This window comes from Zeugodacus cucurbitae, chromosome 4 (assembly GCF_028554725.1).
Source record: "Zeugodacus cucurbitae isolate PBARC_wt_2022May chromosome 4, idZeuCucr1.2, whole genome shotgun sequence".
Classification (NCBI taxonomy): Eukaryota; Metazoa; Arthropoda; class Insecta; order Diptera; family Tephritidae; genus Zeugodacus; species Zeugodacus cucurbitae.
The window spans coordinates 45,856,420-45,966,738 of NC_071669.1; the positions used below are offsets into that span (position 1 = coordinate 45,856,420).

Genomic DNA, 110,319 nt, shown 5'->3' on the forward strand with positions numbered 1-110,319 from the left:
CATTTATCATGGAAGAATATACGATCCAGCAACGAGTCGAAATTATTATATGTAATTTACTACGGAAATTCGGAGTCAGTGAACTCAACTTTAAGAGCGCTACGTCGAATTTATGATCGTCATAATCGTCCTGTCAGATCAATAATTGAGCGTCTAGTGGAAAATTTTGAAAATGTTCCCGTACCAGTGAGTCAAAGAAGTGCCCGTAGTGTCGAATATTGCTGCCTCTAGCGCATTAATTGAGGAAGACCCAAATCAGTCTTTCACAAGCGTTGAGCAGCTCTGTGACGTCGTTGGGTTCAGCGTCTACACTTCTGCAAGTGTGCCTGTGGTGGCCATGCAATAGAAATCGAGTTCCATACATAACGACATCGAATGTACTTTCACAGGAATAAAGAACTTCTTGTGTACCGCTCTTGAAAACCCCTAAAAACCCCTACATATATTCGCAGAATAGGTTATCCGAGAAAAAAAATTATTCTTTAAAAACGAAAAAATTAGAGACCTTGTTGTAAAGGAGTAAATACTATAAATATTATTTTTAATTAACTAGTTTAAAAATTTTGTTTGGAATTTGAGCAATTCATGAAACTTCAAAACCCAAAGTCTTCGTCAAAAATTCGTAGAAACTACCTACTTTATTATACATATCATGGGACTATCCATACATAATTTAAAATAATTGTATTTCCATAAGTAAAATATTCTTGAAAACTAGTGATTTCGATAGCAATCATTTGTGAACTTTGCACTTTCAATAATAATGTAAACATGGAAAGTTTCATTTGACAGATGAAAATTGATTTCTCTCGTTACACTGACAGCTTGCACGATAGGCAAGGATTTGAATACGAATAACTTTTGCTGGACAAGTGCACTTTCGTTATGTGTGCTCATTGGCTTTACGACATAATGGAGGGTTGAGTGCTCTTAACTGAAAATTTACTTAAAAGATTAATGTGTGTACTATAAATATATTTTGAGAATTCGAACAACTGTTATGCAGTTTTGATATTCCGATTTGCATATGTATACACATACACACTACATATATATATGTATGATGAATAAAGGACTATGCATACCATTGGCTTTTGGAAAATTTGAAAAATATGTAGATACTTATATATTTTGGGGGAAAAAAAGATTTATTGAAGTACATATATATATTATGTGGGAAAGTTTATGTATTTTGGTTTGAAAGCTGTTTTTGGTATTTTTTGTAAAATTAATTATTCGAATCTGTTCATTCAAAGTCAACGATATGACCAAGATTTTTATAAAATTTTCAATCATCTTAAGCTTTGTATCTCAAAAAGCTCCGTTAAATTGCATCAAAATTTAGCAAATATGTTTGCGCTCCCATATTTCATAACAGTTAATAATAATAATAAAGTGTCGAATACACCAACAACTTATACCTAGAAAAGCGATGACAAAGGCCAATTAAACATATGATAATTAATTTTTGTGCTAAAAGCAACTATTTGTTGCAACAATAAAAGCAAATTTCAAACCATATAAAATGTCATTGTGATAAAAACAAAAGCAATAACAATACAAAGCAATATGCCGCCATATGATTCCATACACCTATCAATAGACGGGTGGGCGATGGGTCAGCCACTTGAAAATACAAAGTGAGCCGATTTGTTGATTCTCGTACATAAACAAAAAACAATAACAATGCCAACAAAAGATACCAAATACTCATTCAAATATATACTTAAATATTTACGCATGTATGTATGTGTGTATTTTCGTATGCGTGGATCTCAGTGTGCGTTTGTAAAAGTGTCAGCAAATAAGTTTCCATTTAGTGATGTTTGGAAAATGTCGCACTTTTGTTTGTACAAAAATACCAATTTTCAAGTGGCGACAGATAAGATGCCTTTGATGATGACTAACTGCTATTTATTAGAAATAGTATTTCTATTTATCAACAAATATGTTGCTGATAAAGTAGAAGAGAGACCCCAAAGTGTCTAACTGTAATGAATTTGAGTTCTGTTTTTATATTTTTTTAATGAAATTATACAAACAAATATGTTTCTTTAGAATTTTAAATTTTCAAAAAGCTCTCATGTGATACGTTCAATCCGCTCTAATCTTAGTAAGCATCTTAATTGGAATCTCAAAATTGTTAGTATATACTATGAAGGTCTAACTATGGCACTACAGGTAAGCACCACTTGCGCTGCACACCGGGGATTAATAGTGTCTTTACAAATTTATTTAAAACAATTTGCATTAAATTCTTCCTTCCGTCTACCTTTTAGTGGCTGCCATATGCATTTCTACTTTCGCTCTTCCTGCACACGCACATGCACACAAACGCTCATGTAGACGCTTGCAAGTGCCAATTTTGCCTTTTGTTCGGTTCAAGGATTTTATTACATTGAAGTGAATCGATGCACGAAATTCACAAGACTCGAATTTGAAGTTGGCAGCCGCCAACCGTTAGTCGCTCCATTTTCTGCTATCACATACATGTACACTTCATTATATACTTACAGACACCTGTGTATTTGCATGTGTTGCATGCAGGCTTATGAGTATATGTGTGTATGTGTTGGTGAACGTTTAAAAATAGACAATTTCATGTCCAAATGCTTTCCAGGTGACATGAAACAACACTTAGGCAGTGTGGCGTAAGTGCTGCCACTAGATACAGTTGCCAATGTGGCACAAACGTTCTTGATCACATACTATATGTGCTTGTATATGTATGGCAAGCTGTCTCATTCTTAAATGTGTGCATATGTCGCACTTATACCCTGCTGAGAGTATTGGAAAAAATATAGTTCACAACAAGTGCTTAGTTGACAGACTCATGAATACATACATACATATGTGCATATAGAATATGAAAGTAACTAGACATTTAGCAGCCAAAAAATAAAATAATTGTAATGACAATTTTAAAGCGGTCGAAAAAAGCTAATTTTTTTCGGAAAAATCGAAACTTTATTTAAACAATTTTTTGTTGGTCTTTTTTGGAAGGTGTTTTAGTGAATTTAGGTCAATGAGGCACTGAACTGGCAGCTGGTTGAGCTCCGTTTCGCATTTGTGATGTTCCATATTGTTGTTATCAGACAAATTAAGGAATCTAAATGTTTTTAAACGACTACGTTTAGTTAATGGATTCAATGAGAACATTTTTCATGGCTTAAATTGATCGGTGATTTGTTATTGCTTACATTATCTATGATAAATAATAATTATTAAATAATTTATTTCACTTTGTTTGGAATATAGATCGAGCACATGCTATCAATAGTGCACTCCTCTAAGCACTTAACCAGAATTGCGTCGAGGTCTTAGAAATTTTTTCGAGTCTTTCTTCCCAATAGTATTTAATATTCGAATACCTCTCAGATTATTGTTTATGGTGGGTCTAACGAAGAAAGAACTTCTGACGAACGTACGAGGGTAGCTGATATATACTACAGTACCCACAAAATATAAACGCAAAAGTTTGGAAAAATATAATATTAATTATCCAGGTATTCTGCTTTGAACTTAGTATATTTAACTCCAAAATCTTTAATTCGTATGAAAACTATGTTTGTTCAAGGTCCGTACAGTATGCATCGTTTGAGGTGATAAACTTTATTCGGTTCAAATGTGTGAAGAACGCGGTGAATTGAGCACCAGTTTCAGTTCGACCAATTTACTATTGGTAACATCGGAGGTGTGAGGCAGTAGATCTTCCTGTTGAAACCCGTTAAATCAATTTTAGACGATCATAACCTATTTCACTGCGTAATTTCTGTTCCAAAAATAATAATCGAGTAATCAATATTATTATATTAGATATAAAGTTAAAGATGAAATAGAAAGGGCTACACTATTATTGGTACAAAAATGGAAAACGGATCTGGCGCCCTTATGGGTCAAAAACCATATTTCAGGAATTACTTAACTAATTTCTAATTTGGTTCATAACATTTTCCCCTCCATCCCAATGGTATAGTTTGAAAAGAGCGCCAAATCGGTTCACAACCACGCTTTCTTTCCATATACCATCTGAATCGTTTACTTTGCAGTCTATAAATTAAGCACTAGTGAAGATAACACAGCAGAACAAATACTCCATTTTGCAGTGTGACATCACCCGTTTACATACAACTGTGTAAATAAATTGCGGGAGTATAAAATGTTCGGTTACACCTCAATTTAACGCTTCCTTACTTGTTATCTCATTATGGCAAAAATGACTTCAGTCTAATATTTCTTGAGAAAACATTTTCAAATTTTCTTTAATCTATACATATAATGTGCTTTGATTCACATTCATATCATCATTAGCAAACAACTTGTGCCAAGTAGTTCGAATTAAAAATTAATTCCAAACATGAGTATTCACTGATTTCAATAGTGCCTGCTACAACTACAAATAAATATTTAAATATCCTGGCATGTCCTGTGCCTAAGCGATAAATGCTACTCAACTTCACTACGCTGGCGCCATCAAGTGTCGTCCGCTATTAGCACCCTCAAACACTCAAGTGAGAAGACACTATTGGAAGTGCTTGTGTGCTCTCAGAATTATGCACCAACTTAGACGAAACATAATAAATTACTACAAGTTAACACCCACTTTTTAAATACTCATCACAGCCAACAACAACACAACGAATGAAGTCGTTAAATATTTGGTGTTTTATAAAATCTCACTTTACACTAAATTCCTACTAAAAAATAAGTGCTCCTTTAGTTGAGCTCAAATTCCAATAAATCACCGCGCGTAAACCAGATGCTACATAACGGTGTATGCTGTGAAGCAAGGAAAATTCAACAATTGGAAATTGGAGCTACTTGTATACAAAAATCTGCATAGTGTTTCTCCGGTTTTGTGTGTGATCCGCGTTTAAGAGTTGCGCTTGGCACACAGATTCCTCAAACTTAGTATAGCTGTATGCACAATTAGCACTCGAATTTGATATGGCTTTGTATGTGTATACATATGTATACACTTATATATTTGTATGTATGTGTGTAGTCACTCCCACATGTTAAGGACTTCTGGGTTTGAGTATGAAATTGGAAATTAGTTGTATCTACAAACGGTATTTATAATTCCAGTTGTTGGAATCATATTGAATACATGAACAGGAGTACATATGTACATATACAGTACATATACCAATGCATTAAATTATAAATTAGTTAATTCTTTTTTTAAATATAATATATTTATATTCAAATAGCAAAACAGACTTCATATACATCATTAGTAGACAAATTATTTTAAAAGAAAATCAGTTAAATTTTGAGTAAATTATAGTGTCTTATTTGTATGTAATGGTACTCACTTTATTTTTGTTTTAATCAGATAGTGATTTGTTTATCTTTTTCGGATAAAAAAAAACTATTTGAAAACTACTATTTCGTACTGTAAATTCATTTTAAGTCTTTACTTTAATTTGTTACTATTATTTTGTTCCATTACATTTAATCACGTTAAACAAAATGTTTGTTTATTTAGTGTCGCGCCATGAAAATATATGTATAAACGATCAGTATTACATGATTTGAGAACTTTCCTTTCAATACGATGTATGTACATATGTTGGCTTTGCAAAGAGGCCTTTCTTCCCATTAAATAATTTTGGTTAAACTTACGAAAGGTATTCTTATTATTGTAATTCTTATTATGTAACTAATTAAAGGATTATATATGTTGAGGTACGGGAAAATGGGTAACATTTTGATATTCTGTAAAAGTATGTCGACATACTTTTATTGAATACTTGGTATACGTCTTACTTAGTACAATAACTAATATGTAAAATCAGCTCAAGAACATAAAAACATACAAATAATTGTCAAAGTTATGACATTTTACGCAAAACGCGTTTTTTTTTCAAAGAGACTTGCCGTGACTACGATTCCAGTCCATCACCTGAAATTCCAGTCGTTAGTTTGATTAAATGATATGAATTCTCAACATTGATATGAAAATTTAAATTAAAAAATGGAATCGTTAAAGCAAATAATTTACGAACAATTTGAAAAAAAAAAAATTGAAATCGATTGAAAACTTTTTTTGCAATCCAAGTCACCCCAACGACATTTTCGAAAAAACATGATTTCGATATAATCGCGGTTTAAGTTTCAAGTACATTTTTGTCTAATGTAGCGGAGCAAGATGCAAAATGCTATAGCTTCGCTTCTACTGCTTCTATAAAAATTTGAGAAAACATTCTTAAGAACGTATACTTTAAGATAAATAATTAAAAAAAAATCGATTTGTGTAAACTCTTAAATAAATTAACTAGATAACTTCTTCATAACTTTATTTAAGTATTTAAGTAACATTTAAGTATTTATCCTCTTCTCAATATATTTTATTTAACTTCAAACAAATTTGACCTCAGTTCCAGGATGGTGAAACGAAATTGTATCTGGTTTTTCGATATTCTAGATATTCGAGACACTATACTATAAACAAATCTTGCACTTCCGAAAAGATGTGTTAATACGAAATATCCCATATAGATAAAGTTTTTAATAATGAAAATACTACAAGGGCCCTAAATCAAAAATATGTAAGGTTTATATAATCATCACAACAAGCTTAAGATATTTTTTGCAAGCAAATTATAGTACCAAAAACTCGAGGGGGGCAGTCTTGGCAATATAGGTCAAAATAAGAACAAAACAAACGTAAAGGGCAAATATAAGTGTAATATCACACATCGTTTCACAACTTTCGCGTAAAATACTTGCCTCATTAAGAGCATAAACAAAGCCGGTTCATTCTGAATTAACCACGTTATTCTGAATTTATTAAATTAATTAACTATTAAATGACCAATGAAACATCATTCTATTTTAATTTTTAAATGTAATAAAATTATTTGGAAATAAACTTTGAAATCATAGCTAAACACTTTCCAGTATTAATAAATGCATAAAATAGATAACATATACATTAATGTTATCACCTTCAATATAGTCCCCATTCGATCTATTTTATTTTTACCAAGAATTCACGAATAAGCTAAATACAACACCTTAAAACACGTCGAACCTTAGCGGCTGCTACAGACGAAGTAAGATGAATACAGGTAATCTTCGGGGGCATTAACATAATACAAAATGTAATTAAATTGACAATTTAATTTTTGGACAATTGGAAAAATTGAAAAATTTCGGTTATTTTAATAAACAAACGAGCATACAAATATTTCCTTAACTACCCTACTGACTGCGTCTTTTGGGAAAATAATAATTAGGAAATTATTTCTCAAAATATAGTCTAGTATCTGCTTTCTATAATATATAGTCAAATCTCTTCAGAAAATAAATACATATATATCAGTTAGGATCTGATTGTCTATTACATTTTTCGGAGTTGTACAAAATATACATACACTTTAAAGATAAATATGCATGTATATTAGATAAATCTATAGCGGCTATGGAAACGTCTGTGAAATGAAATTAGTTTTAAACACCTACAGAACAGGTGAACATGGAGATAATTTCAAATTTTTTATCAAATTATTTAACTATTAACGCCTTCACTTCACTCACGAAGGCCATAAATACGCAGAACCACATACCTGCCAATGTACAAGGTTGAAAGTTCAAAAGGTTAATTGAAAAAAAATAAACAAAACCGTACATATATAGCAATTAAAAACGTAAATTAAATTACAAGAACAATAAAAGTGCCATCAATCATATATGTGCAATTTATTTATTGATTTTATGTACATATGTGCATACCATGTTTGCTATTTTTCTAATTTCTCAATACAAGACCGCATTTTTATATGATTTTCTTTTGATTGTTTTTCCCGTTTATTTATTGCCTATCTGCTTATGTGAAGATGTTCCCCACTAAACTATCAACAAAATGAAACCACTCCTAGCGCGCAGCAACAACAACAAGCAAATATAGACAAACAAACACATATTTATACATATGTATGTAAGTATGTATGTATATATAGCACAACTAAAAGTCGACGTGCACACAAAACATGCAACAATTAAAAATATTTTTAAAATACACAAAAGTAGTGAAAATTAAATTGCGAAAATCGAATAAGAGAAACTTTGCCTACAATAGATAAATAATAAAAAATAGGAATACTAATAAAACACAGGTAAAACAAAATGGCAAAATAAACGAAAAAATACCGTATTTAAACATGCGAAGGTGGACAAATCCATACATATAGGACGCGTGGACCCCCGCATTTCACCCTCTGTGACCAACATTTACTATTATGCTATGTACTCGCCGCTGCATATACCGTAAGCTGCAGATTTTTATGGCTTCGTGCCCCTTAATTTCAGTTGAGTTGCACGCTGGTGGAGCGCGAGGGGTGCAACGCGGCAGTCGCCATAAAATTCACAAACAATTGCTGGTGGCAACACTGCATTTTGCAGCATAAATCAGCAATAGCCACATACGAAATGGTTGCTTGCCTGGGTGTAGTGTGCGGGGGTGTGAGTGGGGCTGTTCAAAATGCGCTAGTCGGCCATAATCGTTCTACGTGCAATTGACCAGTGCAGACCTGAGTTGCAGCAAATGCATTTCCACGCACAAACACACGCGCACATTCGAGCACTTGCAGCGACAACACAGCACTCGTTGTGGTACTCGCTGCTTGTCAGTTACTCGCTGATATTGTCGCTCACTGCAGTGGGCGTTTCCTTTCAGTGTGAGAGAGCGCTGTAACTGTTCTGCTTTTGCTGCCACTGATGATGGGTAGCCATATCAGCAAACGCACACTTGTGTGCTGTTGTTGCGCGCAAGCGAACTGCTAGCGGCGAGTGAGTTAGAGTGGCAGAGTAAGCTTTCTTGATAGAGCTGTCTCTTTCACTTTAATGTTTAAGCGCATAGCTGAAGTGATTTCAGTTAGTTTGCAGTCAATAAGAAAACAAAAACATAGCAGACTGTTGTTGTTGTGCCTGTGATGCCTTGCGACAGTTAGATTGGAAAAATGTCGTATGAACCGTTGGATGCGTGCGACTAGTTTGTGTTCGAACGCGAATTGGTGTGCATCGAGTGATTGCGCTACTTTGTGTGAGAAATTCGTGTATGGAAAATTTCGAAAAATTTAAAAACTGGTTGAACCGAAATTCGTGCTTAAAACTTATTGACAAAGAAACACTGAGTAAATAAATCGGATTTTACAAATCGAAAATAAACAGTAATTTGGAAGTGTATAAGAAAGAATAAATAAATAAAAATACTTGAACTGCAGTAGATAGTCTAAAGAACAGGTTGTGAGACGAGTTTTTATGAAGTAAAGCAAAAAGTGTAAATCCAAATTGTCCAAAATTCTGTAATAAAGCAAAAATGAGAAACATTAAAAAATTAAGTATCAAATATAACATAAATAACTAAGCAAAAACAAATTTTGTTATAATTGTGGCATACTAAAAATGTAAATAAAATATAAAAAAAATTAATAAGAAATAGAAAATTTCGAGAACTGATATTCTTACAGACAGCTCTATAAAATATCTAAATTATTTCCCAATAAAATACTCAATTTATTGACTGTGAAAAACATGCTATATGAAGTGTCGAGAGCATAAATTAAATAATAATTTAAATTTAGAAATAATTTTTTTTGGCTGTGCTAAAATATTCTATGCGGTTGGAGATCATTAAGGAGCCAATAAAAAAGTTATAATACTTAGAAAAGTCATTGTGCAACAGATATCAAAACATGTGGGAATAATGCCAGAAACACTTTGTTTTGTAGCAAAAGGAAACAAAATCTGAAGGATAGGAAGGAGGCATAGATTAAAATCATACTAATTGGTGCTAAATTATCTAAATTATTACACTTTGAAAAATATTTCAATACCAAAAATTAAGCTACAACAACAATCCAATGCGATAACGGAATCACTACCGCACATATGTATATACGCTAAGCATTTGTCAAGCGAATAAAACGTTTATTACCGCATGTTTTACATTTATGCGACAGCTTAAACAAGCAACAACTTCAATAAAAGCAACAACACACCAGACGCGCCGCATACACGAGAGAAACTAACGAACCAACGCCAAGCAAATAACGAAGAAAGCAAAACAAATCAGTAAACAAATAATCATAAAACCGTCAAAAAGGATATGCAACAACAACAGCAAGCAGCAATGAAAAGCCAACAGCAACAACAATAAAGCTATAACAATAAAGGCGAAGGCACAGCAAACAAATCCCTTAAAGTCACCACTACACCCACAGCAAACACGCATACATACATACGTAGGTTACACGCTACACCCACAAAGCGTGTGAACCAAATATTTCAAAGAGAAAAAAATAAGAAAATATTTGCGAAGCACCAAACTTGAAAAAAGCGACCACAGCGGAAAAGGAAACAAGTTAAGGCGTAAACAAATTAACAAAAATATATACAAGTATACGTATGCCTGTGTGTGGATGTAATAATAGGAAAATATGTAAATAAAACATCGCTACGAAAAAGTCGCCAAAGAGTGAAGCACAAAACATTTCCCGCTGACATTAACACAAATGCTTGACAATTTGTTTTACCAATTTCCAGCTACACCAAACCGACCGACTGCTCAACTATATTGACTAGCCATATAAGGCACAAGCAACAATAACAACAGTGTGTGAGAGCACGAGTTGAAAGCAGCATCCTGTGCCGCACAAAAAAGCGGCGCTTTTAAACACAAAGGCAGCGCAACGACGTCAACGCAACATCCGGTGGGCGCATTCAAGCCACAGCCGAGTAGTGCGCGGGAGTGTGTGTGTGGGTGGCCACAAGGCAGCATCGAACGTACGAGTATCCTTGCCGCAGCGCCGCCGGTCGCTTGGGACACATTTAAAAGTGTGTGTTTGCCCATGAATGTCCTGTGGCTACTTGATTTTTTGTACATTTCTGTGGTAACAGACAATTGCCATTGCTGTTAATAACAGTGGAACGATCGAAAGAGTACCAAATATATTGCTTACAGTGTGTTAAAAATAAAAGCTGCTTTAAGTGGCTGAAACAGTGGTAAACCAATACAAAGACATTAATATAGTGTGTGTGAAAGGAGTTAAGAAATGGCAGCCTACACGCAGTTTGGTTACAATTATCCGTCGGCAAATCAGGTGAGTGTGAATTTAAATATTAGTTGAAAGTAAATGAGAATTAAAATATATAAGTATATAAAAGAATGGAATAATTTAACTCAACATATTTAAATATTGAACATAAATTTTAGTTCATATTTCCTTAATATAAATCAATAATCGTAAATTTCTAGGCAATCTCAATTATTTTTTTATACAATAAATATGTGTATGCCAATTTATTAAAGACTGTTTAATTTATACATTTATTTCACTCTAATTGAGCTTCTTTAACATATTGCTACAGATATATTAATTTTAATTATCATTACTTATAGGTAATTTGTTCACATATACTAATTGGCGTTAAGCTTTTATAAAGTCAGTTATATTTCTTATAAATTATGAATACGTAACTAAAGTACCTAAATACAGTTGAACTTCCATAGCTCGAATCAACATAATCCATTAAAAACTTCAAATTAGAGAGTCTTCGAATTATGGAAGGTAATTTGTATTAAATTCCATTTCCTCCGCCAAATCAAGAGTTGGAGTTGTGGAGAACTTCGAGTAATAGAATTTCGAGTTATGGAAGTTCTACTGTATAGTAGTTAGCTCTAGAAAACGACTAAGTAGGAGTAAAAGAGAAGAAACTAGCAATTAAAAAAAATTTACCTTAAGTTAATTTTAACTTTTTTTTTGGGTTCACAAAAGACTGTCTCATATAGCCCAAGCCTGATCACCTCTTTTATTGAAAATCGGTTAGGTTCTATAACCTCTCTGATAACCATATATCTTGTATGTCGAAATGAGTATGTCGAAATGAGTACTATTCAGCACTAGCCTTTAGACATGATCGAAAGACAAGATTGAAAAATAAAGTCAAAAGTTTTCGTTGAAATATGGATTATACTATTCAATTGTAATACACTGGCTGAAAATCCTTTGGCCACATCCTATTGATACAATAAGGTACAGTAATATTGATTATTATTTATCGAGTTAGTCGAGGGAAATGTGATTTCCTAAAAATACTGGGTTGAACCTAGCTTTGAAAGCAGAACAGGATACTATTTTGTTCGAAAGCTTTTTCATTTCTCACTAATTTTCATTTACTAATTGTCAAAAAATTATAATTTATATATTAAATAATTTATAAAAAGTTTAAAACAACATTAATTCTTAAATGTGTATTATTTATCTATTAAAAATCCACTACCTTTCACCATTCCACCGCTGACTCATTCGCAAATTCCTTACAAAATTATTTCGCACTAAAAACGTGTTGAAACCCGTAATTAGCTTAATGTTCTAAGCAGACAAGAGCACAACCTAAAATCCGCTGCATACTTGGCACACTCTGCCCCAACTTGACTCTTTGGGACGCAGCATGAATACAACCCGAGCAACGCTCATGAAACGTGATTAAATTTTAAATCAACGCTAATTTCAGTTGCCGCCACTACTGTGCATCTGTATGTATGTACGTGTGTGTATGTAGCTAAATACACAGGCATAACGCGCCACACAACATTAAAAATAATTTTATTATAATTTTAAAATCGTTCGATAATTAGAGCAAAAGCTTATAAAGCGGATAGAACAAGAAAATGGCGATTATTTTATGCAAAGGTTGAATGTGTGGGCTCTATATATGAATGTATGTGTGTGTTTGTTGCTGGTAGTAAAAGTAGAAGTTTAAATCGCAAAAGCGCCACAGGCATGAATATTCAGATGATGAAAATTTTCCGTGAAAGGTAGTGTCTGAACGGGAACCGGGAGGTAGGCGATGGCTTTGAAATGGCTTTGGCCGCAAGGCAGGTTGTTTGTGCACTGCGCTGTGCTGTGCGGCCGTTTGGCGAGCGTTGGTCGCGCGTTAATTTAGCAAATTATGCAAGGAAATGTTTGCAACAATTTAGGACATCGCCACAACAACAAGAACGAGCTATAGATGTGCGAATAAATATATGAATGTGTGTGTCTGTGTAGGGTAGAGAACTCAGTTTTACTTGCAACCTGCATATCGGTAATTACTCGACGGTGGCAGCAATATATACATACATACACATTGCTTATGTACATAGCTTATATGTCTGTAAATTATAAATATTTAGATAATGCATGCCTTCTGTACTCCACTACCTCCCTGGCCTTTAGTTGCTCTCGAATGGCGACTTCCGTAGCTACTTATTTGGAGATAATTTACACTGCACTCAAATTGCTGTGGCAGGCTTGTGTGTGCGCCAAAGTTTACTTACATGTTTGTTGTTTTGTTTGCAAATTTGCTCCTTACGCAGGACCTTAACGCTACCGCACTGCGTTTAAACACTCAACACGCACATATATACACACATTCATAATAAATTGTGCGAAATGGCTTCCCATTTATTATAATAAGCAAACTTGTCTTAAATTATTATAATTAAAGTAATATGTAATGTATGTATGTTGAAGATTATCGGCAATTATAATTACACCGCATTGAAGAAGCTCGAACTTTTTAGGTATATAATGATATATGTATTTACATATATATATATAATATTTATGTATGTTCCTCTATATGCAGTTATATTCACATTTTGTGGTAAAAGAAGCATATTTACTTGTAGTAATGATGATTGCATTCGAAATTAGTTGAAATTAGGTTGAATTAAATAAGTTATTGAATTAATTTCTCATATCATCAAAATGTACGTTCATTATGTAATGTCATCTTAATGGGTTTTAATGAAAACGTTATTAAATTAACATTTTATTATATATTTATGTAACATATAGTTACATATTGTTTATGGAAGTTGAGATATTTGCAAACGTTAGCAGTTTCTTGCGCTACTACATGGGAACTCTGTAGGCTGATTAACTGATTATAAGTATAAGGAGTAACAAGCGTTGTTAGAAAAAAATTTCACTTCGTGAATCTCTTCAATTTCATTTAGTCAGTCTTCAGTGAGTATTGTGGGATTTCTCATTGTAAGCATGATTTGGGTAGGCGAAAAGCGATATTTGGGTATTCCTCTTGAAGATTGACTCTCGGTTTTTTTGCTGAACCTTTTCCAAATTGAGTTTAGGATTCAAATTTTAAATATCATCTATATAATTGTCTAAGAAATATATTCTATTGTCTGAGAAATATAAACCAATTGATCTGGCAACTTACATATGCATATGCCTATGGCGGTACTACCAAATTATTGTTCTTTTCCTGAGGTTCTGAATCCTTTTTAACGAACGGATCAACGGTAAGACTCCAAGTCTTACAGAGTATTATGAGTTGTATGAAGTTTCGCAACATTCCTGTTAATATATAATATATGGCTACTATAGTATATATTTCAATCTAACTTTAAGTCCCGATAATGAAAATTAGCATCAAAATGTTTCTACATTAAACATCCGCCGTCTACTTTTGAGAGACATGAAAAGAATTTCGTTTCTTTAAAAAATTCGGTATGACCTTCTACAATGTTGTTTAAGACGTTTTTTGTAATTGCTTTAGGAATAGTAGTTGTCATACGAAATATTTACACATTTCGCAATAAATAAAAATTAAAAAAAATGTGCTTTTTGTATGTGCTTGCATGGATTAATATACTCTTTTAATAAAAAATATACTTACATATTTTTCTAGTACTATCATGCTAATACAACACTATATGATATTTTTTTGTAATACCATGGGCTTTTTGAAAACTGAAAACTCTCAAAATGCCAACTTCTAGTTAAGCAAATATCTTAAAATACAAAATTAATCATGTACAAGCACTTTTTAAATATATGTTTTATGATCACGAAGTTACAATTATCTTCAAATTGTCTACCGAGAAGAAAGGCCTTAAATTTTAAGGATCATAAAACAAATATCCATACTTTTTGACATAAAAAGAATTATTGCCGGATAACTTATTCACAAATATTTTCGAAGGAAAAATAATATATAGAATTTTTTCAGACATCAGCCCCATTGGGACTAGTCTCTTTATAACTCCAAACCATTGTATTTACCACTGGGTATTTAACAATATTTATTCATAAATGTATGTCTACACATACTTGAACGCATACGTGTCTATGTATCAGTGCATATGAATTTTTATGAGGTGTCCTTATTATCCACCAACGATGCCGAAGACAATGCGTTGCAAAAATGCACATTGATTGCATGAATGAATGAGCGAATGAGTGTGGCAAGAGTGCAAAAAACAAAGCAGACGACATGTACAAAAACAAAAACAATAAAATATAGTACAAAATGAGCACAGAAGCTGCTGAAAGGACAAATGCACATACACACATGCATACATACCTTGGCACATAGGGCCAGACGGCAAAAGGCATAGCAGAAATTTTTCAGTTCCACATTCCATAATTGATTTATGAATTTTTAATGTGCGTATGCGCGCTGAAAACACAATAGCAACTAAGAAAACACCAGCACACAGTGGCTGCACAGCATTTGGAACAATGCAAAAACTTCTGTTAAGAAGACAGAGGTAGCAACAGCAACACCAACAACAATAACAAACAATTATTGTCATTCTGCAGCAGTCGCTGGCGAGCGCAATCATTATTGCTGCTACTTTGCAAACATTTTTTCGGCCAACTTTTCAGCTCATTGTGTGAATATTTAAGTGACTGCCTTGTGGAGGCGAACTTCATTACGAGTTGCAGGAGTAGATGTAGCGGTAGCCAAAGCAGCGCCACTCAGCGCTCTTTCCTCATACAAAAACATATTGTGAATATATATGTATGTTGTTGTTGTTCTGTCTGTTGGCCAAATGTGGTTTTTTAAAGTAGTTCAACGGTTTACCTTCGCATTTTGACCACAGCTACTGTTATGCGTTTTATTCTTTGACTTTGTTATTGTTTTTTTTTTTGCACGTTAGTTTGCGCAAACTCAAAAACGTGAAGAAATCAACAACAACAATGCTACACATATGCTTTGTACCTTGCCGTTTTTATTTTATTATTTAATTTTTTTGGCAATAATAACGGCATTGGCGCTTGACCGCACTTTTTGTTGTTGTTGCGTTGGCGTTGACCAGCAAATTTATTTGCAATAAAAATGCGCTCGTAGATTTCGCAAGTTTAACTGTATATAAAATACATAAATCATAAAACTAATAACCGTAAATTGACAGCAGTGACGCGAGAAGGCCGCAGCGCTCTTTAAGATTTGGCAAGAAGGGGGTGTATACATACATACAAATAGGTTTTTTGTTTCTTTTCTTCTTCTGCACATTCCACAATTTTTACTTTTCGTTGATTAAAATAAAAAAAAAAGCCTAAAGAAAGCTTCAATTTGACAAGTGTCTTGGATAGCGGCGTCTACGAATAAAATGGTACTAAAAATGTTATTTGTTAGTTTTTTTATTTCGATTCTAAATCTAGTCGCTGAAATCAAAAAAAAAAAAAGTAATTGAGGTTGAGGTTGGAAGAACTCCAAAGTATGACATATCCTAATACAGCTTTTCGGAAGCCATTTGGTCCAATTTACTTTCATCTTCGGTAGTTCTTCCAGTTTTTATAGTATAGGTAAGAACCTAACCTCAATCTTTTATCAAACAATTTAAAATAAATGTTTTAAGTGAAGAGATCGTCATATCCGAGTGACGTCATTATGATGTTTTGACGGATCGGTAAAGTTTTCTAATAGTAACATTTTATTATATCCAAAAATTTATTCCCAACCAATAACCTACAAAAATAAAATTCCAAAATTAATAAGAAAAATATAAAAATAAACTGTGTGCAAGCATCGCTTCAGGCTTCAATGCTACCATGGAATGTCTTACAAAGTTTTTTGTTTTTGTTCTCAAGATTGTGCTTTTTGGCAAATTAACGAAACGTAACGCCAATACGTTTTCTTTTGTACAGTTAAAATTTTCTTTGTTCCGTTACTAATTTTTCGCATTTATTCTCATTCACATTCGTACGCTCATCACTTCTTCCGTTTTGCTGCGGCCTTCGCAATTATTGCAGTTGTTGTCATAAGCTTAAGCAGAGCATTTGCAATTTGCGTGCTCACCCGCCCAATTTTGTTTTGGCTTGTTTTGTTGTTTTCAGCTTTGATTTTTCTACCTTTTATTTTCCTCACTGCAGTTGTTGCTTGGTTACACGCCCCACCTTCTTTACACGATAATCTGTGCAATAATTTGCTGTTTTAATATTTGCACATTATTACCTTTTATGGGCGCTACTTTGATCTTCTTTTCGCTTCGCATCTTCTGCCAGCTGCTTGCATGATTTTTCGGCGAAAAGTTCGTACTCACACAATCATTCGGCGCTCGCACGCGCATATCCGCTTGATTGGCAAATAAATGCACAATGGAGGGGCCAGTGGCGTGGCTAGCGGGTGATGTGTACTTGTGATTGGACTTTTGTACACGTGTGTGTATGTATGCATGTATATTTATAAGTGAGTGCAAACACTTCAATGGACAAGCTTTTGATGTTTGTTGTTGTTTTTCGTTTCTTGCATTTTTTGTTTGCATGGCATGAAGTTACATTTTCCGTTTTACTTCCGCTGGGGTATGAGCGAGTTTTATGTTTACTAAGATGCGGAAATACATCCTTTTTAGCGTATTTCTCATGCAATTGATCACGCTTAGAAAAAAATGTATCCGAAAAAATATTGCCGCCACATGTTGGTGTTAGACCAAGGTGATGTAACTAGTGAAAATCATCGGAAAGACCTTTTTTAATTTATTAATGCAGGATACAGTTTTAGAGATCGTAAAGAACCATGGCTTCTGGTATTACCCACCGTCAGTTAGCATAGTCGTATAAGCTTTGCAGGGATACAAAATTCAGCCAGCTCCATTTAGTGATATTGAAGTCAGCTTTAAAATCGATGAAAAGGCGGTGTGTATCGATTCTATTCCAAGATTTGGCGGGTGGTAAATATCTGGTCCATGGTGGATTTGAAGGGTCTAATACCACATTGATTGTTATCTCACGGTATCCCACCCACTGTTATTACCCGTAATTAATTTTCTACTACAACTAATAATAAGAACATTATACTTCCAGTATTTGTCGATTTGTTAGAGCTAAGCCTAAGAAAAAGCAATTTGTTCTATAAAATATAATAAAAAGATGACATTCACCCATAAATTGAGGGGAACTATCTTGTTGTAGTTATTCAATATAGATAATAGTAAAAACCAGTCTGAAGTCTAAATCTTTTATAAGTGAGCTTTTATAATTATGTTAGTCATCCAGTCCTTTCATTAGCATTTATTATATTTTTTGTCAAGAATAGTACTTTTTTAATAAAACAGTTCACCAGGTTTTGATTCTATTAACACACGTGGAGCTTTAATAGAGCTTAACTGGAGCTTTTCCTTAGTCAATTTTTATTCCACAACCGTGGTTTAATCAAGGACTAGTATTATCTAATATAATAGTATTCTTAAATTTTAGTTACAAGAAGCTCTGGAATCCAATTAAAGCATTATTACATAGACTTAATTTTTTTTTTTTTTGAGATTAATAAAAAACTAAAAAATTATTTTTTGAAAAGAAATTTGTTTTAACCACTCACATTTATTAATATTTTTTTAAAGTTAAATTATTATTCGCCCGTCTGAAAACCCCATGCCCTAAATGTCTTCTGAAAATAATTCAAATTTTTATTGTCTGAAATGTATTCAATATTTGCAACTTATCAGCCTTATCCTTCCTGCCTGCGGTGTGAATACCTGTAAACAATGCAATCAACGGCAATTGCGCAATTTCTCACTCACATAATGCCCATACTTTTTCATTTAATTGATATTGTATGGTACTTGAGTTCGCAATCAAAATCAAAGCAATAAAAATTAAACGCTCCTAAATTGTGCAAAACTCTGCCAACACCTCGAGACGAGCATACCGACAATACTTTATAAATCTATGCAACGATTGTGCGGTGTTGCCACGCTGCCATAAGGAGCAAGCGAACGACTGCAGACACAAAGGAACAGACAACACGTTCGTAAGACTGTCGTTGTGTAAATATGTACGTGTGTGTATGAAAGAGCGCTCAACTATCTCTAAGTGTCTGCTCATATCCTATCTACAGTAATTTCTCGATAAATTCCGGAAAATTTCGAAACCGGAATAACACACCTTGCAACACGGCTGTGCAACGCACAGCGCTAGGGCAGCGTGTGTAGCAATGCGATATGTGGAGCATTTGGTAGCATTTTTATTTTTCAGTTTCGGTTTATGTTGAGCGAGGGCGCATTGTGTGTGGGGCGACGTGAAAAAAGGGTTTTTGTGTGTGCTGGACTTGTGGTTGCCTCGTTAAAATGCGAGCGTTCATTGCGAACAAAGTGTGGAGGATCATTAAAAATAAACTGTCTTGCGTGCTGATAATAAGCGTGCAACAACAGCCAAGAAGGAGGAAAGTCAGGCGCACACACACACAAATACATATAAGGTAAGCTGGACGTTACGAAATGAAGACAAGCTGCAGCCTTGTAGCATTGTGCAGGCGTTGTGGCAGCTTCGTGGACATGCGGCGGTCGAAACTACGACGCATACACTTGTAAATTGGCTGTGCAACCTTTCTTCGTGCAGCTTTTATGCCTTTTTTATCTGTCACAGCAAGTGCAAAAGAAGCACAACACTTGATAGCAGCAAACGCAATTTGCTTGTGTATGTATGTATGTATGTGTGCGAGGCACTTGTGCCCGACAGCGTTGAACATTCATTCAGAATTCATTAGATTTCATTCATGAAAATGTTTTTATTATGCGAGAACGTTTTCGTCTGTAATTTGCGCCGTTTGTGCCTTAATCTGGCCAGCGTGTGTGTGCGCCTGCGCTTAATGGCCTCCAATAACTGCGAATTATGAATGTGATTAGATAGTGGTCGTCCAATTGAGTGTCCATTTCGTTCGATTGGATGGAGTCATCTGAAGGTGTTGAGGTGCAGTTTCGACATAGCGCCAAATTACCATTATTATAGATCTTGCATGTTATGCTATGCTAGCCTGGCGTCCTTATTGGCATTAAGCCACCCGCTCACCATGCCACAGGCTTTTTTGATTTTTTTTAATTTTCAACTTCTCAATTGTGTTTGGTCATAAACGTAAATAACGCATTGTGTTCGTCGAGCCTTTACATGCCACATTAATGTTTGTATGTGTGCGTGTGTTGCACGTTGTGTTGCGCAGTAGCTGCGCCTTCAGGCAATTTCGTCGCGCAATTTCTTTTGCTGCCAATGTTGTCTATATTGCACGTTCGCATATGCAGATTACGAGCGCTTATGTGTGTTGTGCTTTTTTGTTGGGCGTTCGTTCATTGCCTGCAATTGCATGCAGATTTGCTGCTACCAGATGATTATGGTTATTGCGCTTAATGTTTGTTTAGCGTACCGTTTGCTTATCATGTTGCTAATTTGCAATTTCTGCACTAATAATATGTTGGTGTGCGTTAGTTGAAAATTATGAAAAGATATGAGAGAGAGTTTGAGATGATATAGTAAAAAGGACATTAAGGATATAGTGTGGCTGGTGTATATTAAAGTATTTATTACTATATAATAAATAGGAGGATCGAGTTTTCATATTTCAAAACATTCGCTAAATAGTTATAAAACAAATATTTTAGGTTAGTGATTCTTAAAGGAGCAGTCAGGGTCTACAATAATTTTAGATAATTTCAATTCTTGTTATACTTTTGAAGAAAGTATGTATGTTGTCTAAGGATCTAGCGGTATTTAGGCTGATAACTGAAAGAGTTTCGAAGGGAAGAAAATGCTTTTAAGATGCAAATTTATGATAATGATGGCAATATATATAGACCACTAAAGACTTAAAGTATATTTGATGGCAATAATTGCATCAGATTACTCCGCACTACTATTTGATTATTAACACTAAGCAGAAAAGGGAATAAAAGTCTCGGATCGAGGAGTTAATGTATGGTCTCTCTGGACCAAGTATAAGTTTTGGAATGAATTTCTAAGTACTACTATTGGATGTGGTTCTATGAAGGGGAGGATAAATCCAAATCTCCAGATCACCTCAATCATCTATTATATTCTATACTAAATGCCTTTTTTAGAGCATCTAAGGGAGTTTTTAAAAATTGATATCGAAAATAATGGAGGAATTCTATTAGAATTATAAGACATGACAAGTCTGGCAAAGTACAATTAATATAACCAACTATATCGCACTGAATAAACATTATACTGTTGTTCGATTACATTTCAGCTTTCGTCCAAAAATATGACTCTTAAGTTTTAGGCATTTTGGGGGTCAATTTATGTATATTGAAATCTTACATAAAGTACCAATACAACTGTATATAGGTACAGTGAAACCTCTCTTGGAGGAACACTCATCGTGTCCTATGAGAGGGTCATTTGTTCTAAAAATTTAACTTGGTGTATGAAAAAATATCCGCTTAAGGGCGGTGCCCGTTAGGAGAAGTTTCTCTATAAATGGATTTTTGTGTAAACTGGCTCCGGATAAGACCTTTAGTAACTTTATGCTATTTTCAGATCCCAAGAATGATCGTTGAGAACATAACAGAGACTAAGGCCTATTCCGAAACAAAAGACCATTCAAACATAACAATTATGTCGAAAAGTTCGAAGACTTGAACTTATCAGTGTTAGCGTAATTTCACAACGGACGAAAAAAAGTTCCGTATATTAATTCTTAATTAAGTTTTAAGTTAGAAATAAGTTAGACGTAAGTAAATTAAGCCATTATTATTCAAGGGTTTTTCTGTAAATTTTTCCCTACTAAAAATTAAAAATTAAGTTATTAATAATCACATTTCATATCCCAAAGTAAATTATTTTCTAAGCAGAAAAGGTAATATCGCCTTTACTCTTAACATTTATTATTATAAGTCACTGTAAATATATATATTATAAGTTGAAGTGAAATAAATTGAATTGAATTGAATTGAAATTAATTCTTAACAAATTTACGAAGTTTACCCCCTCTGGGCTTTAGAGTCTATAAAACACAAAAAATAAAAGAAAAATAAAAGGGCTTTAGCTTATGCTCTTGTCTCTGTTTACACACAATATATACATAATATAAGTTTTTTTTTAATGTATTCACAATCTGTGCCACCAATCATAAGGAAATTTGATATGCCCACTTAATGCGTGAAAATTATACAGTTAAATAACAATAACAACACAAAACTGACAATCAGATGAATGAAACAAAGAGACGCAGGACAGACAGACGGACGGACTTACGCAGTGCTTAAATAAATAGCAACACTTGTCATGGGGCAATTTGCATATTTTGCCACATTTCACATATAAAACAATAATTCGCAATCAGTTGGCAGTGATCGCGCGTTGCGAACACATTAACCGAGCGTGAGTGGAACAACAACGGAAGACAGTTGGGCTTTTGTATACAAATAAAATAAAATTTCATTTCTGCAAAGCTTTAAGTTGATTTTATTGCAGACTCCAGTTTGTTGTGGGTATAATGACTAAGCTAGTGACTGAGTCTATATACATATATACAAACACACAAACATATGTATATCTGCCTTCCGTTGCGTTCATTTGCATGGCTGACCCGTTGTTGCCAGAGCGCCTCTTGACATTCGTCGTTGTCTGCGCCACCGCTTAATGGTTGCGACCACTCAATGCTGCCACATTCCAAATGGCGTACGAAATTTGTCATCAACTATCAGCTGCCATTTAGCCAATCCTAGTCGTACCTTATTTTCACTTTGAATGTCTCTACTTGGTAGCGAGTCTTTAGCATCTGATAAAATGTGGCCAGCGCTTCTGCTGTGGGATCGTTGCTGTCTCGTCTGCAAGATGCATGGCAAGCAGTTCACAAAAAAAGGAAGACACTGACACATGCTCTCAAGGTAGTTTCTTTCGAAAAAAGATTAAATAAAGAGAGGTTAAAGTAATTTTTTGGTATAAAAACGGCGAGTTCACTGTTTGTTGCCGCCAGTGACGCGTCCACGGTTTTCGTGTCAGTCGCTAGCCGCAAGACTTGCTCGACATTTTTGTTGTCTTTTTGTTGTATTCTTTCTACTAAACAATTATTTTTTACTTAATACATGTGGCACCACCACTCCGTAGCTTTTGTCCAGTTGAGTTTTGATCTTGGCCTCGTTTTTTCGTTCTCCAATTTTGTTTATGAAACCTTTATTTGCTGGCAGCCAAATTTGTAGGCCGCTTAGTTTGTAGCTTAATCCCGTCTGCTGTTGCTACAATTTCTATGTACTTTATGTCTTCTTTCGTTCTTTTTCTACACGTTCCTTGAGGTTGGTTGCTCTTTTACGCTTTGTGGAGGACATCAAAATGCTGGCTAATAAAATGTGACAGCCACAGCTAATGAATCGGTGAAGTGACAGTGCGGTGGACAGCGGGGGCAAACGAAATGTAGGGGAGCAGCCGATCGCACCGCAACGAGCGTTATTTGAATTTCGTTGATTTTTATTTTCAATTTATTTTCTCAACTCTTTGTCTTTATTGTGCTTGGTGTAATTTAGTGTTGTTGTTGTCTTTTATTTCAATGCTTTTTAGCTGCGTTGAGTTCTTCGCGGCCACATTGCGATTCGTTGCGGTTATCGAGTGCGGGCAGCCGCGGCATACCTGCGCGCATGCGCCACCAGTCACTACGACATTGTTTATTTGTTTCTTATTTTTTTGTTTTTGCTATTTGCATGTGTGTTTGTGTGCGCGATCGTGCCCCAAACGTTTTGCGGTGCTGTTTTGCTTTCTTATCCACTTTTGTGGGGTTTTCTCACTGTCAATTTCATATTAGCGTTCTTTTATTTCATAGATTGTTGCACCGTTACCGTTGCACGCCGCGCTTCAACAAGCGAGTCAAATTTTATTTTCTTCTGTAGCCAAGCCCCATTATTTGTTTTCAACTGGCAACTGTAGTTATTGTTGTTGTATCGACTGCTGCTCCTCCGACTTCGCTCGTCCACGACCCTACATCGCTAGCCGATGAGGTACTTTGTTGTTTTGTTTTTTGTTTGTTTGTTGTAGTTCAATGTGTCTGCTGCTAGCTTCCTTGATCGCACTGTCCGTCCGTCTGTCCGTTGCTTGCTGGCGTATCTGAAATCTGACTGTGATAAATTGAAAATTAATGAAGTGAAAATAGATGGAACGGATCGCAAATTGCGCCGAGCCAATAAAATATTTTGACATTTGGAGTTATCGTCTTAATCTGCTTGGCTGCCTTGAGTTGACCGCAACGCGGCAGCAATGATGTGGCACGTATTTGTTGTTGTTTATTTTTACCGAAGTGCGTGCTTCTTTTAGGCATACCTGGGGTATGTGTTATTTTTGATCGCCGCTACTAACGGTTATTTTTACTGCGCTCTATTGCTTCGCATAGGCATTATACAAATCACCTGCTTGCAACACATTTTCTCCAATACTCTTACTGCTTTATGCTCCATTTAGTTTTTAATTTCGAAAAAATTGCAAACAACTTACTCACTTTACTTCCTATTTGCAGTTACTCAACGGTGTTGCACAGTCAGCAGCCGCAGCCGCTGCCATTTCCAATGGCATGACAACGAACAGCATCGGCCTCGTCGGTGGCGGCAGCGCACCGTCACCACTCTCTGGCGGCAATGATGCATCGCTCAGCCCATCTGGCGGATCGTCGGCGACCACAACTGGCGGTGTCACAACCACTGGACCGCTTAGTCCAGGTGCAATTTCGCAAACATCAAATAATACAAATACAAATAACAACAACAGCAGCGCCAACTCAGTCGGCCTCAGCATACTGCATAGCAGCACCGCCAATGCAATCGGCTTGAGTTTGAGCCTAAATGCAGATGTCAGCGGTGGTGGCGAGGGTGATGTCGGCATGGGTATTGATGGTGTAGGCGCCGCCGCCGCCGCCAATGCGTCCGCTATCAATGACGGCACTACGCCCTGCTGTGAGAATGGCCGCCCCATCATAACAGATCCCGTCTCCGGCCAGACGGTCTGCTCGTGCCAATACGATTCGGCACGCTTGGCGCTCTCCAGCTACACACGCATGCCTGGCGCTGGTGCGTCAGCCGGTGTCGGTGTTGGTGTTTATGGCACGCCCTATCCATCAAGCGACCAAAATCCCTATCCCAGCATTGGCGTGGATAGTTCGGCGTTCTATTCGCCTCTGGTAAGTAGTTGTTGGCTTTTTTATTACGGTATTATACGTTGTAAATGCGTGCGTGCGTGTGTGTGTGTGTTATATAAATCGTTAACGTTTAATTGGATTATCATTTGTTCGCTTTTGTGGCTTGTGGCATGCCAAGTGAAACGTTGAAAGCACGATCCCTTCGTTATGCAAATAGGCAGCGGTCAGCGGGCAGTATTTGGTATGCGCGTGCCCCGTCACTGCTTGCAGCCGCGTCAGTACTGACAAGATAATTGAATTGAGCTCTTTGACATTGAAGTGCGGATTATATGGTTCTGGAAATTATCGTACCTTTTGAAAGCGATTACATTATTGTGCGCTACACTAAATTTATAGTGTCAGAGTTAGGCGGAATAACTGATATGCATATTGGCGGTTTTGATACGTACATATAGTTTGCTGTTGTTGTATCGTATACATACATATTCTAGTAGAATTTGTGATATGGACTGATTTAATACTTCTTAATCTGTATCACAAGTAGTTGCCCATCCAAGTTCCAATCAATTGTTATCTATATTGATTCATCTTAGTGGAGAGTGAAGGTAATGATTTGTCATAGCGCTAGAGAAAAGTGAAATGTAAAACAGAATTTCTAGAACGAAAATTGTTGACACAAAAATTCGATAGTAAAATTGGTTCGGTCTTCGCCTCTTAGAGTTTCTTACACTCATAAAATCAGCAAATAGCACTTTTAGAGAGGTAAATATACATATATATACCCTGGGTATTATATGAAGTTTTACTTCTTGATCACGATATAGGAAAGATCATAGAATAAATCTACATTGAGATCACAATGTCATTTAACCGCTCACTTTACGAATTTGTTATGACGTAAAAAACGAGTTTTTACAGGAGATAAGTCCACTAAGAAAACTTAAAGTAGTCCATTGACTCTAACTTAAAAAATAAATCTTACCTACCTACCCGATTTTTTGAATATTTTTGGTGAAAATATTTGACTTCAGCTCATGAATGCTCTGAGATTTACTTGAGTTCAATTATTTCAACCGTACAATAAGAATTCTTCTGAGAGAGATAGTTTTATGGTAGTACATATAATTTATTAATAATAAATTGGCTCCAGAAGTAAGCTACAGATAAATATCGTCAAAAATTGAAAAATATATTACTTGTATATTTTCCGTTTTTTGTCAGCTGATCATACTTATTAAATTTTATGATAAAAAATTTCAAAACTTTTTAAATTATTTAAAGTTTCCAAGATTTTGCTATTTACTATATATAAAGGAGACAACTAGATACAAACTACATACACTCTGTTATACAAAGACAGGTGCATACATTTGTTTATAAATGAATATATATGTATGTAGGCTCTTCCGTTTTAACATCACGCTATTTTGTTGATTTTTAAATAAATATAGAAGTATATAAATGTCTCCGCATATAGTAAATATATACCTCTACATTTGTGGTTGTTTTACTTGTGTGCCATTGCATTTGTTATTATTACCATTATAAATGTGTCTGTTCGCATTTATGTGGTTGTAATTGTTGTTGTTTTAACAATGGTTGTTGCTCGTGTTTTACACTTGCATTTATGTTAACTAAACTAAAACATGACAACAACAGGAATTGCAGCAATGTATTGCCTTGCCGGTGAGACACCTTTATTTTGAGCAGGCACACAAACACATATTCAAACATATATACAAATATCATATCTACGTATTAACGCTGCAGCAGTCGTCCATTTCCCTTTTTGCCGATTTGAACTTTGTTGAATTTCGGTTTTGTTTTTTGCAATTATTGTTGTTGTTTTTTTTCGTTTAGCAATATTGCTTGTATAAATAAATTCATTCATTTACTCGTTCATTGAGTTTTGCCGCCGCCATCATCGTGTGGGATCGCTTTGACGTCCATATTTGCTTTTTTGTTGTTGGCTCACTTGTCACAGCACTGTCATTGTGAATTTACTTTTATTCGGTTTTATTTAGTATTTAATTATAAGCCTTTGTCACTTTTAGTCAGTATAGAAAATATTATTATTTTGCTGCTCTCAAATTGTTATTATACAATTCTATTCGACTATATTTTTGCATTTTATTATTTGATTTGTTCGTTTTAAGTTTTTTTTTTACAATCGTAGTAGTGCGCTTTTGTGTGTATTGATTGGTTTTGAAAAACTAATCGAATTCATTAAATGTGGGATTCTAAAAATAAAATACAAGTAGGATATGAAGCGTATTAACTGAAACTCAATTGAAATACCGTTCATCTGAACTTTTTTAATAGAACAATTCTATAATGTGTGTTTTTCGAAGTGTTTTTACATATATATACAATTATTTAGTAAATCAGTTATTTAACTCTTATGGCGTTGTAAGAATATTTTACATGTATTCTTGTTCCTTAGGTAATCCTAATTCCTAGTCCTATTTCCACAATATCTTCGGTCTGTACACTTCTTCTCGGCAAACACTTCTAACAATATGTTAAATTGTGTCAATTAACTGAGTCAATTAATATATAAAAAAGTGTTTTGGTTTCTCATTTGGCTTGTGATGACAGTGTGTATTACTTCTTGTAACATTGATTTTATATTATTTATTTTGATAATATTTCTTTAAACTACTAAAAACACAAATTTTCCGGTCCTTCGTCACGCTTAACTTGGTTGCACTCTTACATCAATTTGTTGTTCATTAAACACTAACTGGATCCCAATTAGTTTATTTTTCCCACTCACTTAAGATATTCCACAGAGTTGAATCAATTTTATATCAATTCTATATTTGAGTACTAATTGAGCAATTAGTTAATTGCTACATCTATGATAAATTGAGAGCAATGAGGTGCTAAATTACTTAATTACTCAGCTAGGAATTTTTGGATTGTCAAATTAAGAAAATTTTATTAGCAGCCAACAGAAAAAAGTATCCTGACAACTATTAATTGTTTATTAATTGTTCTATTTAAATAATGGTTCTACATATGACTGTCAATAGCACTTCGTACTGACAAGAACATTAGTTCACCGAGCATACAAATTTAAGAGAATCCCAACCTATATAAAGAAACATTCTAAGTAGTTAATTATCAAAAAATCCTTTAAGTTAAAGTTTTGAATAGTAACATAGAAAAGAAAAAAAGAGGATTTTTGTGAGAACAGAAATTTCGAAAAATATTTCATTTAACTTTCTAAAGCAATTAAAGAGTTGTCAGTTTTCTAATACTAAACATTGAAAATATTCCTTTGCACTTCATGTTTTTCGAAAATAATAATAATAATAACAATATTTAAAGTGATATTTTATATATAATAAATTTCTATATTGTACAATAATCTAATTCTTTTTCTTACAGAGCAACCCATACGCACTTAAAGAGGGCAACGCTGGCTCTGACATGTCTGCTTGGACGTCAGCTAGTCTACAGCCTACAACTGGCTATTATTCATACGATCCGATTGCCGCTTATGGGTAAGTAATCAGCAGCATTTATCTCTAATTATAAGTTACAAAAAACTGAAATATTATCAGCGTATTACTTATTTATAAATATACAATATATAAGTACAACAACCGAAATAAGACATAAATCTTAGGCACTTGAACGTAAACGCGATGACTTATGAGGTGTTGACAATATGTTGCATAGTATTTATGCTCATAAGTGGCTTATCAGTGAGCAAGCGACTTTCTTCTCATGACCTCGCTGCGGTTGTGGCGTGTGTCAGCTAACGGTTGTGGCAAGTGGGACACGCCATGAACTTGATTTATTACTTACTTACTGCCAAAACAGTATTCTCGGTTTTTGTTTGGGTATACGCGGTCAGGCGTTAAATGAAAGAGAGATTACCGACTTTTGTTGTTCAATTTAATACTCGAATTAAATATTAAATTGTTGTAGAGATTTGTTTCTTTATATTCAATTTAAAATAAACTCGCCAGCAGTGTGTGGGAAACACTTAAATATTGATATCATGTGGAAGTGAATGAATTTCTATTTTAACAAAAAGAAGGGAGACAACTCAACCGAATTCGCCGCTAGAGATTTTCTATTTGCCCGCAAGCCTCAGTCGACTGCTGCGTCCACTGTGAGCGAGTGCAACGAGCTTGTCTGCGGTTGTGTGCCACAAAAAATGGAGAAGAACACGCGCACAATAACATAGCAACAACAATAAGAGCAACTTTATCTATGAACCCAACTAAATCCCTCGCGTACACTCGTTGTCTGCGGCATTCAACAAGTGTCTGTCTATTTCGCTGCTTCAATATCCTGTCGCCCACATCCGACCATTTCAGCTCCTTTCGTTGGTATCAGCAATATGTTTTCATTTTCCGTACTGGCTATTACAGTTCTTCTTTTTTTATTTCACGCGTTTAGTTATTGGTTATTTGTGTTTGTCGTGATTGTTTTTGTTTTTCGAATGGGCCACTTAAAATTATCGAAAGATTTAAATTCGTTGTGCGTTCAGCCGTGGTTGAAAAGCTTTTATATGGCCAGCTGTCACTTTCAAGGATTTTCACTGTTAATTTTCACGCTAAAGCCGCTAAAGTTCGTGCGATTTGGAAAGTTTTTCCGCATTTTGCGTTTAGTGGTTTTAAAATTAAATAATTGGTTTAAAGATTTAAAAGATTTGTATTGGAAAACTTCTATTTAACTGTGGAAAACAAATCCAATAGAATTAACTTTTGCAATGCTTAAGTCTACAGATTTTATTTATTTATTTAAATTCAAATTATTTATTTCGTAGAAATGTTCTCTATGTTCTAAGTATTGAAACTCACAAAAGAATTTTCTAAAATTTTTATGAAATTATCATTAAAAAAGCATTATTAAAGCTATTATTTGATTGTTGAAAACTTTTAAAGCATTGTATCACCAACCTTTCGTATTTTAACAAAAATTTAATATATAATACAAAGTGAGTATCGCATACTTCGATACAATAAAAGCACTATTTATATTTGGGAACCAAAAAGTGAATTTAAAAAGCGATCAAACTGTTTAAAATCAATATAACGTGATTATTGGTTATTGTTGTTATTGTAGCCACAATAAACATTCCGCACAAGCTGTGAGGAATATAGAGGAGTTGACAGCGGAATAAAAATCAGGGTGCAATTACTTAGACACAACTGTCGTGGTAAAACGGTCAAAGAAAAATTGTAACCATTAATATTTTAAATAATGAAGAGTTCACATTTGAAAAGTTTATTGATCTCTGAATTTCTGGTAAATTCTCCTTAATATTGTTCATATGAATAACAAAGATATTTAATTTCTTCAACAAAACTGTTGGACTTTTGAGGACTTCATGAAAAAAATAAAGGATCACAAAATCATATGCCGAAAACAGTTGGCGCTTTCTACTGAGTGGATGAATCTGAGTGCGGTATTGAGTTTGAGAGACGTATTTATTATTCAGTTCATAAAAGGATTAAATATATAATTCAGTAGTATCGCAATATGTCCAGTATGCGATGTCTGACTCATAAAAAGTTATAGAGAGAAAGAAAGTCATAACTCAAGATTGCATATCGAAAGTTCCTAGGTGGTATAATTTGAGACAAACAAAAGTCATTCGAGATAAAAGTATAAGCCGTAATATATAGGAATCCTATTAATTTTTGCCTAAAAATCACCCAAAGTTATCCATTACGTAGTTTGAGCTTAGAACATGGCGACAAATATTTGTTAGAGAACGCAGATATTTCTTTATTTTTGATTAAAAAACGAATTTAAATTTTATAATTATTAATGAAATAAAAATAAAATATGGATTGCAATCTTCCCCCTTGTAAAGCAAACAAAGTGTGTCTCTTTGATAGCTATAAACGTGGTACCCTGTTAGTATAAAGTCCTTAAGTGTCATAAAGTCCTTAAGTGATCACACAATCTATTGATCTCATCAAACTACTACTATCTATATATTCAACTATCGTTCAATAAACACGACAAATGTTTGCTAACATCAATGATCCGCGTACTATTCGTAAAGATAATAAGAGAATAGACACAAAAGAACCGATAAACTATATTTCTTATAAGCCCAATAATGGCAATAACTTCATTTTGCTCATTCTTAGTGTATCAGTGATTGCGTTAATGAATGCTTATGGATTAAAAGCACTTACAGACTTACAGATATGGCATCAAAGCGCTTAGATAAATACCGCCAATAACACTTATACATATCAACGTTGATTAGCTAAGCTAAACTGCAATTCCATTCCGAAACCATATTCAAGTCAAATCAATTACTGTACCAAAGTGTCTCCTCCGGTGCAGATAACAAAGTTACTCAACCAAAAGCTGAGGCGAGCGGACGAAGCTCGTACGAAGTCCGGAATGGTGGTGAAGGTGGTGCTGGTGATTGAGACGGTGCTGAAGGCTATGACTGCAATGACAGTATTACCGGCTCAATCAACATTCCAACTGACAATTAGTTGCTCATATTGTTGTTGTTGTTTTTTGTTTTTGTTTTTCTTCTAAATTTCTAAGTTTGCTAAGTGTGTTTGTGAGCTTGTTTAGTAGAGCGTTGATTACACTGTTGACGTTATCGTGGCGATTGTTAGCTGGTTGTTGTTGTTGTTGCTCGGTTGTGCGGTTGACGCTTTGGCAATATTTACAAATTGCATACTCGATAGCGCTTTGAGGTGCAGCCGACACTTAATTGCCGCCACTCGACACGAGTAAATCATTCGAGCCTTTATTTACATATAAACTTGTATGATTTATATATATATTTCAACTTGCAATAATTGACCGTTACAAATTAGCGAATTAATACTAGAGTTTGGAAAACCACTTTGAAGGCGTTGAAGCTTAGTGCAGGAAAACATTAAACTGATTGTAATCTTGTTAAGCTTAATTTTTCGTTTCTAATGTAATAAATCAAATAAATTTGCCAATTACACATACTAACTGTTTATTAATTTACTTTTTTCAGTTACGGCTCCAGTTATGACTTGGCGGCACGTCGCAAGAATGCCACACGTGAGTCCACAGCTACGCTGAAAGCTTGGCTTAGTGAGCACAAGAAGAATCCCTACCCTACCAAAGGTGAGAAGATTATGTTAGCCATCATTACGAAGATGACGCTGACACAGGTCTCCACTTGGTTCGCGAACGCGCGCCGTCGTCTTAAGAAGGAGAATAAAATGACTTGGGAACCAAAGAATAAAACCGATGATGATGATGAAGCAATGCTGTCGGACGATGAGAAGGAAAAAGATGCTGATGAGGTTGATAAGCTGAGCAGCGGTGCTGCTGGTGCTGCAGACGTCGTTGGGGGCGTTTACGGCGGTGCCGCAATGAGTGGCAGTGACTTGCGAAAAGGTGAGTTGGAGAACTACATACATTTTTAAATATTTACTATTCGAAAGCAGTTACTTATAAAAAAGCGAGTTTTTGTTGATTAGTAGTATCCTGTAATCTTGAACAGTTAACTTAACTTAATTCAAGCCTTTAACAATTGTAAATTAGAGTTTCCTTTTAATTGGCTCACTGCCCTATGTCAACTTCAGACACGCTATTTTGTTATTGTTATTGCTTGTTTGAGAAAACACTCATCCGTTGATTTCCACTTTGGCATCGCTTATGCTTACACTCTGTTTCTTAAGGTCGTTTCCTTACACTAAGTACTTAAGCAGCATAAAGTGATGACCGCACTCCTTTTGGTCCGTCGAGTGAGGGTTGCTGGCCTTTATTTCACTTAAATTGAGGGTGGTGCAAAAAGTATTGGAGATTAAAGAACTCTCAAACAGTCCAAAGAGTGTTTCCAGAAGCCCCTAAAGTTTCAAGGCAGTAGTTTCAGATTTAAAAGCACACGGGTTCCTTGTCTCTTCACCAGTGACCAGTCAGAATCGTCAAAAAAGTGTTGGTGTTAGTAGTGGAGGAACTGACGGTAGTTCCTTTTATTAATGTCTGAAACTCGTTCCCAAGAAACAAAATCTAAGGCTTGTGTTAAACGCGGTTTGTGGAAGCCAACTATAAAGCTCAAAGATCGTTGGGGAGATACTTGAGTAAAGCTTTTAAATGTTAAAACTACTTAATTTATTACAATCCTTTTTGAATCCTTTTTTTCTAAATAATTAACTAAGCTATCTTCATATCGACAATAGTTAGGTTATGAGAAAAAGCCTCGACATAAGTATTCCTATTTTAATATTAATTTTCAAACATTTTCGTGCCACCCTTATAAGGGAAACAATGCAACGAAACCCTCACAAGTTTCACTTGCCAAAATCACTGCTTGCTCCAGCAAAGCGCAACAAAGCGTTTACGAGCTCAAGCATTGGCAGCATTGTCAGCAATGGGGTTGGGCCATTTGGCAGGCGGCTCCTTCACTTTAAGTGATATTTATGTGGCGCGACATTTCACATCCCCACTATTGCCCTTTTCTACTTGTTCTTACTCGCACTAACTGCCACTGGAGTGTTGTTATTGTTTTCCATGCTTACACACATACCTATGTTGTTGTTGTTGTTAACTTTATCTATGACATTGACTATTATACAACTGAGCCGTCGGCTGGTCGACGGCGGCCGGAAATGGCTGGCATATGGCTGCCATTGACTTAAGGGCTGCACAGTGGGCTGTGTGCAACAACGCCTTTAAGTGGCCTCGGTGAATTCTGCGACTTTTACCAAATTAAGTTAACTTCAAGACAAGACAGACAACAACAAGCAAAGTAAATATAAGTGAATTGTTAAATTGCCGCATGGATGGGGTGAAGGGGTGGACACAAAGCAGCGGAAGATGAAATATTTTGTAGTTGAAAGCTGTGGCAATGCGTGGGCTGAGCGCTTCAACGCCCACGGAAATGGTTGCACAAAGCAGGGTTAGCTACTTTTTTCGCTCTATACGGAGGGTTGCTGTCGCTTTTGTTATTGTTGTAGTTGTACCTTAACTGTTGCGAACTATTGTGGTGTGATTGTGTGCGAGTTAGTAGCGATTTCCACACTCAATTCGCAAACAAATTGAAATTAAATTAATTTGAATATTTCTCTCCTAACCTCTTTTGCAGATGACCCCGTTGTGAAATCGGAATTACTGGGGAAGGAAGACAAAATGGATGGTTGCACAATGGATGAACCGAAATTCGGCGATATACCCACTCTACGCAATATGAGTGGCGTCTACAACTCTCCATATGGACAGCATCCGAGCTATCATCCATACCAACAACAACAAACATCAGCTTACTACCAACAACAGCAGCAGCAGCAACAGCATGCAGTTAGCATGACTTATGGCACATCAAGCCATATTAGCGCAGCGGATGAGTATAACGCGTCAAAAAACCTGCTGCGTGCGGCGGACTGTGGTATACCGCTCCCAGCGAGCAAGCCCAAGATCTGGAGTTTGGCCGACACGGTCGCTTGCAAGACACCGCCACCTCCGCCGCCGCCGACGCTGGCCACATTGCAACCACCTATACAAATGGCAACCTATCAGCAGCAGCAGCAACAGCACTTACAGCAACAACAACAACATCAACAATCACTGTTGCAGAATCGCTCACAGTACTACCAACAAATGCCGACGCATTTGCAGCAGCTCAGTCAACTCAATCCACACAGCAGCAGCAGCAACACACAGCCAGCGCACAACAACAACAGCAGCAACAGCAACAATTCGACATCGCTGAGTATGATGAACGGTTACGTCGGCGCATTGCCTTATTCGCGCATACCTACGGCGTACGCGGCAACTGGCGCCAGCAGCAACAACAACAACAGCAGCGCACAATTTCTCAATCTCAGCTCCAGCAGTATCAGCAGCAGCAGCAGCCACAATGGCAGCAGCGGCAACAACAACAACCTCAACGGCAGTATTGGCAGTGGCAGCAGCAACAGTAGTGCCTCCACGCCACCTTCAATGACACAGGGGCCACCACTGCTAACAGCACAACAGTACCACCAGCTGCAGCAGCAACAACAGCAGCAACAACGTTTGGGTTTCAACGAAATACAGCCGGATACGCCGCCGCAAACGCCACCCAATATGAAGCTGGCGAGCAACGGTAGTGGTATTGTGTTGAATCAGTTGGCGCGCAGCGGCCTCATGGCGACGCCCACGAGCAGCGCGGCGGGCATGTGTTTCAACGGTGTTGCGGGGCAGCAAGCGGCGTACGGTGCGGTGCTGGGCTCCAGTGTTGGTATCAACTATGCGTTGGCAGCGGCACGTGCTGAGGGCTGAGTGGGGACGGGTTGAGCTGAATTAAATGATAACAGTAATTAGTTCACGCAACTCCTGTCATCCGTGGGACCATGTGCAACAACAAAAACAGGCAATAAATAAAAAATATATATGAACGAATTGAAATTCTCGTAGCAAAAAGCGCCGTACATTCGGACAGCGGAAGTAAGTGACGCTAGTTTTTTAAATTAGTTTTTCTTGTACAACAACAAAAATATCGCTGATCGCCGTAGTGTCAGCCGTCACAATTTAAACGCGCTAATTATTTTGCAATAAAAACGTAATTTGAGTAAGCGGCAATAAAAAGTGTTTATTGCATTTTGCGAGCGAGCGTGTTAAAAAGGTCGCATGCCGGCTGCGTAATAACACACGCGCGTGCGCGCAGTGAAACAAAAAAAAAAACGAAAAATAACACTATAAGTAAAAGAAAACAGTTAAAATAATAACTAAAGACTCAAGGCACGAACTCGCTGCTGCAGATACATGATAAATATGAAGAGGGTGGTCGCTTGTTGTTGCTCTTGTTATTGTACAATTAATAGTGCTTTATTAAACAGCAACAATAATCGCGAGTTTAGGTATACGCACAGCGCATTCGTCATACCCGCAGCGGGTTAACGACTCCTGGCACAGTAGCAGCCAGCAGTTGTGGTAGCAAAACGCAGCTGTAAGCATAACACTATCAGTGTAACAAGCGCGAAGGTGTTGTAAAAATAACAATTAAACCTTGATAAAAGTGCTTGTAAAGCTTATAAATTAAGATTAAAAGCACATTAAAAAATGGCAATTAAAAAGTGCTAAAAATAAACGCGCAAACAGCATATGAAGCATGAATTTGCAGATTGACGAAAGTATAGGGTGGTGCGCAAACAGGTTTAAAAAACTAAGTAATATTAAAAACAAAAATTTAAAAAATATATTATCCTAATAAAAATTTAAGATTTTTATATAAATAATTGCATAAAAAGAATTACATAAAAATAGTGAAAAGAACATGATTGGGTACTTATGTTCAATTCTAGTATTTGAACAATATCGAAGTTGAAAAGTTAACCTAATAGGCCACTAACCAGAGCTAAAACTCAAACTTGTAGGATCACCCTATATTTGTCGAAAGTTAATGAGCTGAACTCGCATTATATAGGAACAAAAGTGACCTTTTTCAAAATTTAAATGCTGTTCTTTATATTTAGATATATATTTTAAAATTTTTACTTTTAAAGTAAGATCTTAACTGTGACATTTTCAAAAAATGGACTTTTTTTTTAATTTTTGCATATTCGATTGTTAATAATCTCAAAAATATTCCGTGAAAGCGGTAAGGTCGTATCTTGGCAGCGTTCTAAAGAGCGACCGCTCGCAGGCATAAGCCGCCATAGTCGAAACTTTAAACGCTTTTTTCTCGAAACGACATTTCAACGAGAAATGTGCCGATAGACTTCAAATTTAAACTGAATGTTCTTGAATATAGTTACTATGCAATGACCTACGATCTTTTTGATTTGTGGAAAATTGTCAGTTTGTCATTAAAAAAAACTACAATTTTTTTTTACATAAAAAAACGACATTTTTTCAGAATTTTTTTTTTCATTTTTAATATTTTTCAAAAATCGTAGGTCATTTTATAGTTAATATCTTCAACTTTAATACCCTTTTTGAATTTTTTGTTTCAGCCATTCATTCGACCGCAATCATGTTAGCAATTGGGGAACTTTATTTTTGTACCTCCCAAAACAGCGTTATTTTTCAATATTTTTGTTAAAAAAAATCTTAAAATATAGCTGAAACTTATTATGTCCAAAAATTTCGAAAATTTCAATTGAGTACTTTCTTAAAAAAACGAATTCGCGAAAATCGCCTAATTTTTCATGGGTTACTCTGGTATAGCCCCTTAAAGCAAAAACACATTTTTTTCTTTTTTTTTGGAAAATATTGATAATATTTTATTTTGAAAAAAATTAAAAAAACTTTGCGATCTTAGCTTTCACGTTTTGAATATTTTTTAAAAATTTGCCTATTGCTGTGTTTTTTTAATTTTTTTTTTTTTAACTTTTTTAAGTGAACGTGTCCTTAGTGGCTATAAATTCCTAAATATTTTCAAAACAATTAAAAACTAAAATAAATTTCTACTTAGCAGAAAAAATATAAAAAAATGTGTTTGCGTACCACCCACTATGTAGACTCTATGTAAATAAAACCGTTCATAAGTACCAATTATGTATGCATCATAGAAAAAACATGAAAACTAAAAACAAATTATAGCAAATTATTAACACGTTTACATTCAATTTTCATCATTATTCGCACTGAAAAAATAATACAAAAGAAATAATTATTGCTCATAACCTATTTAATAACAGCAATAAACATTTTACAGAAATGAAAACTTTTGAACTAAATGCACATGAATATTACATACATATGTACATAATGTACATATAGACACATAATTTTGTTTTGCGGCAACCATAATTATAACAACACACGGGCTGCATATACACACACAAATCTATAACAATAAATATACTTGTATATGTATATATGTGCACATAACTGTACTACATTTGCAGCATACAACAAAAGCAAATTTATTAATTAAGACACTTGCCAATTAATTTGTTGTTTAACTTGTGTGTAATAATAACAAATAGCAATAACAACTACAACAAGTAAAATAATAATTATAGACATTATCACTTCGAATACATAAATAAACATATACATTGTAAATTAATTAATTTGGTAAATTATTTAAAGCGCAATACACACAAACACACAAAAATATAAAAGCAAGTCAAAATTCAGAATTATATAAATATAGAATTAAGTACATGTATATTATAATTATATGTTTCTTGTATATAACACATATATACATACTTACATACATAACTGCAATATTATTAAGTAAAAATTAAAATCTGTGATAAATATTACTATTGAAATGTAAAGAAAACCGCAAAATTCCTAAAAACTTAGGTTGCAATTGAATGTAAATAAGTTTAGCATAAGATAAGAAAAACAACAAAAACAACTAATATATGTATCTCGTAAAATTATACCGTAAATGTAATTATTGTTGATTCGCATAATTGATTAAAACTAATTAATTTCTAAGTACACCTATAATTCAAATTTAAATAAAGAAATCATATAAAACAATTAAAATTTGTTTTTTTTTTTATTTTTGCTGAATAATGACTTCAGCGTTGGAAGCAAATCTTTTTAGGAAATGAAAAAAAAAGGTTTGGGTGAGGCGATATTCTCACTGTTTTTATTTTGTAATAAATAAACAGACTCATCTGAAGGGCTGAGAAGTTCATATCGTTAAAAAACACAATTTTTTCTTTGTAATCAAATTTTTGACTTAATGTACGTGTTCTTGATTAAACGATACGCTGATTATAACTTCCAACTATCCAATAACATTTTTGAAATACGATTGGTCCTTTGCTTCAAAATAACAACCAGTCTCGACAATTTCTTTTTAACAACCATTCTCTTTAGACCTGAAGATGGGAAAATAGGAAAACTTCTTCTTCTTGACTGGGGTAGACAACGCTTACGCTTTCTTCTTGCTTTCTGGCCAACTGGAAACACCAAGTGAAAGCAGGTCACTTTCCACATTCCATCAGAGTAGAGGTCGTCCTCTTCCGCGGCTTCCTCCAGCGGGTACTGCATGGAACACTTTCAGAGCTGGAGTGTTTTTGTCCATTCGGACAACATGACCTTTTTATTCGCTGAACTATGTCAATGTCGTTGTACAACTCGTACAGCTCATCGTTCCTTCGTCTGCGGTATTAGCCGTTGCCAATGTTCTGAGGACCATAAATCTTCTGCAAAACCTTTCTCTCGAAAACTCCTAGTGTCGTCTCATCTGATGTTGACATCGTCCACGCTTCTGCACCATAAAGCAGGACGGGAATGATAAGCGACTTGTAGAGTTTGATTTTAGTTCGTCGAGAACTTTACTTTTCAATTGCCTATGCAGTCCAAAGTAGCACCTGTTGGGAAGAGTGGTTCTGCGTTGGATTTCGAGGCTGACGTTGTTCGTGTTGTTGACGCTTGTTCCCAGATATACGAAACTATCTACTACTTTAAAGTTATGGCTGTCAACAGTGACGTGGGAGCCAAGACGTTTGTTTGTTTGATGAAAGGAGATATTTTGCCTTGTTCTCATTCACCACTAGAACCATACGCTTCGCTTCCTTATCCAGTCTGGAAAAAGCAGAACAAACGGCGCGGTTGATGCTTCGCAAGATATCAATATCATCATTATACGCCTGTAACTATACACTCTTATAGAATATTGTTCCTTTTCTATTAGTTTTGCAGGGATACCAAATTCAGACATCACGGCATATAGGCAGCTTTAAAATCTATGAAAAAGAGGTGAGTATCGACTCTTCTCTCTTGGGTCTTTTCCAAGATTTGGCGCATGGTGAATATCTGGTCCATGTTGGATTTTCCAGCTATAAAGTCACCCTGATATTCTCCAATCAGTTCGTTCGTATGGTGGGGTTTAGTCTCTCACACAATACGCTCGACAGGACCTTGTAAGCGATATTGAGGAGACTTATGCGACGGTAATTGGCGCAGATTGTGGGGTCTCCCTTTTTATGGATTGGGCGGAGCACACTGAGCTTCCAATCGTCGGGCATGCTTTCTTCCGGCCACATTCTACAAAGAAGCTGATGCATGCACCTCATCAGTACTTCGCCGCTGTATTTGAATAGCTCGGTAATCCATCGATCCCCACCGCTTTGTTGTTATTCAAGCGGGTAATTGCTTTTCGAATTCCTTCATGGTTTTCAGTTCCAAAGTAAGATGGCTTTCAGTTAAAAATATTTTGGAAGGGTTTTCATCTCTTTATAGATTTGATTTAAATACAGAGATTTAATTTAAAATCAAATAAAATTTGTTTTAAAAGGGTTGTGGTTGAAATATCGGTTTACGGTTGAAAAGATTTTTGGGAAGTGTTGCAATATATGTATAATTTACTATTTAGTTAAATTGAATTAATTAAATAATATTGCCATCAAATTACCCTGGTTCAATAAATATGTCTATCAGCGATATGTCTGCTTTTAAAGATATAGTTGTTTGTGAACAGTGTTCATTACAATAGAGTCGGAATGTAGAACCTTGAATATAAACTCTCTCAGTAATCAAATTATGGAAAAGTATGTTCTTGATGTTTAAAAAAAGTTGGTATTCCAACAATTACATGAAACAGATTTCATCGCATTTGTTTATAACTTAAAATATTTTCTCTTCCATATAAAACATACTACACAAACAAACCACAAATCTCCACATATTAAGTGACTACATATCTGAATTATTATAATTAGTATGGAGTCAACAAGACTCACAGCTATTAATTAGGAAAAGCAAAAAATACGAATTCAAAGAAGAGCAACATAAGAAATCCCTCGAAAATCAAAAATCACACCAAAATACCAGGAAGGTTAAAAAGATCGTTTAGTCAGGCGCATAGCAATAATTTAACTGCGATCTAAATGCGGTTTCGTAGCACAGCAGTAGTCAGATTAGAGTGTTTCATATCAAATTATTATGCTATTATATAAATGTAAGGAGAGAAACAAAAAACACAAAAGAGAAAAATTAATCGCTTCGATTTTCTACTATTTTCTTGGGATCGGCGAGCGAAAGTCAATCGGCTAAACGGTGTGCGCAAGCGCAGCGGGCGCGTGAGAGATTCATGGGAGTTCCAAGCGGATCAAAATTTAACAATGCTGAGAAGTGGAGATAAATAGCCGAAGATATGTAGTTGTAATATGAATGGACATATTGCTGCTGCTGTGAAAATGCTCGGCTAAGAATGAAGGAATCGACGAACTAAATATCATTAATAGATGTGACCAAACTCATTGACGACGGCATAATAGGTTATTATGAAGTGGAACGCTGTTTCGTGCGATATTAATAGTAGCCATGGCAGTTAATCATTGCCGATTGCTACCTGCTGGACGGACACATGGGACGCGATATGAATTTTAGAGCGTCAAGCAGCGCAAATAACCCATTAAATGCCACAAAGGCCAACAATAAAAATTAAAAACGCATTCATTTAAGTGGCAAGTGGCCACTGAAAGCCACTGAAGAAGACTACACAGACACTGACTGAGGTTACAGAATCCATCAAGTGGCCCATACATATGTATGTATGCCTATAACGAACTGTGGAGGGGAGGTACTCGGAAAACCAGTAGCCGTTGCTTATGACAGTTGAAAAATGACAACTAATCAGTTTTAGCCTTTTTTGTTAGTACGTCTTTAGTAGAGAGCCACAAAAAATATTTCATTCTTCAATAAATTTTATGAAGCAGGCTTCCTCAGTATTGTTGTTGTTGTTTTGGAGTGTATGTGAACTACTGGCAGTTAAACCGAATTTTTATTCCTGAGAAAACTGCTCCATTGCTTATGGTCAAAGCGAAGAGATAACAAGCGGACGCTTGCAACTGGCTGTGGATGGACGTTGGACGATCGCTTGGCAAGGTTAATGTGTGCGGATAAGCTGGTGGAAAAAAATGATGACACAACTTATCACATTGTCGGGATCTTAACTCAATGGGCTCAATGCAATCATAATCATCATCGCGAGAAAATCAAGCAAATGCAGACAGGTAGAAAGGCAATGAGATGCCAGTGTAGAGTGGAGCGCAGAAGAGCCGGTAGTCGTTGCATCAATGGACAGTTGGAGTAGGCTGGACCGACAGGAGTCACACAGTGGTCATAAGTATTCACCTCATATCACACATTTCGGTGACTGCCGATTGTGTAGTGTCGGCGGTGGTGGCAAGCCGTTCGTTGCCTGTCGCGCTCTGTGCTGCCAAAGGAGCAAGTGTTTTTTTGTGCATACGATCGTCACACGCTCCTACCCGACCGCTATGCGCTATCGCACGTATGGTGAATATGTATGTATGTATGCATGTATGCCTGTAGTATCGCTATCATTCATCAACTGAAGCGGTGGCTCTTTCGCAGCGGTATGACTTCACCTGATGATCATTGAAAAAATTACCGTCATTAATAACAGAAAAAGTGGAAAAAAGTAAAAGAAGAAAGCGATACCTTCACACTGACATACAACAGTTACATACACACATACATACATACTAAAATTTTATTAACATTTCGATGTTTGTTTTGCCTTCGCCGTCGACTACTTTTTTAGCTGTATCGCTCATTTCGTCTGAAGTGTTTTTCATGTTCAACTCAGCGTTTCGCTGTTTGACTTTTTCGCCTTTTTCCATCATTCCTTTTTCATATTAATGTGTTTCAATTAATTATATGGGAGTGCGCGCACGGCTCAAGAAATGTCGAGTGTATTACAAGCACACTCTCCATGTATGTATATATATACCTATATGTATATGGCCGGCCTACTCAGCGTGCTATTTAACAAATTTTGTGACATTAGAAGAAAAGGATTAGTGGTAGCCATTCATCTGATATTTGTCACAATTGATTAAGGAGCCACAACAAGCACTTAAGTATTTGGTAATGGATTGAGAATTCTGTTTTTTGCTTTTCCCTTGAATTTTAATATCTACAAAATTTGCCTTTTGTAGAAATTCAATTAGCGTGAAGTGCTTTGACATATTTTTTGTCCAGTAACAATATTTTTTTGGAAGACATGATAAATTGCTTGTCATAAATAATTAGACAATTGGCGATATTTTTTAAATCGTGTAGAAAGTTTTTTATAGATAATGTTCAAAGACAAGTGAAGAGAGAAAGAAAAATCCTTTATTAATTAAATATAATATATTTTTTAACATATTAGTTAATAAATAATAAATATATAATAAATAAATTGTTGAAATATTTATTGTATTATATGTATACAGTATGGAAACAGGTTTCAAGTTTAATAAAATATGTATATCTTCCCTGCTAATCGTATTTTTAGCAGACTTTCAAAATCATAGTCAGGATACTTACAAATTCCAGTTCTTATTATTCAGCTCATAGCGTTGGCAAGATAGCTCTCGGAGAATTCTTCTTTATTCTTATATTTGAAAGATATATGTGGTAGGATGGTTCAACGGCATAAGGAATGTTGACGAGTAAGTCTACTTTTCTGAACTCTCTATTTTTAGTTTCAAGCTTCCATATCAACGAAAACCGTAGTTTTCAGGCATCGACTCCTGGTATTAAACAAGTCTTAGAATATTGTTTCTAAATTGTCTTTCAGGAAAGTAAGTATTTTGATTGACGGGCTTTACATAATTATTTTTTAAGAACGGTTTTAAATTAGGGCGAAAAGATACTCTTTAGGTGGTCCCAAGGTCTTTCTGTACGGAATTGTATTGTTGGAGACATTAGCAATTTCATGAGAGCAACAATTACTTTCCCTTGTAGTAGAGGTTAAAGCGGGGCACTTTTCGAATGCTACTCCAATATATCAGGCTGATGGTGTTACCTTCAAAACTTCTGCAAAATATACATGTGAATTATAAGAATGTGAACAGTCAATATCTGGATGTATCGATGTAAAGAGGTTACCGTCGTAATATAAAACTTTAGGAAAAGAGGTAGAGGTATTATTTCATAATTTATCAATCTTTATTAAGCCTCATTATGATCTGGAACAGTGCCAAATGAGATCATCTCGAAATTAACTTTTCGTTTTTCCGAGACTAAGGTCCAACCTATAATCTATATTAATTAAAGTGATGTGGAAAGTCGAGCTCGGGACGTTTGGTTGGAACTTAGTGGTTACTTCCGTAATGCAAAATATTAAATAAAGACATAATAAAATTAGTTAGCTAGAAGAAGAATCCTCACTAAACCTAATTGTGATCAATGTCAAAACCTAAAATTGAACAGTGATCAGTACACCTAAGAGGCATTCCAACGGGACCCGGGGACAAATTTCGTTTCACTTATAAATCTTTTAATATTTTATTTTTGTCCATATAATCATGACGTATTCGACGTATGGTTCGGTTAATGGTATTTACTTTCAGATCCCTCCAGTATGATTAGTCTAATTTTGTTTCTCTTCGCCTCAAGTTATGTGGATTTTATCGAAAGGCTTGTTGTGGTTTTGTGCAAGCTGGATCCTACTTTTGCTCGTTTCCGAATCGAGATGAAGAAGGTTTTTAGGTTTACTTTTCTGAAATATTTTATATGTATGTGGTATTATGTGACGCAAAAATTGTTGACATAATTCTAAAATGATATCGAGAATCTAGACGCTTCGCAAATAGTAATACTACATAAATTGATTGAAAGGTTGGCTATAAGTGCCATTTTATACGCCCTAATATAATGAAGTTCATCATAAATCCTGCTGAGTTGGATATCTTATAGAGCGAGTTTTCGTGTCATATCGATTAGGGAGATCGTTCCAAAATATAGGTTCAGTGCGTGTTGCAGTTAGGACAAAGCGTGATCTAAGGAATTAAGAATTCTTATGTGGTTTTACAGCAGTATTCAGTACATCTCAGTTCTTCAAAAAAATTGTGAGGGTTTGCCGTCGTACCAGACATTTAAAAACCAGCAAATGACATTTATTTTTAAAATAGATATACTAATTGTCAGAAAATAATTTTAAATTCGTCATATTGATAAATGCTGTTAGTTGTGTGGGTCTGTAGGCAGGCATTTTAAAAATACTTTGGTGATACTTTTTTGATTTTTAGTCGATACTAAATTTTCTAATTTTTAATTTCTTTTCACATTTACTATTACCATAAAAATGTTTATCTACATCTAAAAAATATATATTTATATCTAAACAGTGCCATGTCCGTCCATCAACCAACTCCATCAAATTCATCGCTCTCAATTGTTTATCGACCTAAAAGCCTAATTTATTTCCCACTATTTGACATTTGATGGGACACACTGAAGACATTATACACTAATGACAACAATGGCGATTACCAATCGATGGAATTCAGCAGTTGAAAAAACACCCACACACACACCCTCAATACAATTCTTCCTTGTATCACGAACAGCTCGAAGGCAACAACCCTTAGCAACATGTTGCACACTTGTCTGGCGTTGAGAGCGATTATCAATGAAGATCGCTGACTTTGATTGTCTGCGAGTGAATTGGTGGTGTCAATGATTTTTATTGCGCGTCTTCAATTCCAAAAACGTGTATTCCCATTGTAATTTGGTGAGCGAGGCGCCACAGTGAGACTGCATGAGTATATTATACATGAATGTGTGTGTGGCTGTGGCAGCGTAGCGTTGACATACAACTATCAAACACAAGAAAAAGGAAACAGCAAAGGATGAGTCAAATGACTACAATGCATCAGAAGAGTGATCTCCATCGATCGAGCGTGATTGTTGCAACAATTGGAGTGCATATTACATACTTGACTTCTGCTTGTGCGTCTTGTGTGTCAATTTGATGTGGAAACACCAAAACAGCTGTAATATTAGCTGTAATAGCTTAGCTGTTGTTCACGAAGAAAAATTTCTTTATAATCGCAGCGAACACAAACCTTCATTTTCACATTTTTCAAATTCATTTGTGGCTATTTTTGTATTCCCCACGCCCCAGCCTAATGTAAATTAAATTATGACATAAAATTCAGTGAAATATTTGGGCAAGATAATTGCGGTTGACAGCTTGTTGTGCTGCGCGTTTTGAAATTAGTTATAAGCGTGAAATATTAGCGCTAGTTTTCATTTTTTTTGAAGATTTATAAATGTATTAATTTTTTAGGGCCTACCAACTGTAGTTTCATCAGAAGGGGGACGGACAAACGAATTTTTGTTGCAACAGCCATAATTTGATTGATGCTTGCTGCAAGCACTTTTAGTCACTACATTTCATGTAAGTGCGGGCCTAAATATACCCAAAACAACATATATATGAAGACATTTTTGTCTAAACAAATTTAGAAAGCGCCCTAGCGCTTCTTCAGCTCTCCCCCCGGCCATCAATGTGTATTTATGAGTATCATTCACAGATGACTCGTACACACCATATGCCAAACATGATTCCACCGATACATAAATCATGTACGCTGTCTTCATTTCCCCGAGACTTTTGTTCAGGTGGGCGGTTGCTCAGCCAAACAACAACAGCAAAAAAGAAATTAAAAAATCTGTGTCTATTAAATAAAATAAAGTGAAATAAATATGAATTCAAAGCACAAACACTAATAAAAACCACTTGAGTTTTCAGAGTTACGTTCTTGCCTCCAACTCAACGGTCGCAAGTGGCGCACAGTTGGCGCTTTGGTCCAACTAGGCTGGCTCTCCACCATAATTAAAATTTTTAATCAATTGGCATTGTCGTTTTGTAGGCAGCATTTGGTGTTGTTGTTTTTTTTCATACCGCGCTGAAGATCACATTGTTTTGTTCGGTTTTCGACTGTTCGCCGGGCACTCGTTTATGCAAATCGCTGTGCGCCGCTGTGACAGCCCGGCTAACTAACTGCCTGTTGGCTGTGGTGATCACAGCTTGCGATTTGCCATTTGCATGCATTTGATGAGCTTTTGCTGTGCGTTGGTTGCACCAGCTAGCCAGCCATGTTGTTGTTCTTGTTACTTAGTTTACTTAGCATAAGGCCATCAGACAGCCTACTGTCCGCCAACAAAACATACGCCTGTCCGTCTGTGTACTGATCTGTTTGTGGATTTTGTTTCGTCAGTGTGCAACCTCCAATCGTAGCTCGTCCCAACAACAACAGCAACAGCAAGTTGCTGATTACAGTTCGCTGAGGTGGCGGTAGTTGACGGTGAAGTTGCTGTTGTTGTTGTGTGTGTGTATAGCGCGTTCGGTTGGCAATTCGATATCCCGCTAAGAATATGACTGCGCATAAGTCAAGTTAATTTTGCGTTGATTTATTTTGATGTTCGATCTGATCTTGTGTTGTACGTTTGCAGTTGCTGCAGCCGTTCAGACTCGGACTCACTACGCTTGTTTCAGTTTTCTGCGTTGTTTTTGTTGTTTTTTTTGCAACTCAATGTTCGATGAAAATCACAGCCAAGCACCAGGGTGTGCAACAGACGCTGCCCCCGCTGTTGCTGCTGCGGCTCCAGTGTTGTTGCAACATGCCACATGCGAGCTATACTCATGGTCTGCACATCGTTTGGAACATGCGTTCTCAATGAGGTGTTGAAGGCTGCTTAACACCATTATTTCTGCATACATTTGTCCTACCTAAAAAATATTATGAAAGCGCTAGAAATTATTTATGAATATTTCGCCATTTCTTCAGCCTGCTGCTGCTGCCTCAAACGCTGCTTTTAGTATTCTCGAGACAAACTCTTCTACTACTTTTTAGCACTTGGCCTCTAGTCGTTGTCTGTCATCGCTGTCAACGTGTTGTTTGTTTGGAAATTGTTGCAAATGCTGGTGTTGCTGTTGATGGTGGTGGTAGCGTTAATGTTGTTGTTGATTACGTCGTTGTTAGGGTTCGGGTTCACAACACCTCTCTATGCGCTTATACGCACACCTAAGTTGACCCTAATTTCTTGTCTTCATGCTGTTAGACAGGATCATAGATAGGCGCAGAAGAATTATGGCTTTGGGAGATCTAATAGACAGCAGTGGTAAATTGAGCGAAGACGCACAAAGGTTATGTCAGCATATGCAGAATAGTAAAATAGGAAGGCCAGCGATTAATTGCTAGAGAAGCTTTGTCGACTATTTACGCTCAATAAATCTTATTTAAGTGATTTAATAAATGATTTAAGAAACTTGCAAATGTACAGGGTGTGCCATTACTATATGTTGGACTATATGAAACTGTAATACAGTTCCGAGATAATCGCGTTCAAAGTTTCGGTGATACACGGTGAGCTCTGACCTTTTCGATTTTTCCTTTCAGCAGTATGTTTTAAAATATTGCGTTGTCAAATATCTCCGCTTTTTGCTCTTAATTCAATGCTTTATAAAAAGTGTTGCAGTGATCGCATTTAGTCCGAGCTCCCGTAGCTTCTGACGAGACATCACCATACACCCTACAAAACCTTCCTGGCCGTCAATCCTGGATTCGCCACTGTTTGGGGCGATTCACCGGCCTTCGACCACGACCGTTTTCGCTTGATATTGTCGCATTGTCGTCGCCAGCCACTATCCGCTTCAAGAATGGGTCGAGTTCGTTTCGTTTCGCACCCAAACATCAAGCTTTTTTCTGTATCCAGCCTTCTGCAGATGGTTTAAAATGGCATGATGACTAACTCCCATCTCCTGATGTCACGAGATGCCACATGCCGGTCTAACTCGATGGTTTCCATGATTTGATAGGTATTCGTCGTCACGGGTCTTCCGCCGACTGGCTTATCCATGTCACCGCAGTTAGAAGTGATAGAGTACCATCCCTCAAAACACCACTAATCTCACGGAACGTTTCTCTAGCGGATTTGCCTTTAACGAAAACAAACTTTAAAATAGGGCGAATTTCGGCGTCATAATAGTACAAAATAATTTGGTTAAAATTTATGAAATTAAGAAAAAAATAAGCATAGAATCCTGATTATCCGAACATTGATTATCCGAATAGCCGATTATCCGAACGAACGGCTTCGAACATGTATAAAATTAACTCTATCTTCAATTCTTCAGTTGAATCGCGCGACAAGTTTTGGAGCGGCTGAACTGGGATAATGAAGACCCTGGGTTTCAAATATTAGCTGATGAAGAAATCATTGACAATTTGAACAGCAAGAAGAGAGAAGATGATGAAGAGACTGAAACTGGGGATGTATGTCAAGATTACATAATAGAAAAGTAATAAAATTACAATTAAAATTAGCTTTGAAATCGAGTATTCGGATTTTCGATTATCCAGACAACCCCTGGTTTATTCGATCCGGATAATCGGGACTCTAATGAATGTATATAATATATTCTTTATGCTATTATTCTGTTTAATTTATCTTTTTTCCAAAGAATTATGATATTGATAATAAAAAAGTGTGGATGCATAATGTCAAAAATATATCTGATCTAGAGAAAAAAACCCAAACAAGTTAGTTCTGGGACGCTCCAAAACCTACTTGTATTTGCTGTATCCCAAAAATGTAGATCACTATCACAAAAGCTTATAAATGCTAAAAAGTCTAGTTTTTAGTGTTTTGGCGTAGTTTTATGTGTAAATAATAAAGCTACTGAAAAAAAGGGTTTATAATAAAAATATGCCCGGACTATTTTGGAGATCAAACAACACATAATTGTCGTGTTGTGTTTCTTAATTGTGGCAGTAGCTGTGTTTACTTGTACGAATTTGTATGGACATAAGCTTCAAAAGTTACACTGATTAGATCGCACCGGGATCTTACACACACCTTAGCATGTTTCTCCAATATTCGACGTGATATATGCACTGATCTCCATCATATTTTATACAAAATTAAGCAAATAAAAATGTCACTTATTATTTGGAAAACAACAAGCTCATTTTTTACCTTTTTCTGCTGTTTATTTGGAAAATAAATTAACACATATTTCAATTTTTTTGCGCATTATTCTAGCCGCATTGAGTTGTTTTGTGGCGCTTGCGGCTGCCTGACTTCAAATACATACATATGCATGTGCTTGTTTGTGTGCCTTTATTTCTGTTTCGAAAATTAGTCATAAATTTATTTGAATTCTTCAGTTCGCCGACGTTTAACGCGCCCAATTAATTTTGGTACATGTTTTTTGGGGCAATGGCTGGTTATTTTGCTATTTCACCGCAGCGAAACCACTGCACACATTCACGCTGTCTTCAACAATGCGAACGTGTTTTGACGTTTCTTTTTGTTAGATCTCGTCGAGTTCGTTCCACGAAAGCGAAGGTGATAAAAATCTTTCATGTACTTTAGCATGTAAATGCGTTAAATTTGCCACAGATGTAGGAAATAATGATATTTTTTCCACTGGTTGGTTTTGTGGAGTTTTTTGTTTGATATTATTTTTATACCCTTCTTGTTTTGGGGAATAGTTTTATAGAAAGAAATGTTAACGAAAAAGTATGTGATGTTTTTGAAGCACTTTAATCAACATTATTTATTTTTAATAATAAATGCTTAGTCTTCTTTGATGGAATCCTAGGGATATGCTTCTCAATTTTCGAGATCTACAATGAACAGATAAGTCGCTCTTTAATTATGACTATAAATATCATTTATAAATTCTGTGATATTCTGGAATCAATTTGATCGTAGCATCGTAACATATAATTACCCAATTTAAGCCACAGTCAATTATTTGATAACGGCAATATAATACAGAATGACAGAAAACATATCTTGGAGTCAAACCACCACCCTTAGCAGACGAAGAGCTCGATTTGTTACGTGAAACCAGAGTGGCCCTTGCGCAACTTCGTTCAGGTTATTGTAGCAGTTTAAACTTCTACATATCCAGACAAAACCCTGACAAACAAAATATATGTCCCGCATGCAATTAATCCCCGCATGACAGTAATCACCTCTTGATATGCCCAACGAACCCAACTCATCTAACACTTTCCCTTTGGTCCGATCCCATCGATACAGCATGTCATATATCTTTATAGACCATACAATCTTTATAGACCACTCAATCTATAAGTTTCCATTTGTCATTCCGTTCGTCTGTTGCGACTGAAAATTGGGATATTTTTTGGATCTTGACACGTATGACATATGATATATTTGACAACCGAATCATATAAAATTTACCTGCTTTTAAGTGAAGTTTCAAATCATATACTAGTTCTCCAGTTCAAATTACTTAGGTTCAGAACGAGACCGTGGTAACTTTAAAATTTATTCCGAAATCTGAACTTCTAAAATCAGGGCACAACCATCCATGCACAACCATCAGGGCACAGCTAACCTTATATAGATATACACCCATCCGTTCTTTCACTTTATAATATATTCCTCAAATTATGAAAGGTCCTAATGGCCCGGTCTTCTAAATATTTATGAAATCGATATATATTTCCTCCTCATTGTTATATACATATGTCCGTTTATCCGATAGACTATAACGTGAAAATATTGATTGAAATGCATAATGACCTTTGGCGCCATATTTTACATATAACGTAGGTTACTTTACTTGAGGGTGCTAATACGTATATTCTTACCGAGTATTTAATTATCCGTTTCAAATCGTTTGAGTTGCCCTTACCTGTATTAATTTATATTACATTTTCTTAGGTTATTATTGATTCGTGCGTGCAGGGTATATAATTTTTAAATATATTCTTCCAAGAAATTTCTCCCCTTTTTTAATAAATCTTATCAAAATATCTTGCGCCAACAGGAGCTATTTTCGGCTAATTGATGTACTAATTCAACGGAAAGGTGGCCCTCGGTTGTATATTACGTTGAATGAGTTGTGTCGCTCGGCTTATCCATGTTTTGGCGTTTAAGTATTCCACAAAGGCATTGCGCATTTTACATAATTTGAATTAATTAAATTAAAGAGATTTATTTGTGAATATTTGACATTGAAATTTCGGCGGAATAATTTATTTTTGTTATTTTTTTCACCTATGTATGTTTTTCGATATCAAACACAAAGCTTTTCTAAATTCAATTTAAATCTATCTGCGCTCCAACTTAGTTCGTCATCATTATAAGCTGCTCTTGTGTTCATTTTGGATTACTAAAATCGTTGAAGAAACATATGTAGACGCATGTATATATGTCCGCATGTGATCATCCATTTGTATCAGAGATCTTAAGTCGCTCCGTGTGGCCGTAATTTTTCTTCAAGCTAAGCAGCAGCTAGATTAGGTGATCGCCTGCATAACGGACTGACAACTCGCGTGAATTTGTTTACCCTTCTGAGAGCCAGCGCCGCCGCACTGAAAGCTTTCAAAAGGCATTTGGGTTCAGGAAATACCGAACATTTTCGAAAGTCTTCAATCAAAGTGATAGCCCCGTGCGAGCCATGTGTAATCGTGTGAAGATGTGCGCGATCGTATTTGCGCCCCTCCACAGCCGCAGGTTGTCATATGTCACATTCTTAAAAGAGCTCATAAATCTCTAGGCGTGATACATCAGCAGTCTGCGCGGTGCGGCAGTGAAGTGACTTAGGCGCAGTGTTACGCTAAGCTGCATGCCCGAAGTCACGATGTGCGTGCCACTGCCAGCTACTCGAGTGCTAGAGGCGTCAATTTTTAACTTTTTGATTTGCTTGGCATTCGCTGTGGCATATGCGTTCGCGCATGCGCACGTTTTTGTCGCACGATGTCAGCGGCGCGCAATCATAAACCGTGTCTTTAACAGATACTCAGAGCTCACAGATATGTAAATTCGGCGAGCAGACTTGTCAAGTAATATGGGAATGTGCGAACTATCGAAGGCGCTGACGACGGACGACAAGCTGTCACAGTTGTCGGTTTTGATTTCGATTTCGTGTGCGACTTTCCTAAATTTGGTGCGCAAACACGCTAAGTGGCGGAAGGTGTCTACACACATACTTACAAACATATTAACTAAGCAACCCCTCCGAGAGCATTTGAAATTAAGTCATTCGCACTCGAAACGGCGCACATTAATTCGCCTCAACACTTTTAATTGTTATGCGCCGCAATTGCGAGTGATGACTCTATGACTCGTCGGTGTGTTTCGTGTGCGTTTCAAGATTTTACGAGCGTATTAAATGATGCATTTAACTACTTCGCCGGCAGCTTTAATGCTCCGCGTACTGGCCGACGCGAAGATGTCGTGCAAATCAGCTGTTGCGGAGGGGGGGAGGGGCGCAAACTATTTTACGCACTTCTCGCATGTTTTTGCTACTCTCGGGAAATGTGTGTAAGTGTGGAAAATATTTCCTTTGAAAAAGTAGCAATCACTGAGTTTTATGTGCAACATAAAGATACCGACTCCGACTATGTGCTCCGTACACGTATCTCGAATGTTCGTTCGCACCTTGGTGTGGCATTTAAAAGTGTTTTGATAGCTTCATAAAGCACATATAAAATGTACATTTGTGACAGCGTTTACTTATGAATGGCGATGATATTAGGTTAGTTCATAAGTGGTTTCACTGCTTGTCTAATAAGTAAATGTGGGTGTTTCAGTCCTGAGCACGCTAGATATTACCAGTGATGTTGGAAAGTATCCCAGCCAGTTAATGGGAGAGTTGCGTAACATGATGAAAAGTGGGGAAATTGTATTATCCATTAATAGAACTCGTAAATTGTTATGTAACTGACTTTTGCGTTTACAGTTAATTCATTGTGAATAAAATATATTATGCGTGGGAAGGACTTCTGGAATTCTAGTACATTTTGTCGAACCGATTCGTTGGATTAAATTGTGGTCGTTTATAAGAAGGACGTTGTTATTCTATAGGTCGGTCAAGTTATTCAAATACGGAGGCGAAGAACTGATAAGGTGCATGCATCAGCTTTTTTGCAGAATATGGTCGGAAGAAAGTATGACTGACAATTGGAATCTCAATGCGCTCTGCCCAATCCATAAAAAGGGAGACCCCACAATCTGTGCCAATTACTGTGGTATAAGTCTCCTCAATATTGCTTATAAAGTCTGGATTGGCCCTTATCACTGTGGCTTTAGACCTGGAAAATCCACCATGGACCAGATATTCTCCATACGCCAAACCTTGGAGAAGATTCGTGGAAAGAGGATCGAAACACACCACCTTTTTGTCGATTGTCGTGCATTCGATATCGATTCGTGATATCGATATCATTGTAAACAACACCCGCGCCATTAGTTCTGCTTTTTCCAGACTGGATAAATAAGCGAAGCGAATGGGTCTGGAGGTGAACGAGGGCAAGACGAAATATCTCCTGTCATCGAACAAACACTCAGCGCATTCGCGTCTTGGCTTCAATGTCACTGTTGACAGTCATAACTTCGAAGTCGTAGATAATTTCGTATACCTGTGAACCAGCATCAACAACACCAACAATGTCAGCCTCGAAATCCAGCCCAGAATCACTCTTGCCAACTGGTGCTACATTGGACTGAGTAGGCAATTGAAAAGTAAAGTCCTCTCTCGACGAACCAAAATCAAACTCTTCAACTCGCTTATCATTCCCGTCCTGCTTTATGGTGCAGAAGCGTTGACGATGTCAACATCAGATGAGACGACACTAAGAGTTTTCGAGAGGAAAATTTTGCGCAAGATTTGTGGTCCTCAGAACATTGGTAACGGCGAATACCGCAAACGATGGAACGATGAGCTGTACGAGTTATATAACGACATTGACATAGTTCAGCGAATAAAAAGACAGCGGCTACGCTGGCTAGGTCATGTTGTCCGAATGGACGAAAACGCTACAGGTCTGAGAGTGTTGGATGCAGTACCCGCAGGAGGAAGCCGAGGAATCGGAAGGCCTCCACTCCGTTGGAGGGACCAGGTGGAGAGCGACCGGATTACACTTGGGATCTCCAACTGGCGCCGAACTGCGGGGGAAAGAGAGGAGTGGCACGCTATCGTCGATTCGGCTATAACCGGCTAAACGGTTTCCACGCCAATCACATACATAGATCGATTTAACACTGTACATTCAGATAGTTGAAATAAATATTCCACTAAATTTGATTGATAAAAGGGTGTATTTTTTAGGCAATGTTATGGCCAAAAATCAGTCGTGAGGCCCAAGTAAGGTAGAGTTATGAATTTCATTGCGTACTTTAAAGTGGCTTCCGTCTTTCAGAGTGTTGTTATGAGAGGGCAGTAGGGAGTCTAGTGAGAGAAATTAGGTACAGAATTGGAGTCTAAGAGCAGATATAAACTGGTTGAGTCATTTTCGGAAGATAGCAGCAACATCGACAAATCGTTTGCTTGACCAGTGAAATAATGCAAAACCAAATGAATGGACGGGTTTCGAAAAAACATTTTATTAGATATAGTAAGATTACGTGGTAATATAATACATATATGCAATAGCCTGATATTGAAACGATAAAATAAAATTGTTATGCTATTTTTCGAAAAATTCAAGTCGCATGAGACTCTTTCCGCAGTAACCCCAAGATAAACATCGCGAATTCAATTCGTCTATGGATTTCTTTAATAATTCAGCCCTCTTACATTCAAGGAAATTATAGGACAACAAACCTCAATTTAACTTTACAGCCCACACATAACTCATTGACAGTAGTTGTAAGCAATTTAATTGTGATTAAAAGTGAGTAATTCTCACCGGAGACAAAGCGTCAGCAAAATTACTTAATTCACACTGAGATAGCAATCAACCGGTTAAATATACTCACAAAGTTCAACATGAATACGTAATATATACAATTCGGACAATTAACAAGCGAAATTGCACTTTGTCAGCAACAACAATGAAAAATTATAAACTTTTGAGAATTATGCAATAAAGTGACGCAGCTACTTGACAATATTTAACAACTGAAACGACTTTATTTGGCAGCGCATTGAGATTGTATTCTGAGAATATGTCAAATAAGTTCACACTTATGTATCTGTATGTGTGTGTGCGTGCATTACCTGCTGCCAGTTGTCAGCTGTCAAGTGTCAGTGACAGCAACAGTAGCGGTTTAACAGGTGAACGAATGCAGCAATTGCGAATGAGTAACTCAGTAATTGCAGGGGACATAAATACTAAATATCGTATGAATGAATGAATGGGAGTGTTCAGAATGCACTTCCACGTTGACATTTGCAACCTATTAAGTGACTCTGCTTTTGTATTTAAAATTTTTAATTACAGCAACAACAATTGCTGTTAATTTTTATTCGCAAATTAAGTGCAACTATTTGCATTGTGTCGAAAAACTGCTTAAAAAGTGTGAAGTGGAGCAAGGTGAGGTGTGCGCAAGCACTAAATGATAAGTGCTGGTGATTCCTGCTCAACTCATGTGATGTTACAGTAAAAGTTACGCTGACGATATGAAGAGTGACTGACCGACATGTTTTTGAATGAGGTCAGCCATTGCACTGCCCGAAGTGGACCAGCGTGGTAAATTGCATGTTGTGATTTTTTTTTTTGCGATATACATATAAACATATATATGTACTTTCCATACAATATGGAATTTCTGAACTGCTAAATGCGGAAGTAAAATTGGTACAACTAGTGAAATTAGAATGAAATTAAAATGAGATGAAATAAATCTAGTTCCTGCTTGATAAAGCTAGGCGTCATTGCTAGGCGTCATTGTTGAAAATATGGTCAATAAGTCAATATGTATTGGCCGAATGAGCTAGTTAAACTGTCACAAAGAAAAAATCTATAGTTTGAGAACTTTAATTCGAAACCCCTGAGTTTGATCTTGAACGGCGAGTCCTTAATATGCTGTATATAATTAAATCGTTTATTAAATTCATAACCTGAAAGTACAATTGTAAAGAAATACTTTTTTTGATTTCTAACTTCACCATAGATGAATCAGGGCCACCACTTAAAAATATGGTGTGTAAAGTTTAATTTCGACGGGTTGTTCACGATCATTCGTGATTTCGTTTCCGTCACTTTATCAGAAAAATAAGTAGTAGATGGGTCTTCGCTCAAAAAACACAACAAAACAACTAAAGAAGACATTGACATTTCGTAAACGAGCACCTATAGCAAATGGCAAAACTTAATTTACACGCTGGGAACTAGCATTTTATTCTTCTAGTAGCAAGATATCATCTCCTATTATAGTTCAAAGTTCGAAGAAGAAAGTAAATTTAAATTGAAAATGTTGTGGTCATTAGATAATGACCACTTGATTTGAGGTCCTAATGGTCTCTAATCGTCGGGTAAAATCGGTAAATTTTAATGAATTTGTTTTCAAAGTGATAATATATTTTGATGCTTCATTAATTTTAACATCCCTTTGATATATTATTAAAACAATATTTTTTTTTGCACAAAAAAAATGGCGGCTCAGCAAACTATTTCTTTAAATGTCTGCTACGAAGCATAGGCAACAGCTGCAACTGTCAAAAAAGGTTCAGATTTTTGCCTATTTTTTTGCATAGCTTCGATCCCAAAAACTACTTATTATCTTTAATACTCTCCCCTCACCTGTAGAATACTTTTCTTCAACCATTACTGAACTTAAGTGGTAATGATTTTATGATTATATATCAACCTCGTCATCTACTGTTGGAAGTTCTATATACTAATAACTTGCTTTATCGGAATGAATTATAGTTTAATTGGAATCGGATTTCTAAACAAGGTATTTCTAATCTTAAGAGGTTCGGTGGGTTTCAGATGCTAAAAACCAGCGAATGTTTGCAATTTTTTTTTAACATATACAATCATATATTTTCTTTAAACAATTCAGTGTTTAAACAGTATTTTGTGAAATTTTTATTTACAAATTCGGAAAACCCAGCCGTAGGCATCATCTGAGTTTTGAGATAAATACGTTTAAAGTTTTACGTTCATACTGACGTGGCCTGATAGACGGAACTTCCAAAGGGTATATCTCTTAGAATATTACTCGAGTTGATTTGATATTTTTGGCAACAAATATATTTTTTTTTAAATTTGAAATTTTGAAACTCACCTACCTTAAGTAGCAGATTAATGACCAGGAGAGCTCATAATATTAAAATAAATAAGTCCTCGGCAACTGTGTTTAACTTACTCAAAAATTTCAAAATTATATGCAAATATCTCCAGTGCAATGCGCAACGAGTTTTCTACTATGGAGCTACTCGCAACTCACATTGTGGCAGCCAACTTGCACTATTAATGCAAATACAACAAATGCATATGCATATGTATGTACATATGTGTTATGGAGCAATTTCATCTTGTTGGCTTCTATGGCTGTCACCGGCTGCTGGTTCCACGTTCTTGTTTCGCTTTTTAATTGTCAGTTTCATGCGAGTACGAGTATGTTAAACTCGAAGTGGAACTTGTGCAACTGCATAATTTACAACTCATAAACATAAATGCCAACGCAATTTAGCAAGTTAAGTAAACATAAAGCGACACAACAACAATTAAAAGTGTGCAATTTGGGACGGTGCAAACGGGATGAAGGATACGTGTACATATTGTTGCTGATGACACAGGCGTTGACAATTTTAATGCGAGCAGCAGTGGCAGCAGTCGAAACAGAAACAGAAGAGTGCCTGTAATTACAATTTGTTGCAATTTTGCCAAGCTGCAGCGAAGTGTACACTATGTATATGGAAGTATGCTATTCAAGTGTACGCCTATTAAGCTAGCGTTACTATCTCTTAGTTTCATTCCGTTATATAATATATAGATATTGTTGTAGCAGTAGAAAACTATTCCAAAATAATGTCGAAGAATGCTGCCGAGTTGACAGTCCTCGGCTGAATAAAAATCAGGATCCGATCCGGTTATGTTGAGTCGATTGTTGTGAGAGATTGCCGTTGTTGTTTTTGTAGCAGTTTAAAGTATTCTCCAAATAATTTTGAGGAATGTAGCTCATTTGGCGATCCTTGGCCGGATATAAGTTGATGTCCCTTTCAGTTACGTACAACAGACCGTCGTGGGAACGGTCGGTGAGGGGTCAAACTGTTGGGTTTCATAAAATTTTAATTCAACCCAACGTTGGTAGGAACCCTGGAAGTGCTGATCCAACATTTTTATACTCTCGCAACAAATGTTGCTAAAGAGAGTATTATAGTTTTGTTCACATAACGGTTGTGTGTAACAACCAAAACTAAACGAGTTAGATATAGGGTTATATATACCAAAGTGATCAGGGTGAAGAGTGGAGTTCAAATCCGAATGTCTGTCTGTCCGTCCGTCCGTCCGTCCGTCTGTGCAAGCTGTAACTTGAGTAAAAATTAAGATATCTTGATGAAACTCGGCACACTTATTTCTTGGCTCCATAGGAAGGTTGCTTTCGAAAATGAGCAAAAAAAACAAACTTTGCACAAATACTATGTTAATAGTGTGGTAGCCCCATTCTAAAAATCGCCGAAATCGGACCATAGGTTTTTAAGGCCCCATATATCGAACACGGGAACCTCGGTGCTTCTAACCTAATATTATGGTTTCCAACTTTCAATGGACTTTATACAATATATATGACGATAATATATGATGATATAATATACTTGTTATTACTACAATTGTACCTAGTATATAATGATTAACTACTAACAACAATTCAATTCTAATAAGTTAAAAATAATAATTGAAAGCTAAATGTTAGAGGGATTCATTTGTTGCTACAGTTGCCATGCTAAGTCTGAACGCCTTTTACGTTTCAGTCGGTTTTCTCGTTCAGCAGTTCCGATGAGTCTGGATGCCTTTTCATTTACATGCTGTCTAAGCCTCATTTCGTGAGTCTTTGCAAGTTTGGTTATTTCGTTTACTACTGCATTCACACCACGATCACGGTGAAGGTCAACAGATCTACCCTACCAAGGAGCATTAATTATACTTCCTTATTTTGGAAGCGCTGAATACAGGCAGGCAATGCAGTTTTGACTTGAGCAACCCCATAATTGAGGTCCATAGGCCCAAATTGGCTTTAGTACCTGATTATATATAAACAGCTTGTTTTCGATTGAAAGCGTGTATCTCCTACCGTCTAGCAAACTTTAAATCAAGCTCACCCCTTTTTTTGAAAAGCTATTTCCAGCGAAGGTTAGCATCTAGGGTGATTCCTTGGTACTTAGCATTAATTTGATGTAGTAAAGGAGTACCATTTAAATAAATGTGATGGTATGATGTTTTTTTTAAGTAAAGTCTACGTGCATTGATATAGAATCGTTTAATTTAATACGCCATTTAGAAGCCACGAAGGGTAGATATTGAGGTTCACTCTCCTGCTAACAGGGCTGTGTCATCCGCAAATGTCGCTGTCACATAACTTGAGTCAGTGTGGATATCACTTGCAAAAAGCAAGTAAAGCATTGGCCCCAACACGCTTCCCTGGGGAACACCCGCTTCTATCGGTTGCAAGTTTGAGTATGCTTTCAGCAACATGCATGATGATAAAACATAAAGAACTATAAGAAAAAGTCAGAGATATTATATGTAACCTCACTAATCGTTGAGGAAATAAGTTAAGGTAATGTTGACCAAACCTGGTCTTTAGTTGACAATGTACATAAATCAATTTTTTTTTTGTATTTCAAAGCTTCATCAGATCTTTTTCGATTTTTCGACAACTATGCGATAGTTCGGTTAGCTTTGGTTAATTTAAGTTAATTTTGTGATTTGCCGTTAATTTTCTCACATATTTGAGAAACGCATGGTTCTGTAATAACCGATAACTGTTTACTCCCCTGCATGGCAACTTTGAGATCTCCTCTCTTTTCAAATTTAGCCAGTTATATTAGTACAACATCATTTTAGTGGTATGATTGCTTGCTATTCTACCTTTATTTGATTTACATATACCAATTTATTGTACGTTTCACCACTATCCAATGTTGGGCTATAATCCACTTTTATACAATAATCTCCATCACAAACCCCTACAGTTGATCTTCATTTTTATACAACAGTTATTTATTGCTTGTGGATTTGCAACATTTAACAGAAATCGCAAAAATCTCAGGAATTAGTAGTAAGCTGACAAGCGACAATTTGTCGAATCCTGTCGTGTACTTAAGGAAGAAATTTTGTCTACACTCAAATGCTGTCAATTAAACATATTTCAACTGCAAAGATGCTGCGGCACAACCACAATCACTTACTTCATTATTGCGATCCGCAACAATGATTTAATGAGTATTAGTAACTCACAGAATCCCCGTCTTACAGAGTAGAGAGTAATATACAAGCACACTCAAATATTTCTAATAACATGTAAAACAATAACAAAATAATCACCAAAGACGCAATGTAAACTGAATGAAAATCTAATTGCAAGGATTGCAACTCCATTGAGGCCCATAAATTACGACAACCGCTGCCGACGCCGCTGCAGCCACCACAAAACTGACAACTGCAAGCAATGCAGTGGAGTAAAGCAGTTGTAATAAAATAATAGTGGCAACATTTCGGCTTTGTTGTCATTATGTATGCTGCCATTTTGTAATTGCAAAGACACAGCCACCGCCGCCGCAGCAGAGTAGCAACTGCAGCGAGCCACTGCGACAGACAGAAGATATGTCGTAGCGACATACCGACACGAGCGCAGCACGGATGCCACCAATTTGTGGCGATATCACTTGCTAACTAGCTAACTTCCTTGAGAGTGTCCTCAGAGGCTTATAATGCCACTTCAGGCCACGTAGCGCCACACCCCACAGACCGCTTGCCAACGCCAACTGTTTGTCAGACACTCGGTAGTCCGTAGCAGCCAGCGCAATTGAATTTCCCATTGCGTTTGTCATCTCGACGTTGTTGCTCCGCCTCAAGTTTATTTGGCTTAGTTATTGTCTATTACGGCTGCACTTGAAAGTGATTACAGTTACTATGACATTTGCGCTAATGTTGCAACTGTGGCGAAAATGACTGTCGGACCGCCTTCTAGCCGGTTCGTCTGCATCGCATCCCCTCCTGCAGCGCGTTGGAGTATGGCCCAAAGCGACTTGACACATGGATTTTTCGTACATGACAAGCGAGTACAATAATTTATTTGCGCTAGCGAGCTTACGAGCAGCACACTTAATGAATGAGCTCCGCCCGCTTCGACTCCTGCGGCTCATGCGGCTGTAGCCTCAAACATCACCCTGTCACGTAGCGCTGTGTGGCGCGTCCACCGTCTGCCACTGCAACGGCGTTCGAAAATATCGAACAAATGACATTGGCAGCATAGAGCTTGGGGAAAGCTGCTGCAGCAATTGGTTTTGCGCAAATAAGTGTTGTTGTAGCTGCAGTGGCTGCTGTGGTGGCGGGCAGGACCACCGGCATTGCCACCGCTCAATTCATTACATTTTAGGCAAATAAATATTCAATTTAATTTATTAGCTAGCAGCCACATTCGCGCGAACTCCCTCAAATTAAACAACTCCGAGTTGTAGTTGTGACATGCGAGTGCTGTGTAAAAGATTGTCGTGCAAATCTTAAGTAAGTTTATTGAGACGATGCTTCTTGTGACGGCAGAAAGCTTAGATTTTTAGAATTAATTGCATTTGCTCGATGACTTATGAGGACAGTGGTGTGAATGACAAGCGCCGCTGGAAGTTTATTTAATCTCAGGCAATGGAGCGAAGCAATTACATATTACGATACGTGTATTCATGAAAACCAGGAAGCTTTAAATTGACACTGGGCTTCACAACATGAATGAAAAGATGTTGCTTTTAATAGCTATGAATCTCATATAATATAAAAAGTATTATCTAAACATTCCTCAATTTATGTTTCAAAAATGAGCTAGATCCCATAAACAGATCCACAAACAGTGAAATCTAACAGAGCTTGAATGTTGTATACAATGAGTCTTTTTGTTTCGATGGTGACCGTAAAAAACTCATACATTGAACTACAATTTATTCGCACGTTGGTTTTTAATGTGCCACGCCCTGATGTCCCCCACTCGTCGTCCACAGATATATGAAAAGTTCACGATCTCATTTGGGCAGACGCCGATTGAAGGTTTGCGAGATAGCTGAGGTAGTAGGCATTTCAAAAGATTGGGTGGTCATGCGATTGCTGTCAGCGCGATGAATATCACGTGAGAAGAACAATGATTGTGGCAATTTTCTGGGATCCACAATTTGTGATCTACAATGATTACCTGGAACAGTCCAAAACGGCTACAGGACTCTACAAAGACAATTATTGCGTTGATTGGTAGAAAATTGCTTCATTTTTTCAAGGAAAGAGTGTTTTATAACGTCTCATCTCACACCTCCACTGTTACCAAACTGGTCGAATGCTGCGTAATTTATCGTTTTCTTCAGATTTAACCTTTTGAGACTTTTGAAAAGATTCTTTGCAGGACAGAAATTTGATTCAAATGCGGTGGTTATATTTATAGTCTCACAATTGTCAAAGGATAACATCGGTGATGTTAGGTTTACGGGATTTATATCATTCACTTTTAGTTAAGTTAGGTTCAAATGTTGACCTCCGTGACAGGTTTCTAGATGGATCCCAAAGAGTCCTTAGTATAGCACGCAAAGAAGACCCGAGCGTTTACTAATAGCGTTTACTAATAGCATTTTCTTTTCTCGATGAAAATGATGCCTCTTTATATTTCAACACGGTACACATGCTGCATTACCTCTTTGAATGTGTTCCATTTTTTACATGTTAAAAGAAAAAAATGTTACCCTATTATGCTGATCAACTTTCACTCACAATTTGAAAACCTGAGTACAGGGCAGAATAAATGCATCAACATTTTTTTGATAAAAGAAAACGCTATAAGCACTAGTTGTGACCTGGCACCCAGACAGTGAAATAATAGTGAAATAGTTTGACGCTATGAATAATGATTTAAGATACTTCTTAACTTGCACACATTCGGCGAGCTTAAGGCCTTAATTGTTCCCCTATCGGAGTATATACCCACCTCACTGAAGGTGTCTACACTTCGCAGCATTGTATCTACTGCTACCTTAATTGCAGACACCTCTGCTTGAAAGACCCTGTTGTGGTCTAAGAGTACATAGTCAGAATGTCTGTCAACATGATAATGCATTTGTACTATTGAGCCTATACATGATTATGTTTATATAACAATATATCAAAGTATTGTATAAGATTCATTCATAAGTTCAGTTTAAGCTTAGGAAGATTATGTCGGCTTAGAAAAAATCGCATTTAGAAAGCTCATTCCGTTACGTATGTACACCTTTCTCTGCACCAAGAATATAGTTTACACTTAAACTCAAGAGTAAATAGTTTCTGGTCATTTGTCAAACAGCCTATTCAAATCTGTTCTAATAACATGTCCACTCGAACATCTTCTTAGTGCTTACGTTTATGGGCTTACGCATGTTGTACCAGCAAATAGCGGCTTTACAACTCAAAAAGAAGAAATGAATATAATAAAAAAGTCTAAAAACCTTCTGCTTTGCTGCTATGAAAGCCGTTTAGAAATTTTTACCATGAAAATAGTAGACAAGAAATCTGGAGCATCTGCATTTTGGACCAAAAAACAAGTCCCGTGGAATGAGCGTAGCGCGCCCAGTTTTGGGGCAGAAGCAGCAATAGCTCTATGGCTAATATTTGCACTTGCGCTTGCTGCTCGCATGAAACAAATTTCATGTCCGCACGTGTTAGATAAATGTCGAAAGCATGTTCACCCCGATTTTAATGGCCATGTTTCGCAGTTTGTGATAATTTAACATATGTTCGTTCGCTGTTCGGCGCTGTTAGTTCGCCTAGATATAGGCGTCTCGTGCAACAAACATTATATTAACACGCCGGACATTCGGACGTCGATGCTTTAAGTACCCAAGTATCCAAGCATAAGGTTGGCTATGTGTGTGTGTGTGTGTGTGTGATTTCTATGTAGGTGCCATGTTACTGTGGCTACTCAATGTAATGGACACGCTAACAAGTGCACCCAAAGCGCATGGAAGATGCCAGTCCAGTTGTGATGTGCGCAGGATGCAATAGCCGTCTCCATTATGCCGCTACATATCATATACCATGTATATGTATATACATATAAATATATAGTGTGGTATTGCAGTCCGACTACTTCTGCAACTGTTTCAACTATGTAAATTGTGCTCAACTCATCGCCACTCAAGGTAAGTGTTTCCACTTGTTTGACCAGAAAACTTTTCCGAAAACTACGAATTCCCAAAATTGCACGACAACTCGCTTACAACTTGGCCGTCGTGCCCTTTTGCTTAAAGGACATTCCTTATGCCGGCGAAGAAAACTTGAAATTTCCTTCGACTGCTCTCTTCAGCGACTGCTTACTATTTCTGTGTGAGTGTGTGTTTGTGTGTAGCTCCCCTAGTCCCTCAAGTGCTTGCTTGTGTACGACTATTTACAAACCAAATCGAGTTCTTACAATTTATTCTGCATATGAGCAATAAAAGCGCTGCTACATGTGTTTGTGCAGCTCTGTGCATATTGCTCACACATTGTTTGGACAGCTTGTAAGCCAAAGATGTTAAAACATGTTCACTCTAACACTAAGTTGGCATTAATAGCTTGTTTGTTTACGATTTTCTTTAAGATGCGAACAAAAATAATAAAAATGGAGTTGGGAAGGCACGGCACAGTATTTGCTGTTCCTCCTACATGGATGTGTGTGTACGTGTATTTTTGAATAATCTGAATCGATTGGTGAATAAAAAAAACTTTAATTAAAGCAATGAATTTCTTAGTGACATATACTTATAAGATTGAACATTCAAATAAAATAAAATTTCATTTGTACCATAATAATTTCCTAGCTGGCTTTTGGTATATTTATAATTTTTTCAAATTTTTTTTAATCCATTTTTTTTTCACTACACTGACAGTCTATTCGATCTAGAATCATACAATTTGGGACTAAAAATTCAAGTGTAAGTAAAAGATTAAACAAATTTGTAAGGCTAGAGAAACGGTGTTTTGTGTTTTAGTCTCTTTAAATACCCATTTCCTCACATTGCTAAGGTAAAGTTATGAACTAGTTACTATAGAAGATAATATTACTTTAGTATATAGTATAAGATGCTCTTTATTAACGTACCTTCTATCTATCATAATCCATCAAAAACATAATTTAATTGGTTTTTTTTTTAATTTTTTTTTATAACCGGCCTCTGGTTGACAATCCGCACAAGGTTTATGGAGCAAAAATGCAAAACTCATATGTGAATAGCTCCACTAAATTACCCGATGATTCACCTCCAGTCTGCCAGTAAGATCCAATTTGTTCCAATTAATTGACCTCTAGTGCTAACTCCATAATTGCCAAAATTGCCTGCCCAGTTCCAGGTACTTGACGGACTAATTTAGAACCGTAGATATGAGACTCAGGAATAACACAGCATCAATATTATATATATATATTCGTTGAAAAGGTGTCCTGTTATCACCGCCACCTCCTTGAGCTTGCACATCACTTGGTTAAGATCTACCACCAAGTTGAACACCATAGAATATACGTTACATTGACCTACATGCAACTGATCTATTCGATATCTCCCTATTGGAGCCGCTTACATAGAAATCACTGCATATAAGACAAGGCATCTTAAGGTCTCTCACGGTTTGGAGAATTCATCGGCGCTATTAATTAATCGTATTGGTACGACAAGCGCATCGATCTTACCTAATCCAAAGTCTATTATATCTTAACTTCATTTTCTGTCTTTTTGCGCCAGAGACAGGTTAACCAAGTAGGGGTTACCAATTATGTAGTGATCCCTTCCGCTTTTTTGTCCCTTATTTAATGCTTTATAAAAAGTGTTACAGTGATCGGATTTAGATCAAATATGCGTCGTTTCGTTCGATAATCTGTTTCCATCTAGACGGCGACTTCATAATAACCGCATCGTAGAAAGCTCCCTTCTTATTTGTGAAGAACTCGGACAGCCACTTTTCACAAGCCGCTTTTGAGTTAAACTAAACCACCTAACACACAGCAAAACCTTCCTGGCCGTCAATCCCGGCATGATGCACCGGCCTTCAACCACGACCGTTTTCGCTTGATATCGTCGTATGTGATCAATTTTTCGTCGCCAGTCACCATCCGTTTCAAAAATTCATCGAGTTCGTTCCGTTTTAGCGGCATATCGCAGGCGTTGATTCGGTCCAGAGGGTTTTTTGTGAGAAATCATGCGGCACTCAAACATCAAGCTTTTTTGTGTATCCAGCCTTCTGCAGATGGTTTAAAATGGTTTGGTGACTAACTCCCATTTCCTGGGCGATGTCACGAGATGCCACATGACGGTCTAACTCGATGTTTTCCATGATTTGATCAGTATTCGTCACAGATCTTCCGCTGACTGGCTTATTTCACCTGCTCCGAATCGCCGAAACCATTCCTCCGCATTTCGAAGTGATAGAGTACCATTCCCCAAAACACCATTAATCTCACGGAACGTTTCTCTAGCTGATTTGCCTTTAACGAAGGAAAGCTTAAAAAAAGCACGAATTTCGGCGTTAGTGAAGTCCATGTTTACATGTCTATAACTGTTGAACGCAATATTCAAATTAATCATGCATAGCGTCGTTTTGTAGGTTATGTCAAGACCTTTCAAAGATGAATTGTACTGCCATTTACAAACTCTGTAGCGCTTTATACATAGCCGAGAAATTCAAGAGACAAAAATGCGTAAGGGACATATTTTCCAACCTAATATATAAGTAATATATTTTATCATTTCAAACTAGATCTATGTATCAATGCATCAATAAATTTGACTTCAATTATATTTCTTTATGTATAAAAATGTTTTAAGGATCCGTCTATGAGTCTGCAGGTCGTGGATCATTTAAAATCAATGGGTTCGAACCAACTTTTTCCTTCAGGAAATAACTATATTTGGAGGAAAGAAGATTTGGGTTCCGAAGCATCCCTGATGAAGTTCCCTGCTGTCCTTCTCCAGAAACTTTACTCTCCACTCCCCACCATTTTAAGGCGACCACTTAAAATCTCCTTTGGTCATCTTTAATGATTAATTTAAGCAACTATAGGGTATTTTACAAATGTATTTTTGACTTCAAATACCAGATTATTCCATTACTATTATATATGTATCAATATGTATACATCTATTCATATGTATATCTGTCTATACGTACCTAAACTCACTCTCAAATCTTTTCCAAACCATTAGTGCAACAACAGCATCCTATAAAATTGTTCGACAATATTTATTGCAAATGAAACTCCAACTTCTTGGCGCCTCTCCCCGCAATCACTAGCACACCCATTGGCATTTTAAAACGGTACATTAACCGGCTAAGCCTTTATCCTTGCTTCTTTAATTATGCAGAGGACCTTTACGACCCCTTCAGACGACATTTGACCGGTAAACAAAACAGGAAAGCCAACTGAAAATTAGGAAAATCCATTGCAATGCTTATTTGCAAATGCAACGGTTATCACAACAACAACAATTCGAGCACCAACAACAACCGTAAACTTGGTGCAACAGCAGATTCCATTTGGGGCGAGTGCACTCAATGCAAGTAATTTTTAGAGTTCAACAATTGGAACCAATTGCCAGCAAATAGCTGCAACAACAACTAAAACAACAACTACATGTGCCGACTGCAGTTGCGATCGAAATGCAACGCAATGCAATGTCTGCTGCAACTGCATTATGCAAAAGTCATAAAATAAATTCGAAAATTGGGCGAAAAATTTGTTTGGCTCCCGCTTCAAATCACCGCTGGCACACACCGAGTGTTGCCTCAAATTCATAGTAAACATATTAGCACTGCTGCCCAGCTGCATTTGGGTAGTTGTGGTAAATTGTTCATGCAACACCGCCAAGTGGAGACTCGTGTGTCATTTGCGCATAGGCAGCCACTTGAAATGCGCTCCTCCACACCAGGCATTGGCAGCATCAGTCCACTGAAGAAGGAGAGGAGTGCAATAAGTAGTCCAGCTTGTTGTTGTTGGCGCTGGTTGTTAGTGCATCCACAAAGCGTTTTTGTAAATTTTATCCGCAAAGTGGAAAATGTCAACATTAATTTGGTGTTTTGTTTTGTGCGAATTGTGCACAGCCGCAGAGCTACAGTGCCACAGCAGCACCACAACCGCCACAGTCATGGCCACAATTTTAAATTAACCCCCAAAACATGTTTAGGGGTTTTCCGCACAATTGCATTCGGACGAGTAAATATGCAACGCTGGCGGCATGCATGCTGCGGGCGTGGAGGCGGTGCACCAATGCACCTGCCACAGCAGCAGTGCAACGAGTGCCAACGCATGGACACCACACTCCCACCCACCGCCTGGCACTACAGTTGGTTGCATCAACACTACCGCCGGTTGGTTGGTAATTAAACAATTCGTGCCGCACTGGCCAGCATTAATGCTTTTAGCTGTCGGCAATTGACTGCTGCAGTGTTGCATTGCTGCATTGCACTGTCAGCGCCCAGCGGGTGGGTGGGGATTTTGGATTTGTTTGCTAATTGAATTTCACTCACACCCACACACACTCACGAACCAAATATGCATTTCCACTTCTATATATGAGAGAGTGTGTGTGCCTGTGTTCATGACTGCAAGGTGCATTGAATGAGTGCCATATGCATTGCAACGCTCGGCACTTTTTCCACATTTTCCACAGTTGTGCGACACTTGCTGGATATTTATTGACAATTGCTTGTGCAACATTTGTCTCTATGCATGCAATGGTGCCAAGTGGCACATGTAAATAATACCCAAACGAAGGAATACATTTAAACACACTTAAATGGGAAATGAGTGCAAGCGACATGTGGGTGGAGTGCAGGCGTTGGCGGTGCCAAGTGCAACATAATAAAATATTTAAAATCATCGACGCCCGTCGCAGAAACAAGTGAATGGTTTTAGGTGACCTTTCTAAGGAAGTTTTGTCGAGAAATGTGTATTTAATTGCATTTCTTCACCGTTTTCGGAGCAAGGTGCATTGAGTTTTTTAGAAGGATGACTTCGTGGGTCTTCACTGACAATTAATAAAAAAAATTGAAATTTTGAATTTGTGTACATTGTCACTTACTACCTCTTTTTGGGCGATTTCATTCTCTAAGTTGTGCTACGTAAGGTGATAATTGAATGCCATGGGTGTATAAGAAGCATTATCCTGTTCAGCAAAAAATTAGAAGGCGATCACTATTAAAAAGTTCCTTTAAAAATTATTGAAAGCCGAGCAGTAATGTAAGTTCCCTTATTATTTTGCTGAGACCTTGTAAGGTTTGAAATGCTTGACGACTTCAATTCTTCATTGTATGGAATGTTCACTCAGTATTTGCTGGTTTTAGTTGTATATTTATTTACAAGGACAAACGATGAAGGTGTTTCCAGAGATTACAACGCTATTCTTAGTTGTGACACATGACTTACCAAATGAAGAAATTGGCAGTTTTAGTGATTATCAAGCTGTCCCTATGAAATGTGATCAGCAATGATACTGGAGAGTATAGAAAAACTTTATACGGTAACCATGAAGAATCGCGCCATTACAGTATGGATCCCAAATCACAGAGAACACCCGACTGAAAGAACTTGTTGTAAATTTGCCACTGCGGATGAAAGAGTCTTTTGCACAACGTAAGAATCTTATAGAAGGAACACCATCGCTTTTGAAACCTCGCAGCCGAGCATTTACTCCTAGATTAGCAAGAAGAATAAGTCATTGGATAAAGTCATACGAAAAGTAAGCACCCGACTCTATTAGCTTATTGGTAGGCTGTGTTTGAGTTATAACTATGAGAAGATGTGAGGGAAAGCAGAAACACCTCAAGTTGTATCTATCAATCTGCATACATATATAATTACAAAATCATATATCCAATAATCCCTATACGCCTTTGATTGACCTCGTTCAGTTTCAGATCAGACTTCATAATGGGCCGGAATCGGAACTATATAGTTGTTGTATATTTTGCGTGCAAGGAAATTAAAAGAAAAATCTTTTGGATTTCGAGCACCTATTTATTCATGTGGATATTGCTGTGGATTCTAAAAATATTCTAGAAGTAGTATCTAGCCCAAAAAGCTCGCTTGTAATAATATAATAATAGTAATAACTTAAATTTTACTAATTTTTAAGCATTTTTCGGACTTATTTCTTAAAAACTCTTCTAAAACATTTCAAAATTAATTTTACTGATCATAATTCTTCCTCAACATCGCGTATAAGGTTCTGTCGAGCGTATTGTGTGAAAGACTAAAGCCCACCGTCAACAAATTGATTGGACCTTATCAGTGTGGCTTTAGACCTGGAAAATCAGCAACAGACCAGATATTCACCATGCGCCAAATTTTGGAGAAGACCCGTGAAAATAGGATCGACACACACCATCTCCTTGTCGACTTTAAAGCTGCTTTCGACAGCACGAAAAGGAGCTGCCTTTATGCCGCGATGTCTGAATTTGGTATCCCCGCCAAACTAATACGGCTGTGTAAGCTGACGTTGAGCAACACCAAAAGCTCCGTCAGGATCGGGAAGGACCTCTCCGAGCCGTTCGATACCAGACGAGGTTTCAGACAAGGTGACTCACTCTCGTGTGATTTCTTTAATCTGATGCTGGAGAAATAGTACGAGCTGCAGAGCTAAACGGAGAAGGTACAATCTTCTATAAGAGTGTACAGCTACTGGCGTACGCCGATGATATCGATATCATTGGAAACAACACCCGCGCCGTTAGTTCTGCTTTTTCCAGACTGGATAAGGAAGCGAAGCGTATGGGCCTGGTGGTGAACGAGGATCTCCTGTCGTCAAACAAACAGTCAGCACATTCGCGTCTTGGCTCCCACGTCACTGTTGACAGTCATATCTTTGAAGTTGTAGATAATTTCGTCTACCTGGGAACCAGCATTAACAGCAATAACAATGTCAGCCTGGAAATCCAACGCAGAATCACTCTTGCCAACAGGTGCTACTATGGACTAAGTAGGCAATTGAAAAGTAAAGTCCTCTCTCGACGAACAAAAACTAAACTCTACAAGTCTCTCATCATTCCCGTCCTACTTTACGGTGCAGAAGCGTGGACGATGTCAACATCCGATGAGACGGCACTAGGAGTTTTCGAGAGAAAGGTTTTGCGGAAGATTTATGGTCCCTTAAGAATTGGCAACGGCGAATACCGCAGACAATGGAATGATGAGCTGTATGTGTTATTCGACGACATAGACATAGTCCAGCGAATAAAAAAACAGCGGCTACGCTGGCTAGGTCATGTTGTTCGAATGGATGAAAGTGCTCCAGCTCTGAAAGTATTCGATGCAGTACCCGCTGGTGGAAGCAGAGGAAGAGGGAGACTTCCACTCCGATATAAGGACCAGGTGGAGAGGGACCTGGCTTCGCCTGTAATAACCAATTGGCGCCAAACTGCCAGAAGGAGGGATACGTGGCGCGCTGTTTTGGACTATAACCACGTAAGCGATGTCTACGCCAGTCAAGAAGAAGAAGATCATAATTCTTAAACGTATTATCCTATTGATCGTATATAAATATAACGGCACTGCTTATTTTAATTCGTGTCATTTTCAAGTGACTACGGAAATAATCAATTTCATGTGATTTATGAAAAAAATTTAAATCGAAACAATTTGAAATTATTTAGTACACAATTTGTGTGACACTTCCCTCGTTGAGGCACATCTCACCGGCGAGTGATGCAGCCCAACGACTATGCTATAGAATGCACTCGCGTTGCAGTACATCCCCTTTATTGCTGCTGCTGCTGCCAATGCTTGCGGACCATTTTGCAATACTGCGCTGCACTGCAGTGTGCTTCGCTGCAATTTTTCTAACCGCTTCAGTGTGCGTAACATGACAACAAAATGGCCAAAACGACAAACCGCTATAATTTACCATATTTTATGACCGCGTTGCAGCAATAAAATCGCCAACAAGCTATATAACTCATTTGAAATGCAGTGTGCCACGCGGCGTTGCAGTGCCGTGTTGTGGCAGTACGGGCCCATATAGCGGCATACCGACCAACCAACAAAATACGCGCTTCAACATACATACATATGTACATATGTATATGTATATATACAAATTGGTATATGCAGATGCAAATTAACAGTTGTTTAAGTGTGTGTGTTGTCTGTGTGTGGGTTAAGTGTTTGTGTGCAGTTAGGCGCGGCATGCCACATATTCATTGCGGCTGCTACTGGTGCTGCACTCGTGTTGGCGGCAGTAATTTGTAGCTGCGTTGCAGTATCTTAAATGCATTGTGTAACCCGTTGCATACCCCTTTCAAGCCTTTTCTCTATGCGATGTGGATTTAATGGATAATACTTTCGTTGAATTGCTGCACTCAAATTCTATTGTAAACTTGATGCAGTTGCGCTCCATGCATGTAGCAGTAAATGTGACGCTATGCCAATTGGCTGTCGAACTTACTCAGCTTCACATTTTTGAATGAATTCTAAAGCGATCATGTTCGATCCACTAAAGTACTTCAAATTTGGTTTATTTTTTTAGAGCTCGAAGAAATCTTCTGAGAATACTAGAGAAAGTGGAATTTTACCCTATTTTCAATCAATAATAATCGACGTGATTTCAATTATATACATATGAAGGAAGCGAGACGCATTTACGGACAAAAAAAGAAGGAGTATGAAAAACTGACGAAAAGATCCGGCGACTAGCAGAAGGTTTCAAGACCGGAGCACAAAACACCAGGAGATGGTGAACTCGATTCTCCAATCGATGATGATGGAATAGATGTTCCATTGCCATACTATGAAGAAACTCGATTAGCAATTACCCGCTTGAAGAACAACAAAGTGGCAGGGGCCGATGGATTACCGGCCGAGCTATTCAAATACGGCGGCGAAGAACTGATAAGGTGCATGCATCAGCTTCTTTGTAGAATATGATCGGGAAAAAGCATGCCTGACGATTGGAATCTAAGTGTACTCTGTCCAATCCACAAAAGGAAGACCCCAATATGCGCCAATTACCGTGGGATAAGCCTCCTTAACATCGCATATAAGGTTCTATCGAGCGTACTGTGTGAAAGACTGAAGCCCACTGTCTACAAACTGATCAGTGTGGGTTAGCACAAAAAGGGGCTTCCTCTACGCCGCAATGTCTGAATTTTGGTATCCCTGAAAAACGAATACAGAAATGGTCCGGTACAATGCACTAACTGCCAAGAGTATGGGCATACCAAATCATATTGCACTCTACGCAGTATTTGTGTGGTATGTGGTGATTTGCACCCAACATCAAAATGCACTCTTAAAAAAGAGGATACAAATAAAAAATGCAGTAACTGTGGAGGAAATCATACTGCTAACTACAGGGGCTGCCCTGTATATAAAGACTTGAAATCAAAATTGTCACTGGGAATTCAAGCTCGTCGTAACCAAATGTTGAATATCCCTCGTAACGAAAATGTAGTAATTACAGACCAGAGTTCGAAACCTGGTAATTCTAAGGATATCTTTGTCCAGGGAAGCTATGCAAATGTGGTAAAAGGCAACGCTGTGCAAATGCAACAACCGCAAAACCCACCAAGTGGAGGTATTGAAAATATGATTCTAAATCTGACTCAATGTATGACACAATTCATGTCTACGATGCAAAACATGATCCAAGATTTGATCAAATCTCAAAATCAAATGTTACAAACTTTATTATCTAAAAAATGAGTATACTAAATATTTGTATATGGAATGCCAACGGTGTAAACCAACACAAACTGGAGTTAATACGATTTCTGACTGAAAAAAACATAGATGTTATGCTGATATCAGAAACTCATTTAACAAATAAAAACAATTTCTTTATAGCGGGATATAGACTTCATGTTACAAATCATCCAGATGGAAAGGCGCACGGTGGAACAGCAGTATTGGTTAGAAATCGGCTAAACCACCATGCTTTAGAACCACATGCTACAGCGCAGCTACAAGCTACAACAATATCATTGAAAAATCGAGGCTCTGACCTCAATCTGACGGCTATATACTGTCCACCTCGTTTTAAAATTACAGACTGCGAATTTAAAGATTTTTTTGGAACGCTAGGTCCAAGATTTCTAGCTGGTGGTGATTATAATGCAAAACACATGTACTGGGGCTCACGTCTTATTAATCCGAAAGGACGACAGCTGTACTACACTATTATAAATAAGCACAATAACCTTGATATAATATCTCCTGGTAAGCCGACATACTGGCCCAGTGATAGAAACAAAATACCAGACTTAATAGATTTTGCTGTAGTCAAAAATATAGATAGATCGCTAATAACAGCAGATACATGTACAGACTTATCTTCAGATCATTCTCCTGTACTAATAAAGTTATTCGAACAGCCCATGATAGTTGAGCCAAAAGTATCTCTAACATCTTTTAAAACTAACTGGTTGAAATATAGAAAATATATCAGTAGCCACATTAATATCGATTTAAAAATAAGTACAGGAAGAGATATTGATGAAAGCGTAATGGAATTCAATGATGTAATAACAAATGCAGCTGTCTTGGCAACACCTAAAAGAAAAGTTAAGGTTTTTAGAAACATGACTAATAATGAAATAGAAAAGCTTGTAAATGAGAAAAGGCAAGCGAGACGTGAATGGCAGTTAAGTCGTTCCCCTTCAACTCTGCGTCAACTGAAATCGGCTGCACGTAAGTTAAAAAAAGCACTTAAACGCGATGAAGAATACAATACTGAAAATTATATAAAGCACCTGTGTCCAAATTCTAGCAAGAAAAACTCCCTTTGGAAAGCCCAAAAGTATTTTAAGCCTCCAGTAGATTCCAAGATGCCTATAAGACAGTCGAATGGTAATTGGGCGCGCAGTAATGAGGAAAAGGCAAATTGCTTTGCAAATCACCTTGAAAAGGTATTTCAACCCAATGTACCAAAAAACAACTTTAAGTTGCCAACTTTGCCCAATATTGCAAACGAGTCAAGCGTGTCTATTAGGACGTCTACTTATGAAATTATCAAGATCCTAAAAGAGCTAAATCCGAAAAAGTCTTCAGGACACGATAATATTACTCCAAAAATGTTAATTGAGTTGCCAAATATTGCTATATCAGTGCTCTCTTTGCTCTTTAATGCAATTCTTGGTTTCGGGTACTATCCAATTTCGTGGAAAAAGTCGCAGATCATCATGATAGATAAACCTGGAAAAGACTTAACACAACCATCTTCCTACAGACCAATAAGTCTCTTACCATGTCTTTCCAAAATATTCGAAAAAGTTTTACTATCAAAAATGTCTCCTTTCCTCCACGAAAATAATATAATACCAACCCATCAATTCGGGTTTCGTGCTAAACATGGCACAGTAGAGCAAGTGAATAGAATTACAAACGAAATCAGGAAAGCATTCGAGCACAGAGAGTACTGTTCAGCTATTTTTCTCGATGTAGCTCAGGCGTTCGATAAGGTCTGGCATGAAGGCCTTTTATGGAAAATCAAAAACGTTTTACCTTACGAATTGCATAAAACATTGGAGTCATATTTAAGAAATAGGAAATTTACGGTTAAAGTAGCAGATTTTATATCAGAAGAACGAGCAATAAGGGCCGGTGTACCTCAGGGCAGTGTATTAGGCCCCACTCTGTACATAATATATACAGCAGACCTTCCAATAGCTAACAACGTATTGACATCCACTTTTGCGGATGACACAGCCATAGTAAGCCGAAACAAATGCCCCATTAGAGCATCAAGAGTATTAGAGGAGCACTTAACTTGTGTCGAAGAATGGCTAGCCAACTGGCGTATAAAAATTAATGAGCAAAAATGCAAGCATGTTACATTTTCTCTAAGGCCAGAAACATGTCGGACAATTAAAATAAACAATGTATTAATACCCCAAGCGAATGAAGTAACTTATCTTGGGATTCGCCTGGATCGAAGGCTTACGTGGCGGAAACATATAGCGAGTAAAGTAACTTGCATGAAGTTAAGAGCAGCAAATTTAAATTGGCTTCTAAACAAAAATTCTAAACTTAGTCTAGACAACAAAGTCCTGTTATACAATGCAATCATAAAACCGATTTGGATGTATGGTATTCAACTGTGGGGTACGACCTGTGCAACGAACATTGATATAATTCAGAGATTCCAATCTAAAATGCTTAGAACAATAACGGGTTCACCATGGTACATGCGTAATGAAAATATCCATAAGGATCTTGATATTCCTATGGTAAAGAAGGAAATAGAGGACAGCAGAAAGAAATATATTTCTAAACTTCGTGAACATCCAAACCCATTGGCAAACGCCTTGGTACATTCCAATCAAACTCGTTTAAAAAGAAGAGATCTACCTGCCTACTAAAGAGCAACGTTCTGCCAAAAAGCTCAAACACATTCTTGAGCTTACTTAGTTGTAAATAGATTTAAGATTTTAATACTTATTGTTAGGCTTTAAACAAAGCAGATTCAATAAATAAAGAAATATTGAAAAAAAAAAAAAAAAAAAAATTTTACCCTATTTTCAATCAATAATAATCGACGTGATTTCAATTATATACATATGAAGGAAGCGAGACGCATTTACGGACAAAAAAAGAAGGAGTATGAAAAACTGACGAAAAGATCCGGCGACTAGCAGAAGGTTTCAAGACCGGAGCACAAAACACCAGGAGATGGTGAACTCGATTCTCCAATCGATGATGATGGAATAGATGTTCCATTGCCATACTATGAAGAAACTCGATTAGCAATTACCCGCTTGAAGAACAACAAAGTGGCAGGGGCCGATGGATTACCGGCCGAGCTATTCAAATACGGCGGCGAAGAACTGATAAGGTGCATGCATCAGCTTCTTTGTAGAATATGATCGGGAAAAAGCATGCCTGACGATTGGAATCTAAGTGTACTCTGTCCAATCCACAAAAGGAAGACCCCAATATGCGCCAATTACCGTGGGATAAGCCTCCTTAACATCGCATATAAGGTTCTATCGAGCGTACTGTGTGAAAGACTGAAGCCCACTGTCTACAAACTGATCAGTGTGGGTTAGCACAAAAAGGGGCTTCCTCTACGCCGCAATGTCTGAATTTTGGTATCCCTGAAAAACGAATACAGATGTGTAAGCTGACGTTGAGCAACACCAAGAGCTCCGTCAGGATCGGGAAGGACCTCTAGGAGCCGTTCGATACCAAACGAGGTTTCGGACAAGGTGATTCACTATCGTGTGACTTCTTTAACTTGATACTGGAGAAAATAATTCGAGCTGCAGAGCTAAACAAAGGAGGTACAATTGTTTATAAGAGTTTTGCGGAAGATTTATGATCCTTTAAACAATGGCAACGGGGAATACCGCAGAAGATGGAATGATGAGCTGTAGGGGAGGGATGCCTCCACTCCGATGGAAGGACCAGGTGGAGAAGGACCTGTCTTCACTTGGCATTACCAATTGGCGCCAAACTGCCAAAAGAAGAAACGAATGGAGCGCTGTTGTGGACTCGGCCATAACAGCGTCAGCGGTGTCTACGCAAGTAAAGAAGAAGATGCGTATGAATATGTAAATTCGGATTCTTTTTCATCAGTTTTTCTATAAATGGATAGCTTCTGGATCCTCTCTTGATGGCATATTTCGAAAATGGTGGTTAAACTTAAATTAATTTCTTCTTTTTTATTATATTTAAACTTACGAAACTTATTTCAAGAAACATCAGTGCAGGTAGTTGTTTTTTAAATTTTTAGGATTTGTTTTGTGAAGAATTTGGAAGAGGTATCGTTAGTAAAACCTCAGAACCTATTATAACCCTTATATCAATCGAAATATATGTATTTATAGACGAAGTAGTTGCATGTGACTAACAATAGGTAGAACCAAATATATATATATATGTATATTCTGAATATAATATCAATAACGGTAATGGAGGATGGAGTCATGTGTAGAAGTTCACGTAAGTGAGGAAAGTTTCTGACTGTCATTCACTTGGGAGTGGCCAGGAACGATTCTTTTACATGTGGCTCAATCAGCTCACGACTTCCGGTCTTAGACCAAGTATCCTCTGGGTAGCCAACAGACATCCGTTTGGAGGCGAGCTAAAGTGAGAAGGCGAAACCCGCCTATGCGGTTGTGCGTAGGGTTTGGGACCCACCACATAAAAACACCCCCCAATGAAAAAGAAAAAACAGCCTCGGATGAGAGACCCCAATTTTGATGACGACCACTGCAAACGTTTAAAGGACTACGAAATAAGGGCATGCACCTGGAATGTCCGGACCCTTAATTGGGAAGGTGCCGCTGCCCAGCTGGTTGATGTCCTCGTAAGAATAAAGGCTGACATCACCGCAATCCAAGAAATGCGATGGACGGGACAAGGACGGAAGAAGGTGGGTCCTTGTGACATCTACTACAGTGGCCATATAAAGGAGCGCAAATTCGGTGTGGGATTCGTGGTGGGAGAGAGACTCCGTCGTCGAGTCCTGGCATCCACTCCGGTGGATGAACGTCTAGCCACAATCCGCATCAAAGCGAGGTTCTTCAACATATCGCTGATTTGCGCCCACGCCCCGACGGAAGAGAAGGACGAAGTGATCAAAGATACCTTCTATGAGCGCCTAGAACGTACCTATGAGCGCTGCCCCCGCCACGATGTCAAAATCGTGCTTGGAGATTTCAACGCTAGGGTGGGTAAAGAAGGTGTCTTTGGCACAACAGTCGGAAAATTCAGCCTCCATGACGAAACATCACCAAACGGTCTGAGGCTGATCGACTTCGCCGGGGCCCGAAATATGGTCATCTGTAGTACTAGATTCCAGCATAAGAAAATCCATCAAGCTACTTGGCTGTCCCCGGATCGAATCACTCGCAACCAGATCGATCATGTTGTGATAGATGGACGACATGTCTCCAGTGTTTTTGATGTGCGTACGCTTCGTGGTCCCAACATCGACTCGGACCACTATCTTGTAGCAGCTAAGATACGCACCCGCCTCTGTGTAGAAAAGCGCACACGTCAACAAACACAAGGAAGGTTCGACATCGAGAAGCTGCAATCACAACCGACAGCCGAACAATTTTCTACTCGACTTGCACTCCTGCTCTCTGAGAGCACTCATCAGCATCTCGGTATAAGGGAGCTGTGGGGCGGCATATCAAACTCCTTACGTACAGCTGCAACCGAAACCATTGGTTTTCGGAAAAGTCAAATGAGGATTGTCGTCTCGCAGTGGAGAGAAAACAGACTGCCTACCTCGCAATGTTGCGATCGACCGCAACACGAGCGGGATGGGAAAGATACCGAGAGCTGAAGAGGGAAGCGAGACGCATTTGCAGACAAAAAAAGAAAGAGGCCGAAATGCGTGAGTATGAAGAGCTTGACAAGCTGGCCGACAGGTGTAATGCTCGAAAATGTTACGAAAAGATCCGGCGACTAACTGAAGGTTTCAAGACCGGAGCACACTCCTGTAGGTCCCCCAGAGGTGATCTAGTTATTGATGACCAGAGTATACTGAGTTTGTGGAGGGAACACTTCTCCAGCCTGCTGAATGGCAGTGAAAGTACAACACCAGGAGATGGCGAACCCGATTCCCCAATCGACGACGATGGAGCAGATGTTCCATTGCCCGACCGTGAAGAAATTCGAATAGCAATTACCCGCTTGAAGAACAACAAGGCGGCGGGTGCCGATGGATTACCGGCCGAGCTATTCAAATACGGCGGCGAAGAGCTGATAAGGTGCTTGCATCAGCTTCTTTGCAGAATATGGTCGGAAGAAAGCATGCCTGACGATTGGAATCTCAGTGTACTCTGCCCAATACACAAAAAGGGAGACCCCACAATTTGCGACAATTATTGTGGGATAAGCCTCCTCAACATCGCGTATAAGGTTCTGTCGAGCGTATTGTGTGAAAGACTAAAGCCCACCGTCAACAAACTGATTGGACCTTATCAGTGTGGCTTTAGACCTGGAAAATCAACAACGGACCAGATATTCACCATGCGCCAAATTTTGGAGAAGACCCGTGAAAATAGGATCGACACACACCATCTCTTTGTCGACTTTAAAGCTGTTTTCGACAGCACGAAAAGGAGCTGCCTTTATGCCGCGATGTCTGAATTTGGTATCCCCGCAAAACTAATACGGCTGTGTAAGCTGACGATGAGCAGCACCAAAAGCTCCGTCAGGATCGGAAAGGACCTCTCCGAGCCGTTCGATACCAGACGAGGTTTCAGACAAGGTGACTCACTCTCGTGTGATTTCTTTAACCTGATGCTGGTGAAAATAATACGAGCTGCAGAGCTAAACGGAGAAGGTACAATCTTCTATAATAGTGTACAGCTTCTGGCGTACGCCGATGATATCGATATCATTGGAAACAACACCCGCGCCGTTAGTTCTGCTTTCTCCAGACTGGATAAGGAAGCGAAGCGTATGGGTCTGGTGGTGAACAAGGACAAGACGATATCTCCTGTCGTCAAACAAACAGTCAGCGCATTCGCGTCTTGGCTCCCACGTCACTGTTGACAGTCATAACTTTGAAGTTGTAGATAATTTCGTCTACCTGGGAACCAGCATTAACAGCAATAACAATGTCAGCCTGGAAATCCAACGCAGAATCACTCTTGCCAACAGGTGCTACTATGGACTAAGTAGGCAATTGAAAAGTAAAGTCCTCTCTCGACGAACAAAAACCAAACTCTACAAGTCTCTCATCATTCCCGTCCTACTTTACGGTGCAGAAGCGTGGACGATGTCAACATCCGATGAGACGGTACTAGGAGTTTTCGAGAGAAAGGTTTTGCGGAAGATTTATGGTCCCTTAAGAATTGGCAACGGCGAATACCGCAGACGATGGAACGATGAGCTGTATGTGTTATTCGACGACATAGACATAGTCCAGCGAATAAAAAAACAGCGGCTACGCTGGCTAGGACATGTTGTTCGAATGGATGAAAGTGCTCCAGCTCTGAAAGTATTCGATGCAGTACCCGCTGGTGGAAGCAGAGGAAGAGGGAGACCTCCACTCCGATGGAAGGACCAGGTGGAGAGGGACCTGGCTTCGCTTGGAATAACTAATTGGCGCCAAACTGCCAGAAGGAGAGATGCGTGGCGCGCTGTTTTGGACTCGGCTATAACCACGTAAGCGGTGTCTACGCCAGTCAAGAAGAAGAAGAACGGTAATGGAAAAATATAACTTTAAAAACTATCAGCTTCTTATACTTCAACAAAAATTGGTAGAACCTTATTTTTTAGAAATTTAGAAATAAATAACAGAAAATATTATACTTTGCTGGCATTTTCTGGGTCTATTTGCCGAATCAACATTAGCGTTATGATTTGCGTCGACCATAAAATGCTTATTTGGCATTGGTCTTTCCCCAAATTTCACAAAGAATTCTAAATTGCTGACGAAACTTTTCCACAGTTCCAACTATTGCTTCTTCTGGGACCCCATTCGTCGCAGTTCATATCTACTATTAATTTAAACAATTAATAGCACCCTGTATAATGGAACGAGTTTGTTTTTGCGGTTTTTATTTTCGAAAAATTAACAACGAACAACGCGCGTGTCGCCATATTCCATGAACACTTACAAAACCAAAAAGTGCATTGATGCACAGTCATATGTACGTACTATGTATATACATAAATAAAATATTTTAAAGTTTTATTTACTTGAATGCAAAAGTATTTAATTCAATTTTTCAAACAAACAGAAATAATTGACGTTATGAGCATATGATATATCCATTCAATAGGTGCAAAGTTTATATAAACATTAAATGCAATCACGTGAGAAATTGTAGGTGGATGTGTATTGTGGTTAAGCGCACAAAGCCGCAACGCTGCAACCCAATGTGCATTGCATGTCTTGCAACATGCATTGCAAGGCGTGGAAGCTGTCCTGTTTTGCTGACCGCAGCGCGCGTCTAGACTTGCATACGCGCTGGCCGAGCTGGCGGCGGCGGCCATCAACCGCGTTGAGTTGCTTGCGGCTAGCAGCTAATGACATTGCACGCGCGCTTCGATGTGAACGCCTGCAAGCGCCACTGGCGTAATGTCACCTACTATGTACACACGAACTTCGGCTGCGTTTACTGCGTTAATTGGTAGAGATTTAAATATAAATATTTAAATGAAATTAATTAAAACTCAATGCAAAAATTGTCAACGCGTACCGCCTGTCACCGCGTCGCGCCCCAAACCGGCGCCCATTTTGCGTTGCGTGTCAACAATTGCAAATGTTGCTCAATGCAAAACAACGCTTCTTTTATCACAGCTGTATGTGTGTGTATATGTTTACTGCGCTGTAATTGTGTTTGTTGTTGGCATTGCATATTCAAGACGACTGCGCGGCGTCAATAGGCGCCGCACTACCGCTCGTGTGCGCTCAATTAATGCAAAATCCGCGCTCAATTAAAATTAATCGGATTCGATCGCAAGCTACTCATTTCCCAACGCATCATCCATGCTTTTTGGCTGGCTTAATTTTCACCTCCAACCCTGCGCCAAGCTCCCTCCGCGTGTCTCGGCGTTGATTGTGTGTCGCCACTGATATTTACGTGCGCTTTATCTGTTGATTCTGATCGAGCTTTAGTTGTTGTACAGTATTGTTATTGCTGTTAACTTAGTTGCTGATTATTCTTATTGTTGTTGTTGTTGTAATGAACGCAGTATTCTTTGTGTTTTTTGCATATAAAATTCAATCTCACAAGATTTATCTACATCCGCCGGTTTGGTGACTTCGGCGTCGACGTCGTATGCTAAATAAACACAACAACAACAATAGCAAATTCGCAGTAGCGCCGCAAAAAGTCATTTTGAAGGATGTGACCGTGTCGAGCTTTTCTAAAATGCATCTTCATTGCGTTCTTTCGTTGACTCTTTAATGTACGTGTACGTATATGCAAAAATATTCTTGTTTTTTTAATTTACAGCCATTTGCACCAGTGAATTAAGCAAATTAAGGAAATTAAAGCTGCATGCGCCTTGCAAATGCATTTCTGTACTTGTGGAGCGGTTCAGTGCTCAGCTTCGCCAATGCACTCACCTTGGACCCGCATGCTATGCATGAGAGGTAATGTGAGGGCTTAGTGTAAGATGAGATGACATTTCATTGAACTTTCCATTCGCTTGATTACTCATTATACTGATTAAGCAAATATGAAAGCGCATATAAAGGGTGTGTGCATTGGAGGCAATGAAAAAATCATTTGCGGAGACAAAGTCAGAAATATTAACCAGTCCACAAATCTTCCATTAATTAGCTGAAATATGAAATTTTAAATACGATGTGGAAAGTTTTACCTTTATGGCGATGAATCAGATAATAAATTAAGCAATATCTTCAGTTTATTCAGAATCGGAATTTACTTCCCTGAGCTCTGGCCCTGCGATGAAGTTTTCTCCGGTGACCACTTGTTATATAAGAAGTAATAATCTATAAAATATTAGTACATACATATACGCTCCTGGTCAATAGGTTAGACTCACCCATACTTACGATAGTATTCAGCTTAGAACTTTTATTTTGTTATATAAGTTAAAAGATCCGGAGAATATGGTGGCCAAGTCGTGATATTAACTTTATGACTCGAAATAAATTACTTAACTAATCGAGCGTTATGAATCTTGGTGAAAATCCAAGGGATAGATCTACAGAGATCTTTTAATGACAGAAAAACTGAATCTAATGTTGTTTTGAAGCGCTCACCGTCCATTTTCTAATCAATAAAACTAAAATCAATTGTTTTACAAAACGTGATGGCATTCCGTACCATTACCCACTTATGATGGCGGCTTAAACACACTTCCTCTTTGCGTAAATCATGAAATTAGTATTGAAAGCCATCACGTCCCTCTAAATTATAACGTTTTTTATCAGTAAAACAACTGAACATCGATCATTGAGTCGAGCATCAGACTGAACACTCCAAAGCATGTACTCTTCCGCAAATTGAAGACCTTTCTCTTGCCATATGGCATTCAGAACTGGATTTTTCATCACTTTTGTACGCTGAAGATGTTTTGCATTTCTGATTGTACGAAATTCTAACAATTCAATGATCCAAGCGTGTTCTTTTTCGCGGTTTAAAGTTTTTTTTCATATTCCTCTGGATCTTTTAAACATCTATCAACAGTTCTGGAACGGCATTTTAATTGTTTGGCAATATTTTGATTCAATAGTCCTTGTGATTGAAAGAAGTATATTCTTAGGCGTTTCAATTGGCTCAAAACGTTAACTATTTCTATTTTTTGCCAAATATTACAGAAAAAACAATTGATTTCTTAATAATAAGGTTTTTATGAAATAAAATTTACCCTCAGGCGCTGAGTTCAACATATTCGATATCTGGGGCCTTGAAAAGTTATAGTTCGTTTTCGACAATTTTTTCACAAGTGAAGCCAGAGATGATATGCACTATTTGTGTAAAGTTTTATTCCGCTATCTTCATTGGTTCCTTAAGTAACTATAATATAAAAATGAATCGCAAAATGTGTTGCTAAGCGCATAACTCGAGAACCGCTGAACCGATTTCGCAAATTCTTTGTTTAGAATGTTTTTAGACGTACCGGGATGGTTCTTACGGAGAGAAAAATTAGAAAAATTGCCTGAAAAAGTCTTAAATCTACAATTTTCTATTCACCCATACAAAAAATTGTGTCGTTAGTCTCGGAAAAAGTCGAGAGGGGCCAAACCAATCTGGCTAATTTTAGTTTTGAAATATTTATGGAAGGTCAGGGAAAGATTAGAAAGTAAATATATATCGAACAATTTTGAGGAAGATAACAAGAATATGATTTTATTTGAATTGACAACAAAATTAAAAAAAGGCAAAACAAAAAATAATAATATTTTGAAAGTTGCCATTGTTGCTTTGTTAAAATATTTTTATTGTTCAATTGTTCAATTGTATAAGGCTGTGTCGGTAGCCCAAAACTATTTGTAATAAGTAGGGAAAGGCAACCGAACATTTTATACTCTCGGAATTTATTGATGTAATTTTATTACACACAATTTGAAATAAAGTCCAATAGAATAACGAAAATCAGCATATATAGTACATGAGGGTTGAGGTAATTCCTGAACCGATTTCACTCATTTTCAACGCCCAGTTATAATGGGAATAGGGGAAACATGGCACCTGTTAGTAGGCAGACAAACGGCAATTTGGCCTTGAAATTACTCCTAAATTGCAAATCAACGAAACACCAGTCTGCAAAATCGCCAAAAAAAAAAGAGCTATAAAGAAGATTTTCCAGATATTCAAGTCGCTGGAGGTACTGCACAGGACTTTAAAAGATTTACCGGCCAACGAAAGTCGCCAGACTAATCCTGGATCAAGTGTTGCTGACAAACTAATCACATGCCTAAAATCATTTAATTTGTGGCGACACATAAAGAATCGCCAATTAAAAAATAACATACGAGTATTTTTCCAACAATATCATACTGCGATTGTAGAAATAGTTGAAAATGGTAGCGACGCAGTTGACACCTCGATGGATTAATAACATTTTTTACGGGTTTCTGTCACTTCATGGCCTCGAAAGAGGAGCTTATTCATCGTGTTTTTACTGACATGAAACCATAATATAATAAACATAAATGGCTGATTGAATGACATATGTATATTGGTGGTAAAAAACTACAAACAAAAAATATATTGGTGGTAAAAAAAACAAACACAGCTACAAACCAGGATGACGTATTCAATTATCCTACAGACTATTTTAAATTGCTGGACTATCCCCACTCACTTGCAATTAAAAGAGTGTGAATTGTCATCATGCTGCGTAACATAAATTCTGTGAAGAAGATTAATTATCTTATTATCGTCACCAAAGCCAAGATAAAACCAACTATGGAATTTGGTCATTTGTTACTTTCTTCAATATACGATTAAAAAAATCAAAGTTATACAAATTATGGTGATTTACGCTTAACACAGATCTACAATAATGTCTATCAATCATTTTAAAATTTATCGGCTATAACGTTTTCGTCTTTATGCGTAAGAATTTTTTCTCTGCATTGAAAGATTTACTAATTTAGCCACAAAACGTGTGGCTGGGTCTGCTAGTATATTATAAAGTAAAGGAATAAGATGGAATTCAAAATTGAGTTATAAGGAAAGTAGTCGTGGTTGTGAACCGATTTCCGTGTTATCAGGGTGTCAAGAAAATATTATTTACCGAATTTCATTGAAATCTGTCGAGTAGTTCCTGAGATATGGTTTTTGGTTTTGTAAAAAAATCTGAATGCAGCTTCCTTCTGCTATAATTTCTGTGAAATTTAGTGTTTCTAACGTTTTTGTTAGTGAATTAACCCACTTTTAGTAATTTTAAACCCAACCTTTGTATGGGAGGTGGGCGTGGTTATTATCCGATTTTAACTATTTTCATGGTGTGTGGTGGGGTACGTAAGAGAACCGACTGCAGAAAGTTTGGTTTATATAGCTTTATTGGTTTCAATTCCCCAAAAAAGTTACATCCAAATATGCCCCTTCCTAGTGTGATCCTTTGTTTCAAATTTTACTTTTATAACTTCATTTATGGCTGAATTATGACACTTTAACTGTTTTTGGTTTTCGCCATTTTGTGGGCGTGGCAATGGTCCGATTTCGCCCATCTTCTTCTGGTGACAAGGAACACGTGTTCCAAGTTTCATTAAGATATCTCAATTTTTACTCAAGTTACAGCTTGCACCGGCGGACAGACGGACGGACAGACAGAAATCCGGATTTGAACTTTACTCGTCACCCTGATCACTTTATTATATATAACCTTATATCTAACTCGTTTGGTTTTAGGACTTACAAACAACCGTTATGTGGACAAAACTATAATACTCTCTTTAGCAACTTTTGTTGCGAGAGTATAAAAAGAGTTAATGTGTGTGTCCCTTATTCAATCGTATGACGACACCACTAGAATGAGTATTTCACACATACTTTTTTAACAAAGTTATTCACATCGAATACTCAAACTCAGTTCAAAATCGTAATCAATTTGAATAATTACCAAAGAATCGAAAGTTGACACATTACCAAAATATAAGCGAAATGCCATGTAATTCTAGTTGCGCTTGACAAATAACCAACAACGACAACAAAAGCTAATGCAAGCTGGGGTCAGCTAAAATGAAAAAATGGGTTTGTGACCTGGAGTGTGGACAAGGTTGCTGCTTTCAGAGCAAAGCATTTGAAGCTGCCAAGCTCCGAGGTTACAGCGAGACGAGGAAAATGAACTTTGATGTTTTATTTTACTCCGTTTTTCTTATATTTTTTATCAAAGGTCACTTGAAATAAAAAAAAATTATAAACTGACTAGTGTGTACCATACATGTATAGGCATAACTGATGCTAGTCTGTATGTTAGTGTTGGATTGAAATCAATCGAATTGAAAGTCATTTGTTTATTGAGAATTGGGAGGTGCAAGTGTGATGAATGTCAGTTTCACCGATTGTAAGCGCATGTTCTGACAAATGGGATTTGATGTCAAATAAAAAATCGAAAAAGTAAATATTAAAAATAAAAAAATTGTGTTACATTTTACTCTGGTAAGGTCAGACGAGAATATATATGTAATATACTAGTATTAACAAGCATTTCTGAGCAATTTTCCGTATTTCAAGCAAATAAACCATGTATAACGGATACATTACCGTTAATAGTAAATTTCACCCACATGTGGTGAATTTCTATCGTACAAAGAGTAAAGGAGAGCAAAAGCTCAAAATGATTCTCTCTGTTATGGTTTCAATTGTATTATGAAAAATAATATATAAAATTGCTCTAAGCCTGCAATTATTAGTAGAAAAAGCAAAGAAATTAATTAATTTTTTAAAACTTAAAAAAATAAACTTATTTTGACAAAGATATATAAAAAAACTTCAATAAACACTGAATATACAATTCTCTGTATAATTAATACCAAATCCTGACTTCAATGTGTTTAAAATCAAAAAATATAAACTTCAAATTATTATTAGGTTATTGTATTATATTTAGTTATTGTACCACAGAAGTCCAGAAGTCCACTACTAAATGGCTTTCAATGAGTATATGGTACGGTTTAACGTTTCGCCTACAACTCAAGACGTTATTTTTTTATGCTGTTCCTAGGAAAAGGCCGAAGAAAACTTTGTTATTTTTTTTTTAGATATGTTAGGAAGCAAAAATCCTTTTGTACATGCTACACATAATCTATTTGGCAAAAAAAATTTTCAAAGTAGCCGTGGGATAATTCTCCTCAACATCGTGTCTAAGGTTCTATTGCCCATACTGTGGGAAAGACTAAAGCCCACCGTCAACAAACTGATAGGACCTTATCAATGTGGCTTTAGACCTCTACATCTGACCAGATCTTCACCATGCGCCCAATCTTAGAAAAGAGTCGTGAAAAGACGATCGACTTACAGCATCTCTTTGTCGATTTTAACAGCACGAAAAGCAGTTGCCTCTACGCCGCTATGTCTTAATTTGTTATCCTTGCAAAACTAATACGGTTGTGTAAGCAGACGTTAAGCAACAAAGCTCCGTAAGGATCGGGAAGGACCTCTCCGAGCCGTTCGATACCAAATGGAGAAGGTGATTCGCTATTGTGTGACTTCTTTAACTTGATGCTGGAGAAAATAGTACGAGCTGCAGAGCTAAACAGAGAAGTTACAAACAAGACGAAATATCTCCTGTCATCAAGCAAACAGTCAGCGCATTCGCGTCTTGGCTCCCACGTCACTGTTGACAGTCATAACTTTGAAGTTGTAGATAATTTCGTATACCTAGGCACCAGCATCAAAAATAATGTCTGCCTTGAAATCCAATGCAGAATCAGTGTTGCCAACAGGTGCTACTATGGACTGTGTAGGCAACGCCAGTCATGAAGAAGAAGATCTCCATTCTATCAAAAACGATGGAAATTAAGACGAAATAGCTTTAAAACCCCATAAGACCTCAATTGCAACGAGAAAATTCTTAAATTTAAACAGATCCATAAATCGAGTGCTTTATTAACTAGAAGATATGCTGATACTGGTGCGCTAACTATTGATTGATATAGAAAAAAGTATTGCGGATTATCTCTTTCCCTATTTTCTTTAATGTCCCTCTTTTGAATTTGAGCTTTCTTCATAATTTCATGCACAAAAGAGGTTGTGGTCAGTATTTAAGAAATTGTAAATCGTTTTATTATCCATAATTATATAGGTACATAAATATATACAGATTTTGACATCCGATTATTTTTCCGGAAATAAATTAAAGTACTAATTAGATTAAATGGTTAAATATGTATTTGAATATTTCTATTACATTGAATATTATTAAATATCACAACTACTTCAGAAAGATTAATTACTCAGCTATTGATTACTATCTTATCCATAATGACTTAAATTGTATTTCTTTCCTTTTTGTAAATTTCTTGTTTAATATCGATTTGAACATTAATAACGAAAGTTACTTGATAAATCATTAAAGTTCCTCAGATAATATTTTTTTCTATTCAAAACCTCTCGGTTAGAAATGAGAAATGTATGACTTTATTAAGTAGATACTCAGAAAGACAGCTAGAAGAATAGCTTGATAAATTTCAATGGATACTTTCACCGGAACAACCGCAAAGACTCTTCAGACTCCCCTTCATATTGAAAAACTAACTGTTTGGTGGTGTTCATATGCCGATGTCTGATCCATGCTCTTTCAGAGTTGAAGCTCACCATTTCTTAGTTCAGGAAAATTATTCATGTGATTTACCTCCGTATTTTATTTAATTTTTTTTTGTTTTTGAAAGTTTGTCAAGTCAATGATCAAAGTTGATTATACTAGGCTTTTAATGCTCCATTACACAAAGCTTCACTTACCAGTTGCGACTGCTGGTTTACTAGAAATGTAGCATTTAAAATTTAATTGAATTTGAAATTACTCCCAGCGCTTTCTGTGGCCCCCACTGACTCGGTGGAATTTTCGGTTGACCACAAAAATATTTCCAAGCGATAAATATATAAATTTATGCACTTTAAATGCATTCCCTTCAGTCAACCGTGTTGATAATCGATAAATAATTGATGGCAGCATGTCAGGCAGCAAACAACAATGAAAACAAAATGCACCAATACATTTAAAAATACAATTTTAGCAGGCATTATTGGTGGCAATATCCATAAATATATATTTAATTTGGCTATAAACGCGCATAGCATAGCATAGCAGCATATATTTATTTAATAACCATGAGGATTTTATTTTTTCAACAATATATAAACTGTTGTATTTGTGTTGAGTATGAAATGCATTATAGATTAATAAAAGATTGGCGCTTGTTTAAACCGCAAAGTGCGGGTGTGCATGAATTAATAGCAACAAAAGCAAAACTTACAACGTCATGGCAGCTGATGCTATGTGGCATGAAACCCACAAAAAAAAAAGAAGAAAATTACAACAAAAAATCCCAACAAGCGACTGCACATTTTATATTTAAAATAATATAATAAAAAATAATGCACATATGTAGTTGCTGTCACATGCAATAAATGAATTGTTAATTACACAAATTAACGCAATTTCACAAAAATGCAGAGTTCACAGTGTTTTTGTTCGTGGCATCGATTTTTTCATGGCGGTTTGCGACCATACAATGCAACAACAATGGTGGAAAATGTGAAATAAATATATAGCTTTGCGATACAAGGTGACTACAAAAATTGCATTTAATTAGATAAGAATAATAATATTTAGAAGTTTACTTGCTTAATTTAGTACTCAAAAATGAAGCATTTTTTAATTCTAAAAATTAATATATATAAGCATTCTTTATTTTAAAACATTAAATCACCCTGTTTTTGTTGCAACTTTACTTTGATTTTGCACGTAATTTTCATTATTTTCGTGTCACTAATATATGTCTAATTGAAATCATATATAAACACCCTGTATTTTATAGAATTAAATTTTTTTGTTTTACTTGGCACGTCATTTCCATTCATTTCGTGTCACTAATTTCACGTGTATGCCAATAATAAAGATAACAACAAAAATTGCTTTAATATCAACCACAAAGATAAAAAATAAATTATTTAAATACAAAAAGAATAAAAAAACTTTAATGTCAAAAAGAAAAACATGTTTGCCGATAAAATGCATTTTTATGCACATAAAAACTTAATTTACGTATACGTCAGTTGAGCATTTAAAATTTCAACTGACAATCAACAATTGACATTTGATGGACATTTTAATTATTATCACAAAAAATAGAAAAATACAAAAATATATTTTTTTAATTTTTTTTTTATAATCAGATGCCTTTAAATTTAAATGTTTATATTATAAAATTTAATGTATTAGATAATGTGATTTTGAATACTATAGATCGATGAAAATATTTTCAGTAATCTTACAATATTTAAAAAATATATTCTAAATTTTTATAAGAATTTTTTGGTTAGTTGCGAAAGATATCAATTATGTAGCGTGTTGTTTATTAAAATATCGATCTTCAACAATTTCGTTCTAACACTATGGGCTAAGCTATGAAATAAAAACAATGTATTATTCGAGTTCGCTTATTTATGATCCCTTATATATTTGCGATATTTCCCCGTCCTGCTTTACGGTGCAGAAGCTTGGACGATGTCAACATCAGATGAGACGACACTAGGAGTTTTCGAGAGGAAAATTTTGCGCAAGATTTATGGTCCACATACATATATTTGCGATATCCAATCACATACATACATATATTTGCGATTAAAAGAAACAACACCAACAAATGTGCCTATAAATGTAGCTATATATATAGACTCCCATCCCTCCATCCATTTTCTCGATTGGTTCGCTAAGAATTATTTGGGGCCATACATTCTCCCAGACCCCATATGATGAACTTATGAATTTCTGTTTTTCACCTTAATTTAATATTTTATATTAGGTTGTCAAATATCTCTCTTCCGCTGTTTTGCTCTTTATTCAATGCTAAATTGTTACAGTAATCGGATTTAGTTCAAATATGCGCCGTTTCGTTCGATAATCTGTTCCCATCTAGACGGCAACTTCATAATTCTCCCCTCGTAGAAGCTCCCCTCCTTATTTGCGAAGAACTCAGACAGCCACTTTTCACAAGCCTCTTTTGAGTTCAACTTTACACCACCAAGGGCGTTGGCCATGGACAGGAACAGGTGGTAATCACTTGGCGCTATGTCCGGGCTATATGGTGGATACGATAAAACCTCTCATCCGAGCTCCCGTAGCTTCTGACGAGTCATCAGCGAAGTGTGTGGTCTGGCGTTGTCCTGGTGGAACACTGCACTCTTCCTGTTGGCCAATCCTGGACGCTTCCGGTCGATCGCCAGCTTCAAGTGGTCCAGTTGTTCGCTGTAGATGGTAGAATTAAGCGTGTGTCCATATGGGAGAAGCTCATAGTGGATGATTCCCTTCCAATCTCACCAAACACACAGCAAAACCTTCCTGGCTGTCAATCCCGGCCTTCGATCACGACCGTTTTCGCTTGATATTGTCGTATGTGATCCATTTTTCGTCGCCAGTCACCATCTGCTTCAAAAACGGTTCGAGTTCGTTCCGTTTCAGCAGCATATCACAGGCGTTGATTCGGTCCAAAAAGGTTTTTATGCATCAAATCATGCGGCACCCAAACGTCAAACTTGTTTGTGTATCCAGCCTTCTGCAGATGGTTTAAAATGGTTTGATGACTAACTCCCATCTCCTGGGCGATGTCACGAGATGCCACATGCCGGTCTAACTCGATGTTTTCCATGATTTGATCCGGATTCGTCGTCACAGGTCTTCCGCCGGTGTCGTTTTCATCCGCTCTGAATCGTCGAAACCATTCCTCCGCAGATCGAAGTGGCATTAGTTAACTCCATGTTTACACGTCTATAACTGTTGAACGCAATATCCAAACTAATCATGCATAAGGTCGTTTTGTAGGTTATGTCAAGACCTTTCAAAGATGTATAGTATTGCCAGATACGAACTCTGTAGCGCTTTATACATAGCCGTGAAATTCAAAAGATAAAAAGGCGGAAGTGAGATACATATCTCTGCGAATTCCTCTAGCAAAAGGCAATTGGTTCATATTTTGGTCATAGCTCATTATAAAGAATAATTACTTCATTTCTCCAGACCCTATATATTGTATAAGTCCATCTTATTAATATTTTCCTTGGCCGTCATTAAGATGTGCTTTAGTTAGTTCTAGTTTTGCACTACTATTTAAATTATTGAATGTTTCTAATTTAGCGACAAGATTCCGTTACTGGTTCCATTATACCGAAATATATTCAAGCTCAATTAACTATAAAAATTTCTTGTTTTTATTATTATTACTGTTTTAACAAAAAAAAAGACCAACAAACTCCCACATGCGTTATATTAATGCAAATAGCTTTTAATTATTTTTGTTTGCAACTGCAATACCGTTATTTGTCTCATAACACTACGACTAATTTAAAATTCACTAATTATAGCGACTAAAAGCATAATTTGCATGAGTTTTATGATAATGGCACCCATGGGAAATCGCACAATTACGATGAAAACTGGAGTGGGTGGTAATTTTGCTGAGAAAAAAAAACAACGGGAAATAAAATCCTTTAAACAAAAAATCGTATTGTAGTACAAATCCTTTTAAGCGAATGTGTGAAACAAGCTTATACACTTGCAACCCTTAACGGCACTTTTTCTCCACATCAAGCAGATCTGTAATTTTTTCGTCTCAGCATATGAAGCGTACACACATGTGTATATACGCACTCATATGTGTGATGCAAATTGCTGATTCCGGCAAAATTTGTGCGCCATTGCGTATACGTACTCGTAATAAAGCGAGCTCATAAAAAATATAACTCATTCGCTTTAACAATTTCACGCATTTGCGCATATGTACAAATATATATCTGTATGTGAGTATGTTTTTTCCAAATACATATATTCATTTATATGAGTTTTTTCTCATTATATTACTCTCCTAATTACCAGTTTATGTTTAGCACAGCGATTCCTAATGTTCTTGTGCTGCGAGCAAAAGTGTGCACGCGTTATGGAAACAACTTGTTTGACTTGTTTGCAAAAGAAAAATGAAATGGAATAAAATCCTAATGGATTTATCCACCATAAAAGGATATGCGTATGCTGTACAAAATACTTAAGTACATGCATTGTGCACATACATTTATGATATGTACGATGGAAATGATAATTACTCCATTGCAAATTGAATTATATGCGAAATGAGGGCAGTTGTGATGAAACGGATTACTTACTTGATAATAATTTAAGTTCATTTTTATAATATCTACCTATGAATGTTATGGTAGTTTTTTAAAGTATTTCTGTTCCTATCACGAATTCACTAGTATCACCAAATCCGCAAACAACTTCCATGGTCAATGTGAATGATATTCATCATCCATATACATATATGGTATTAGTTTAGGCGTAAAAAAAAAAAAAACAAATACTGTTTTAGCTATCTACCCTAACGAATCAATAGACAAAAGAAATATTATTTGTATATTAATTAAAATTAGTACTTTATAAGTAAATGTTGAGATATGTCGAGAATTCAAATTTTCATATTTGTGGTGAATATCACATTCAAAATCCATCACAGCTTTCTACTTCGAACTAGTCGCGGAGCAAATATAAAAAAAGGTATTTTCGTTGGACCTCAAATCAGGGCCTTAATTAAATATGTGTTTAAGAAAAAAATTAATGATCTGAAAAAAACGTTATATGTAAATATCTTAAGACAGTTATATCTAGGTAACCATAAGACTGACAACTACAGCGAATTTATTATATATATATATATTTGGCGTAGGAACCGCTTTAAGCGATTATAGCCGAATCCACCAGAGCGCCCCACTCATTCCTCCTTTTTGCTTTTTGGCGCCAACTGGAAACACCAAGTGAAGTCAGGTCACTTTGCACTTGGTCTTTCCACCGGAGTGGAGGTCGTCCTCTTCCGCGGCTTCCTCCAGCGGGTACTGCATCGAATACTTTCAGAGCTGGAGTGTTTTCTTCCATCCGTACAACATGACCTAGAAAGCGTAGCCGCTGTCTTTTTATTCGCTGAACTATGTCAATGTCGTCGTATAAATCGTACAGCTCATCGTTCCATCGTCTGCGGTATTCGCCGTTGCCAATGTTTAGAGGACCATAAATCTTGCGCAAAACCTTTCTCTCGAAAACTCCTAGTGTCGTCTCATCTGATGTTGACATCGTCCACGCTTCTGCACCATAAAGCAGGACGGGAATGATAAGCGACTTGTAGAGTTTGATTTTAGTTCGTCGAGAGAGGACTTTACTTTTCAATTGCCTACTCAGTCCAAAGTAGCACCTGTTGGCAAGAGTGATTCTGCGTTGGATTTCAAGGCTGACATTGTTGGTGTTGTTAATGCTGGTTCCCAGATAAACGAAATTATCTACAACTTCAAAGTTATGACTGTCAACAGTAACGTGGGAGCAAAGACGCGAGTGCGCTGACTGTTTGTTTGATGACAGGAGATATTTCGTCTTGTCCTCATTCACCACCAGACCCATACGCTTCGCTTCTTTATCTAGTCTGGAAAACGCAGAACAAACGGCGCGGTTGTTGCTTCCGATGATATCAATATCATCGGCGTACGAGCAGTACACTCTTGTAGAAGATTGTACCCTCTCTATTTAGTTCTGCAGCTCGTATTATTTTTTCCAGCAATAGATTGAAGAAGTCGCACGATAGTGAGTCACCCTGTCTGAAGCCTCGTTTGGTATCGAACGGCTCGGAGAGGTCCTTCCCGATCCTGACGGAGCTTTTGGTGTTGCTCAACGTCAGCTTACATAGCCGTATTAGTTTTGCAGGGATACCAAATTCAGACATCGCGGCATAAAGGCAGCTCCTTTTCGTGCTATCGAAGGCAGCTTTAAAATCGATAAAAAGATGGTGAGTATCGATTCTTCTCTCTCGGGTCTTTTCCAAGATTTGGCGCATGGTGAATATCTGGTCCATTGTGGATTTTCCAGGTCTAAAGCCACACTGATAAGGTCCAATCAGTTCGTTGACGGTGGGCTTTAGTCTTTCACACAATATGCTCGACAAAACCTTATATGCGATATTGAGGAGACTTATACCACGGTAGTTGGCGCAGATTGTGGGGTCTCCCTTCTTATGGATTGGGCAGAGCACACTAAGATTCCAATCGTCAGGCATGCTTTCTTCCGACCATATTCTACAAAGAAGCTGATGCATGCACCTTATCAGTTCTTCGCCGCCGTATTTGAATAGCTCGGCCGGTAATCCATCGGCCCCCGCCGCTTTGTTGTTCTTCAAGCGGGAAATTGCTATTCGAATTTCTTCATGGTCGGGTAATGGAACATCTATTCCATCGTCATCGATTGGGGAATCGGGTTCGCCATCTCCTGGTGTTGTACTTTCACTGCCATTGAGCAGGTCGGAGAAGTGTTCCCTCCATAATCCCAGTGTACTCTGGACATCCGTTACCAGATTACCTTCTCGGTCCCTACATGATAATGCTCCGGTCTTGAAACCTTCTGTTAATCGCCTCATCTTTTCATAAAATTTTCGAGCATTACCCATGTCGGCCAGCTTTTCAAGCTTTTCATACTCACGCATTTCGGCCTCTTTCTTTTTACGTCTGCAAATGCGTCTCGCTTCCCTCTTCAGTTCTCGATATCTATCCCACCCCGAACGTGTTGTGGTCGATCGCAACGTTGCGAGGTAGGCAGTCTGTTTTCTCTCCACTGCGGAACGACAATTCTCATCGTACCAACTGGTTTTTTGGCGTTGCCGGAGACCAATTGTTTCGGCTGCAGCGGTATGCAATGAGTTTGAGATGCCGTTCTACAGCTCCCTTATATCGAGATGCTGATGAGTGCTCTCAGAGAGCAGGAGTGCAAGTCGAGTAGAAAATCGTTCGGCTGTCGGTTGTGATTGCAGCTTTTCGACGTCGAACCTTCCTTGTGTTTGTAGCGAATTTATTAGTGAGTAGTTTTATCAAGCATTAGGTTGCAACATGTTACTTGAGATTATTTAATTTGGAATATTTTCCTGACAATTTAGGAGCGGAAAAAGTTTCCACTTGGATATTTGACATATAGCAAAACGCTCGAAAGACAAATGCCACCCAAGGACGTTGACTAGCCAGAAGCGAAATATGAAAATCTTATATTGAAAATTCCTAATTGAAGGCTTTTGCTTTTTTTGTATCAGAACCTCTCTGGTTTATTTATACTCTCGCAACATGTTGCAATGAAATCTGTAACCGAATGTATCTATCAAAATCTCTATGGTAATTTCCTTTAGCCTTATACAATCTAAAAATGAAGGAAATGTTATATGTTGTTAACTACTAAAAATGCTTTCATTTAGTAAAGAAAACACCAGAAATCTTAAATTTCATGGTGAAGATGGTAAAAAAAACACAAATTTGGTTGGAAATTGTAAATAGGCAAGACCCAAAATTATGGGTCAAACCCTAGATATCGAAAATAAGGACCTCGAAGTTTGCGGCAAGTTCGTTATTGAAAATATCGGTAAATCTTTCAGATATTCTAAAGAAATTCAAAGGAGATATGTCCTTCAAACAGTGTGAGTCTTTACCAAAAGTGGGCAAAATTAGGCTCATATTTCGTCCCCATATACTTTTATTTGGATTTGCAAACTTCCGGTGGACTTTATACCGTACATATCGATTAGTATGTGAGATATATTAGCAATATTAAGCAAACTTAAAATCTAAGATATAATGTTGCTTGGTGGCAAAAATAGTTGATAGCCCAGGAATTACCGGAGTCCCCATATACTATATATAATTATCCGTCCATGTGGCGCGTCAAGGTGCCAATTTTATTACCAAGTGTAATCTGCTGGGAGCAATTTTGCTAAGTCCGATGCTGCATTTATTTCAAACCAAACTCTTATTGTAAAAACATGTGACTTTTTATTTTGGCATCACATACATTAACACATTTGTATTTGCATTTTTTCATTATTCATTCGCTTTACAGGTCAATGATTAATGATGCGCTGTGAATTTCCACTGCTTTCTATTGCTCACCGGTGCATATGGATAGATTTATAGGCTTGTAAAAACACGCCCACATTGAAATATACATATATGCATATGTTTGGACCATGCATGTATTTATGTATTGATGTAATGTATGTATGAATATACTTGTTCTATTTTGTATTTCCTGGCGAGGATGAGTTTTGTGTAGTAGTTACTTGTCTATCGCTCTTGTTGTTGCAATGACCGTGATCAAGCAATTATTAACAATCTAATTTCCACACCATTCATTATCAAAATTCATTGATAAATTTGCAGCTTTTATCTTAATAAACCCGCAATCTTTGTTTCCATTATAAGGCGTACATATAGAACGCCTAAACCACGTGCTCACCTAACCTCCACACCCACAACCGCATTAAAGACCCAAATTACTCAACCATTCAAGAATTACTATATTATTATCATACACAAATATATTATTAGCGCTATTCATTGCCGGTGTGTTGACTGAAAATGCAATGGTTCATACAAACCAATCAAACAATTTCAATTTCAAAACAAATAAAGGCAACATCAAACGCAACGCACAAAAGGACAACGGGTATAAGCGTCTAAGCACCAAAAGTAAACACACGTACAAACAATCATTGTCCTTTTAATACCTACTTGGCTACATTTGATATGTTTTGTTGTTGTTGCGCTCGTGGTGGACGTCCCTTTTTTGCTGTCAGCACTCTCGTCTCCTGCGAGTTTTCGCATGTCCTTTTTGTTGGTAGGCGTCAATAGTTTTGTGTATTTAACGCACCTGTATCTATATGACTACATGCAGTTGTAGGAAAAGTCAATTTGACACACACAATGATGCGGCGTGCGGACAGACGCCTAACTGAGGCGGTCCGTCTATTCGAAACTATTCCGCAACTATCAAAGTAAATGTAATAAAATACCGTTTTTTATGGCCGAACTGATAAAAGGACAATGCAACAAAGTGTCTGTTGATAGTTGTAAGTATTGGCTAGTGTGTGTTCTTGTTGTTGTTTTTGTAGTCTTTTGAAGAGCAATGACAGCAATTTTATTGCAGATTAACTGCTGCTGATGTCTGTGGGTTGGCATCTTTTATTGGTATTGGTTTACCTTTTTTCGGTGATATGCTTATGTTGTTGTTATTATTGTTGCCGTCTTCATTGGCTAATATGAAGTCTTTGTTGGTGTACCGCACGCACGTCATCATTGTTTGCCACACATGCTTATGTAGCTCTTTTGTCGTCTATCTTCACACACACTTTATTTATTTGTTATGCCTTTGCTAAGCAGGTATTGATGCTGCAAAGCCACTTGTAAGTAATCATCATAGTACGCTTGTTAGGACATCAGTTTTGTCTTATCTCTAAAAGTACTGATAAACTCAGCATTTACAGGATATATGGATTTTATGAGTCTATTTAAGAACCAATTTGACTAGGAATTTGAAGCGTAACAAAATGGACTGGATAGTGAAATTAATTGGTAATAAAGATGCAGTCGATTTCGGACTACAACTGCTGAGTCTGTCTGAGGAAAATGTTTATATCAGCTGTTGCAATACTTTTATTTCAATAATGGTATTTTTCTTACATTTTTAATTATAATATATAAACGCGAAATTTCAGAGTCGAATCACTAATACTCATTAATTAAAAAAAATCAACGCATTAATTTTGTTTGTGGGATGATCATAATCTTTAAAAACGACAATTAAATAATCCTCACATAAAACTGTGCCCGAAAATGGTACTAGTATTCTTACTTAACTATTAATAAACGGTTCATTAAAAGCAGAGATCTTTTGTTGAAATTATAGAAAAATTAATAAGATGACCAATATTTTGTATTTTTATAAGATTTAATATTATACATTTGGAATTTCGGTTGCTATATTAAGTGATGGTTTCACATTCTACATACATATATGTGGTATAGGAATTTGCTTGTGAGGATCAAAATCTAGAGGGTTTCTAGAGGGTGTAAAGATTTAACATTATTCCAAACTAAGTAATACCATCCAAATACAATATTAACACTTAATTTTTATTGACGGAATTATCATAGAATGTTTTAAGGCCTGACATCGCGAATATGAAATCCTTGACACATCTTAGTCATCATCACATCGTACATGTCGCCGTCACATCATATCTCGTCGGTCATATCACATCACATCAGATTTTAAATATCGTATGATGTCAGACCACGTCGTTCATATCGCATCACATCACAAATTACATATCACATCAGATAGTAAATATCATATGATGTCAGATCACATCGCTTTACATCAAATAAGTGGTAAAAATATATTTTACCTTACTAAATTTATTGTTTGTCCTATAGGGCGTAAAGGTTTAATATTATTCGATAACAAGTGATCTCATCCAAATAAAATATGATTTTATTTTTATTAACAAAATTATTATAGAATATTTTAAGGCATGACATAGCGTATATGACATCAGTCTTAATACATTACATCAGAACTCATCGGTCATTACGTATCACATCACCAATTTTTTATTACATCACATCGTAAATGACATATGATTTCAAATCACATGGAAACGCATCACATCAAATATTTAGAAAATATACAGTTGAACTTCCTCAACTCCAATCACCATAATATAAAAAAAACTTCGAATTATAGAGACTTACGAGTTACGAGATAATTTATATGAAAATTGACTTCTATAGCAAATTCAGGAGTTATGGAGAAACTCGTGTTATAGAAGTTCGAGTTATGGAAGTTCAACTGTATACACATATATTTTTAATTTACTAAGTTTACTTACAATGCAATATTTAATGCTTCCTTACTGCTATGGCACATTGGCCAGCTATGCATCAAGTCACATGTCATTATTGTACTCATATCCATAAAATAACATATCATAAATCATCATAACATACAATCACAAAACTGGAAGAATATGTCAAATATTTATTCAATAATTTTTTAATAAATTCTCTCATATAGTTATATACAATTCGGTGAACTAAGAAAATTTTTCGGAAATATATTTGTTAAATTGTCAAACAAAAATATCCGATATTGTTAAGAAGAACGGTGCCAACATTGGAATATGTCGGATTAGTGGACGCGAATCGTTTCCATTTCTTTGCATAAATCTATGATATTAGAAAAATAAGGATCTTTAAAATTGAATTATCACAATCCCTACACTATAAATGTCACAATGCGTCTCCCAACATATTTATTATTTATTTCTGAGTCAAAGTCGTTGAAGAATTTTCAGGGACATGCGAATACGAATTTTTCGAAATTATTTTTCAGAGCGTATGCCATGTATAATTTTAACCTTTGGCATTCAACAAAGGGTTAGTAAATTTACATACATACATATGAACCATATTTTATTGAAATTTTCACCAAACATTCTCCTCACATTCCACAAATACAACAGCCAACAAACTTCCCACTCTCTCAACTGCGGTCAAAACTTTGTGGCAATAAATTTTTATAGCCCAACCTATGAAGAGGTTAAGAACACCTTTGCCGTTGGTATTTCGAATATTTCGGCACACAAATGAGTTACTAAAAACAAAACACGGAGTCAATAAAAATAATTTAAGCTAAATGTTGATGCTGAAGACTACACCAAATAATACCAAAACTAAAATGGTAATAGAAATAACAAAAAAAAATGCTGCCTTTTGATGGCAAGTTGCAAGCGCTTAATGCCGCCGCTTGCGGTAGTAACACTGCTCCATGGCCTAACCAAACAAGCAACAGCTCTACCATATATTTTCAAAGTGTCATCATACACACCTTTGTTTCTACCTAATTTCCGGCACGCCGACGTAATATTCTTGTTGTAGAATTTTATTTGATTTTTTTCTCTTTTTTCTCTTTCTGTTTGCCCTTCTGGCCCAAATGAAATGAGTTTTTAATTTTCCATTTTTCTGTTTTTAAAAACAATTTCAAATGTACATACATACACCAAATTGTTATTGTTGCACTGGAACGTTGTTTTTTATAGATAGTTTTTACCCAATCGAAAATAAACCTTTTTCATTTTTTCTTTCGAAATGCAAATATGTATACTTGTATGTGTGTACGGTGTATGGCGCGCTGCGTCGCTCAATGCTAGCTTCAACTACCCCGCTGCCGCCACACCGCGCGCCAACAAGTCTTTCACTTTTATCGAAATTAAGTGGAGAATTTCTTGTTTAAAATTGATTGCTTCAATTTGGTGATAATTTTTGTTTGCCACACCGCAACTCGCGGCATTTGCGCGCGGGCATACGCAAGCGCACAGCGGCGCGGCGATAATGTCCGCTATCGAGTTTCGCATTGCCGCGCGTCAGCTCATTTCCTTTCCTTTCCTTGCGTCAACGGCTACGCGCTTCAGAATCAACGGTTTATCGGTGCTTTTGAAATAAATATACTCTTCTTCTGATTTTTACTTTAATTATGTACAACGCGCGGTTGTTCTCCAACTTTATTTGTTTTTGTTTTATGCGTTTTATTGTTTTGTGTTATTTGTGTTGATTCTCTGTTTTGTCGCCATCATTTTGTGCCGAAAATGTAAATTGATGACTGTTGTTGGGCTGCGCGCATGTAGGCCGCCCATCAATTGAGCGGACCTTCTTATTTGCTCATTACCAAGTGTAAGTGCCGCGATGGAGTCCATTCATTTGGTTGCCGCAAGCGAAGCGATCCGCCTTGAATGGGTCGCATATGCCGCCAAGCTGGCTGGAGCGCGCGGCCGACCGTCTAAAAGTATATATGTACATTTGCATTTCCTTATAAATGTATGTAGTAATTGTTCGCCGCTTCAATAGCGCTGCGACACTGTTCAATGGCGATTGCTTTTTTTGTGCTTTTGCTTTGATTTTTGTATGTTTATTTGAGTTTATATTTGTTGTTTGTTATTGTTCGCACTGGCGGCCACTTGGCTGGCCCATTCGTCCGAAAACAAGGTGTGCTTGTGTGCCCACTATCACAGCCGCTGGGTCCCTTTGACGCAGTTGCGACTGGTGCGACGCGTTATCGTACATGGCAATACACTAAATTAACGACACATTTTAGCTGGCTGATAAGTTTTTGTGGAAGGCTATCAGTGTATGAAGTGCTTGTCATTTGCTTACTGAGCACCAGATATGAATATGAAAGACGCAATGGAGTGCGTTTGTGTTGAGCGGTGAATTTACTGTTCTTTATTTGAATTCGTTTAGTGAGTTCTCGATTGGAAAAAATTGATTTGGTAAACAAGTGGGTGATTTCGGGGAATATCGATTAGTATGTTTATTATTTAGTAATTAAGATACATATTTAGATCTAATTTCAGAGTTGGTTGAAGAAGAAGCAGATCATATGTGTGTTTAGTATCAATATTCACCTGGTCATCGACTATAATGGAATTGTAGTTCCTGTTATTTTTTGCCTACGCAAGTTATTAATTGTATTCTCATATTCTGCCGCTAAGGGAAAACATGATAACTGTTCTATTTTTAATTAAATATTCCGTTTTGTTTTTACTACAATATAGATTAGATAATAGAGAGTATTTTCGAAACGAGATCATTTTCTGTGTTTTTGAGTGTAATATGTTTTTTGATACCAATAAGGCCGGAATTTAACTACATTATTAAATTGAGTCTCTAATAAGTTACAAACCGTCGATACATAAAAACTTGTTGATCGTTACTGCAAACCATAGTAATTGCATTATCACCTCCTAAATTTTTTTTTTGTGCAAATTGTTGTTGGGTATTGAACCTAACCATTTTTTTTATTTTCGAAAGATTGATTCATAAGGAAATCTTCGTTTTTCAAATATTGCCTCTAAAATCGAAATATCTGAATTCGAATTTCGAAAGTAGACTTATTGAAAACCGGACGTAGTTACCAAATAAGAAGTATGGATTTAATATACCTTTTCCTGTCATTTCAAATGATCAATTTGTCGTTCAAGCTTATGTGACAGAAGCTATAGAGGATCAAAGTTGGATATTCGAAAAAGATGAAAACTTCATATTTCAAAAAATATGAAACGAAATGAGAAAATATAATTTTTTGTATGACAAATATGTATGCATATACAAATTATAAGAGGAAACTCTTAATTTTAATTAGGAATCGAAACAGTCTGCCTTAAATACTTTTTAATAATCTATCATATAAGCTTAATAATGTCTTTAATTTTTTTGAACTTACATACTAGAACTTATAAATATGTTTCCACTAAGGTCAACGTCTGAATTCGAAATCAAATATTTAATTTTTGGAGGTTAACTTCGAAAAATTGAGAATTTATATTTTTCCGTAAGGTTCAATCGCCCAAAAAATTGGTTTGGTCTTATACTTAGAAAAAATATAAATTTCGCGATAGTATTATTATACAAATACAAAAAATTTCCCAAACCTAAATAAAATCCTTCCTTCTTCTAAACATTTTTTTAGAATACAGCATTTTTTATGAAAATAAATTTTGAAATATAACGGGTGATTTTTTTGAGGTTAGGATTTTCATGCATTAGTATTTGACAGATCACGTGGGATTTCAGACATGGTGTCAAAGAGAAAGATGCTCAGTATGCTTTGACATTTCATCATGAATAGACTTACTAACGAGCTAACGTCGAATTTTCAGTGAATGGGCCCTAGAAAAGTTGGCAGAAAATCCGCTTTTTTATCGACAAATTTTGTTCAGCGATGAGGCTCATTTCTGGTTGAATGGCTACGTAAATAAGCAAAATTGCCGCATTTGGGGTGAAGAGCAACCAGAAGCCGTTCAAGAACTGCCCATGCATCCCGAAAAATGCACTGTTTGGTGTGGTTTGTACGCTGGTGGAATCATTGGACCGTATTTTTTCAAAGATGCTGTTGGACGCAACGTTACGGTGAATGGCGATCGCTATCGTTCGATGCTAACAAACTTTTTGTTGCCAAAAATGGAAGAACTGAACTTGGTTGACATGTGGTTTCAACAAGATGGCGCTACATGCCACACAGCTCGCGATTCTATGGCCATTTTGAGGGAAAACTTCGGAGAACAATTCATCTCAAGAAATGGACCCGTAAGTTGGCCACCAAGATCATGCGATTTAACGCCTTTAGACTATTTTTTGTGGGGCTACGTCAAGTCTAAAGTCTACAGAAATAAGCCAGCAACTATTCCAGCTTTGGAAGACAACATTTCCGAAGAAATTCGGGCTATTCCGGCCGAAATGCTCGAAAAAGTTGCCCAAAATTGGACTTTCCGAATGGACCACCTAAGACGCAGCCGCGGTCAACATTTAAATGAAATTATCTTCAAAAAGTAAATGTCATGAACCAATCTAACGTTTCAAATAAAGAACCGATGAGATTTTGCAAATTTTATGCGTTTTTTTTTTAAAAAAAGTTATCAAGCTCTTAAAAAATCACCCTTTATTTAACAACAACACTTGAGACCCATTATATTAACATATGTTTTCACACTTCATTTATATATATATATATATATTTGGCGTAGGAACCGCTTTAAGCGATTATAGCCGAATCCACCAGAGCGCGCCACTCATTCCTCCTTTTTGCTTTTTGGCGCCAATTGGAAACACCAAGTGAAGCCAGGTCACTTTGCACTTGGTCTTTCCACCGGAGTGGAGGTCGTCCTCTTCCGCGGCTTCCTCCAGCGGGTACTGCATCGAATACTTTCAGAGCTGGAGTGTTTTCTTCCATCCGTACAACATGACCTAGCCAGCGTAGCCGCTGTCTTTTTATTCGCTGAACTATGTCAATGTCGTCGTATAAATCGTACAGCTCATCGTTCCATCGCCTGCGGTATTCGCCGTTGCCAATGTTTAGAGGACCAAAAATCTTGCGCAAAACCTTTCTCTCGAAAACCCCAAGAGTCGTCTCATCGGATGTTGTCATCGTCCACGCTTCAGCGCCATACATCAGGACGGGAATAATGAGCGACTTATAGAGTTTGATTTTGGTTCGTCGAGAGAGGACTTTACTTTTCAATTGCCTACTCAGTCCAAAGTAGCACCTGTTGGCAAGAGTGATTCTGCGTTGGATTTCAAGGCTGACATTGTTGGTGTTGTTAATGCTGGTTCCCAGATAAACGAAATTATCTACAACTTCAAAGTTATGACTGTCAACAGTGACGTGGGAGCCAAGACGCGAGTGCGCCGACTGTTTGTTTGATGACAGGAGATATTTCGTCTTGTCCTCATTCACCACCAGACCCATACGCTTCGCTTCTTTATCTAGTCTGGAAAACGCAGAACAAACGGCGCGGTTGTTGCTTCCGATGATATCAATATCATCGGCATACGCCAGGAGCTGTACACTCTTGTAGAAGATTGTACCCTCTCTATTTAGTTCTGCAGCTCGTATTATTTTTTCCAGCAATAGATTGAAGAAGTCGCACGATAGTGAGTCACCCTGTCTGAAGCCTCGTTTGGTATCGAACGGCTCGGAGAGGTCCTTCCCGATCCTGACGGAGCTTTTGGTGTTGCTCAACGTCAGCTTACATAGCCGTATTAGTTTTGCAGGGATACCAAATTCAGACATCGCGGCATAAAGGCAGCTCCTTTTCGTGCTATCGAAGGCAGCTTTAAAATCGATAAAAAGATGGTGAGTATCGATTCTTCTCTCTCGGGTCTTTTCCAAGATTTGGCGCATGGTGAATATCTGGTCCATTGTGGATTTTCCAGGTCTAAAGCCACACTGATAAGGTCCAATCAGTTCGTTGACGGTGGGCTTTAGTCTTTCACACAATACGCTCGACAAAACCTTATATGCGATATTGAGGAGACTTATACCACGGTAGTTGGCGCAGATTGTGGGGTCTCCCTTCTTATGGATTGGGCAGAGCACACTAAGATTCCAATCGTCAGGCATGCTTTCTTCCGACCATATTCTACAAAGCAGCTGATGCATGCACCTTATCAGTTCTTCGCCGCCGTATTTGAATAGCTCGGCCGGTAATCCATCGGCCCCCGCCGCTTTGTTGTTCTTCAAGCGGGTAATTGCTATTCGAATTTCTTCATGGTCGGGTAATGGAACATCTATTCCATCGTCATCGATTGGGGAATCGGGTTCGCCATCTCCTGGTGTTGTACTTTCACTGCCATTGAGCAGGTCGGAGAAGTGTTCCCTCCATAATCCCAGTGTGCTCTGGACATCCGCTACTTCTTCACACTTCATTTAATGTCATTTAATTATCAAGTTGTTTACATTGACAGTTAACCATAACGTAAACAATAGATTTTGCCGCAAAAATCACAAAAAAAGTGAAATAATTCCGGAAGATACTCATGAAACACTTTGACGTTTAGTCCTTGTTCCAATTTGTTTGCATTACTATGGTTTTGCACATATTTTTCCATTTTTTGCGCATTTTTGTGTAGCGATGATGACTAACAAGTTTAGTAACAAGCCAACTTGTTGGCAGCTGCAACTAGGCAACTAACCAAAAGCATACACACACACATACACACGCACATGAAAGCGGATAGTAGAGGATTTGTAAAAATCTGCCAACGCAGCAACACAAAAGCAAAATAGCAAAAATAAAAAAAAAGATGGACGGAAGAGCATACAAAAAGCTGAGCTCATCACGGAACTGCACTAACAGTGTTTGGTGGCAGCAGGACAAAAGGATAACAGCATCAATGAATCCGGCAGAGTGCGTACGCGTATGAAGTTGGCGAGTGAGAGGTAGTTGGTCGCAAGCAATAGAAGGATGCATTGAAGTTGATGATGAAAGCGAAAACCAGCAAAGCCATTTGTTTGTTGGTTCAACAAGATGTTTGCTCGTTGCAGCAACATCGGCAAAATGAACTTGTACGTCCGGCTAATGCTGTGTAGACAAAAGCCTGGACGATAGCGCTTTTAGTGTGCCAGCCACCGCATTCATAGGATATTTTTAGGGATAACAAGCCGGTATGCAATGGACGTACAGCCGGCTCAACATTGAATGTGTGCCTCCGAAAATGAGTTGGTCTAGGTGGTATTGTAAAGTAACGAGAGTTCTATATTACAAAATGGAACTTGCCGTTGTTGTTGCAGTTGTAGTTGTGCTGCTAGTGTTGTAAGCATGAATTTATTTCGCCAAAGAAAAAGTGATGTTGCAGGCTGTTATTCGCCACAGCTGCGCTTTATTCTGTATGCCGCCTCGGCAGGAGAGCACTATGTGCAGGACATGCGAGCTATCAGCACCAGCAGTGTAATTGAACATACATTGTAAACGCATTTCGAAATGGAAAAAGTGCGTGCCAATCTAGTTTTGCGTACTTATGCGAGTTTGGGTACTGTTATACGATCTCAGTGTTTATGTCTGTGTATGTAGGCTGCACCACATATCCTGGTGAATTTCCTTAATTAAAACTGTTATAGGTTCTCTCATATATTTCCCTGTAGGAAAAATCGTTAAATGTAATTGTGCTTCAAAGCAAAGAGGTTATTTATAGATATAGTCTTTAATTATGCATGCTAACACCTATTTAGGATAGTATGTTTTGCAGGACTGTCTAAGTAACTAGTGAAGTGAACAGTACTACGAATAATGAGCGATTTGGAACAAATGTTCAGTGGCAACTAAAAATCTCGATTTTGCGGTATGGAGTGTTGAATTGTAAAGATCATATGTGGTTTAAAATATGCTGGAAAATTAATATTTTATTAAATGATAACAAAACAAAGGCCTAACTAGCTAAAAAGCTAGTAAGCGTTCAACGAGCGGCTCTCGTTAGTATGACACCAACCTTGGCACTTAACGCCTTACTGCATATCATCCATGGACATAGCAGGAAGGTGCATGTCGAAATGCACTTCGAATTCATCCCGTTTATTGGATCATTTCCATGCCGCCGTGCCTAAATCTGACAACAACATCTCTGTTCTTATTCCTACAAGGGACGTTTGGGTGGGAAGGAATCGCTGCAGGAGAGGCGCGGTGGGCTCAGGTGGAAGTTGGCGGGAAAGGTAGGTGGGGGAGTTTACTGTCGGGAACTCCGTATTAACCTTAGTTTCAGGCCTCCTGACTATTGAGCGTTTTTCAAGCGGAAGTGGATACTATTAAGGCAGTGGCGAATATATTGCTTCGAAGCGCGGCAACATTTTGGGAGGTGACGATCCACTCTGATAGTAGAGCGACGATACTAGCCTTATGCTTATCTTCACTATAACATCGTTATACTTTTCGATTAGATAGGTCTGGGTTCCTGGCTACAGCGGGTTCGCGGGAAATTGTAAGGCTGATGAGCTTGCAAAGTCAGAAACGTCAGTTTCCCTATTAATAGCAAAAAACATTTAGGAACACCGTTGTCCTATTGCGGTTTACTACAGGACAGATGGCCCTCGGTTTAGCTGGCGAAACGCTGGTCAGTCAGTAGGTCTCCCGAGTTCTTCAACCTCAGTAAATGTTACCTCTCCTTAATCGGAGTTGTTCTAATTGGAAATTGTCCCATCGGGATCCACGCTGTAAGATTAAAAATCTTACTGGATTCTGGCATAGAGGAGGACGAAATGGAATTATCTCACCACTTTTTTCTGAAATGTCCCGCCTTTGAGAGA

At 37.2% G+C, this 110,319-nt stretch overlaps 1 protein-coding gene across 1 annotated transcript; it reads left to right on the forward strand.

Annotated features, from left to right (window-relative positions):
• The first annotated feature begins 9,014 nt into the window (after nt 1–9,014).
• Nucleotides 9,015–37,788, forward strand: LOC105221039 (homeobox protein caupolican). Its single transcript, XM_011197686.3, has 5 exons — nt 9,015–11,108; nt 24,535–25,191; nt 28,543–28,658; nt 32,135–32,523; nt 34,214–37,788. The coding sequence occupies exons 1-5, from the start codon at nt 11,061–11,063 to the stop codon at nt 35,386–35,388; spliced, it is 2,385 nt and encodes a 794-aa protein (XP_011195988.2). The 5' UTR covers nt 9,015–11,060; the 3' UTR covers nt 35,389–37,788.
• Nucleotides 37,789–110,319: the final 72,531 nt, after the last annotated feature.

Bases quoted from the DNA above. Each gene is read 5' to 3' on its own strand.
- LOC105221039 (XM_011197686.3), top strand. From the start codon at position 11,061: ATGGCAGCCTACACGCAGTTTGGTTACAATTATCCGTCGGCAAATCAG. The intron at 11,109-24,534 runs GTGAGTGTGAAT...TCCTATTTGCAG, and splicing joins ATTATCCGTCGGCAAATCAG to TTACTCAACGGTGTTGCACA. The intron at 25,192-28,542 runs GTAAGTAGTTGT...TTTTTCTTACAG, and splicing joins CGGCGTTCTATTCGCCTCTG to AGCAACCCATACGCACTTAA.